Source organism: Nesoenas mayeri, assembly GCF_963082525.1.
Source record: "Nesoenas mayeri genome assembly, chromosome: 2".
Taxonomy (NCBI): Eukaryota; Metazoa; Chordata; class Aves; order Columbiformes; family Columbidae; genus Nesoenas; species Nesoenas mayeri.
The window spans coordinates 125,063,707-125,207,885 of NC_137543.1; the positions used below are offsets into that span (position 1 = coordinate 125,063,707).

The 144,179-nt window shown below is 38.6% G+C and overlaps 5 protein-coding genes across 8 annotated transcripts; 3 read left to right on the forward strand and 2 right to left on the reverse strand.

Moving 5' to 3' along the window:
• Positions 1–29,874: 29,874 nt before the first annotated feature.
• On the forward strand, positions 29,875–34,399 carry SGO1 (shugoshin 1; the record flags this gene model as incomplete). The annotated part of the gene is made up of 8 exons (XM_080340690.1): positions 29,875–30,010; positions 30,093–30,289; positions 30,639–30,743; positions 31,349–31,413; positions 31,573–31,724; positions 32,308–33,162; positions 33,736–33,907; positions 34,147–34,399. The coding sequence occupies 8 exons, from the start codon at positions 29,875–29,877 to the stop codon at positions 34,286–34,288; spliced, it is 1,824 nt and encodes a 607-aa protein (XP_080196816.1). The 3' UTR covers positions 34,289–34,399.
• Positions 34,400–36,986: 2,587 nt separating this feature from the next.
• On the reverse strand, positions 36,987–80,458 carry KAT2B (lysine acetyltransferase 2B). 2 transcript variants are annotated; one of them, XM_080338599.1, is made up of 18 exons: positions 80,131–80,421; positions 71,749–71,875; positions 67,776–67,921; positions 67,167–67,256; positions 65,279–65,460; positions 62,733–62,924; positions 59,287–59,393; positions 57,408–57,533; positions 54,974–55,110; positions 53,378–53,586; positions 50,891–51,017; positions 47,598–47,708; positions 45,377–45,520; positions 42,968–43,082; positions 42,124–42,160; positions 41,755–41,818; positions 41,573–41,657; positions 36,987–38,975 (listed from the first exon to the last, which is right to left on the reverse strand). In XM_080338599.1, the coding sequence occupies exons 1-18, from the start codon at positions 80,326–80,328 to the stop codon at positions 38,782–38,784; spliced, it is 2,391 nt and encodes a 796-aa protein (XP_080194725.1). In that variant the 5' UTR covers positions 80,329–80,421; the 3' UTR covers positions 36,987–38,781. The 2 variants fall into 2 exon arrangements, with proteins under 2 accessions (XP_080194725.1, XP_080194726.1); XM_080338600.1 differs by lacking the exon at positions 41,573–41,657 and having other exon boundaries at positions 38,822–38,975; positions 80,131–80,458.
• Positions 80,459–91,323: 10,865 nt separating this feature from the next.
• Positions 91,324–98,073, forward strand: PP2D1 (protein phosphatase 2C like domain containing 1). The gene is made up of 3 exons (XM_080338527.1): positions 91,324–91,342; positions 91,621–92,645; positions 96,179–98,073. Exons 2-3 carry the CDS (start codon positions 91,622–91,624, stop codon positions 97,420–97,422), a joined length of 2,268 nt encoding a protein of 755 aa, XP_080194653.1. The 5' UTR covers positions 91,324–91,342; position 91,621; the 3' UTR covers positions 97,423–98,073.
• Positions 98,074–98,220: 147 nt separating this feature from the next.
• Positions 98,221–115,970, reverse strand: RAB5A (RAB5A, member RAS oncogene family). 3 transcript variants are annotated; one of them, XM_080338530.1, is made up of 6 exons: positions 115,712–115,970; positions 109,003–109,253; positions 105,107–105,258; positions 103,965–104,087; positions 102,068–102,161; positions 98,221–99,087 (listed from the first exon to the last, which is right to left on the reverse strand). In XM_080338530.1, the coding sequence occupies exons 2-6, from the start codon at positions 109,163–109,165 to the stop codon at positions 98,972–98,974; spliced, it is 648 nt and encodes a 215-aa protein (XP_080194656.1). In that variant the 5' UTR covers positions 109,166–109,253; positions 115,712–115,970; the 3' UTR covers positions 98,221–98,971. The 3 variants fall into 3 exon arrangements, with proteins under 3 accessions (XP_080194656.1, XP_080194654.1, XP_080194655.1); XM_080338528.1 differs by having other exon boundaries at positions 115,730–115,969; XM_080338529.1 differs by lacking the exon at positions 115,712–115,970 and adding an exon at positions 115,150–115,405.
• Positions 115,971–124,671: 8,701 nt separating this feature from the next.
• EFHB (EF-hand domain family member B) lies at positions 124,672–137,332 on the forward strand (the record flags this gene model as incomplete). Its single annotated transcript, XM_080364193.1, has 13 exons — positions 124,672–124,905; positions 125,020–125,082; positions 126,109–126,252; positions 127,898–128,078; positions 128,690–128,800; positions 129,860–129,989; positions 130,368–130,451; positions 132,160–132,227; positions 133,599–133,753; positions 134,571–134,778; positions 135,150–135,356; positions 135,891–136,072; positions 137,168–137,332. The coding sequence occupies 13 exons, from the start codon at positions 124,672–124,674 to the stop codon at positions 137,330–137,332; spliced, it is 1,932 nt and encodes a 643-aa protein (XP_080220319.1).
• Between the last annotated feature and the right edge of the window lie 6,847 nt (positions 137,333–144,179).

The following is a 144,179-nucleotide window of genomic DNA, read 5'->3' on the forward strand; positions in this document are numbered from 1 at the left end:
ATCAAGGCTGAAGATCTGCTACAGTTGCAGCATACTGACAGGTTGTCAAAGATCCTCTGTCATAGAGGGTAAGACTGGAATGGTTGGTATGAAAGGTGCAAGAATGAAATTGTAAATTGCAGGTATGCAAACTGAAATGTTGAAGTTCAGGCATCTTTCTTTAAAGTTCCCCAAACTGGTAGAGAGTTTGAGCTGGAATAAAAGGGTGATGCACCAGAACGTACCAGGCTGTGACACAAAGAGCACACCACTTGGGCCCAACTGTCTGTGTTAAAGTCTGCTAAGCCATTAATACCCATGAAACAGAAATGTAAAATAATACTGATATGATATCATGTCTTTGCACATACTATGCTTTGAGAGAGGTAGGAAAGCAAGATACAGATTAGTTGAGAACCAGAACTTCTGCATGATTACATATGATTCACTTACCAGAGCTCAGCTAACTGAAGGTAATGGAATTCAATCAGGTCATCTCTGACCTTGCGTTCTCCTAACCTGTCAGTCATATAGACAGACAGAAACACAAACCTGTTAAAGTGACTTAAACTGAAATTTAAGAAGTCAATGATACCAGAATATTTTTAACACCTCAGACTTACATTTGTTCTGTTTTCTCATTTTCTTGCATTTAAAATTTATGTTTTGCTTCACATACAGGAGAAGTAATAAAAGCTATTAACAACATGATGTTAAGCTTCATTTGTGAACTGTTTGAGAAAAATCAGAATCTGTCCAGCCCATTAATGAAACGAAAATTGTACAGGCAGAATTCTAGCACTTGAATAATTGAATCTAGATTTGTTCATTACAGTAACCTTCAGGGAACTATAATGCAGATCCATGACACCAGCAGCTTTAATAGGGATAAAAATGTGAATTTGAGAGATATTCTCAGAATTTTTCAACGCTAAATTGCATTTTACTCACAGACATTAAGTATATGCTATTTGCATTTCCTTACACAAAAAGTCATTAGCTTTATCTCATGTAAACTGGAGAAAGTGACATATAAACACATAAGTGGTTTTGCATGAGGGCAGGAGCTGTGTTGGAAGCCTCTTCTGTGCCATCCTCCAGCTACAGGGTTCTGAAGAGGCAATGACTGTGACAACAAAATGACTCAGTCACTCAACTATACCTACCAAGTATCAGCCTGACTTTGCTCCTATAGGAAAGATTTCTTCTTTGCATCATGTGCCTGCATTCATTTCCTGCCTAATTCTATAGCCTGATTCTTGTAGTAATTATATTTATGTCAGAAAAAAAAAGTATCTCTTTCCTAGGCCTGTATGCTTGCAACAGAGTGTTAAAATCTTCTGGTCAAATTCTAACTCTCTCCTTACTTAAGCTGTTTCTAAAAATTTGGCAATACATTGGATGGAAAAAAGGTTTGCACGTAGAAATATTAGGATGTCCTTCTGTATTACATCTCAGCTGAATGACTGCTTATCTTAATCCCTCTGTATCTTGACTCCTTCCAGGATCAAATCAGACCTATTTGAAAGGGATAGTAACATTCCCTTTGATGTGGGAGGGGGTGGCAGGTGATGAACACAGCTGATACCACATCTTCTGTATCCTCTCTTGCTTTTCTAGTCCACCATTAAGACGGAAAGAGAGATTTGAGAAATGGATGTGGCTTTGCTTTCTGTGGACAGCTGAAGCACACCCACAAAAACAACAAAATACCATCCTATATTTGTAAGCAACCGATGCTACATTTGGGGTTAAATTTGGTCTTTTGGTAAGTTTGGCAGATCATGCAATATTCCCCAACCAGAGAACTGCCTGAGTTTCTGCACTTTGAAACTATTACATAATAGATATGACCGAGCAATCAAAACAGAAACAGTTTTTACTGGTTACAACTTTCCGCTATTTATAGCTTCATGTCCCTTTTGGGAAATGCCATCCCAAAATTAAAACTAAATTTTAGTCTCCAAAATTAAGCAAGTCCTATGACTCAGTGGAGGAGAGAATGTTACACATGCACACTTCTAAATGGGGCAGGCAGTTTAGTCTATTAGAATTTATTAGAGAGTGAGTCATGACTGTGAAACTGAATTTACCTAGGACAATAACCTTCAAGTGAAAATAAGTATGACAGGAAGTCAGTTCTCGTTTCAACAAGAAGTCAGGCAGCCTCCAAGCTTTCTTAACTGTAATAATCCCTTTAAGTTCCTGCCTGGCATGATTCAGGCTGCCTCCTCTACTTTCATATATAAAAACTTCGCCACATATGATACTTACCAAAAAAAGGTCACATGAAATTGGTACTTGGCTTCCTGAAATGTTTAGTCTGTATAACATTATCATCAAGACACTAAGAATTAATTCCCAGTCTAGCTAAGGAGTAAAATTAGAAAGGGACCACATACAAAACCAACATGAATAAGTAGAAACAGCTGAAGTAATTCCCTCTGCACACAGCAAATAAGGTCTAATAATAATTTATTAAAACAGAATGTTACATGTCAGTTGAAGATCTGAGGCTAAAGTTAAGTATTGGGAGTAGTATTTCAACAATGAGAAGCCTTGACTACATCACTCTTGATCATAGATTATTGGCTGTTGCTGAAATAAAAAACAGCTTCTAAAGAATCAAATCATCGTCTGTCAACAGCTTCTCAGCTTGGCAGGAGATAGCTGTACCTCACTAACCACAGGCATGGTTTGAGTACTTCTCATAGGCCAAGGGCAAAAAAGTTGGACTCTTTCTCAGTTCTGACTTTGGAAAATGCTGGGGATAGAAAGGATAACTTTAACAGTAGAGGATTTCCATCAATTTGCGTTCTATTACTGGGTCATAGAAGTAATGATGCTGAAGACAGGTTAGCTCAGTTTCAAACTGTGATGGCCACTGCCGAACAGCAAGCACTTTCCTTTCATTCTTTCCTGTTTGAGTGGTGTGCAGTATTCATGTACACTCAGGTGGTTCTGAATTTAATTTTATCCCTAATGTACATAATTAACAATTAATACCGATGCTTCACAATTCATTTAAGCATACAGCAGCCCTCTGTTTTTCACAGTGGCAGTTGTGTTCCAACTCAATTGGGACCCTCCCTAAATCCATCCTCTAATAGCTTGCTTAATTTTATTTTTGTATTCCACAGTCCTTGATAACAGCAAACTAATTTCTGTAACTCTGTTTGATGAAAATGTGCTGATGGAACTCATATTTCACTTCATTGACTGTAATGAGCTATTTCATCAAACTGTCCATGTGACACTATTATAGAGAAAATGATAAATTTACTAATTTATTCACTAGAAATTCCATTGGAAATTTTAAAAGGAAAAGAAAAGAGCCATGAAGTGAGTTACATTAGACTTCCACCAAATGATATGTCAGGGTCTACATGAAACAAAAGCACTGACTACTGCTACACTTAATGGAGTGTAAACATTAAGCGTGTGTTGATTAATCACTAGGTTGGCTGAAAATCAGCACAGCAAAAACATGCACCACAATGCAGGTTTTCCCTTGTAACTATTTTCAGGCTTTACCTACTCATCATATGTGGTGCTGCTACCATTAGAAATCAGAGCTTTCCTCACACACCACCTCCCTGTTCATGAGACCTCTTACCCATGTTATGCACACAGATTTGGATAAATTCAGTAGATGACAACTAAGTTCTTGGGCAAAGAAATGATTTCTCATTTTTCCAAGGATTATTTGCCTTTACCTCTTTTAAAAATGAGGTATCTGCAACTACAGCATTGTGTAGGATGAAACAGTATTTTGGGAGAGCAGTAGGGAGTATGTAATTAGACTATTCATCTCATGTTAATATTAGGCCTGAAAATAGAGACAGTATCACACAGCCTGCCTGGCTTATTTTAATTAGATGTCCTCTACCTGCTATTACAGTTATAATCCATGTATCTGATTGCTCTGCCACACACCATCCTGAAACCCAGGCACCAGCCTGGAGAGCATACCAAAGGGAAAAATCACAGAAAGAGCTAGGGGTGATAACTGACATTCTTCCTTGTTTCTCACTTTGCACCTATGCAGGGGCTTTCCTCATCTGCACTCAAACCCATAGCACACTCCATCTGCAATTGTTTATTGTGGAAAGGGATTTTATAGGAGGTCAAAAATAATTTTTAAAAAACCCCACACTCTTTGAATTACCTTCAGAGAAATCCAAAAGCAATAACAAAGATGGAAATAAAATATATCATACAGTGGAATATTAATTTATTGGACCTTTCTGGTCCACATCGCATAGAGGAAGACATTTTACATAGGCAGTATGGCAGGGCTTTGTTTAGTTTTAAATCTACTTAACTAAGATTGTCACCTTCAAAAAACTGTTTTCTTTGCCAGTCTAGTCTGCTTGAATTAGAAGATATCTGGAAGACTAAAATCCAAAACAGATGACTGCATAAAGAGCGCAACAGTTATCTGCATGACATATCTTGTATTCACTTAAGGACACGCCATTCACACAGAGAACTACCACAGGGAAACAGCAAAAGGGCTTGATGTTTTTTCTCAGAACCTGAAAATTTTAAGACATCCCACTCCCTTCTCAAATCTGGTGACAGCTGCTGAAGGCAGTGACTGAGGAGTAACCATCTTACTGCTGCACAAGGGATATGTTCTTACAAGGAAAAACTGCTCAATTCACATGGTTTAAAGCAAACCACAAACAAAGCAATCCAGTGATTTAATAATAATGTAATTAACTGGCAATCAGTAAACTATATATTCAGGATGAGTATCAGGGATACAACACAAACCACAATGTTAGACATTTCCAAAATGTTAATGAATACCTATAAATTTCTAAGCACACTAGAACAAATCCCAGAAGTTACAGCCCCTCTGAGTTCACAGTTGCACACAAACCCCACCCTCTTACACTCTTCTAGGAATGCAGATTCCCCTACTCACACCCACATCTTGCTGGAAACGTGAGTACTCTTGCTTTGTGTGTACCCATACTGACCCCTACAAGCCCCATGTGGCCAAGAAAGCACAGTATCACAGTATGTTTGGGATTGGAAGGGACCTCAAAAGATCCTCTAGTCCAATCCCCCTGCTGGAGCAGGAACACCTAGGTGAGGTTGCACAGGAACATGTCCAGGTGGGTCTTGAATGTCTCCAGAGAAGGAGACTCCACAATCCCCCTGGGCAGCCTGTTCCAGTGCTCTGTCACTCTTACTGAGAAGAAGTTTTTTCTCAAATTTAAGTGGAACCTCTTGTGTTCCAGCTTGATCCCATTACCCCTTGTCCTATCATTGTTTGCCAACAAGAAGAGCCTGGCTCCATCCTCATGGCACTCACCCTTTATATATTTATAAACATTAATAAGGTCACCCCTCAGTCTCCTCTTCTCCAAACTAAAGAGCCCCAGCTCCCTCAGCCTTTCCTCATAAGGGAGGTGCTCCACTCCCTTAATCATCTTTGTTGCCCTACGCTGGACCCTCTCCAGCAGTTCCCTGTCCTTCTTGAACTGAGGGGCCCAGAACTGGACACAATATTCCAGATGTGGTCTCACCAGGGCAGAGTAGAGGGGAAGGAGAACCTCTCTTGATCTACTAACCACCTCCCTTGTAATACACACCAGGATGCCATTGGCCTTCCTGGCCACAAAGGCACAGTGCTGGCTCATGGTCATCCTGTTGTCCACCAGGACATCCAGGTCCCTTTCCCCTACACTGCTCTCTAATATGTAATTTCCCAACCTATACTGGAACCTGGGGTTGTTGCTGCCCAGATGCAGGACTCTACACTTTCCCTTGTTAAATTTCATTAGGTTATTCCCCACCCAACTTTCCAGCCTGTCCAGGTCTCGCTGGATGGCAGCACAGCCTTCTGGCGTGTCAGCCACTCCTCCCAGCTTGGTGTCATCAGCAAACTTGCTGATAGTACACTCTATTCCCTCGTCTAAACCGTTAATGAATATATTGAATAATACTGGCCCCAGTACTGACCCCTGAGGCACTCCACTAGATACTGGCCTCCAACTAAACTCCGCACCATTGACTACCACTCTCTGGCTTCTCTCCTTAAGTCAGTTTGTAACCCACCTCACTACTCTATTGTCTAGACCACACCTCCTCAACTTAGCAACTAGGATGCTGTGGGAGACTGTGTCAAAGGCTTTACTGAAGTCAAGGTAGACCACATTCACAGCTCTGCCATCATCCATCCACCTTGTTACATTCTCATAAAAGGCTATGAGGTTGGTCAAGCATGACCTACCCTTGGTAAAGCCATGCTGACTGCCTCTAATAACCCTCTTATCCTTGATATGCCTTGAGATGGCACCAAGGATAAGCTGTTCCATTACTTTCCCAGGAACAGAGGTGAGGCTGACTGGTCTATAGTTACCCGGGTCCTCCTTCTTGCCCTTTTTGAAGACTGAAGTGACATTTGCTTTCCTCCAATCCTCGGGCACCTCTCCCGTTTCCCAAGACTTGGCAAAGATGATGGAGAGCGGTCCAGCAATGACTTCAGCCAGCTCCCTCAGCACCCATGGATGCATCCCATCTGGACCCATGGATTTATGAATGTCCAGTCTATTTAATTGCTCCTTAACCCAGTCCTCATCAACTAAAGCAAACTCCTCCATTGACCTGGCTTCATCTGGGGTCTCAGGGGTACAGGGCTCCCCAGGACAGCCTCCGGCAGAGTAGACAGAGACAAAGAAGGCATTCAGTAATTCTGCCTTCTCTGTATCTTCCGCCACCAGGGCACCCACCCCATTCCTCAGTGGGCCTACATTGCCTCTGGTAAAATCTCTCGCTGTGAGCAGGATCCTCACAAGTTCACATATGCAGGACCCTACTTTTTGCATCCTGTCCTCTGAGTGCATTCGCTGGGTTGCTCCAATGGAGCGAATGCTCTGTTAGATCTAGACAGAAGCTGTCATTCCAGTGGGTGACTTGTGACAGTATCAGAATAAGTTGACTGCTGCTCCGTTCCCACTTCTCTCTCCCCTCCTGTCACAAATTTACATGCTTTTCCTAAGCTTCTTTTCAAGTTGACTCATCCATTTATTTAAAAAGTTTCTTGGTTAGAGTGAGGGCCTTGTATGTACCCCAATGAGGTTATACCAACAGGCTGAAGTGTCAAAGGAGGCAGTGAAGAAGCTCTTGGCCATGTTTTGACACTCATGTATCTAAACAGTATCTAGTCAGAAAGAGCTCATGCTACATCAGTGCAAAGTATGCAGCAAGCTCAACACTGATGGTACCTGACCAAGAAGATGGTGGCTTAGATTGCTACCAAGTGCCTGCTGGATTGCACTCTCTCTGCTTGGACCAGGCCTCTGGGCAAGTGCCTTTTAACCTCTCACTCTGGCTCCAGCTTTAATTAGTCCTTGAACTGCCATAACATTGAGACATATGAATGACCAGCACCTTGCTGTGCTAAGGTAGATAGTTCTTAGGAATATAACCTTCATAGAGCCTCTAGAAGTACTAACTGTGCTTTAAAAGTAGGTAAACATTGAAGAATGGAAACTGCTCTCTTTTTATGAGACCAACTATGCCACTCTCTAATTAAGATGTATAATTATACAAGTCCTGAGCACATCAAGTGCCATCAGAATCTTCCTAAGAGATTTCTGTGTAATAGGCCAAATAGTAGTCCCTAGATTCCTACCCTGGAACTTGAAAACATTGAGAGGATCCAAGAAGATCGATTTTGATGCTATTACTAAAACAGATCACATAGTCACCTTCATGCATGATTATCAGTAATCACTAAGCTGATGATGCTTGTACACTATTTGCCTGAGGAGAAAAATTCAGTTTCAGCAGGCTTTTCATAAAACATAATGAGACAAATTAAACTGGCCCTGGTAAGTCTGCAGTCTCTACAATGCCACTGTATTTACACACCTCTGTTCCAATGCAATTTTAGTTTTTTTCCTATTGCATGGATCAATGTAGCAATCATCTATAACATAAACATGAATATAGTCCTGGCATAACTTGGGGGAAATAAAAAAATAATTAGCTTCCTCTGTCCTCCTTCAGCTTAGGCCAGATGGCCTGATAGCAGTTTGTCCGCAGAGCATGTAGGCAACAAGGAGAAGTAAGCAGCCTCCAAAAGTCACTTCTGTTCTCCATACTGTGGTATGGGAGCAGAAAACAGCCTAATGGAGACACTAAAGACACTTTGTTCCTCTTCACCAAAGATCCAAGTCTGGAGACTGTTACTATAAAATGCTACTGTAGGGTTGTGGGGCTTTTTTCCTAGTGGAGTCACAGTCCTAAAACAGTAAACAGAGTGGGAACACAGCAGAAGGATCATAAGCCTCCCAGCTCAATACAATCAATATTAAATATTTGATCAAGTCTATTAAAATGGATATCAGTGCAAGTCTCCAAGGAAAACAAGAGCAAAAATCATTTAACAGAAAAAACTTGTAAAATAGTTTTCAGAACCTGACTTCATATGCAGAATAACCAAGCATGGAAGACAGCAGACTAACAAAATCTTTACTCTTTCCCAGTCTCCTTATACATGTTCCAACTCATATACAACCTTACAGCAAGATGGGTTTCACCCTTCTATACAAACATGAAGTCACCTGTTTATCACACTCTCAGGCTATGTTCTGCCCACTGTACCTTAGCTATGGGCATTGTCATGATGCCTCTAATTTACATCCTGTTTCTTACAGCAGCAAGGAGAGTGATCTCAGAATCACTCTGTGAAGCAATGGACTACTAATCCAAGTAAAAGTTGATCAAAGAAAGGCTCACGTTAAAAAAGAAACTACTCAGCTGGTCAGTCAGCCATCTAAAACACACATTTACCATAATTAAAAGAGCATAAGACACTTGAAACTGAAGGACAATATAAAGTTGAGGCATACAGACAGGCAGAATTATTAACACATCTCATTATGAAAACTACATGCAGATTTTGTATTGCCAAGCTGTTGCCAGTGGAATTGAAACAGCCATTCCTTGACTGAAGTGCCCTAATATCATACCAAATAAATACAGAGAATACTTAGGAAAGAAGAGACTAAGCAGAGCAGAAGAGTGTTTAGGAATCACCAGAGTAGAGTTCAACTTCAAGGAAATTATCAGCATTCAATATTATATTGAAATATCTTGTTTCATATCAATTAGAACATAATTTACACTGTACAGAAATTATTTCAAGTTAGAAGTCATCATAAAACACATTCTTTCTATAAGGTGGTGAATTTTACAAACACCAAGATCTACCTATTTCTTGAAGCATGTGATTCAGCTGAAATTTAAGCTCCAGTTTCTAACACAATGCCAAAAAACTCCTGGCCAGCAACCCTGAAAGTAAAACACGCTTATGATTGAATTGCACGCTTGCTTTGAGCTGGCACAAATCATTCATTGGGCAATTCAGACAAAGTCTGCAAGCTTAACCAAACAGGTTATTTTGCAGCTTAAAAGAAACTCTTGTTGACATAGTAGTTCATGTGGCAGTATAACTTATTTCAGCTCTGTTTGCATAGACAAGATCAAAATACCTGTTACAGTGCTTAAAGGCCAACAACCACTTGCATGCTTGATATCTGTATGGAAAATATGAAGAAGTCAAGTTTTAAGAACATTCCTAAAAAAATGCCCAGTTTTCTTTCAGAACAAAGAGGGAAATACTTAGTAATTGTTTTAGACATCTAATCTGAGTCACATTAACCACTTTAAGAAGTTCCACGGCTCAGAAAGAATAAGAATTCACAGTATTCAACAAAAGCGCAATTTCTATCTTGCCAATATAGCCTTAGCAACACATGAGTTTCTAACCAGATTCAGGTGACACTTTACTGGTATAGAATGCAATTTCTTACACTCTATCATTATTTAGTAATGGACACTTAACAACCTGGCTAATCTGAAGTGTATTAATGAGGAACAAAAATGTTTTAAAGAATAAAGTAGGTGTTAAAATTCCTTTGATACATCATATTAATTTAAGAGCAATTCACTTTAAAGTTACTGGTCTCCTTGATGGTCATATAAAAAGGTCTGTTATATACAGATTTTTCTCATTAATCACTTTCAGAACTCATGTACCTTTGATTCATTTATTAATTCAAGCAGGCTTCATTGTTCTCAGAAAAGGAAAAACCAAATCATTTCATATACTTGGGCAGATTTATGGTAGATTTGGAAAGAAAAAGACAGCATGTAGAAAAACAATGAATAATGCAAAAAGAACAATATGCTTCACCTATATTGCTAATTTCTCAGTCTCCTCTAATTTTTCTGTATATAACATCTATAACAATGATATATCTAAGAGCTAAACCCATAAGACTTCAGAAGAGAGAGCTTCCACTTCATTCAGGAGCAAGGTGAACTCTCATAACTGGCCCTAACTATTCAGGTGACAATTATGGTTCATTAGACAGTGAACAGTTTTCAGTAAATCTGTTAATTAGCTGAAATTCAGGGAGATCTTTTGCAGTGCAAGCCAGCAAGAGTTTTGCTTTATTTCCTGTACAAACAAGCAGGAGGTATGAAGCTGAATTAACTGTTCTTAATGAAGAAAGGAAAGAACTAAGCAAGGCTCTGAATACTTATCAGCTATAGAAAGGAAGAACCAGTAGGCAATAGCAAGCAACAAGCATCACCCAAGTTACAACTGGTTGCCTTACCTACACCTAGAAAAATACTACAAAAAGTTAGGAAGGTTTCCTGAACTGGATCCTTAAAGTCTAGATACTCAGACTCACAGATAAGCACCATACAATTTCTTTTTTTGAGACCTAAGGAACTCTACTTGAAGACACTTACGTAGTTTTGTTTGCCCCAGTGCTGTAAGCACAGTGCTGTGTTCTAAAACCTACTTCTAATGCTAGTTAGAAGCATTCTTAAAGTCAAAGCCTACTTTTCCTTCCAGTCAGATTTTACTCACTTGCCTTTATGTACAGGATCACACCTTTTTTTTTTTTTTTCTTTTTGTTCCCCCTGCTTTTCTTCTCTGTGTTGTAACTGGACTCAGAAGCTTTTTCTCCACCTCTTGCTTGTGTTACTAAACTGAACCACCAGGTTCTCAGAAACACAAAAACCATTATCTTGGCAACAGCTGACCACAATATAACTGCATCAAGGTGGTATTACAGCTGAAGCAATTAGCCCTGCTGAGTAACACCACTCATTAGCCAAGGAATTCAGCTAACACACCCATGCTGCCTGAGACAGGCTCTAATCATTAGCAAAGTAGGCAGTTACCGAGAGCTGCAAAACAGGCATGGTCTTCTACCTACTTTGCTTATGCCAGGCATCTGGAAAACCAAGCTGACTACTTTTTCTGAGGGAAAGGGTGAGATATGTAGATTACTGGTTGGGCCAGCAAGTTAAATTGGCATGGCTGTTCCTCTGCCTTTTCCTTCTCTAGTTAGCATTTCTGTAGAAAAAGCAACTTAGCCTTATACTCAGCCTTCAAGTGACAAAATAAATTCAATCCATGATGATGAGAATCCTTGAGCTAGCAATGACACTGCCTTTGGGATCAGGACCACTCTGCACACTTCTATGATGGACCATTTTGTTCTGGGTGTTTCTGGGATCTGTCAACATGTCCCTAATTTCCTTTTGTATGACATACTTTCCATAGAGCATGCCAAAAAACTGATTTGTCTAACTGATCCAGCAGAAAAACCATCCCATTTCTATTAAACTGTATAAAGGACCGAACAGGAACGGACATTAGACCTAGATAAGCCAAAATACTTTCTAAAATTTGAGGTACTGATGAACTGGACTGTGTACAGTTTCAAGGCAGAGTTGCATGATTGAATTCCATCCAGAAATGAAATTCCTAAGATCTTACTTGCTTTACTTTTACGGGCTGTAATTTCTGTTTGTAGCTTACTACATGTCAAGACAAAAGGCAACAGAGGACACAAGCAGTGGTTAGTTTTCCATCATTGTTACTTTTTTTGGTAGGGATTGTCAGAGGTTTTTTTTTTTCCCTAATTATAACTGTTCCTTTGAGAAGATAGTCAAATAACGATCCCCATAACCATGGCATAGATCTTTTTTGTTAGGCTATGTTTTATCATTAGCATTTGGCCTTCCTATACAATTACAGTTCATCAAGCATAAAGAGTATTTGTCAGTCTTTTAATTTTCCACTGGAATCCTCCATGATTGCTCACTTGAGTGTGCAGCCCACGCTTCTTTGAGATCCAGCTGGTAGTGACCGCTGTCATTAAAGAGGAATTCCAAGTGCTGCTCAGCCCTCCCGCTTGTCAGCAGCTCCCAACTTTCTCATGCAAAATCTATCAAGCCAAAAATGTTTGTGACTGTTCTTAGCCCAGTGCTGAATTATTTTGGAAAGCATGAGTAAAATCAATTCAGTCACTTGAGTTAAGCCAGCATGAAAAATAAACTGCACTTTCGCCATATGTCCTGATTGAAATTTTCAAGCATGGAAATCTTAAAAATGGCTAATTCTCCACACGTCAGTCCAGGTTGTTTTATAAATCCTCTCAGAGGAAGGAAAAATTATTCATGGCTAATGAAAAATGGTTCAGTAATTGTAAACTTATGAGCATTTAAAGTCACACATTTGTTTAAATTTCCCTGAAATAAGGGGTGAGATAATGCTGCTCAAGTTCAGAGCTAACCAATTACCAGTAATGCTCCTTGGTGAAGTCTGGTTCAGCATACAATTAAAGTGTGGTTCTATCACATTTTAAAGTACTTTTCTCTTTAAAAAACATACCATAAATAACACCAACACAACATTAATGAATCAAGATCTATGATTCCAAGATACCCCCAGAAATATGTTCTTCCTCCAGTATCAACAGTCAAAGGAGTATAAAAAAGAAAGTAAAGTAAAAATATTTAGATGAAACAAATTAAAAGAGCCATGGTGCAGTGTACATGAAACCATTACAAGACCTACAATCCTTCAAGGAAATACCACTATCTAAAATGCAAATCAGTGGAGAGTATTGAGCTAAAGACCATTTTCTCTCCCAGTTTTCTTACTGATCACTCCGCTGAAAGCTCAATCTGCCTAGAATTAAAAGGACCAAAAATTGCATGAAAATTAAATAAAGATCTCAGATTTTGGCCTCTAGTATTTTCACCTAACCTATTTTTCATGTCACTAGTAAGCTACAGCTTTATGTTAGAAAGGTAAAGCATCTGTGTAGTAGTAGTCAATAGTGTTCTCATTAAGAGTAACCCATGTTCTTACAATTGTTTGAAACACTTTATTTGCCATAGTAGTGAGGTCAAAGACTTGCAGAAGTAAATTAATTGTAGAAGTATTTGTCCTAGTTGAAAACACCTGCAGCTACTCCTGAGACGTGATGGTCAATGTCACTAACCTAATCTAGAAAGTAATGATATGAAAGGTGACCTTGCTAGTGAAATAATCTTGTTGCTTTTAAAGAGGAAAACTTAAAAAAAAAAAAAAAAGAAAAAGAAAAAAACCTCCACTATCACCCTACCACCCTACAATACTGTTCTAGTATAAGTAACTATATTTAAATAACTATTAAGTCACTGTAAAAGGAGCATCATGGGATCAGTACCTCCAATGGTGCATTATCACCTACATTTATTCCTTTACATTTTTTTGTTTATTGGAGTTACATGTGTTCAACTCTGCTAAATATTGAAGTGTTTCGCAGCTCCATATTCACATCGTGTGCAACGCTCAGTGACCTTTCCATACAGGTCTGTTCACTGATCTACCGAACCTGACCACAGCGTAGACGCTCTCCTGCGAACAGTGTACAAATGCTTTCACAACAATTCATGTAATAGTTGATCTTGGTCATGATTTGGGGCTGTATGCTAGAGAGCTAATACCTTCTTGTTAGTCAATCGTGAAATGTTTCTCAATGAAAAAATGCTTGCTGCCTCAGGCTGTGTTTCAGACAATTTAAAGTCAGATCCACTATTAGGTTTTTATGATATTATATTTTTACTCTCCTCCTAGAAGTTCCCAACACCAATATAAATAAATCAGAGATTAATATTTTTAACCATTTTGATGCTTTTGCATAATTCTGAAATCGTCATGTCAAGTAACTACTTCCTGTGAAAATCAATACCAAAAAAAATGTTCACCTTGTTAATACTGTGAATAGATGCTAATAATAGCGAGTCCTTCCTAGCAGAGCAGACATCACTTGACAGAAGATCCATCTGCTATGTGAGAAACTAGGAGCAGGACACCTGACATGTATATATCTTCCCCATGTGACTTGGTTTGGCAGGGATTTTCTGATTTGCACAGGACTTTGCACCAATGTGCAGCAGCTGCTTCTTTTCAATTTAAGTGTTTTTGTTATGGCTCTGTTCTCCCAGTAATTGCTTAGTGGCCTGTATGCTCAGAGTAGAAGAGAGCAGGACCTAATTTTCCTTTACATCAGGGGACTAAGACTTACTTCGCCAGGAAGCTTAATCACTTGGATATATAAGCTAAGGGGAAAGGAGATGCTCTGTGCTCTTCTTGATGTCGTTGTGCCAGTACACAGCTAAGAGAACCTTGAGAGACAACGTTTCAGCAAGACTCTGTTGATAAGACTTAAAGCTTCTCACTTAGTTTGCCCAGTCAATTAGCCAGATTGCCAGTTCTTATACTGAGAATAAAGTCAATTTTTAAAAATCACCTTTACTTTCCCACTGTGACTTTTACAGGCTGGCAACCAGTGGGTTTCCAGAATGGACAAAATCTGGCCACGCTCTTCTTCACCAGCAGCATATAGATCCCAATGCTGTAAGAACGAAACAAGAATGTAACGACATACTTATAATGTGGCCATGTAGCACCCATGATGATAACCTGGTGTATCAAACCTTCTGAAATGTGACAGGACTGTTTCAGCTGAAATGCAATTTGTGAATCTAAATCAGGATTTTAATTTGTGGAGCTGTAAATATTGGGTGAGTATCTGGATCCTCACTCAGTTCAAGAATAGGGTATTCTAAATATTCCCACTGAGATGTCTTTTAACAAGTGTAAAGATGAAAATAGAATACAAACATAGCGCCCTGAAGATCCTCAGTTAAACATCCACTTCCATCTGTTATCTTTTCAGTTAATTCAATCCTTAACTCAAACAACTACAACTCAGTGCAAAATCTATGAAGCAGTGCTGCCATCTTACAAATACATGTGTACATCCTAAGAGCACAGTATATACTGTGCACCCATATACCTTTTATTTAGTAAATAACTCATGTTTAACATTAAACCTTCTTGTGCTTCTAACACAGTTGCCTAGTTGCAAATGCAATGTCAGGTATTTTTGTCTTGTGCAAGACTATGCTTCCATAAGCAATTATAATCTAATTAAAGTCATTAATGTTTATGCCCTAGGGAAACATTCAGTTATTTGTAGGCATCTATATTTTTCCTGTCTTCCAATCCTTGTTGTAATTTATGCTTTATTGAGCACCTCTAAATATCCACAAGTTATTTTACCGCCACCCCACAGCTGTGTCACCCTGTAGCCTATAACACTGTTTTCAGTGCTTCTATTTAGAATTCAATTGAATAAAACCAAGTAATATATATATTAAAGTTTCAGAACTGGAGCTACAGCTTTTGGAGACAGATTTTATAAACTTTTCCCTTATACCAAAGGATGTTCAAGGTTTTCATACCATAAATCGTACCTTAATAGAGTCCAGAAGTCTCTATGCCTTTCTAAGGCAAGCAGATATCTTGGAGTGTCTAAAAGAATACACCAATGATTTCAAAACATAAAACACTACTAGAATGCTCTATAAAAATTATTTTGGAGCTAGGAAGAACACATTTCAAAATATCAGTGACATAAAGATTTTAAGATAGTGTTGGAAAAGTTCCTGTTATTTGCCAATTATATAGCAAACATTTTCATCACTTCTTCTCAAAGTTCTGCTAGGACTTGATGCCTAGATATGAAAGCCAGTATAAAGGATTCCACTGATTTAAGTAAGCTCTGGAGCAAACTTCTGTGTCTCTCTTAGAGCCAGGACACTCACACCATGAGACAAAAGAAGGAAGGGTGCCATCATTACTAAAGGGTGCCTCTAATAAATACCAAGGTTCCCAGGTCAGGACCTTTCCTACTTGGAACTGAGAATGTTTGGGTGCAAGGTAAAACAGCTGATAAAAAAAAAAAGCACATGATTTCATTTCAAGCAATCTAACTGAATTACTGCAGAGGGTGTGGGAAGTGATATGTGCGTATCATTGCTGTCAGCCCGAGGGAGGATTGTTGCTGATGGCCTGTGACAAGCGAAACATTTTCCCAGCTGTGTCTATACTAGTCTATTACCAAAAATGTCCCACATCACTGCAGAGAACAAGGTATTTTGACTACAGCAATGAAAGAAGTATTTTCTCACCCACTGTAATTCCAGATTTCAAATATTTTTCACTCCATGTTGATGTGAACACAAAACTTCCTGAAGGTATCCACAGAGAAAGTATGCTTTCCCTGGCACTCTCAGTTCAGGTTCAACATGTTGTACAACCTGGTCTAAACAAGGGACATAAGGCTAAGCCTTTTTCTAAATGCATCATAAGCACGAGGATGTCTTGGCGTGGATTTTATTCTCTACTGTTGGAGCTGTTACATATATATGCTATCTATTATATAAACACTCAAACTTTTTATAGCAGTCAAGAACTTGATCCCGGTAGAGTTTATGAACTTGATTGTTGTGATTTGGGACTACGTCTACTTGTCCATCTTCACCTTTTTTTGCATCAGGTCAAGAGAGCGGTCCCAAACAGAGCTAAATATACTTCAGTTTGACAACTAGTCATTTTATGACAAAAGGAATTTTGGTAAAATATTCCCAACCAGTGGCAGTAATGCTTCTTTTGGAACAGGTTCTAAATAGCAATCAGCATGGCCAGCCTGACCTTCTCTGAAATCTCCTTGGAACAGATTTCATTAACGCAACTAGAAAGCCACAATACAGCCTGATATGGCCTGTAAACTCCACAGACCATTTTTTTAAGCTAAAGTACTGTTTAGTAGGGGTCTGATGCCCATATAATGCAGTCCCATGATCAGGGCAGCACATGATTGTGTCATTAACATGAAATGAGTGGGACTTAAGCCCATATTGTTACATACAAGTCATCCTAACTATGGATTAGGAAATCATTGTTCCTTGGGAATTATTCTTAGAATGTGTAGAATTAAGAAATGCAAGCAGACATCCTGTGGGGCATTAGTCTCAACAGTGTAAATATTTGCAATATTTTTGAAGCTGACTTAAGAATATATACAGAAATAGTCTTTGTTCCATATACTGTTCCATTCACCATCCTGAGAGAAAAAAGGCAAAATCTAAAATATTTTTCCATATTTTCAAACTAGGAATATGTCAAGCAACTCTGAACAGCTGTGTTGCCTGTATTACTCAGCAGAAGTGCTCATCAACATTTAAGCATGCAAAACCCATATATGTCAGGTTCCTTCAGCATACCCTGTTTAGTGTCCATGTCAGGACACCATAACTTTAAATATAATGCTGAGAAGCTTTAATTATCTACTACTTCCATCACATATCTCCAGCCCACACTTCACTGTCCAAGCTATTAACTGAAAATTTGGAATACAACTACAGATGAAAATGGATTTATTTGATTAATGTGTTTGTACAAGTGTGGGTTCTCTCGTGAACTATTCAAGTGTTGAGTTTAATTGAGCCACAGCTGGTGCTGACTGTGTTTTCAGAGAGTAGGGATTTCCTGACTGATGGACTGTCTCTCCCTTTTAACCTGGATGAAGATGCTTTCAGTAAGAAGTGAAATTTCTTGATGATCCAAAACCATGGGGAGAATAATAAAAAAGAGAACAATAAACTGAAGAGTACATAAAATCAAGTAGCTTATACAAAAGAGAGGCAACTAGGCATACCAGTCAGAAAATACATTAAATCAGGGATTTTATTTGTAAATCTCCAATTCAAGCTGGGGAGGAGGGTGGAGAGAAAGATAACAAATCAGAGTTACTATTCCAATGACAATGCAAATTTCCTTTGGAGAGGCAGAATAAATTAAATTAATGAACTTTTAAAATGCTTCAGCTGAGAACTTCTCTCCCTTGTTGCGAGAGTTAGATACAGCTGTTCAAATGCTATCACAGAGGGAAAGCAGAAAATTGTAAAAAGAAACAAACTGAAAAATTGCCTCTCCTGCTCAGGCAGGTCAAATACTCTGCGTGACTTGATACCGCTTATCCTAACAAAAAGGGGTGAAGCCAAATGCAAACTGCCAGGGTGCCAAAAAAAGTAAAAAAAAAAACCATTAAAGCTATACAGTTGAAAAAAAAATGATAATCCCCAAAGCCTCTGCAGTCTTCATTATCTGGAAAAACACTGCAAAACTCAACTCTTCATCGTTTTGGCTAAACAGATGTTCTGGACAACCATCCAGAAAGAGACCACCACAAGGTCTCTTACCAGCTCTTCTGGGTATGCAAAACCAGAAAAACCATGTATTCACCCTGCCCCTATTCCATCTTCCAGCATTAACAGAGCCCATCCTGCCCTTCTGTAAGTGGGAAGGTCACTTCTGTATTTCATTTATTTTTTTCTGTTTGACCGTTGGTTTTTTTCAGCAGTAATTTCATTGCTCTTTTTCCATAAACTGTGATCTGTTCTTCACATGTAGATTTAATATACTGGGGTTTTTTTCTTTTTACATTTTTCTCCTTTTTAATTATTTATTTTTTTTAATCTTGCAGGCAAATAATACTATAGTTTTAATTCTGCATAAGATACAAGTCTTGTTGCTGCCCACAGTTATAAATTAAGATGTTCTAGAAATATGGTTTGTTTTCACGTTATATGTTTTCCTTCACTGCAAAAGAATGGGTTATACATAGAAATAACTGAGGAAATGTAATTATGTAAAAAATACTAGTAGTTCTGAGTAGTGTCCCTAATATGATTTTGTATATAAAATCTAGGAAGCTGTAACACTAGAATTTCCTGTTCTTTCTCACTGTTTTGTACTAGTAGACTCTGTGCTGGGTTTGCCAGCATCTCAAAGGCTTCAAAATCTCAACTGTCATCTGACTCAGTGGGTCATAGAGGGAGATACACTTCTAAACAGACATGAGAGAGCTGTGAGTCAAGACATATAACGTGTGGGACTGTGATGCCATTATGTCGCTGGGAATTTTGTCTTCTAACTTGTTTTCTAAAGCACAGACCCCTTCTATCTGTCTAATCTTAAGCTCCACACCCCTAGTGCTGTGGCTTCTCTCTTATTCAATAACCCTGGTTGCCAAACATATCTGTCAACAGCTGGATCACTGGGACAACCAGCTTCTTCTGGCACATAGGGTCACCACCCAGAAAAGAGCTATTTGGCTGGAGCTCACACAAGAGAGTCTTTTCCCAGTAAATGAGATCTGACAAGTCTGAAGAATATATTGAAAGTGTAAGACTTTATTCATATACTACTCAGAACAACGCCTCAAAATTATCTATCCAACTCCATATGTAATGAAGGAATTCAGTGCAAACAAACACAAAATAATGAGAGGAAAAAACACCACACATACAAAAACTCAAAAAAATACACACACTCCCCATAGTAACTTCTGATCACTGAGTATCATGATGGCAGAGACAGCTCTAAATTCCCTGAGTTTTTTGTTACAGTGTGCATAGTAAATACATTGTGGAACAAGAATGAATAGGTACTTCTACTGTGGACACCTCTTTAAATAGTGTGCCATGCATATGGATAGAAAAGAAAAAAATTGTGAGGCAAAGTTGCTGAGAGTTCTCTGTCCTCAGCAGAGTATAGAGAAGGTGTTTACAGTTTGGTATACTCTCCTTTTTTTCCTCCAAGAATGCTGTGTTCTCTACACCACAAACAGATTAGATGCCCTTCTGGATTTTAAGAAGAATATTTAAAAGAGAGATACAAAAATGGCATAGATTTAAAATATTAGCAGTACAATAAAAAAATACACTGTGTAAGCTGTTAATAAGCTTAGTATTAACAGCATGCATTATTTGTACCAAGAGTGACAGCTATTGCTTCATCCTTTCAGGTTTGCACATATATTACCAAATATTCACGCACTGTATTCCCAAATATAACACACTGTATTCCCATTTTATTCCAGCAAAAGGAGACAGCCTTTGCTTCAGGCAGTAAGTCCTTAACTTCTCCTGTGCTAGAGTAATTAAAAGCAAAGCTATAAAACTTCTAATTCCTTCAAAGATTTATTGAAATCCCACAATTTTTTTATTATCTTTCTCCAATGCACTATTTATAAATCCTGCCTTTGAGACCTTTTATGCAAGCTATTTGTAAAGCACATTCAATTTGCAGAGTAATCTGGCTCCACCAAGTGACGATTGCTGTGATTGCTGGTCTACATCTGGACCTAACACAAATGGGTACTAAATATTAAACTGATTTGGTAGTATTGGGATTTTGTTGGAGAGCTTTAAACTTCAGTAATTCATATTTTGAATACATTATTTTGTTGTAATGCAGATGATAACTGTAAACACCAAAGCATTTTAAGGAGCTTGTTTGCCCTACTTCTCATGGATCATGCTGAAATTTTGTCTTACTATTAGTAATTCCAGCATTAACACGTCTGAGAATAATTGTAGTAAGGTGTAACGGAGGCACGAGAGCAAGTTATTTCCCTTATATCCATTCCACAGCTTCCAGATGCTGTGCAGTAGATAACTAAAGAAAATCTGTTGGAATGTTGATATGTTTAAAATATCATTGTTAGTCAGCTGTACATTTTACCATAAACAGTAGGATTTCCTTCACCATCATTGATACTTTTCAGTTTTGTTAAGAAGACTATGAAAAGACTAAGCAAACTGTCTTTTGTTAGAGTTCTACTTCAATGAGATATTAGCAGAGAAAGCAATAAAATGGGTCAGCAGCTATTAGAAACTATCATAAACCCATGCACATAGAGAGGGATGTGCACACACACACACACAGGGCATACAGCCTATCAGATATTAAGTTAAAGTCTTTGACATTATAGTGTTCTCTGCCACTGTCCCTAGCCATAGAGGAGCAGATGGGCTATACAATAACACAGACACAGTTCGTTTTACTTGTGTGTTCTCAGTTACATGTTCTGTTCCTTTAAAAAGGCTGGAAGAGAAGGAAGCCCGCTCCAGACAATGGGAAATAACTAAGCACGTTCAAGGGAGACAAAGGTCAGAGGAACCACAAGAAGGAACAGACAGGTTCGCAACAAAGAACAGCCTGGCTCCAGAAAGGCTGAAAATAACTTCCCAAACAGGACTAGCCAGAGATTGTGGGCACCCAGCAACTGGGATCCAGGATCTGCAAAATGATGGCAAGCAAGAAGAGAACAGTGCATAAATTTCATTTCTCTTCTGTCACCTCAAGATGCCTTAGGTTTTCCTTATATACAAAAAAGTAGAAATGCAACTTTTTATTTAAATTAAGTGTCTTCTTTTTAGTTTAGCTTTTTTTTTTTTTGGTCTTTTGGGGAGCTCATTATAAGATGAAAGTCTGAGGCATTTCCACATCAAAGCCATACTCCACTCTGCATCTTGTCACAGGAGGGAATGGACAACCTTGCAGACCAATAGAAGCTGCTAGTGTCCTAGATCATGGTGTTATTCTGAGGAAGGGCAGGGGGTTGTGAATAAAATAACAGGGAAAAATCACCTTTGGATCTAAATGGATTCCTTTTGAAGAACATAGAATCATTCCTGAGTTGGAAGGGACAGACAAGGATCGAGTCCAATGGTGCTTCTTAAAGACAGATTTTTGCACAGATTCTTTGCCATCTTGTGTTAATCTGTCACTGTATATAAAGTAAAAAAAATCTTTTTTCCCCAGATTTTAGACCAGGATTCTGTCCTTAGCATTGTGCGACTTTATTCCTTCAGAGTTATAGACTCCATATGATTTATTGACTTAAGTATCAATTAGTGCAAAAAGCAGTCCTTGGAATCCTGAACTATTAGTGTTAGTGTTGTTGTCTCTAACAAACACTGGCAACACCAAATTCCACTCTAGGGTTAAAATCATATTTACCACAAACTGTAAACTGACTGTCCAGCAAACAGCAACTTAATCAGAGTAAATTGTGGGAGTGAAAGGCTGCAACACTGGACACTATAGTACAGTTGAAAAGCAAGATAATAATAAAAGTCAGAGAGCCACAGAGAACCAGTAGAGAAAAGTGTAAAGATAGCAGAGCTTGAATTCTGCCACTGTTTCGCTTTTCTGTCAGTCAAAAATCTTGTCATGTTTGAAGTTCATATCATCAGCAATTCAGTTGCCTTTCCATATCTCTTTAGCACTGCCATGCCACTTACAGCTTTCGCTGGTGACAGATTTGCTTCAACTGTTCAAATAAACACCATAATTTTAGTGGCAGGCTAAGCTATGGAAACAAAACAACCCCAACTCTTATAAGTCATTTTAATGTCAAACATTACAATGTCTATCTGGCCATACCATTACTACTTTTGTTGATCCTCAGGAATGCTGGTCTTTCAAGTCCCTCACTTCTTAGAAAGAAGGGCAGCCTTAGCGTGGGCTGAGATACATTATCAACAGGGGCACCAAATAATGGTTGGGGTGTATTGCTTTGTTATAGCACTGGCCGCTCTTTGCTTCTGTTTTCTGTCTGGTACTACCTACAGCATTTCGCACAAAGTGTTTAAGTAATACAATGACCCTGCTTATTTTAACATGGGCAGGGTACCGAGAGCAGAACCAAATAACTACTCCTGGGTAATGATGTCTACTTCTTTGTATATCCTTGGTTGTAAATTACACCCTATCTTCTCTCCATTGTTCTCTGTGGTAGACTGAAGTCATTAAAAAGTGTTTGCACTGGACCTGTTGTGAGAGAACAAAGTGTCAATCTATATCTATGTCTTCTACCCATGAACAATGATTAGCTCTTTGAAAGTCATTCACCCATGACCCAAACCTCTGAGAGCTGACTGCAGCAATCCAACCCCAGCAGGATGGAAAATTGCTTTTCCACACTTCATAAAAATCCTCCTTAACTGAATACTCTGATATAGAAGCAAAGCTAGTTGCCCAGATGTTTTATCCCTGCCCAATGCCGATGTGCATGCAGAATGCTGCTATTAATCTCTTCTGTCCTTCACTGTGTTTTACCAGTGGCTTTAGGAGCTAGTACGGATTGTACAGTACCTACTGCTATAAGGCCTCAAATAAATAATTGTATTTAACTTGTACATATAGTCACATTTAAAGAGAAAGGTAAATGAAACGAGATCAGTTCTAATCCCAGGTTTGCCCATATAAACCAAGACCCTCCCCACTAACATCACAGTACCTATAGAAAAGGTATATAGAAGCAGGAAGCTGGTGGCACTCTGCTCCACCAAGATCCAGGGTTTCTGTATGTATCAATATTTGCTTAACATTTACCTCTCAGATTATGACACGTGTATTAGTATTAAAAAGAAAGCACTACACTAGTATGAATTAGTTTCTTTCCATTATGTCAGATAGTATCATCATCACAATCAAGATCCACTATGCAGATAAGAGAGCACATTTTTGCCACTGTTACACCAGTGTGTCTCTGAGCTATTTATTCATCAGGAAAATATGGGTGCTACTTAGTGGAATACCACATATTTATACAAACACCATAAGGAAAAAAAAAAAATAAATATATATATATATATATATAAAAAAGTAAATATTCCATTCAGCAGTTACACAAACCTTAAAAACAGCAACCAAAAAAAAAGTTTCCTTACTTAAAACTACCTGGAAACCCAGAACCAGTGAAAAGTCTCATTTCAATAATCTGAGACAAGGGTTGATATGAGATTTGGGGATAGAAAATTTGAGGAGGAGCAAGCTGCTTCTGACTGCATGCTCTGTAACTGATGCATATTGGAGAAAGTCAGGGTTCCAGTCAACTGACAGATGGTATACTGAAATCAAGATACATACCCAATGGAAACACTGAGAAAATGTTAAACATTGATATACACTTCATTGACCCATGGTTCCTCCTTTGCTCATTACATCCACGTAGGTTCAAGATATCAGATTGGTATCGTTGTAATAGTGCCATGGGATCAAGACACCCTTGTGGGATTTGGGATTTGCCCTGGCACTGAAAGGGAAGATTTTGTGGCAACTCATACAAGTATATACCACAGTACTTATAATAAATCATGTCTATAGTGGAAGGGACAGCTGTATCTGACCCATGTAATAATAATTGCATATATTAATATTTTCCTCTCTGGAATTTCTCTCATTAACAGATACAGATACTTATTATTCCTTCACCTCCTTATTTATATTAAACTGATTAATAATTGGAAACATTTTAGAATATATATGTACATTAAAAAGACGCTGATACAATTAATGTAGGTATGTTGATTTATAGCTTATTAAGTTTAGCTTAATGAAACATATGTTGTCTCACACTTCAATTATCTCACGCTTGTTTTCCTCTTACATATATAGTTTTAGTTGTAAGTAGAACGAAGTATTTTTGAGAAAGGAAAATATAAAAATTGTAGTTAGAAAGTGGTTATGGATAACTTAGAATAGAGAATACACTACTAATAACATGTTCCAAAACACAAGTGGTCTGCATTTTAGCAGCTCATGGGTATAATCTGATAATTTTTTCTGAAATGTGAAAGAAATAGCACATATGGGCATACATAAAAAATAATGACACCTAAATAATGCTCACAGTTCTTTTTAGCTTTGCTCAAGGACAAACATTAATTGTATGGTTGTCAAAATCTTTTCAGGCCATTATTTCTAAAGGATTTTCAGCCAAACTTGGTCAAATTAGTACAAGACTTTTTTGCTGTGCCAGCTTCTTCAAAAAACATTTGCTGCTCTTTTTTTCTCAGGGAAGCAGTGGTTGCATCAGCATCTTACAGTCCCCACAGCTGTCACGTACCAAATATTCTTAAACTCCTGATATGACACTTCCAAGCTGATGATAGCTACACAAAACTGAGGAGAACTGAGCATTTTCAAGGCAGTTCACAAATGAGCAATATGATGGTCAAGGAGAATGATTCTATGATTCTATGGGTGTGCAAGTCATAAGAAACAAGAACAAAGCTGACTCAGCAAGCCATAGAAGCATAAATAATGTTCCCCAACCCCAAAGGTAAGGGAAAGCGTGACAGTCCTGTGTGCCACAAACACTTAACAATATTAATTAATTAGGTATTACACATAACAGTATATTTCTTCTTTGTCCTCACAGTATGCACTGCATCGCATACATTGTAGTTTATACCTCTGTATCTTCTTTTGATAGAAGTAGTGAAATATGAGTTCTATCTACAACCAGAACCTAACTGAGCTACTCTAACAGTTAAAACCAGATGGTATGAATATCATCACTGCAGTTGCCTGAAGTAGGGCTGGATATGCGGCAGCTGAAAAGATGGGCAGGGTATTTAAGCTGGGTATCTGGAGGCTACCTGCATGAACAAAAGCTTGCCACTGGTCACCATGGCATGGCTGCTCTTCAGTCCCCTACCGGTGATCACCAAAAATGAGTGAAAAAGTTGATACAGTGAGTCTAATAATCTGTCCCTACAGATCCATACAAATTTATCCCATTATTCAAATCAAAAGGAGTTTTTAAAATATTTTCCAGCAAGGACTGGATTATCGATACCTCTCATAAACGTCCACTAAAAAGTTAAAATTCTATTTATTTGAAGGCTTCAATATTGGTAGCAATAAAAGTAATTAATTAACATTCCATAGGATACTTCATATTCAATTGCCTGCTTAGTTGAGAAACACTACAACTTTCTAACTTTGAGCCCTTTACATAGACCAATAACAGAACACATTGGAGATCAGCATGTAACATCCCACTCAGACTTGAACTCTGACAAGAAGTATCTAGAATGTTCCCAGAATCACAGCTCTGATTCCTGTAATTTTCTGTAATCATATGAAGCAACTCTTTCCTTGTAATATAAGTCCATAAATCCAAGAAAAAATCTTTTAATACTCCAATGCTAGTCACCGCAGCAGCTGTTTTGCCACATAAGTACACCCGCTAGAAATAAACTAATTATCTACGGCACCTCTGGTGTCAATCACAGCATCAATCTTCATAGAGGAAAATGTGAAACTGCTTACAGCAAAGAGTCAGATGAGCTAGAAAATTTACTACTAGGAACCCCACATTATAAATAAAATAATACAGAGAGTGTAACCTGCAAATAACCTAACAGAAATACAACAGTCTTGAGATAAGAATTACGCAGAAATGAGCACACCTTGGTAAAAATGAAAATGCCATTATCAGGATATAGAAATTCAACTGTAATAACCAAAAGATAATCTTCAGAAAGATTCCAAAGTGTTTCTGAAAGAGGTGTAGCAGAATTGATAGGTAACATTAAATACAATAGAAAAAAAAAAAAAAAGAAGAGAGTTTTTTTAATCTTGATATAGGTATACTAAGGGGGAAAAAAAAAGTAAATAAGAGTAGCACTTAGATAACAATGTGGAAAGCATTCTTTTTCAATGAAAGCATGGTTCATTTATTCACAATAAGTTTATTCGTGTCAAGCAAATTAATGACTAATGGCTAAAAGAGTTTACTGGCATTGCTGGAAACTACCAATTGCTACTCAGCCAATGAAAAACACTTGCTAGCTTTAAGTGAGACAAAGTTTGTATGGAAATGTATCACTTTTGGTCAAAATATCCAGTGCTTAGTTGGAAAGAAAAAAAAAAAAAAAAAGAAGACAAAAAACCCACCAAAACAAAAAAACAGAAGTTGAGTTCAATTACGTAATTTCATCTACTGTTCAGAGTGAGCTGTTTGCAGGGGTTCAGATGAGGCTGTTAGCTGTTGTTGGGTGAAGTGTGCTCAATTATTGCATGTAAAACGGCAAGAGGCCTGTAAGAAGTGGATGTGAGGTTAATTGTGCAACATCAGAAAAACAGTGTTTCTACTGTGTGTGTAATTTTTAATACCCAGTACTTCCTTTTTTTTTTTTTTCCCTTCCCCTCCTCTGCCCCCCCACCAGACTCGTGGGATTTTTTGTTCAGTTTGGAAAGATTGTTTAGGGCCTGGAAGGACAGGTCGCTAGGTGTTTGGTAGGCTCAGCAAGCAGATAGGAAGAAGCAAATAGATGTAAAGATAAACTGAAATTGTGACGTTCTGGTTTTGTGTGACACTACTAACTAAGATGATCTAATGTGTTTAATTTGGTTATAACTTTTCATGCTGAACCCTAAAGAAATAGTAATTATTTTTTATGTAATCTCATGTCTCAAAAGGGAATCATTATACTGCATAACGAACTGTGTTTGCAGGGCAACTTATTTGCTGACAGGAAATACAACCCCAGCTTTAACAGTATCTGTTGATGAAGTAAGTTAAATTATATCTATTTACTGTAAAAACTACAAAAATGAGGCCAGCTATTCTGAGCTGGAAAAACAAGGACTACATAATCTTCCAAGCAGTGAGAAAGGATAAATGCATACACATCATGGACTATGGTTTCTGTCATGATCTAATTTTTCAAGTTTGTAATCAGCTTGCCATACCACGTCCAAACTGTAATGAATAAAATCAAGTGGGCAGGAGTAGCTGTTAGAAAAGAAAAAATGAAATAGCTACAAAATGCAAATTTCTCAGATACAAGAATACTATTTATTCTACTGCTCATAAGATATTGCTTAACTTATTTTTTTTAGTTCTCCCCTCACAAAGCAGCATTTAATCAGAGTTCAGCACTCTACGCTAAATATGCAGAGAGATTAGCATATACTAATCTGTTACAGTTGTTACAAAAGTGACACAATCAAAGAAAACACTCTTGGGGGTGTAGGGAGGTGAAGAGTGGCCTCAAGGCTGGCTCTCACAGGGGAGGCTTCCCTCAGGGCCAGGCCACGACCCAAACCTCAGCTCTGAGTCTCCAGCAGCCTGGTCACACTCAAACCTCACTAAGGGGCAGTTGCCATGAGATTCTGGAATGGTTTCTTTCACAAAATAAGTGTTTGAAGATACAAAATTTACAAACTCTGCAGATTTTGTAGTATTTTCATTTCAGGCTACCAACAACAGGAGTTGGGAGCACTCCACAAGAAGCATGCTCCAAGAAGAGCAGGAAAGGCTCATCTTGCTACTGCTGCAACAAGCAACTTTTGTAAGTAGAACATACAAGATTAATGATTTCTCTCCTCGCTTTGCTGTTTGAAAGAACAACCAGCTGTTGTTCTGCCTCGGGGTTTTTCCAGTATGGCAGCTGAGGTGCTGCAGGTGAAAAAAAAGGACACAAGGCGAGTGCCTGGGTGCAGAGGGCGAGTGGACGGCAGCCCCACTGCGGTCTGAGGGAGCCCTGGTGAGACCACATCTGGAATATTGTGTCCAGTTCTGGGCCCCTCAGTTCAAGAAGGACAGGGAACTGCTGGAGAGAGTCCAGCGCAGGGCAACAAAGATGATTAAGGGAGTGGAGCATCTCCCTTACGAGGAAAGGCTGAGGGAGCTGGGGCTCTTTAGTTTGGAGAAGAGGAGACTGAGGGGTGACCTTATTAATGTTTATAAATATATAAAGGGCGAGTGCCACGAGGATGAAGCCAGGCTCTTCTCAGTGGCAAACAATGATAGGACAAGAGGTAATGGGATCAAGCTGGAACACAAGAGGTTCCACTTAAATTTGAGAAAAAACTTCTCAGTAAGGGTGACAGAGCACTGGAACAGGCTGCCCAGGGGGGTTGTGGAGTCTCCTTCTGTGGAGACATTCAAGACCCACCTGGACATGTTCCTATGCGACCTCACCTAGGCGTTCCTGCTCCAGCAGGGGGATTGGACTAGATGATCTTTTGAGGTCCCTTCCAATCCCAAACATACTGTGATACTGTGACCGCTAATGGCCACTACCGCCCCCACCCGCTGCTCCTGGCTCAGGTGAAGCACCGCGTCTGACGGGGAGGGCGGAGCCTCCGGTGACGCACAGATGAGCGCGACGGCCGCAAAGTGACGTCACGCGGCGGTCCCACCAATGCGAGGGCGCGGCGTCGGTTTTTGAACGCCGGCGAGCGGTGTCAACCGTCCGGCCGCGCGCGGGGCCGCCCTGCTGTCCGCGGAGGCCGGTCGCGCGGGCAGCCATTGCTGCCGTTGTCAGGCAAGCCGGGACTCCATGGGAGGCGGGAGCCGCCTGCTGCCGGGGGCTGGCGGCTGCTGGGACGCGGGGGTGGCCGGGGGGGATCGCTATCCCCTGAGGAGCGGGCGGCTCTGTCCGTGCGTGGGAGGTGCCCGGCAGTGTGTACGCCTTTCTGAGGAGGTACGGCTGGTCGGTAGGGTGCTGCCGCGAGGGTCTTCCTTTAGTGTTCCACGCTTCTGGGACACCCCCCACGCCTTCCCAGTACCTCTGGTACCGTCCCAGTGCGGGTGCTGAAAGGCCTCGGCCTGGTCTTCGTCGCGGGCGCCGTTGTGTTTTGCAGTTGAAATAATGGGCAATAGTGACAGTGGCCATGTTGCAAAAGTTGTTTTGAAAATGGCCACCTCTGTGTGACTTTTGGTGTTTGTGTGAATGTTTGTTCTGTATGCATATGTTTTATATTTCCGTACGTGTATGTTTTATATATTGAGGGTGACAGAACGCTAGAACAGGCTGCCCAGGGGGGTTGTGGAGTCTCCTTCTCTGGAGACATTCAAAACCCACCTGGACATATTCCTGTGTAACCTCATCTGGGTGTTCCTGTCAGGGGGACTGGACTAGATGATCTTTTGAGGTCCCTTCCAATCCCTGACATCCTGTGATTCTGTGATTTAACTCAAAAGGCTATAAACTTTACTTGTTTTTTGGTTCCTGTTCTACTGTGCAACACCAGCTAAATCAGTTCTTCACCCTTTATATTTCTGAAGGTAGAAGATGGCAAAGTGCTTGAAAAAGCCCTTCAAAGACAGTCTGAATGACATAAAGGAACGAATGAAAGAGAAAAGAAGTCAGAAATGGACAAGATTGGGTAAAATTAGCCAGATCTCCACTGCAAAGTGCAAAATAGCAAGTAAGATGCTAAAATATCTTAATAGTTTTAATAATTATTTCTGGTTTTGACGCGAGTTGAAATACTCACTATTCTGTTGCAGGCAACAGCTCCATGCAAATGAAGAGCCTCCAAGCAAACAACAGAGCTCTAGCTCAGGCTTTGCAAGAAGAAAAGCTCAAGCTGAAGGATGCTCAGGATACCATTCTTCATCTAAGGAAAGAGTATCAAGATCTGATGGTTCGGATGTTTGACTTGCAAAAAAATCAAAGGTTCCAGCAAACACAGGAATTTGTTGAGGTATTTTTAATAATAAATTTATGATTTAGTGAAGCTGGATATCAGAATCTGCGTGAATCCATGGATGTTTATGATCTTAAATGTTTCATTAAATATTAGCTCAGTATATAGGACAAGTTGTTTATATTTTCACCTAATCTGGTCATCCGCTATTTTTTTTTCTGGCTACTCTTTCTTCTTTAATTAAAAACTGTCCTCTTTGGAGTTTTTTTTATCACAGGTGAAGATACATGACACAATTATCTTCAGGATTTAATCATCTTGTTCTACTGTTAAGAAGTTATTATATTGGTAGTTGATACTAGAGTATAACAATAACAATGTTATTTTCCTTCTTTTTTTCCCTTAGAATCAACTTTCAGCCTTGAATGTGATAATTTCAAAAGTTTCTCAGAATTTACTGGACTCAATTGATCTGCTTGGCCCAGTAAAGGATTTGTGTTCAATACATGTAGTAAGTACATTTTTCCTCTTGAGGGGCAGGAAAAATTGTCTTTACCTGCAATATGCTGTATGCTTACCAGGGGAAGTGACCATCCCTGGGGGTGTTTAAAAGATATGTAGATGTGGCACTTAGAGACATGGTTTAGTGGTGGGCTTGGCAGTGTTATGTTAGCAGTTGGACTCAATCTTAAAGGTCTTTTCCAACCTACATGATTCTATAATTTCTGCTAATTCTTATTCCTTCCAGCATAGATGCACTTAGTTCTTGAGATCTGAGCCTTATGACATGGGGTCCAGGCTGTGGGAGTGTGTAATAGGTTGTTAGTGGGATTGAAGCTCTACTATGAGGTGGTAGGGGCAGTCTGATTTTTCTATGGCTTTGTGTCTTGCACCCTGTGCTGTCCTCACAGTTCCTTCTGTCCACTATCTGATTGGGCTGGTGATTAATGTGCTGGCTTGCAGGGGTGGAGTATGTGAAATGCCTCAGCCAGCCAGAAAGAATAAGAGTCAAGGGCTTCTTTGGCCTTTCTGTGGGTAACTTGGCTGTTTAGAATTTGTATATGGTGCAAGTTTGTTTCAGCTATTTAGTCACAGTAAGATTTATTTTGTTGACAGAATGAGAGAGTGCTTTCTTCAGTTCTTGAAAATAGTTCCAGTGTCGTAGCACAAATACATTCAGTGTAAGTATCTTTTATTAATACCTATTTATATTTGAAAACTCTGTTACAGTAGGCTTGATTTTCTGACTAGAAAAAAGGAAGAAATCCACTGTAATGAAGCAGTGTGTTGTCAGAAAATATATTGCTATTCAGTAAGTACTGCCTTTGTATTTTCTCTAGAGGACCTCTGCAGTGTGCTGATGAAAATGATAAAATAGTTCCAAGTTGGATGGAGGCTGATAATGATAGAAATGAGCTGGCTCATACTGCGTCAGAGGCCTGTGAGGAATCTGACATCGTCACTTCCCTAGTCAAAATAGTTTCAGACAAAGGTAACTAAATCAAAGCCATCAGACATTGCTCTATTCTGAAACAGGAAAAAAATGTGAGTCCAAGTTTAAAATGTAATTGCTGCATTTGAAGTAACTGTCAAGTAATTTTCCACTTACTATCATAAAGGTTAGATAGCGTTGGCAACTGGTAAACTTACTGAATGAAGTTGCCTAGCAAAATGGGGGAGGAATTTGAAAATGCTTGTCTTCTGTACAGCTGCAATCTAGTTTTATTATCTGCCAAACAGGTCAACAGAGTAAAGTCATCTTTAGTCATGCTTTATAATTTATGAAATCAACAATTGCTAACAAAGCAAAATACTCAGAAAAATAAATGACCTGTATATAACCTTTCCAAACAGAACAGTTTAGAGCAAAATTATAAAGTAATGTACCTAACTGCTTTCTGTCTGGAAGCTGTATTAAATGGAACTTATCTTCATTGCCATGTACTGGTTTATACAAATCTGTGGAGAAAATTCTAAGAATAGTCTTAATTTTTGATAGGTTCAGAAGTTGTACATGACCTTTCCAGGCTGTTACTATTTAGCTTTAACATGACTTCTTCCCCTTCAATTACAAGGGCAAACATCTGATTTTCATCTGGACAACACAGGGGCAGAGCTGGAAAACGTTTCTTCAAGTGGAGAGGATGAATTTGGTAACGCACTACCAAAAGGTGTATCCACCAGGCGTCACTGTTCAAAGATGGGAAGTCACTATGATCTTTGCACTAGTGTCTTGGGCCATTCAGAAGCACCTGATTCAACAAGAAAGCTTTCTAAACAGGATGAAATTAGACTTAACGAAAGTCTAGAGAAGTGTACAGTGGAAAACATAAATTCAGATATTTCTCAGTTGAATGAAAACAAAGTAAGTTCAGAGCTGATATTGAGAAGGATAAATTCTGAAACTGTACAGTCTAACTTGGACAATAATTCTGATCTTAAACAACGTGAGTGTAAAAGCAGAGAAGACTCTCAAGTAAGGAAAGAGAAGCATAAGAAAGGAAAACTGGAATGGCGTAAAAATACTTCCAGACAAAGGCCCAAAAAAAGACAGAGTAAAGAGGCAACTAAAAAAAAGTTGGATTTCTTGGGTGGCTCCAGTGATGCTTATGACTTTCATTTTGAAGAGAGTGTCCATGTTACACCTTTTCGACAAAATAAGGTGAATGACACAGATACTAGCATGGATGACAGAGAAGACTTATCTGAATCTGATACCACTGAGTCGAGTGATACTGGAGAAGATTTAGACGACAGCCTCTATGAACCTTACAAGAGTAAATCGAAAAAAAGGAAAAGTTCAGAGGACAAGGAAGATACTTCACCAGTCCATGCAAGGCCAAGGTCTAAAAGATGTTTGGCACAGCGTGAGCAGAAACTCCATAATGAAAAAGAGACTGAAAGCAATAAGTCAAGTGACAAGTCTATTAGTAAGTGTAGAAAGTGTTTTGTATTTGGTTTAGTTTTATTGAGAGAGAACATTGTTTAAAGGATTTAACCTTTTTTTATTTTAGCTTTTTTAATAAAGAGAACACTTATAAAAATCATTAGATTAATTCTTCTGTCCACTTTATTTCCTCAGCAGAAATTGGATTTAAATATATGTTTTGTTTAAGAAATTGATCAACAATTAATTAATACTGTATTTTAGATGTGTTTAATGATGTATTAAAGCTGAGGAAAAAGAGGAGAACAAGATTATAAGCTGAGAGATACATGGAATAACAAATCATGCTTTACTTGGCACTGCTTAGTGTTAATTTATTTTTTCCAAATTGAAATCCTGCATATCACAGAATGTTAGGGATTTGAAGGGACCTTGAAAGATCATCTAGCCCAATCCCCCTGCCAGAGCAGGAACACCTTGATTCTTTTACCTACTCTTACTTAAGTGAAAAAATGAAGGTAATAGTTATAGCTGAGAGTTACTTAATATGTTTGATGACATAGTCTTTTAAGCTAGCTTGCCTGAATTGTCTTAAGTGTGCCTAATTTTCTAACAGGGCAGCCTTCTGAAACATCTCGTGTTCATCTTTGTGATGTTACCAATACTGCTTCATTGCTTCCCAGCACTGGGAATGCAACTGTTGTCCCAGAAGGTGAGGGACCACGATCTCCAAAACGCAAGCGAAGCTGTACTCTGGCTGTGAGCTATAAAGAACCAAGTATTGCAGGGTAGGTGTCTTCCTTTCCAGTTTGTTATAAAGTTCATGACATTACAACAAATACGGAGGAGTTAAGGTGATTGTTTAAATATTGGAAATAAGTTCTTAACAAAACATTGGGAGAGGTCTGATGTTAGTAATACAAAATAGTTAAGGTGAAATTGTACTTAATAGCTGAAAGTTGGTGTTTGAAGTGAGGCGGGGAACAAAACTCAATTTTGCCTTTTTTTTTTTTGTTGTTGTTTACAGGAAGCTCAGGAGAGGAGATCCATTTACAGATACAAATTTTCTGAATTCTCCAATTTTCAAGCAGAAAAAAGACGCCAAACGCCGTTCTGTTAAGAATCAATCTCTGTCAAAATACAATGAGAAATTTGTTGGTTGTCGTTGAGATTTCCAGTCATGATGGCAAAACCATGCTCACTCCATGAAAAAAGGAAATCTTTTATCCAGGAAGTTATTGTTGCACAATATCTTGCACAAGTATGTAGTTATTTCTGTGTGTCTAACATTAAGGATATAAATCAAGGGGTTTTAGTTTTAATCCAGTGACTTGTTTTTAATGATATAGAAGACACAAGACTACTTTATAACTAAGGTGATTCCATTCAGACTCTTGGGAAGAGTATATCAGAAATATCTGAAGGAAAAGATCGTGAATGTAATTTTGACTTGTACTCTGCTTCATCTTAGAGTGGCTGGCAAAGGCAAACTTGAGATACTTAAAGTCAATTTTTTTAATAAGCATGTTTGTAAATATCTTGTTTTTGTAATGGTTGTAGTTTCATATTGAAGCTCATAATAAACATCTTAGCATTCAGGCTGGTGCTCTTTCTGCAGTTTCTGTATTTGCTTCAAGGGCAGCAATCTCAGCAGTAGGTATACTGGCGAGCCAGTCTACTCCTTCCCCATCTTACCTGGCATAAGCATGGTTTAGAAGCAAGATTGCCAGTTATATTTTGAATATGTAGCTGGAGCTCTCAAAAGCAGCAGTTTTAGGGTTGGTTGGTACTGCTGTGAATCAGCTTACATTTGCTTTGTTTGTGTCTGGTTATCTGTGAAGGCTGGTGACAAGTGCTCTTGCTTTGGTGGAGTGTAAACTGCTATTATGGGACTTCACAACAACTTTGGCCTTGTTTTGCCAGATACTTTTACTAGAGGAAGATCTGCCAGATCTGAACTGGTACCACAACAGGCATGATGCTGAGAGCCAGTTATGAACTGTCTAGCAAGAATTCAAAGCACTTAATCTAGCTTTTCTTTATTTGAGAAACATGTAAAAAGTATTAAAGAGGAAAGCTACATTCAGAATCAATAATGTGAAATTACTTTTGTCTTGCAAGATGGCCTGCCTCACCTGACCCACTTCAATATGTGTAAGATCTTTCCCTTTCTGTAATAAAAATGTATAGCATTAATTACTGTTTTAATGGTAACTTCTTAGGCTACTCTCTCAACAGTAATAATAAAGGCTGCAGCTACTGAGGGAAAATGCTTGCTTACAATACAGCCTTTGGATGTTTGAACTGAAACTTAATCTTCTATTATATCCTAAAATTCTTACCATCTTCATTCTGAAACTTTTCAGTACCATAGGAATTTAACCAGAATGATTTAACTTCAGGTGGTCTTTCATTTCAGCAAACAAATCTGTAACACCTGTTTATCAGGGATATCACTGAACAATGTGATAGCACAGCAGCCCAAGGCAGGTGTGGTGGGTCTGAAGTTTGTTTAGATGGAGCACCCTGGAAGAATTGCTGCTGTTCCATCTCAACTGCAGGAAGGAATCTTGAATCTAGCTGACCTACTCTCAATTGATATTCTAGAAGTGTGTCTAGGAAAACAGCTCAACCTCTTGACTGCTGTTTGCTACCCTCTGAACAGTACACTTTCACAAGGTGTGGTGCAGGACTAAGTCCTAGTGGATGGGGAAAAAAAAATAAAAGCAAATATCTTTGTACTCTTCAATTGTCTGTCAGGTAGTAGACAGGTACAGGGTTTGTTTACGGTATGCAAAATGACTGTACCATTTGAGTGACCTCATGGTAAGAGTAGGTAAGCACAAGCTCGAAGTGGACAGTAGCTTGCTCCTGTGTATATTGTGTCTTGTGAATAAAGGGCTCTAGTAGACAAAAATGAGAAAACAGCATGAGCATGCTTTGAGGGGAAGAACCAAAACTTGTGAACAGGTCACAGAATTGTTTTGAGATGTAGAGAGGATGGCAGTACTAGCACTGTAGCTCCAGTAGTATGGAGCTGGGAATGCTACTTGGAATGGTCACAGCTTTCCATAGTGTCCTGGTTTTGTTAAAAACAAGTTTCTCTTTTAGTGAATTTGCCTGTCAGCTAAAGCTTTCATATTAGCTGCACTTTCCTGGAAAACCAGATACATGTTTTGGTAAACATAGCAATGGAATGTGAGGTTATCAATAAGCATGGCTATACATCTCAGGAGAGGGACAAGGAGAAATAGGTGACTAGAAACTGACCAACAGAGTATAACATCCCATTCACGTGAATACTTCATATAAAAGTGGGAGATCACGAGGATCTTGTCCCTTTTACCTTATGGCTGACATTAGGAGAGGACCTTGCTAGTCCTCCCTGCGAATGGAGGCCTAGTGACAGACTGAATGCAGCTCTGGTTAGCTGCAGAGTCTTTGGGTGCTGGCTCTGCAGTTGCTGGGACTTTCAAGATTGGTTTTGTATATTTTGTATTATTTTCTCTATTCTTATTAATAGCATTAGTAAAACATTCTTAATTTTCCCAACTCTCTTCTCTCTGTCCTTTCCCTCCCAGTTGCCTGTCCTCAGTGGGAAGGGGGAAGCAGGGGGAAAGGGGGTTAATAACACATCTGCTACAGTTTTATTATCACCCCACAATCAAAACCTCGACACATAGTGAATGCTCAGTTCAGCACACCATCCTCCCAGTCAACTCAGAGGCTTTTCTGCAAATTTTCTAGTGTACTAGGAAGCTGCACTGACTGTACTTTTGTAGATTCACTGTGTTCAGTTGTGAAATTGCTTCAGCAGGCATACTTGTAGTGCAAGAACTAATTAATGAAAACAGAGACCAAAATAAGTAGAGTTTTGTACATATATAATTTAAAACTATTCTGTACCAGTACAATATATTAATTTTACAAATGTAAAGTTCATCAGCTGTTAAAGCATTTGCAAAACGACATATCCTACTGTAACTTTATTGCACAGTATCTATGAAAATATTAATTCTTAAATTAGAAAACAAATGTTTCAATATAGAAGAGACAATCTGATTGAAAGACAATAAGAAAATCTACTTTGAAAATAATAAAATTTCACAGGATACCAATCTCAACAGGTGCATCTGTAGGCCCAATCTACAAAACAGGATTATAGCATCCAGTACTGGCTATTTAAAAAAAAAATACTCACTGTACCTTTGTTATAGATCTAAATGTAGGTCAGACTAATCTAATACAAAACACTATGGCAAGTCTAGTGTTAACATTCTGAATACCTTGTGTACCACATTTACTATTAATACTTCCAAGTAGCTCCTGATATCTACTTGCTGAATCAACTTGTGACTTAACATTCACAGACATTTTGCAGGAATATATTCTTTGACACACGACAGGATTGGGGGTTTTTCAGTCTTAGAACTACTGAATTTTACCAGTGTAACATCTGTAAATATAAAACACCAAGAACAAAAGTTAAATCTGTTTTTCACAAAAGCAATTATAATTTAAAGTTACAAACTCTAATTAGAAAATGCCAAGTGACAACTTTTTGGCTTGTACTGATCTCCATTAGGAAGTTAAGTGTACCTCTTAAATGTAGTGTAAGCAGCAAAATATATATATGACATATATATAAGTGGTCAATTTGAAGATATACTAACAAGTTGTAAAATGTTAATATGTTCCTGGGTCTAAATAATCACAGTTAATATGCATTTACAATAAAGCTTAGTAGAAAATCCAGTTTACCACAGCGCCAAGTATATAAGCTATAGAAGCTGTCATATGTTGTCTTTTCTGTGTCTAATAGTTTTATCTCTGATGAATAATCTAAAGAATTTATCAGTGAAGAATAGTAAATAGGATAGACAATGAAGTGCATCAAAACCTTAACTCTACTAAGCCAACTGAAATTGTCTAGTAGATATGAATCAGATTCTCTGAAGTTATTTCGGGTACTTATGTCCTGCATAAGCCAAGTCACTATGACATTACACAGCTAGCCAGATTTTATTTTTTTTTTAAATAGTGGTTATGAGATTACAATTTGCAGGTAAAATGTTTATCAAAACCTAAAATGACTAGAAAAACTTGCATCTATCAAAGATTACAGGCAATCCCTTTTCAGAACTGGCTGCTCTTCTTTCACAGCTTCTCAACCAGCTGAGTGTTTCTTTTAAAAAATAATATCTTATAAAAAGACTCTACAAAGAAACAAATATTTCAGACCCTCCCAACTGTTGTTTTCCCTTACTGTTTTTTCACTGGAAAAAAAATAATAAAACTTTATCAAACAGGTACTGCATTAGGTAAGCTATAACATTTGTTGTCTGAGAATTTTCTTCATATTCTCAAACATGTGCAATTTCCCACATCCTTTGTGGGGTTTCTGAGGCTGATAAACCTATTAAGAACATACGGTAATGGGCACACAAAAGAAATTTTCTGTAATTAAATACATTATAAAGCATTTTAATAAAATAATTTTTGTAATTTCAGTATAATACATGTTTGCAAAACTAAAAGGGTTTTTAAAAGTGCTAAGTATTAAACAGAAGTTTCTTGAAATCTTAAAGTCCCAAAACTCAGATATATAATGGCTTCCCCTGCCCATAAAGTAGGCACACTGATTGGTTGTAAAAAAACAGTGTCACTTATCAATTAATCCAGCTTCTTTAATTTTTGTGTAGAAGAATTTCTCCAGTATATTGGCACATTTGTAGTATTCACTCTCGGGGGGGTTGTACTCTCTGCAATTTGTAAACACTCGCTGCAAGTCTGCCATGAATAATTTCTTAGACACGTAGTACCTATTCTTGAGTCGCTCACTCATTGTTTTGAGATCTGTACAGGAGAAAAATAGATTAACAGCGTTTGATTCAAATACATTTTGTATGCAATATTCCTTTAGACTGATTTGCCATTTAACATGAACTGGCAAAGCTAGGATTGGGAATTCCTAATCGCCTTCATCTAAGGCTTGGTCCCTTTTTTATCTTCAACACCAACTGAGCCCTGGAACTAAGCAATATTTCACCGTAAGAATCATTTTGTGTAGAGTTTATTTCTTCTTCTTTAAAAGATTAAGGCACCATTCTTTCGTGTTGTCATACTCCTCTGAGTTTTCACCGGGTATTAGGTGTCCCTAACCCTCCCTAACTCCTCAGTGAGGCAAAGCTGTTGGCAGCTCTGCTGGAGGCGTCCTTAGGAGTATATAAGCAAACAATTCAAACATCACAAAACATGTGTGTTAAGCTAAAATCCTCACTTTGCTACAAGCACAGCAGAGAAGAGACATCTGTCTATACTACACGCAGTACTTGCAGCTTTGAAAAAAGATTAAATTTTTTCCTCACTTATGTATCCCTTTTTAACCGTCCTGTGAGAACAGATCTCTCCTGCTTTCAACACATCATACAAAACCTTTACTTACAGAACATTCTTTAAGAAATGTTTTCCTTTATACTAAAACAAATCATCCATAAAATACATACATAAATAACCCATAAAATACATAAATAATCTCAGTGTTGTTCACATGGTTGCTTTCCCAGTAATTTTTATCAGGCATTTAAAAATTATATCTACATTACAAGTGTTCTAGGAGTGAGTACAGGAATAGAAGTAGTGGGAGGTGTGCTAGATGCCTTGGCTTTTCTCACCTCAGATGCTCTAACAACTACTTTTTTTTAGCATTGCTTGAGCCAGGCTTCAGCATTACCTTTGTGAAACCATAACAGAAACAGCTGAAATAGAGCAGACTTACTGCCAACAAGTATTGCAAGGAAAGCAGAGACCAAAGACCTCCAATGCAAAGGAATCAAACCTTAAAACTTAAGATTTAAAAATACGGTTGTGGGCATTTTTGGTTTGGTTTGTTTTTTGGGGTTTGTTTTGTTTTTAAGGGAGATTTGACATTGGTAAAATGGAGAAAAACCCTATCAAACTGACAAGAGGGGATTATTTAAGAAACGTTAGATGGGTGTTCTCAAATACCTCTTCCCATGATATATAAATTGCCATTCACTAGTGTTGCACAATATTTTGCAAAAGCAAAGGCTCACTGAGCTCCCTATAAGTCTGAAATTTAGGTGGCTACATTTAAACTACATGTCTATAGACTATATTATCCATCTGAGAAGGCTGTTCAGCTCACCCTAAAGCAAACATTGCCTGGGTGGTCAGTTAAACTGCACTCCTCTAACTACAGTGAAAGTTTGGCTCCATCTGAACACCTGAACAAGGAAAGGGCAGACAACATTCCTACTTTGGGCTTGCCAACCCAGGCAGAAGTTCTTTGTAACCACTGTTCAGATTAAAGGGCCATCTAAATCTAGTCTCTGCTCAGAGAAGCAGATGGAGAAAACTGCCATAGCAGGGATGCAACATTCTTTGTCTTCATTGCTAGAAAACACATTTGTGTCAGAGATACAGGAAGTGTACATATATGTGCTATTTGGAATTGAAAAATTGAATATAAAAAAACTTTAAGCCAAATTGGTATACACAGGCTAGGAGCCTATGCAAAGCAATATGAACAAACACTTTAATTCACTAAGAAACTGACTGACAGTAGCTTGCAAAGAACATTAAAAGGTTCAGAAACTATAATCAGAAAGACAGAGGTGAGTATTGCATAAGCAACTAAAAAGTAGAAGGACTCAGTTTTAAATCCGCTGCAATACAACTCAAAACAAGCTTCTGTTTAGAATAGCACTGAATCGTCATTGAAATTATATGACCCAGCAGTCAAAAGCAAAGAAGAACATTATTAGCAGTGTGTACTTCCCTTTGCAAGTAATCCTGAATAAACAATAGCTACATTATTTAAAAATAAAAATAAATAAGTAAATGAACATACCACCTTGGACAACTTTGGCAGATCTAACATACAAAGATAAAAGTTATCTTACAATCAGTTGGATGAAGCATTTTCCTAAACTTAAACTGGAACAAACTGTTAAGACTTAATTAGAAAACCCTGGTACTTTTGAAAAGGTTTTCTCTATGTGATTTAGAAAGCTTAAATATGTTTTTCAAAGCAATTTGAAAGCTCAGGTGTTTTTGAAAGTTTGTCTTGAGATTTTTTTAACATACTAGTAGGATCTGCAATGACCAGTTACCACACACAAGAACATACTTGTACAACTTACATAAACCAGCTCAGTTCTGAAAGTTTCTAGCTGACTGCACTGTTTAAGAGCTCTCTAGGGCATCCTAAGATTTCGCATGTATATGCTATACATGCTTCACAAAGGTCACAAAGCAGTCATAAATTTCAAATGACAGCATCATACTCTTGGCACTTCAGAGCTGCAAGCTATTCAGCTGCAAGAAATGTGTATCTTTGAACATAAAACAATCAGATCACAATTTATCTGCTATGTGTCCAGCTATAAAGATTTTTAAACTCTATACTTAAAAAATGTTAATGGCATTACCCATGGGAAACCTTATAACTTCATAATATCCAGGAGCTTCTGTTCTCTTCACAGGTTCCATGAAGGGCCAAGCGCTTTGATGGCTCTTTGGTAAAGAAAAAAGTAAGGTATCTAACATGGAAACTCCATATTGGAAAATATTTTGAAATCTTTACAGAAGGTAAACTAGAACTAGCACTCACCTTCACCTGCTGCAGGATGGTTTTTAATGTGCTGTAAAGTTGATCTGAATCCTTGGGCTCCTTACTTGAAAGAAAATATGAACACAAAAATATTAGCTTGAATCCCTTATCTTCATTCTTATGATGTGCATCTTGCCTAAAAGCAACTCCAGAGTTTTGTGCATTTTGTGGAAGAAATAAATGTTTTAAACGAAAACCCACTTCCTGCCCCCAAAACAAAACAAAGCCAAACTCACTTAAGAACTCAGCCCTGCAGATTATTTATCTATTTTCCGATGGAAGGAAGGAAATATCAAATGACATTGTTTAAAGACTTTACTCAAAGGAAGCTCCAAACTGTTTAATCATTTTACTTTGTGCAGCACTTACCCTCTTTCTTTTCCGCTTGGTTTCCAGCCAGTCTCTCCTGTACACCAACAACATGAGAGATTACATGGGAAGTACAGTAGGTCAAAGCATTATCTGAGTTATTGCAATTCTAAAAAGATGAGCCATTTCAGCACTGCTGCAGTAAAATGGGTTCGTTTTAATAAAAGCTACTCCTAACAAATAACACAACCATCTAGCCTACAGCCCCATCCAATTTCCTACATGCCTCTAGCTCCAGACTGCTGAAAAGTTTCTAAAATATTCCTACACGAAACACACATTTTCTCAAAAATTCAATACATATTTTACGACAACCTCTGTAAAGAATAATGATGTCAAAGTTATCCAGTTTGATTCCTCTGAGACAGAGAATAAATTGCAGAAAAGCACAGTAGAAAAAAATCCCCCAAAGATGGTAATTAAATGTTCTAACTCTGTTTTGCCCTGTACGTCCCTGTTTAGCACAGAACTCATCTTTGTACAGGACTGCAGCGCATAACAGTGGTGCCAGAGGGAAACTGCTGACTACACTGTGATACAAATCAGAGGAATCATATATAAATAAAATTACACACACGTACAGGAACAGCCTGGGATGCCTTGGGGAAGTCTCAAAGACAGCAGTTGTAATGGAAACACAACAATCTTCACAGAAATCAAATCAGCATACCAAAACAATTGCATTTTTATCAAGAAGAAATAAATGACTACATCAGTATTTCTAGACTTGGACCTTTCCTGGGCTGTTCTGCTTCTGTTCTACATTAAAAGATAAACTTATTTATTTATTTATTTATTATTTTATTATATTTATTCATTTTATTTATTTATTTATTTTACATACTAATTCCAGGAATGCTTTCTATAGGAATCTGCCGTACTCCATCTTTGAAGCAAGAAAGGCCAGGATAAACTTTCCTTATCTGAGCTTGTTTCCTTTCTATGAGCTTTTTGATGATCTGTAATAAAGCAGCAGAGAAAATAAAAAATAATTAGTTTGCTCAAAAGTAACCCAAAGGATTATTGCAGAACTGTGATGAACAGGAACGCTCTCACTTCCTAATCTTACGGTCCTTATAGATGCACTGAAGCTGATAATAGGGGTGAGGTCCCTGGCCAAACACTGATGCTGCAGGTGAGGCTACTGAGCCTCTCAGCCACCTGTCTAGGCACAAATCTGGAAGAAAAGGAGTCATTGTTTGCTGTATTGATCACGAGCTGCACAGCTCCTGGGCAGGTAGTGGCAGAGGTAGGAAAGGAAATTTCCTGGAAGCAGATTCAGCAACTGGCTCTAATTCTAACCACTGGTGTTTGCAAACTGCTTCAGCAAAGCTCGTCGGAAATTTCAAGGTACGTATTTCAATGCACATATATGTTCACATTTCAAAATTTTAGAAATACCTGTTCACCTCGAAGTCTCCATGTAACTGTAGGAGTTGGTTAGATATCAGTCAGACATACTCTTACTCAAGATTTTCTCTTGAGGACGTCATCATGATGCCAGTCTTTGGAACAGAAATTCTACTCTGTTTGTAAATGCCAGTAAATGCTTTTCCAGGTCTGGGGTACACTCTGTTCTGCTTTGCAATCTCATTACCTCAATTCTAAGTGATGTGCTTTGGTGCTCTTGATACACACTTAGAAGCCTACCTAAGCTTTGTGTGTCCTCAATATGTCACTTCCAAAATTGCTTACTTCATAACTGGGAGTAAACAAAAGCACAGACATTCAGACCAGCACAGTTTGAGAGACTGTTTTCTTTGGAAATAATAAGGAAGGACATATTTTTATTTTTAAGGAGCTTCACTCCCTCACACATGGTATTTTCTCTCAAATAAGAGGAAAATAAAAAAATCAGATTTTCAACAGAGGTTACAAATGTTAAGAGAAATACCATATACAACAGCACCATGGCCAGATTCCAGCATAACGTCAAAATACTTCCAAACTAATTGTTAAATCCACCTTAAACCCTTCTTATAATTTAGTAATTAGTGCCTCTTCCTGATTAAAACAAGCTGTTCAATCAGTAACGCTGATTACTCACAAGTCAGCAGGTCACAAGTCTTTGCATAAAGGGATTTTTCACATTTTTCAGAATGACTGTAAATGAGCTACAAATCAGGCAATGCAAACTCACAAATGGTGGTCTGTGAATAGTACCCAGCATTGGATGACACGGTCTTAGCAGCCATAGGCATATATCAAATAAAAGTTTAGATTACATGAAAAGCTTCACTTCTAAGAGGACAGGACTAGAAAAGTCTTACTGGCCAATACCAGCAACAAAACAAATCAGTATGTAATCCATACTGTCAACATTAAAAATTCTACTTATAGTTAGGTATCATCTTCATTGCTTTTGATTTGATCAGAGAAGTGAACATGCTTCATAAAGCTGCAGACTGAGAGGGCTATTTCTAAATTTCTTTGCAACAGGGAGAATGAAAAGCCTGATCTGTGTGTTACATGGACACATGAAAACTTTCCCAGTGAGTGAAATTAAGAAACCTTGTAAACTAAATATATAGCACTCAGATATTTTCTTTCTTTCTGCAGACATGAGCCAAATAATACTATTGGAGGGCAAATTATTGTCTTGTGAAGATGCATTTTAGCAAAATAAAAATTAATTAATTTGACCAGCCTTGAAAGAATAAATTATCCTTGCCATTTGTATTTCTTTGAAAACCAAGGAAGGTATATAAAATCAACTGGAAACTTCTTAGTTATTTTGCTAATAAACTGCCTTATTATATGGACTATTATTATGGAACGAATAAGTAAGAAACATCCTATGTAAACTCCAAAGAGGGACAGTCTGGAATTTAAGACAGCCCATCCTTGACTTGTATATTAAAACAGTGGCAGAAAAAATAATCCTCTTTCTTTCCAGTAAAATACAGGACATGCAGTACAAACACTGCATTCAAAAGTCACTCTAATGAACACTATTCTCATGGGGGGAAGAAAAAAAAATTGACAAAGCTGCAGAACAAATCAATCTCACAAGATTTTGCTTTGTTATCATCTATGACAAAAATCAGCTATGAAATACTCCTCCATATATCAGTACTTTTCAACACTTCTGTTATCATAAAGTTAGTAAAATAGAATGTAATGTTTCAACTGCAAAGTTCTGGCTTTCTAATAAAAGTATACATTCCAATGTTTTAAGCAGCCTGGCACTTACTGAATTGTTTCTAAATGTTCAAATAGATTATAATGTTTAGTGTTTCATTTCAGCCTTTACCTCTTTTTGCTTTTTAATGATAACAGAAAACTCCGTGTAGGGGATCCTTGGATTTAATTCACAACCCATTAATGTGGCACCCTCATAATCCTTGATGTAGCCAACATATTTTGCTTTTGGTACTTTAATATCTTTGGAGAAACCCTGAAGAATAAAAGAAAACAAGTTGTCATTATGCCATTTTCCTTTTACATTTCTTTTAACCGAAATACTATGATAACTTAGAACCAAATTCATCATAATGTTAAAATACAGACAATACAATGGACAAAGAGTTACAGACCATGTTTCATAGTGTTGCCAACATCTCATGGGACACACCTGATACAAGAATAGTTAATTGCTTATATGTATAGGAAAAGAAGGGAGATAGTGGAGACAAAGAGATGGAGGAAAATATTTTTACTTTGGACAAATTTCTGGGATTTTTCAAAAAATTTGCTATTTTAATATTAAAGAATGCCAGTCCTATAGTCCTCAGTCAAGGAATGTTGCTGTTGAAGTAGATGAGATGACAGTAGTTTTATAGCCAAAAAAAAAAGTTTTTTTTTTTACTTTTGTATCTCAAGTGAAAAAATAAGATAACAAATCCTATTAAAAGTTCCAAAGTTATACTACAGTCTTTATACAGTTCAAAAGCTAATTGAAAAAGAAACCCACAAAAGAATTAACAAAGACAATAAAAACCAGTGTAGGACTCTCACTTTGGCTGCTTTTTATTCTTCTGTTACAGTGGTATCTATGAAATCTCAGTAAAAATCAGGAACCATACAGGGACTTCTGCTTGACAATTTAACATCAAAGGCTTCAGACTTACATGGAGACTGAGCACTTCCAAATTGGGGTAGGGACACTTCAGACATTAAAAGGATCTGTACAGATCTGATAGCAGTACTGCAAGCCCAGCTTTTATTCTTTCTGAATGTGAGAAGAGTGAATTGTATCAGTTTTATATACAGAATTATAGAACAGCTGAGGTTGGAAGGGACTTAAGGTGGTCATCTAGCCCCATCCCTGCTCAGAGCAGGTTCTCATCAGATCTGGTTGCCCAAGGCCATGTCCAGTCTTGAAGACTGCCAAAGACAGTGTGTGTCCATTTCTGGGCCCCTCAGTTCAAGAAGGACAGGGAACTGCTGGAAAGAGTCCAGTGCAGGGCAACAAAGATGATTAAGGGAGTGGAGCATCTCCCATATGAGGAAAGGCTGAGGGAGCTGGGTCTCTTTAGCTTGGAGAAGAGGAGACTGAGGGGTGACCTCACTGTTCATAGATATTTAAAGGTGAGTGTCACGAGGATGAAGCCAGGCTCTTCTCGGTGACAACCAATGACAGGACAAGGGGTAATGGGTACAAACTGGAACACAAAAGGTTACACTTAAATTTGAGAAGAAACTTCTTCTCAGTGATGGTGCCAGAGCACTGGAACAGGCTGCCCAGGGAGGTTGTGGAGTCTCCTACTCTGGAGGCATTCAAGACCTGCCTGGATGCCTTCCTGTGTAACCTCATCTAGGTGTTTCTGCTCCGGCAGGGGGACTGGACTAGATGATCTTTCGAGGTCCCTTCCAATCCCTAACATTCTGTGATTCTGTGACAGAAGTTCCACAATCTCTTTGGGCAACATTCTCCAGTATCTCACCACCCTTAGGAGATGAAGGAAAGAAAAAGTCCTTCTATCTAGTTGAAATTTTCCACAATCCAACTTGTGTCCATTACCTCGAGTTCTATTGCTGTACATCTGAGAACAGTCTGATTTCATCTTCACCCTATCACCCGATCAGATAGTTGACACTTGTTTAATCTATCAAATTTATTTGACAGATTAGACACTGCAGTCTTTCCTGAACTTGAACCTCATGCTTCAAATCAGGAGGAGCTGTGAGCACAGGTGAAATAAGTTCTAGTCTGACACAGGTATGTCTGGTACTTCTTTAGACGTTTTACAGAATCATTGAGGGAATTAAATTAATGAAAAAGCAACCAAGTCATACTCAACTGGAGTTTAGATTTTACAATTTACAGGCTATACCATACACATATATTCAGCTGATTCCACCATAGTCAAATGCACTATACAAGATAAACACGAAGGACATTTTGTAGATAAAAAATATACAGATGAAATTGCATTATGCATTTTATCCAACACTTTGTCATGACTAGTTGTTTAGTTCATCATTCCTAGATGTTAGCTATGTATATCAAATGATTTCTTACATTGACTTACTTGTTTTTTGAAGTAGCCAATAGCATATTCATCTGCATATGTCAGAAAATTGAGAATGTTGTGTTTGATGTGGTATTCCTTCAGATGGTTCATTAGGTGAGTCCCATAACCCTGTGTAAAACATACAAGGAAAAAGCCATTACAAAGCCTTGGGGGACTGTGCATATTAAAAACCATGAACCAAGGGTTATTACAGGCTGTTTTTCAAAATACAGCCTTTCCTCTACATCTCGTTTTAAAGATTTTCTCATAACTAACTTAGTGAGGTGTACTCAAGCCTCATAAGGGTATCTTTGTGACCCAAAAGGGAACACAAAATATCACAGCTTCTAGTGTCTTGTTCACTTTTAACCTAAAAGAGACCAAAACCCAGACTGCCTCTACAGGTAAAGTGTGGCTCTAAAGAGGTACATTGTCCTGAAAGTTGTAAACCAAGGTTCACACATATTTTTTTTTCCTTTTAAGTTAGATATCAACCATTAATGGTGACATATTTATAAAACTACATATATTGTAATAATAATGAGCCTTATCATGTAAAAATTGCAAAGCAATAGGGATACCAAAATAACTCCTTCTAGGGGAACCCATTCTGAGACAAGATCTCTGTTTTACTGGGTTCTGTGTATCTGTCGGAGCAACAACCTCTGTCTCAAAGGATTTATAATCTGAACTTATCACAGGGCATAAAAGGGAATAGTGAAACAGTTACTGCCATAATAGGCAGCAGAAAATTATTGAGTCCACAATCAAATGAATGGCTATGCATTCTGACTGCACAAAAGAATAATTTCCATTTTTATTCAATCCCAACGTAAACAAAAGGTACCATTTATTCACATTTCTGAGTAAGCTATAGTCTTCTCTTTCTGCTGTGAGGTTAAGAAATGTAAAACAGACAGGAAAGCCCATAATAATGTGTTGTTCATGCATACGTTCCAGTTTTGACATCACAGCTAACAACTGGACATGGAATGTTTTCAGGTACTCTGTTCTTGAAAACTGAGGAAATTTTTACTTATGCACATAAATCGGAAAAATAAATTAGAAAATATATAGTTTTGGTTGAATTCACAATTTAATAGCCTCAAACCTCGAAATAGCCAGATGAAAGCAAGTTAGTTTATTGTTGAAGCTCCATACAAAAAATTTCATAGTGACACATTTTCTTTAAAATCCTACCAATCTAGGTACAAAATTTCTGCATTAGCCTTTCCTTTCCAGCTCATGTTTGGAGTATCTGGTAATCAGACCTCATATTCAAAATCAAGACCTCGTATGTGTAAAAATCAGTACTCCTGAATTTGACAAAGCTCTTAAAGTCATATGTTGACCTGTTAAAGTGGGACACATCATGCATGGCATCAAATACAAAGCAGCAGTTTCACAAATGATAACACATTAAGTGGTACAGCATTTCTTAGAACTGAGAAGTGCTCAAGATAATTAAGAGACTTTCTAATTGCAAAATTGAGTTCTCAGTCTTTGAAGAGGTCAAAACATCTGAAGCAAAATTTTTAATGAAAAACGTTTTCCTTAAATGCAAGGTAGCAGTACATGAGCAAGCCTTACTTCCCTTCTCATCAGCAGGGTGAAAGCAACAGCCTATGAGAGACTGACATTTTATTTACACCTGAAACATCGCAATTCATACCAATAATTCCAAAGCATCTAATCTCTGAGAAAAAAAAAAAAAAAAGTCAACTTTGCATCTCAAAGAAATTCCAGCAATTACGATGACAATTACTTCAAATATTTTCCGCTTGCCTATTATTTTTATAACCTTCAAAGGATTTACTCATTCACACAAACATTTGCCAAAGTATGACAATCCTGAAGGGAAACTAAGCCACATACAGTAAAATTTAAAATAATTTTGTAACACAGGATCAAACTATCTCAAAAACAATACAACTTTTAAATATCACATACGAAGGAAAACAGTACCCATACTTCCTACTCTAACCTCAAATTGAATTAAAATAGGAACTTATTTTTCCCAAGAACAGGGAGTTTAACCATGTGTGAACATTTAGTTTTTCTCAGTTACCTTCTGGGAAGGGTCACCTTACTCAGACAGGAATGTGGGAAGGCAAATTTTCAGAAATAGCCAACTGATACAGCAAGATGCCCAGAGGTTAACAAGAAATTGTGAACTATGTTTGCCTATGCAACCTAGGAGGTTTATTTGCTCTATTTTTTATGCTTTATTTATCTACTTGCTCAGATTTATTTTCTCTATTATATTCTGAAAGGTTATTCCTAGAGAATCACAACACACCTTTGGCAGCCTAACTTGTGCACTGCAGTTGGTTGTTTTATTAGAATAAAAACACCTTTTATGAATTAGTCAAGCTTAGAATAGACATAACTTAAGCATATTCCATTGTTGTTTGCATTTGCTAAAACACTTCGGATGCTTTTATGACAGGCCACTGCTAAGTGCAGGGGAACGCTCCTCTCTAACACCAGAGTTCAATAAAATCAAATATAACCCAAGTATTAACAGCTGTCACAGGTTTTCAATCCCACTGTGTTACCTTTCCACACCCAGAGCTCTTCCCATCAAAACAGGGCACACAATTTCTGCATGTTCAACTGCTACAAATGCTGAATTAACCCACATCTCATATAAAAGTTTCAACTGAAAAACAAAGCTATAGCACCATCTAAAGGCAAAATCCTGAATCAGATTGTCAGAAATACTTTTAGTCCCAAGGAAAGCAAGGAGGAATCTCCTGTATTCATAGTGCTCTATATCCTTTCAACACAGTTGCTAATTCTCAACACTAAGAGAACATTTTGTGAAATTAACTCAAAGAACAGTGTATGGAACAGACTAGGTGCTTACTTTAAGACGTAAGACTAAACTTAATTTTTTGATGCATTGCATTTCGTTTGAAGTCATGTAACACCACAAAGTGATCGAATACAAATTACTGTCACACGTTAGCAATACTTATTTCAGTCAACCATAAGGTCTTACACTACAAGGAGTGGCAATTGCTGATGACAGAGGAATAAATAATCCAAGAATGCGAGACCACTGGCCAGTATTGTTGAGGAAAATGTATTTATTTAATTAAGTACAAATAATCCTATTATTATGCTGATGATTCTAAATCTGCACATTTGTTTAGTGTATTATATTCAGAATGATTGTATCTTTCAAATTCTATTTCTGTTTCACAACTCAGCAACATATTCAATGTGACTAACAAAATTAGAAGCATATGCAGTAGTGAATGGGAATCAAATACATTTAATAAACTCTAGTAGAGAATTATTTTTACCTTGACTTGCTCATTGGAAGTCACAGCACAGAAAACAATCTCCGTAAATCCTTGGGAGGGGAACATCCGGAAACAGATACCACCGATAACACGACCATCTTTTATTAATGCAAGGGTCTTGTGTTTCCTGAGTAGACAAAAATGTCACTTTAATTCATGTGCATAGTACATAAAGTGCCATTACGTTCCTTTTTTCAGAAACTTGATTCACTTCTTTCCATGATGCTAATGCAATTGTATATGCCTCTGTTAAGTTAGCTGCTGGTATCTACAGAAGAGTTGCTATTTTAACATCATGCTTTGAATTTGCCATAAAATTCATCATGCACGCAGCATGGTCCTGGTCTTGCCAAGTACTCCTAGTACTAAGGTAATGCCCAATAAATAAGAGTTGTATTGCTTTCATTGACTCTCTTGCTAACAGTTATGCCATTGCGCAGTTCTCGTGATGATTTTACCATGACTAAATTAGAAATTAATGGAGTTACAGGACAGTAAGGCTTCCTAAGGGATTTTTGTTTCATTGCATGCACGCTCTATAGCTCAGCTATCAATTTCAAATGCAGCTGATGAAGCATGAAATGATATTTCATATTTAGTGGAAACAAGACCAGAATGAATATCTATTTCTGTTGTATTTACATTGACTGCCAGGAAAGATATAACGAGGTGCAATCTGAACTCCCATGTCAAGGATTAAGAATGTTAGTGTCATCCTCAAGGTCTGAAAAGATTTATACTGCACCTGTTCTCTAGATTATTCAATATATGGTATCATATGGATTCCAGTTATCTTCCACTTGACGTAGGTTTATGTGTAGCCACTAGTCAGCAGAGGTCCCCAGTGTGTGTCCCTATAGATTCATGGCAGATGCTGGGGTTCTCTGAGCTGTCCAGGTAATGTGCTTCACTTTCTTTGGGTCAACTGTTTGGCACGAGCACATAAAGGAGGGCATTTTCTTGCTGTGGCAATATCCATACCTCATTCTCAAGCACAGACTGCTCTCCAGACAGTTATTTATGCTGAAGAGCACTTTACCACAATCCTCTCAGCCTACTAGAAGAGACTTTCCTAATAAGGGAGAACACAGAGAAATATGAGAGGAGGCCATGGCTCAACATCCATACTTCAAAATTTTGCTTTGGTGCTCAGTTATGAGAGAACCTGTCTTCGTCAGCCAGTAGCCTCTGCTTGATATCACAGTGCTGCTAAGGCTTCTAAACTCAGACAAGATACTGGTGCTGCCTCTCTTTTCCACCAGAGTGGTGCTTACCCCCACACAGGAGAGGTAAAAGAGTCTAGACTGGTACTGACCTTCACAAGAAAAGTTCTGTTCCACTCTGAAAAAAATAAAAGGCCCCAAGATCAGTCTCCTGTGCCTGGAGACCAAAGTCCTGTCCAACAGTCCCCAGCATTGGGCTGTTTGTGCTTCAGACCCAGCAGCAGCAGTGTTTCCTGGCACCAGGAGAATGTTGCTGAGGGAATGCTAGTGAGCCTAAAAGCAGAGGAAGTGGTTCCTGACATGTTTTCATAACCACTGCAGCTACAATACCAGGCACAGAGACTGATATCACCAGTGGTGAAGAAAGGCTCTTCCAGAAACTGCGCTGGGTAGTTGGCTGAAGCAGCTAAAGCACAATTCAATCAGGACACGAGGGTGGGTGGAGGATCATGTGCAATCTGTGGCTGCTGCTACAGCCACCGTGTCTCTTTTCAAGTGTCTGTGGTGTAGAGTCACACATAAAGCAAAACAGAAAACATACACTGATAAAGAGAAAAGCAATGTGCTTGAGTGGGGAGTTAACCAAAGCTTTCTCCCATGCTGACTTAAATGCTGCTGTTCTTCATAAATCCCGCAAGTTCTTCTCACTGAAAATCTTCAGTCTCTGCTGTCGTTTAGTTCATGATCTTCACAGAAGATGGAGTAGCCTGCAAGTTAGTGTGGGCCTGAAAACCACTAATAAGCAACATAATGTTGGCCTCAAATTGCACGAGGGGTGGTTTAGATTGGATATTAGAAAAAACATCTTCACCAAAACGGTTGTCAGGCATTGGAATAGGTTGCCTCGAGAAGTGGTGGAGTCACCATCCCTGAAGCTGTTTAAAAGACACATAGATGAGATCCTTAGGGACATGTTTAGAGGTGGACTTTGTAGTGTTAGGTTAACAGTTGGACTCAATGACCTTAAAGGTCTTTTCCAACTAAGACAATTGTATGATTCTAGAACCACTTTCTGACTTTCAGTTTTAGCATTCAAATGTATAAAATAGAACAGAGCCTTCCCTCCAGACTCACTTCCAACAACAAGAAGCCACTTGTCATTAATACAGCCGCTGTGATGGTATTTGGGTACAATCCAATTAGACTGACCAGGAGCTGCAGGGGCTTTAAAAGATGGGAAAAGGGTAGCACAGGCAGAGCTGCCCTCCATGCAACCCTGTCTGGACCCTTCCTGCACCACTGCCTGCTAATCAGTGGTACTCACGGATCAAAGACCAAGCGTGTGATGTACTCCTTTGGCATTCGAGGCAGTTGATGGGAGAAGACGTTCTGCAAACCAACCAGCCACATCATGATCTTCTTGTTGGGCTTCTGGTTCAGGGAGTTGCCAACCACGTGGAATTCAATCACTCCCCTGCGCTCCTCCAGCCTCGCCGCCTCGTCCCGGGCCGAGTGCGCTGAGAGGAAGTTGGTCTGAACCGTACAAAAGGGGAACAAAATCACATTTTTGAGATTTCACATCCTCTGACAGAACAGCCTTAAGGAACAAACAAAAAAACCCCCCACTTTTCTCCAAGCTTTTTACAAAAATAGAGCTGCCAATTATTACCATTTTTTAGCAGAAGTGACACAAATAAGCTGGATATAAGTCTACGCTATGGTGTACAAAGGTTTATCCAAACTTATTTCAGTAAAGATTAGGTAACAACAGTGACGGTTATGACTCAACAAGTTCCAAAATCTCTTGGGGGACAGCACTCATCCAGTTGAAACCTATGCCACGAAGTCTTCACATTTTCTTTAGCCTAGTCAGCTTGGACAAAAGTAGTGCATTTGCCTACACATATTGCAAATCACGTATTTTAATGGCAGTGCAGGCAAAGTCATATTTTTTCATCTTAGTAATGCTTTCCACTATCTATGCCACTATTGTAAGAGGCTAAAAAGAACATTTTAATTCCTACTGATTCTAGCAATTGCACCCCTACATTTGAATGGAGATGAAATTAACGCAGACAATTTATTTAACTTTTCTTTTAACAATCATTTCACAATGCCAAAACATCTCTGCATGCACATACTGTTTACTTTTTAGAGCAAAGTTTGGCTGCTGGGTTTCTAGCCACTGCCAGCCCCAACAGTCAGACTGGCACAGCATTTGTAATATGCAGAGCCATCAGTAACAGTATATAGTTTGAGTAAGAAACGTAGGTGGTTCCAGTTCTTCAGCAGTCTCTAGCTAAACCTTGGCAAACAAGAGCTGCTGGCAAAACATACCCTGGCAAAGGGAACAGAAGGAGGAAAAGCCAGCCAAAAAAAAAAAAAAAAATAGTGCAATTCTGTACATGGCACAATTCTGCAATTCTGTTTGTTTTTCTCTTCCAGCAGAAAAAAAGAGCAACTGTGGAAGACAGAGCAAATAGCTCTTTATATCAGCCATTCTGCATTAGACAGAAGTTTTAACTTTGGATCTTTCGTTCTGCTGCAATATCTGAACACCATTTACCATGTCTTATGAGCTACATCTGTGATTAACAATAAAAGATCATACTCTGGAACAGTTCTGTAACAAAAGTACCTTGCAAAATAACCTGGGATCTACATTTTTACTGTCACTATTTCCAAGTATCTTTGCAAACAGTACACAATGCATTAAAAAAATGTACAACCAATTCTTCATGTTAATGATGTATTTCATCAATAATTTTTGCTCACCTAATCATACTCTTTGAAAGTCTCTATTTTGCTTACTGACAGCATGGTAAGTTTTATGGACTCTTAGCTTATCATACTCTATCCACGTGAAACATTTTTTGAAAACAAGGCATTTGCAAACAGACCAGGTCTATAAATTTCTCACCTCCGGCCCGAGCATTGCTGCAGGATCTGTAATTGTTGACATTACTTCATTGATTAACTCAATAGGAATGTCTCCTACAACCCTTGGTTTTTTTGAATCCTCCAGAGAATAGGGTTCATTATTTTTTCTCTTTTCCCCTATAAAACAAAGCCAGCACAAATCAGACTAGCTGTGAAGTCTAGCAGTTCTGTTACATTCTTTAATTTGTATGTCAAGTTTGGGGCTTTTTTTTACTCCTTGAAGAAAGAGAGAAAGAAATGCAATCTGAACAATACTTATCACTGCTGCAATTGTCTTTGCACTGGGATATTAGCATGAAGCAGGATGAGTATACATTTCCTTCTCCTATACCTCTGTAAATTCATAATGAAATTATTTCCTCTTCCTTTTGCCTCAGCATCCTCTGCAGTGAACCTCTGTGGTGCTGTCTGGGAAGGTCAGTGGTAAATAAACAAATCATAGTGCATACTTTTGGATAACATGAAACTCCATTTTGGGATTCACTGGAATTAAGTATCCATTATAGATCACTTCCACCTTTTTTCTAAACCAAGCAGCACATACAGTCTGACAAAACACACATATTTGACTTAGAAAATCCATGTGAAGTTTGCAAATCAAAATATACCATGTTAATTATTAACTGCCCTACTAAGGGCAGACCAACATGTAATGTAGCAAAAGAAACAAATTCATGAAAGAAAAGTCCACCAAAGACTAGTGGGTACAATAATCCCGATAGAGCCAGCTGGTAGCTCAGAATTTATCCAAGCAGCAAACTGCCAAATACTAGGAAAGCATACAAACAGGAATATCACTCCATGGTTACCTTCTGCCTCTGTTCTTTCCTTAAAGATCTGACTGGTCATTGTCAGAGGCAGGATGCTGAATTTTGCCTTTGTGATCAGGACTTCGCAGTGATATAAGTTTAAGAACTAACTTTAAGAACTTCTTTCACATAACTTCAAGAACTTCTTTCTGAAGTTTAGAGCCCATTATGCCCACTATTTTAACAAATATTGTACAGATCGTTTTTCCACAGCTATAGCGCTCTAAATATATGAAGATCAAACTGTTCACTGCCCTTTTCTGACTTTCAAGCAGGACAATTTTTTTCTTAGCAATAGAATTTTATTGTTAACATCCCTTCACTGTGAAAACTGTTTATTTCTTTTGTTTATTTCTTACTTTTTAAACAGTTATTCATATATGAATGGGCCCTCCTCCTTATTTCCCAAAGGATTAATTTCTTGGTTTAAAACAGAATTTTTGAAGCAATTCGTCAAAAGCTTTCTGGAAATCCAGGTATACAAAACTCTTTCCAAATGCTCATCACTTCCTTCACAGATACATACAATTCATGAGTTGTAGAAAAGGAACACTGAATTTCCACACATCACATTGCCCACACATATATTCATTGCATTCTTAATCAGTTTATTATTGTTTCTTCTAACTGTCTGAAATAGGAGACTTAAAATTGACAATTTCCCAAATTCTCTTAGGACCTCTTTGAAAACTAGTTTTGCACCTGTGTGTTTCAGCTCTGTAGTGCTGAGGGCAACTCCAATGACAGCTCACCTGCACAACTTAATAATCAGTTTTGTCAATTCCATATTTCTTTCCACACTCTCAAAAAAAAAGAACAAAACCACTCTTCTAGTGACTACTTACTACTCATTCTGCTGATATGTAACAAAAAAATCTACTCATTTCCACTTTTAAGATCATTTCCCAACTTGTCCCTCAAAGAAAGCTGCAGTTTAGGAGCCACCTTAAGTCCCTCTGTAGCAAACACCGAGGCTAAGAATTCTTTTAGATTTTTCTGCTTCCTTGACGAATTACTTCACATGAGCTTGTGATCATCTCTCTGACCTACAAACTCTCTTGACAGGCTCATTAATCCTGAGGTATTTGAAAAAGGATTTATTAGGAGAATTTATGCATTCAACAACTTTTTTTCCCCCATAACTTTGCTTTTTAACCTGACCTCACTCGGGTTTTAAATTTAACCTGCCTGGTGTGTTTCTGCTTTTCTTTATTCCTCAACAGTATGAAATTTCAGTACCTTGAAAGATTTTAAAATGAAAAAAAAAAAAGTGATGTCCTCTTCTACTCTGTCTTTATTTAAACTAAACCTTTCTTCATGGCTCATGATACAGGTACTTCAAGTAAAGTGTTTTTCAACAACCACTGACACCTGCAGACCATTGCCCATTTTAAATGAATTTAAACAAACTATTTTTTTTCCAAATACAGTTGCCATTTCTGCTAGTTAAACATTACCACAGTGGAGAAAAAAATATGTGTGCCTATGTCTTTTAGCAAAAACACCTCAAGATTGCTATTGCAGAGTTGAAGGCAATGGTCACCATATACTGCAACTGCTGATAACATTGACAGAAACCCAAACGCAAGTCTCCCTCTTGGTTACCTAGGTTTGGGTCAAGGGCAGAAGAAACTTTGCAAGCAGGACTCATATTCCCACTGTTGGGCTGCTCCAGAGACGAAGGACTTGCACTGTATGAAACAGATCTTGCAACAGGAGGAGGACTGATAACTGCAATGGCATAAAAGACAAACACCAAAAAAATCAGGACATGGAACCCATTATTACAGTGCTGACTGAAGGACTGTCCCAACAAGGGACACAACTTCACACCTACCACATGCCAAGTAACAGCTGATGTTGTGCAACAGAGCAATGTCATCAGTTCACCTCAAGAGACATTAGAGCTTTATTGCAACATATTTTTCTAAATTTCTGCCTAACGAAGGACTGTATTACTGCTGCATGACAGAGTCAGCTTTACTTCACTGAACATATCAGGCTTCATTATTCTGCAGTGCGGAATATAAGCTAAGAAAACAAACTTCCTTCACACACCTGCCAAGCCCATTGGCATTCAGCCTCATGAAAACGCTATTTGTAGGAGTCTATTGAAAAGCAAAATCTCACCATTCAGCTTCAGCTGTCCACTTTCACTGTGTTCAAAGACTGGCTGTACAAATCAACTTCAATAAAGGGAGAAGATGTTGCACCAGTTAAGAGGATGAAACTATTATTTTAAAAGGCCATAGACTAACATCTCTCTCTCTAATATATTAAAATATATATATCCCAAATCATTCAGTTTTTATTTGTGTCAGGACTTTTGGTAGGCAAGTGGGAAGTTGAGGTGACAGCTCATAGTCTGGACACCTGCAGTCTTTCTCTTTACATGCCTCTATCCTGGTGTCAATACCAGCAAGAGCTCTTTTGTTCCATATTCACACCAAGAATCAAGTGTGTAAAAGGTATGCATAAAAATGAAACACTGCAGAAATGTACATGATAGAATGAACTCTAAGAGCAACATGATTTCAGAGTTGCAAGGAATTTGTACCTAGCGTATAATTCACCAGTTCACAGTGCAGACCAGGAATTTCTCACAAACAAAGCCTGTATCTGTCACAGTGGAATTTCCCAGCTACACTTCGAAATCCACCATCAGATAAAGTGCTAACATGATGGTTTTGTCAATTGATAACCAAAAATGATTCAAAATACTGAATTGTCACAAAATATTGAATTAAATGCCTCCAGTCTTTGCTTCCTAAAATACTGAAAACTGAAGACAACTCCTGAGCTGCATAAGTGGATTTTAAATACCTTGGAGCAGAATGGAAGAGGAGAAGGGGAAAATAAAAAAAAAAAAAACCTCATGTCATCAGTGCCTCCCTGCAATTTTAGAGATGATTTATACCTCAGTATCCTAATTGAGGAAAAGTTAATAAAGCTACAGAATAGCCAATGGGGCACATGAATAAGAAACAAAGCAAGGAAAAGCTATAGAAAAACGAGAATAAATCAAAAGCATGTGTGCAAAAGCAATGGGACATCTGATGTGGAAAGTCACTGCCTTCCTACTGCCAAGTTCCTGCTGCCATGGAGCTGGACAACTGGCGAGTGTCCTCATGGGAGAGAACCATGGTCTGGCAGGTGACCCACCACAGCCATTTACCCACTGATCATTCTCACTTGTGCACACCGAGTGCACTTGTGCTGCTTGAATACTCAGGTGATTTGTTTCAGCAACCAGCCTGCTCCACTGGCACCTTCAATTTGCTGTATTTCATCATCAAAATGGGATCTTTATGTGAGGAAACAACCAGAAAGTCAGACACCTGTGCTTACTCAATGCAGACTGATTTCAGTATACCCTGCTATTTATAAAGCTGCATACTTAAAGCTCGTTCCTTAGAATTCATCACTTGTACAGGTTTATCTTTATATTCAGCTGTTCCCCAGCCCATCACTAAATGCAAATTACCTGTCTGGATTCCCAGCTGTCCAGTTTGGGAACTAGACACCATGAAATCCTGATCCCAAATAGGAGAATTCTGGCTGTACACTTCTTCTTCCAGCATTGACAGAAACCTAGGCACAAAACCAGGTGAAATATTAACTTAATAGGATCATTCAAAGCAGGTTCTTTTTTGGAATTAGCATTTGCAGCCTCTTTTTTTTTTTTTTTTTTTTTTTAGATTTAAAAATATTTAATGAATCAGTAAGAAAATTGTTGACCAATCCTTAAAAAAAAACCAACACACACATGAAGTCATAAGCCAGAGCAGACATTAAGTATTTGAATTCAGCAGAGTGCTTACAACTGTGAAAATTTATCTTTGATTATAAGCAATATTTATCTAATTTGTACTAATAAATGCAGGAAGAAAGAGTTACAAACTACTTTTACAGAACGAAACTGTGCACTAATAGGAAAGCTATGAGTTGACAGATGCCAAGGTACTTCTGTTATACAACAATGACAAAATATGTCTATTTTGATAAACCGGTGTTTTGCAGATGCGGTTGCTTTCTGCCTCTTACAGATTTATAAAATCCCAGTGTTAGTTATTAACAATGCTCTTAGGAAGATACTTTCATTTCTTTAAGTGTGCTACTGTAAAATTTAATTGCATGTTTGTGCTTGCATACCAGTATTTTTAATCTTACTTTGGTACACTTATACAAAGTGTGATTTTAAACCTCTCTTCATATTATTATATGTGAAAGAAATTCCACAGATCAGACTAACCAGCACACCTGCCTTCACAGGGCTAATACATTGGTTCTCTCAGAAGCAAGATAGCTGCTTATCTTACATTGCACAAAAGGAGTTTTCAGAACAGAAGTTGACACCGCACATTTTTACTCTCTAGTCATCTATATGTATAGAAACTGACCAGCTGGAACCGCAGGACTGTCGAGTCAGACTTTCTTGAACAGGATAAGGATTTTCAGGATCAAGTCCTACTCTGGTATTTTATATATAGGACATTTATACCTAAGCACAGCAATGTGCACTGTTTCCTGCTATCTATACAGCTGATAACAGCTAAAAAGTTTGCAACAGCTATTTGACTATCTGTGGGGGAGCAGAAGCACGAATTGAACCTTAGCAAACATTACCTTCACAGGCAGCACAGGGACTCTGCCTTCAGACCTCTCAGTGACTTCTTCCTAGGTGCACACAGGTGTAACCTGTTGTGATGGACATGGTATGCACCTCATTATGCCTTAAGCAGCTGGTTTTTGTAACTTCTGGCAGTGAGAAATAGATAAGTGCTGTGGAGACAGCACTTAAGTCTTCCTTGAGGCCTCTTTACAAAATGAAGGCATCATTAACCGTATCTCTTCCTTGAACCCTCATTAATTTGGCTTGAACAAAGGCAGCATCATTCAGTGATCACTGACCAGCTAGGAGGAATAACAAATCACCAGCTATCCCTCAAGGACTAACCGACTCAATTCTGAGCACTTCTGGACCCATTTCTGGAACAATCTCCTCAACTAGCATAAGGAGCAAGCGAAGGGAGGAGATGAGCCACCCTCTCCTATCCTGCATGCAAATGAACTGAAGTATAAACATTTCTCACTTGGGACACTAGTAATGAAGTTTCATTGCACCCACCACCAAGAAAGCTACAGAGATCATCGCTGGATCGACGGACCCTCGGAGTGCTGAAACCTTACCTTTCTTCTGATATCTTAATCTATCTCTCTTTTCTCTCATTCTAACTTTATTCTGGGCCCATAATGGTAATATAGTTGTGAGTTTTGTTGTTGAAGTCTTGTCAAGTTTTATGATATAGTTACAAACTTTTGCCAAGCCACTATTCACTGTAATTCCACTGAGTTTTTAGTAAATTCATGCTTTAATTTAACCTCTTGAGTAATTGTCATTACTACCAGTTACTGCACAGAGCATTTAAAAGTTAACTCTGTCCTCACCCGACTGAGTGGTACAGGACATGTGTGGGTGCTCCCTTTGCCCAGGAAGGTGCAGCTGGGAGCTCTGAACCAAACCCAGGCACCAGCTCTGAGCCGCAGCTCCTCCACAGGGTTTGCTCTGCATCACGTCAGCAGAGAGACAAATGCTTCAGACAAGTACAGCCCATAAAAGATTTAAGGCGTTATTCATACTTCCCACAGATCATCAGCAAACACTGCTTGTCTTTTTTTTTTTTTTCCCCCAGCAGAATATTAAAAGGAACAGCAGTGAATAATAATGATTCTCAAATTACTTATCTAGGCTGTAAAAGGCAGTGGAAACATAGGGGCGGGTGCACAACTCCTTCTGCAAATCTGTTCCTTGTATCAATCCAGCATTAAATCCTTTTTTATACCTATATCAGGGCCAGATCATGATCCTATTCCCAGATGTACACAAACACTCCTGTATCCATAACAGTCTACCCCGGAGACAGTTTACATTTTTCAAAGTGGTAAAAGGCACTATTAATAACAGTAGAAACAACAAATCCTGGCTTTACTCAGCTTTGGAAAGCTCCTGTTGTTCTTCATTCCCCTGAGCACTAACCCAGCTCCAGCCTCAGACAGTAGCTTGCATAGCATCAGTGCCACCAGCTCCCCTGTAGGTTCAGTACCTTTGTTGTTAGGAGGGACAGACTTTTAAAATATGGGCTAGAGGGTCAAGCCACCCTCACAGAACAATTATATTTTTGAAATGGTACACTATTTTAACAGGGAAGCATACAATAAATGATCCTGTCACTGCCATCACCCTTAACCACCAGCAAAATGTTTGAAATTAAGGACTGTCAAAGTTGAGCATGTTTCAAGACAAGTCATTCTCCCTCATACAGCAATATGTAATTACTGTTGTTTAATTGTGAGAGATCGTCGTTAATATTCCAATACTGGAAGAGGTAGTCAATATGAAATTCATGGGTTTAGGATTCACTGATGCAGCTTTATATTCCTCTTTATCAAATTAACACATCTCTTTTGGGGTAAGGTGACTACTTTGTTCCCTACTTTGTTCCCTATTACAATGTTGAATTAAATAGAAATTCTGAAGTGTATACAAATGCCAATACAACACTCCCTTTTTCCGAGCTACATCACAAAAGCAGAAGCAAGCATATGGCTTTGGAGATCTGGACCTATGTTGCTATCAAGGACTATAGGAAAAAAAAGTGACCAACAATACCTACTAAAGGGCAATAAGCACAATCCCCCAGCAAGATGAACAATCATTTTGATAAAGTAAAGCCCTAGCACAAAGGAAAAAAAGCAGTTGTGTATGTAAAACATGCTAGTTCAAGCTATGGCAGAAAAGAAAGCGGCAGTATGTACTTGTTACTGAATAAATGGAGAAATTATTTTAAGCTGCAGGTAATTTTTCCATTTCCATGCCCCAATTGCATACTACTGGTTACCCTTCAACGCAGGCACATCACGATCCCTTACTTTGGAAAATGGGTGAGGATTAGTGTTCGTTTCTCTTGAGGAAGCTTGTCTTTTTCTTGTCTGGCCTGCTCCAGCAGTTGCCGCCTCATTACAGTAAAAACAGAGCGAAGCAATGTTCTACCAAAAACCTGGGTGGTTTCATACCGAGGTAGACTGTCACAGAACTGAGGGACATTGCAATAACAAAGCCACCTGTAAAGGGGAAAAAAGCCAGATAATTTTTACCATCTAACATATGAATTAATGCACTAAAACCACTACCCACATCACTTATAACACAGCTGAGAGCTCTATGACCGTATAAATCAGTTCCATAGTATGTCTGGACAGAGTTAAGTAGCATTTATATTGCCCAGTTTTTTAAAGAAATGACAGCCAAGTACTTTTAAGTCTCCATATATTCTTTCTCTCTGCAGTCCAGTTTCCACAAAGTGCTCGTTCCAGACAATAATTATACATCACATAAAATTCATGTTGATGTCAGGGATTCACTCCACAGCGCATTCATTCAGCCTCCTATGGCTCTTGCCTGCAACTCCAAAGACCATTAGCCTAGCCTGTATCTCTTTAAACTTTTACATTTCCCCACACAGATACAAAAGGGGTGACGCTTTCAACTAGTTCCATCCTAATCCAACTGGACTCCCACCCTGGTCTCCCATCAGCTGCTTTCTTCCCATTACACCCTGACTTGACACATATCCATTTGCCAGTAACTCCCTCCATAATGAGTTTTGCATTGAGAAGTACATGTGAAAACAGAGCATGTTGTGTTACTCTTCTTGGAAAAGGGATTATGCTACTGAAGAAGTAAATCAGGAGTACACTATGTAGGTCATAATATCTGTTAATTTTATTAAAAAGTCTAAAAAAGTCAGTATCTGCATGTAAGTGAACAGTCATTGGTATCTGTAACTCTAGCCAAATCAGACCAGAACCATTATGAAAGCTTCAATAATTAAAAGAAAATGTTAAGAACTGGATGCAAACAGACTGTGCTGGGTCCTGCACAGGTTTTTTCATCCAGACCCAAAGTACAGTCTGTCTCAAAACACTCTCCTAAACTCTTGTGTCTTAATCTTTGCAAACACAAGAGTTGCAAAAGAGTTGTGAGATGCAGTTGTTCACAGACCTCTACTCGCTGTTCTTGGCTGATTAAGCACACCTCTCAAAACACAAAGATGAGTGTGCAACTCTGATATAGTTCCACTGAAATCATCAGGTTTTCTAATGAAGCTGGTGACTGCAAGAACTCATGAGGTGCGCCCATGACGCACAGGGGCTTCCTCAGCACCCTGAGCAGCACCTGGCACACCACAGAGGAGAGAAGCTCACAATGGCAGGTCAGATCAGGTGGAAAGAGGTGACACTTTGGGTTGGAGGGAAGCTTAGCAACTGTGGGCAGGAAGGTTTGAGAAACCACAAGTGACAAAATTATTAACAACAAAAGTCACCAAGCAGAGCCAACACTAGCTATTGTTTCCTAATAGAAGTTGACTCCAACCAACCCTGCCTATCTGACCTCAGTATCACAAATAAATGGAGGTCAAAGATCCACCAAATATGGTCTTAGGAGCCCCACGGATTATGAGCAACCGCCCTTTATGCCAGGTAGTTATATTTGAGGTGACAGGTCATCTGAGGGCATCCCGGTCGGACACAGACACAGCGCAATCCGCTGTATCACCACCCACAGTCTCAACTCACGCCAGGGTCTGCTGTCTCCTTCACAGAGCTGAGGTTTGTCAGAGGAAAGGCCACCAGAAAAGCAGGCAGAAGGCAGTGCTCATCCTCAGCCAGTGTCCCCGGCCGTTCCTGGGAACGGGTGCACTGACAGGGACGTTGGGTAACTGCTGCCTGTGCTCGGGCGGCACCTTAACTGTTGCCGGCACCATCAGGAACCTCAACTGCTGTCACTGCGCTAACTGAAAGAAGCGTTGCGCTATTGTTATGAGACAAGCAAAATTAAGAGAGACCCAGCTTTTTTATCCTAGCTCTTCTTCCCTCAGTGACTAAGTCATTCCTTTGAATTCTGACAATGTATTAGAAGTTCATAACAAGAACTAGCGTTTTAAAGAACCTAATAAAATCTATTAACCATTTAGCATTCAAGCACTTACAAAATTATTTTATTTTTCACATCTTCCATGATTTTGTTTCAAACTGTGATGCTTTACAATGCTTAATGTTATCTTCATTCTTCTTTTTTTTTCTTTTAAGCTGAATAACAAATTGCCTGATTTTTTAGTACATGAAATAAGGATCTTACATGAGGCTTGTATCTTAAGAAGACTGAGAGCAACTTTGCAAACAAAGGACGTGTAAAAGTGTTAGAAACAGATGTTGGTGACCTCTGCTCCCTGTTCTTGGCTGATAAAACACACCTCTCAAAACATAAGGATGCATGTGAAACTCTGATATAGTCTCACTAAAATCCTCAGGTTTTCATATAAGCTCCATGACTGCAAAAAATCACAAGGTGCAACTATAAGTATGTACATGCCATATTTGTAAACAAGACACATAACAGGCAAAATCAGCGTTACCTGGTATAATTCACTTTATACCCTGCGATATCATCATTGGGTGATCTTAGTCTTCGCTGAGAAGGTGTCTCCAGGTGCCAGTAGTTAATGCGGTTCAGAAACATTTTAGCCAGTTCCACTATCGTTTGCCTTTCCTTTGAGGGTAAGTGGCTAAATTTGTACTGCACAAAATTATTCACACCCTTAAAACAGAAGAAAATTATGTTTGATTATTTAGCCATACTTTTTGTAGGCGTGTCCTCGAACATTCCTCACTTTATGTTTATTAATCCTGGACTTGCATTACATGAGAAAGAAAACAAATACTGGAGACCATGAACTCCTTGCTCAGATCCTTGTGTGCTGCCACAAGCTGGTTCCCCTGTACACATCTGCAGTTTCATTCAGATGTTCTTACTCTATCCACCTTCAGCAGCTGACTTAAAGGGAGAGAAGGAAATATCTTTATTTTTCCTTGCTTTTCAAAGTAAAAAATTTTGTCAGCAAATAGAGAAAGATACAGGGGGTTTTCCTCTATATGCTCACATATGCACAATTTTGCTGATAACCATGCTGCATGATTTATTTCCTCTGTAATTGAGTATGACCAGAAAAACCCTCCAGCCATTTTTCAATTCTAGACTAGGCCTTGTGGACTTCTAGTTAAGTTTGTGCCTACAGATCACATTATTTCTTCAGTAAGTGCCAGTATTTCACAAGTAGGTCACTTCATTGCAGTTTGTATACTGTCTACTTTTAAAAAAACTGCTGAATATTTAAAAGGTGTGCCTGAAAGTTCTTCAATACATATACATTATAAACCAGTAATAGTGCTGTTTAGCAAGTAATCTTGTGTGACTGAGTTGCTGAAATAATAAAAACATTTGAAAATATTTGCCTATTTTAAGGGAAAATTATTTCAAAATAAACTGAAAAAAGAATTAGCCTTACATCTCTATGCCTCAATTTGTCAAGCAAATTAAACAGTATGAAGAATGTTACCAAAAATTATACTGCACATAACCTTTTTAGTGGTATATTTTAAGGCCTACCAGTGCATGGGGATTATATACACTTAATCTTTGTTTATACTCAAACTAAAGAAGAATTTAAGGTGCAGACTTCCCAGAAATTCAGCAGTGTTTTGATTTTCCTAAATCATAAGAAATGAGAGTTGCAAGAAAATAATTATTACATATAAGAGTCTTCACATTTAAATTATCCTGTTTAACAATAGAGCATCCATTCATACACTGATGAGAAAACACTAAGCTTTTGTTTCAGCAAGGTATGTGAACCTCTGCATAGCCTTGCTGGAGCTAATGGGCCCACTTGTGTGCCAAAAGTGCATTCTCAGTAACTTGCTTAACCAAAACCTGAATTTGTCATGTGTTCTTTATCCACTGAGAGTTACAAAAGCCTCAGTTATTCTTTGGTTTTGGCTTTGTTTTTTGTTGTGCGCCCTTTGAAAGAGAAGGCTATAATGTCACTGAATTGGATTGTAACATTTTCATTCATTTACAGAAGGCAAGCGTAATTTTAATATTGGATTTCAAAGCTTCAACAGCATTTTTCATCACTTGAAACAAAGAAAGATTAGAACTGCCACAGATAAAAGTAATATTTTAAGTTCATTTTCTAAACCCACAAAAAAACTCCATTTCATTAAAGCATAAGACAAATGATGAGAGAAATCGAATAATGTAACTATTGTACCAAGGCTAAAGCAGAAGACTTGTACAGTCTCCTATTTTGTCCTAAGGAAAAAAAAACAACAAAACAAACCACAACGAACCAATAAAAAAACCCACCAAACCACACAACACCAAATAAAATAAAATAATAAAAACAAACAAACAAAAAACACACAAAAAACCACACCATCCAAACCCAGATGTTGCTTGTTTACCTGTTCAATGCTAGGTTTCTCAAATGGGGGACTTTCCAAAGATCCTTCTACTACAGGTTTTCCCATCTGTAAAATGCACTTCCTCAAAAGCTGTTAAAAATATACAAATTTTTTTAAATTAGCATATTTGCATAAACAGGGTCAATGGAAGTCACAGGTGCACAACACACTGCAAGCAGTGTTGAAAATGTCCTGGCTATATATCTGCTTGCTTAGTCATCTACATTTATAGCTACTTTACTGTGAACTGCTGCATATCTTCTTTGAAACGTCTACAAGAGGCCTCTCTGAGCAAATGTAGGCAGGTCAGTCAGCATCTACATCAATTGACTTTTCCCCATGTGTCAGTGAAGAGGGTGAGGCTTGCAGGTGGTCGCATGCACAGTTTATGAATGGGACTCAGAGTCAGCTCCTGAACCATCTGGATGTCTTTTGGAATAAGGTACGGTACACTGTAGGTACCACAATGTTTAACCCACACTAGAGCATCACACTAGAGGGAAAAAAACCTCTCAGCAGATGAGGTCACACATGCATGAGAGGCAGTGAAACTGCCTTCTGTGTGAGAAAGTGAAAAACCCGAGAAGTTACTACACAAGTTCAGCTTACTTTGAATAGGTAGAAATAAACTTGCTTGGTGTCTGCATCTTCTTCTTTGTGGACACAGGTGAATAGATACTCCACATCCAGTACAATCCCCAGTAGCCTGTTCATTTCTTCTTCAGACACATTCTCCAGGTGAGAAACATGAGCAGCTAAACAAAATAAAAATCCAAACCTGTAAAAAGCCTACTGAGAGAACCAATAGCACAAGTATTCCCCAAGATATCTCAAACTAAGCCTTAATAGTAAAGGCACTGATCCTGTAATAACCTATTTAAACAGAGCATGAGGTAACTGCAATATGTGTCACATTGGAGCAATTAGTAAAGATAGTCCAGTGGTGGTAATTCTCACAGCAGAAGAACGACTGCTGGTTGGAATCATGGTGTCTGTTACTTAGAACAGACCACACAAATCCTGTCTGTATTAATATGCTACAATACATAATAAATACATACATTTTTGTCCAGAAGTTAAGCTTTTGAGACAAGGTTTCTTGACTAAAAATAAATCCATAATTCCCATAAATTAGGTAATTCAAGTGTTGATGCAAGTAGCACCTTATTCTGTGAAGACTAACAGAAAAATCAGCTCCATAAATAGGCTTTTCGTTTTAAACTGGACATTATTGGCTAAGTTTCTTACTTTCGTATCATGTAAGGTCAGACTATGCTTTGTGTACAGTACATTAACAAAGCTTTTAGAGATTGCATATGGTCATTTGTTCAGAAGTTTACAAAACAGCAACTTTTCAACATATCCAACATATCAACAATTTCCAAGTGACAAACTCCCTTTTATCATCTCCAAAGGTAAATAGAGTTCCACATTTGTAATTTTCAAACGCTTGAGGTTTGTACGCATGAAGAGGGACATTCATTTCAAGCTAGTTTGAACAACTGGCTCCAGGAAAAGAGAAGGCAATTTAAAACAAAAAGCCAATTCCCAGAAGAAGATGCTTTCATTACAAAAAGCAACAATCTTTGCTTACTCCAGACAAATGGTATGTATATCCTTTGCTCTGAAAGGACAAAAAAAAAAATCCTCTACAAGAAAAATATTTAAAAGGTTTGGTATATTAGTTTTTACACATTTTAATAATTGTTATTGATATTTACTTTTAGATAACCACTATATTACCTTAGATGTGCCAGTGTGATTAGGACTGGTAAGAAATTTTCAGCATAAATCTGATTCTTTCAGGGGAGAGAAACTGGGGAGAAATAACACTTGACTGGAAAACTATCATATCTATTGGCCACCCAGCAAAAATAGTTTTGGAAAGTTTGGTATGACAGCTGACAAAACATTTAAATTCAATAAATTTGTGCAGCTTCAAGCAAAAGTGACACCATGGCTCAGAACGTTCAAAAGATGCCAACAATTATTTCCAGTTAAATTAACATTTAAAATATAATGTTTTAAGTTCTGAGCATATTATCAGAACTGAAAGGAGGATGGCCATTATGGGATTTCTTTAAGGAGAAATATTCAGCATTCTGGGCAGAATAAAATTATTCCATTTCTGTCCTTGAGTCAGATGTGAAGTTTTAATATTCCCAGCTGTCTGTTCTGATCTCGTAACAGTAATAAATTCCCTCCTAGCCAAGCACTGCATTAGGAATTGATAATATACAGAAGAAAACCTTGCATTCAACTAACAAATGAATAAAACATCAGCATAAGAAGCCATTTCTATGCACTTTTCATAACACTGAAAGTTACCTTGACTACTTAGTGGCCATTTTAAACTAGAGAATTATTACCCATACTGTGAATCTAAAAGTAAAACAAATGTATCATCAGTATGTATTTGCTGCCAGTTACTATTTACTGCAGTCACCTACGTTTGTATATCAGCTAAACAAATGATCTTTCTTCAGGTGTTCACAGCCCATTCCTAAACTGTTGTGGGAATTCATTAGTAAAATGGCTTGAAGATCAAAACATACCCCCAAAAACAGATGGCTCAAGCAAAACTAATGTCTAGGATTACCTTTAGAAGAAAATCATAGATTTTTAAAAAAAAAAAAGGGGGCAAAAAAAATGAACATCCTACATTTTACATCAGGTATGGATTAAACCAGTAATGGAATTTCCACACTGCTATTTCAACAGCTCTCTGAGGAAGAGAAAATACAGTACAGATGATAATCTGAAGTCTGCACACATTGTGGTCAGTCTGGTTTTAAAGGCATTCGGCAGGAACACAACAATTTAGAGGAGATGAGTAAGAAAATTATCTTGGAAAACACCACTGAAAGACATATTTATGCCAGTAGTATGAGGAAGCAGACAGCAGCTTATTTCAGTTATTTCAAATGAAACATCATCCTCATTAGCTGCAGATGGCAGAATAAGAAACTTTACCTTCCCTAAAAACAGCAATTAATAAACATATTGTCCCATAAGCTACACTTTCATTGGTACTGGTTTTACAGTACTGATTTTCCCTAGTTTCCTAGCTAATGAGCAATGTGAGATTTTTTAACAGACCAAAAATAGTCTCAGCCTTTAGAAGAGCTGAGTTTTTCTACAAAATACATAGCCATTCACAAATTCTGCTGAAGAACAGGGAAATGACAGACATGACATCTCCAAAGATTAAAAAAAAAAAACAACAAAACAACCAAAAACTTCTTTCTTCAAAGGCCAGGAATGAAAGGGACGGGTAACACAAGCTGCCCTAATTGCAAAACCAAAAGCAGCACAGGGAAGCTGCATGATGAAAGGTTGAAACTAAAGCAACCAAACTTTCTGTGACACTGTGCATTTATTAATCTTCTCTTGCAAGCAAACCCAGAGATTTGCAATATCAGGAAAGAAATGCGCTGAAAAGCCCAGAAATAGATCAAATGTGATGAGAGCATAAAAAGAAAACAGAGGAGAAATAGAAATAAATCCCAATTTAAATAAAAGTTTTCCACACAAAGTACAATATTGTTTTCAAAAGTAAAACATAAATGATGCATGATTTTCTATTTCCTTTTTCTTATTTCACTGTCCTAAGTTTTGGACATCAACAAAAATTAAATAGCAACTTCTTCTTTTCAGTTAGTTCTGAATTTTATTTTAGCTAAATTTTTATTCAATAGTTGCTAATGCATATAGAAAAATCATCAGCGTTTATTTTGGAAAAGCACAAATTCCTAAAAAAATAACACAGTGATTCATCACTCGTTTTTCAGGCTATGTTGGTAATGAATCATTATTTATTATCAATTTGTAAACAAAGACCCAAACCTCACAACAGTATTTAACAGTGGATTTTGAGCAGTTGCTTTCAAGATACACAAGCGGTCTGCACAATAACTTAGACAAAGCTAAGAAGTACAAGCCCAGTATTATTTTCTGTGACACAGAAAAGGCACAGCTCTTTTTATAGGTAAGAGTACCTGTTTTACCATTGTTCAAGAATATTTTATTGTTTATCCTATGGTAAGAAAACATAACACAGCCTAGAGGAGAGAGTCATTTTTACAAGGAGGGTGGTGAAACACTGGCACAGGTTGCCCAGAGAGGTGGTAGATGCCCCATCCCTGGAGACATTCAAGGTCAGGCTGGACAGTGCTCTGAGCAACCTGATGTAGTTGAAGATGTCCCTGCTCATTGCAGAGGGGTTGGACTAAATGAGCTTTGAAGGTCCCATCCAACCCAAACTATTCTATGATTGTAACTAAAGCATCTGACAGATAAAACAATGTGAGGTTAATGCTTATGTGACACAAAGTATTAAAATTGTTTGGGGTAGCTTAAAAGTGCTTTTGCATTTTAACAGTTTAAAATGCCAGAGTTGTCACAAGTTGTACCTTAGTTCAATTCCTTCAAAACCCACTTTAGGGTATGCTAAGTCAATTGACATTTATGTCCAATCATAACCCCCATTTCTAGGTCTCTCGATGGCATCTTGGCTTCTGTCCCGCAGGAGCGGAGAGGTCTGGGGGGAGCACGCGGGTCGCGGGGGCCGGGGGAGCCTTACCCAGCGCGTGGCTGCAGCTGCGGCACGGCTCGGCCAGGCTGACGCCTGCCTGCCCCAGCTCTGCCCGTGGCGGCGTGGGAGGTGGGTTGGGGTTCTTCCAGCCATTGCATTTACAGGATTCCTCGGCCTGAAATCAAAGCAAAAGGGGCTATCGATCAACAGCATTTAAAAAAACAAAACCAAACACAAACCAGGAGCTTGCTGACACTGTGCTATTTCAAAAGCAACAAAAAAGTTACATTATTAATTTCTTTTGTTTGTTTTTTTTGATATTTGTTTGGGGGTGTTTTGTCATTGTTATTTTGTTTGGTTTTGGCTTTTAATCTACCACACGACTCGGCTTTATTTTTTAGAAAGAAACAGAATAGCACCATATATAGAGAGATTAACATGGTTCTGGTAAGTAAATCATGCTCAAAAAAATACAAAAACTCTGGCTAATTCCTTAACAGAAAGCCCTAGCTCCTATATGAAAGAAGTATTCAAACATTTACTAGTATATCGACATGTACAGATCCTGCCACCAAGACAGTTTTAATGATTTAAACACAAACAGGTTATCTAACAGGCAATGTGTTTATCATTGCCTTATCAGCTACACCAGTAACAAGGAATCATGCAACTAAAAACAAGCCCATGACAACCCAAGCAGAGTTAATGACATACTGAAACACACAAACAATAACTGCAGTATTGGGGAAAGCTGGCTACAGCAAGGCTTGGCCACAAAAGCAAGGGATGCCAAAGACACTGACCCTACCAATGAAACCTACTGCTCACCCTGGAAGGTTTATTTACACTCAGTGAATGTGAAACACCACCCACAGACTGCAGCTAAAAGGGGTGACCATGAAGGGAGAGGCTGTGACTTGTGTAATCATGTTTCAAACCATGCAGAAGTTCTAAGTCCCAATTCTAGTTATCCAAAGAGCAGCCTTATAGGAGGGGATTTTCTTCTGCATGTCCAAAAGATCTTAGTTATTTTGATGGCCAAGTACTACTAACATCATTTGTGCTCCCATTTGAAGATCTGATTAGAAGAAAAGTGTGTTTTTTCTGCTTCTCACAGATATCTGTGCACTAGGGTGTAATAAGATACTCATGAATTTGTAGTGCCAGGGCCTCAGTGAGGAAAGTATGCCAACTTCTGCATAATACTTATGACTGAAACAACCTTAGTAGGAAAAATTGTGATGTTAATATATCCAGCACTAAGGTGTCATTTTTCAAAACCAATTCTGAATATATTTAATGCAATTTATTTCAGGAATCTATTTCATTTTCCTTTTATGTTTCCAAATCCCATCCTACCCAGGAGAAGCAGAAAGTTTGACAGTCTGACAGCTCCTAAGACTGACAGCTTTGGAGATTGATGGTAAACTGTTCTTCCAAAGTAGTTTAAATATTCAGCAACCTGACCACCAAGAAAACCGCTGCCTGCAGTTTGCTGCGCACCACATGATGTTTTGACCATATCTAATACTATAGTCTTTCTCCGTCTGGGTTCCTCCAGCAGGCACCAAGGGGTACCAGTGATGCTGTCAGCACCCAGAGCCACCAGCATGACTCAGAAATCCACCTGCAAGTGCCCAACAAAACCACTTCCAATGGAAGGGGTACAACCTGCATCGCCTGAAGCCCCTGGCTCTCCAAACTCACTGCATGGGTGCAGACCCCCTGCCACCCACCTATTTGTAATGTGGCATCAGGAAGGTTTCAGTACTAAATAGGGGGAAGATTAAAACTATTTGGTTTAAGTCTCATAAAATGAAATCTGGATGGATTTATACTGAATGTTATTTTTCTATCATGTTTTCTATGAGTAATCTGATTGGCAGAGAAGTGAAGATGGCTTAATGTTATTTTACAGCAGAAACTGTCTCTTACAGTTTCACAGGCACTGAGCCAGTTTTACTTTTGTTTGTTATCCAGACCTATAGGACCTTTTAAAGTTTAATGACTAGAAAGAGAGATCAGTGATTGAGTGACACCTGTGAACCAAGGACTGCCCTGGTGTGGGGCTTTGAACATCTATGAGATTATGTGAAACCACACTTTCAACTAGCATCTTGAGCTAGACAGAATAAATATCAAATAAGCTATTCACATTTGCTTTGTGGGAGAGGCAATGCTGCCATAAGAGTTTTTGCAGTTAAGACAAGGATAAAGAAACTTTCACAGAAAAAAACATACAAACAAAGAAACTGTCAGAAAATGAGATTATTGCCAAAGAAAATTCAAGAGATGATCACAAAGTTCTCAAACAAAAACTGATTGAATACTATTTTAGGGAAGTAAGATGAGATCCTTCCCATGCAGCTGTCCGCACAAATGTTCAACACTGTAAATGACTGACATAATATCATGCTTATTATTAATTGTCTTAAATCATACCACAATAAAACATGTCCAAAAAAAACCCCTCAAACTAGGCACAAGCTTTTTGAGAATATTTTTCTCCAAGTGGAAGCAGTATTTCACAGAAGCTCACCACGCAATATTTACTATCAAGCCTAAAAACTATAAACAGTGAGTAACTACACAAACTTTAGTGTCACACAATAATTAACAGCAAAGATGCAAACAAACAGATGCATGAATCGTGATAACAGCTCAGTTAAACTGCCAAAAATAAGTATCAAGCCACCCACGGAAGAATAAAAACAGCGTGTTCAACGGCAGATTTTTTTCTGCCCTCAGTAGTATTTCCTCGCCAGATCTTTCTGAAGCAGATGTTAATTTGTATTGTTCAAATTATTCCAGAGACCTTTCTCAAACAACTACTAGGGTGTTTTTTTTCATTAATCTCTCTATAAAACACCAGAATCAGCATAAATGTTCTGTTAACCACGAGAAAACACAAGCCTAAAAGGTCCTCTTTAAAACTAAGCTTTCATTGTAGATGTTGACAGTGCAAGTATTTTGCAATGAATACGCAATGTGCATTCCTCAGTGGCTTAAATTGCTGAGTTGTTTTAAGTCTTCCAAAGCATTTCATTCATTCAGTCCTTTCTTTGACTATCTTCAGCTTTTTCCTTCTTCCCTCCTTTTTTTTTTTTTTTTAAATGTCACTCATCTGCTTTTCATTAGAAAATAAAGTCTGACTTCACCTCCGCAAAAACTTAGTTTAAGATCAAAACAGTTTTGAGGGGAGGAAGGAAAAGAAGCATTTGAACTAGTACATCCAGTCCTTGAAGCCTTCTTTTCTGGGACATCTGCCGAGCTTTGATAAAGCCACTGGAGAAAGTTGGGGACTTCTGCCTTACTGAAGCCTGCAAAGTAATGACTGTCATCTTTACAGGCCTGGGGACAACAAACACCACACCTTAATAAAATTGCATGAGTGCAGTATAATAAAACACAATCATTAGACACTGTTGCCTACCTCCACCAAGAAAGACTAACAAACAAATAAACAAACAAAAACAGTGCAGAAATTATGTACATTTTGCACCATACAATATAATTGAAATAATTTTTGACCCTTTCCACGTTAGGCGGAGCATTACAATGCAGGAAATCAAGCTCTCTGGGAGCTCTGGGCAGTGAAAACTGCAGCTGTGGGCAAACTGAAGTTCTGAAGTTACTGTTTCCTTTAAAATACTGAATATACTGATAGTAGGTCAAAAATGGACAGTGAAAAAATACAGTACATTTTAACGCATATTGTTAGTATTTTTTATTTAAAAAGGAAGCACCTGAAAGTTACAACATTACACAACTTGGCCCCTTTTCAGTGAGTTTCATGTGTCTAAATAATCACAAATAAATGAAAACATTACAGTGACTTATAGACTAAAACATTCCTCCACTTTTAAGACAGTGAAATCAGCATAGGAGCATGCAAACTCCAAACTAACTTAATTACAATTTAAAAGACCCCAACAATCTTAAAGCTGAGTTTCAAGACAGCTGTTGTACTGGGCTCTTTCCAACTCCAAATCATGCAGGTTGCCCTGTCTGGTTACTGAGGTGCAAAGCAGACTCAACAGATTATACATACACATTACAGATCTTTCTATTTCCAGGAAATATAATTACTCTAGAAAAAAACATTGATCTTCCCAACACAAAAGCTGTGTAAAATATCCTGTAAGTTTCTTTCCTGCAAGCAATAATCTCAAATCGATGCTTTTAACAAAGAATATCACACAAACCATAACAAATACATTGATGAATCTAAAATACATATTTTTCCTACTCAGATGTCCAGTATCCAGCAATCAGACAGTCAGACACTGCTTGGGGAGCTACTCATATGTATCAGGAAATTAGCTGACCCATTTATCTTTAACAATACAAAATAATTAGTTCAATGTTCTTCACTTATTAATCAATCCAAGTATGTTATTCTCTGTATTTTCCAGTTTCACTTACCAAATATGAAAATGATCATAAGAAAGCTTTAGATTTCTTGTATGTCTCCTATACACTCCTACAGAAAACAACTTTGATACATTTCCAGTTGAGCTTCAAGGAGCTGTACTTGCACTATACAGAGCCAAGTAGTAATACAGCCAAGTCTGCCTCATTTTAATCTATGAAAGCCAGGAAAAAAAATATTTCATTATGGAAACAGTGATACGTATTTACCCTATGAACTCTGTTTTATGCAGAAGAGCAGGAAAATGCCATAGAGGTCACCTTAGGATGAGATGCGGGAAGCAGCGCCTCTACCAAGGGCCAGCAGCTGCTCTAGAGCCTGGGACCCAGATTTTACTTCGACCTCTGCCACTTGCTCACTTGCTGCAGGGCCTCAGCCAAGTCATTTCATCATAACTCTTCTCACTCTCTGTTTTGTTTATCTAAAGCACAAAGTCTTTCCTCAAGAAGGATTATTCCCTGCTACTTGTGCAAATGTCATGGGCTACTGGGCTCTAATTACATTTATAAGCATCCAGGCACTACTGTAAGATGTATGTAATGAGAAATAACCAACTTTACAGAAAACTTAGTGTACTAAAATAGCACATATTTTGACTTATTTATAAAAAAACTCCCAGTGAGACTGAAGAAAGAGTTGTGTTTTCACATACTGTAAACCAATAGGGGAAAAAAAAAGCTGAGGAGACTTCCTCCTACATCTTCATTAAATATATTTATGTATGTAAGTCACACAGTGCTGCTTTTATATAAAAGTGCTGCAAGCTTGCATGCCTAATGCTCAGTTTCACGCTGGACAAAACCAAAATGATGTATGCAGCCATTCATATGTGCACAGATATAGCAAATGCCAAATACAAAACCTTGCACAGCAAACAGCACTACCATGGACTTCCAAAAGTCACGAAAACTGTGCCAACTCCTAATATATACCTTATTGTTTAGAACATGCTTTTTCCCCACCACCACCCCACAAACTTGGGCATTTAAGAAGGTTTGTTTGGTTTGGTTTGTTTTTTACACAGCAGAGCCTGTTCTCCCCCTTCCACCGCGACCTTTTCTCACAGGGGAAAAAGTCAAGTAAAGCAGCTCAACATCTACAACTTTCCTGTCCTAATTCTTTACCAGGAAAAAGAAACAAACCTCACATTTCTCTAACCTGGGCAGCAGCTCCCTAAACTTCATTCTTGTTCTGCTTAGAATATGTGCACACTGAAGACGTCTTTGCCAGCAGTCTTTGTCCGTGTTTCCTGTGAAGAGAAGGGATCACTGAAGAAGGACCAGGAGGTCCCTCGCGGGGACTGAGCATCCCACCTCAGAGCAACGCCTTCCACCCTCTTCTGCTTAGCATTTCTGCTGTTACCAGTGATATTCATCCTTTACATGGCGACCAATCACTCCATCTACATGAGGGAAGGTGATAGATGCTACGGATGCCATTACGTGTTTTCTGCACTCCAACTTGTACAGGGCTGTGTAGATTTACACAAGATTCGCATACAACCCCTACTTAATGCATACAGATGTCCCCTTCAGAGGTGGTATGTTTGTCTTCTCTCACTCTTCTACACTCACATACAGAAATGCAAAATTAATGGAAGAGAAATTGCAACCCAAAGTATGAAAAAGTTCGAAGTTACACTCTGCATTGCTACAGTTTCTTGCAAACCACTAATGTTACAAGTCAAGTAGTGTCATTTTGGAGCACCTGCCAGGTGTTCAGGAAGAAAAATAACACATTCTTCCACCCTGCTGGATCCTTCCCCCTATATCCCACAGGAGAAGCCACTTGATTAGTTTTCAAGGAGCTTCCCGTCTGCCTACTTGCTTGTTTTGAGACCTGAAAGAAAGCTGCCTGCCACTTAATTACTTAAGTGAAATAGCAAAAGTAGGTTTTGCATTTTAATCTGTACACAGAACAGCATTTAGTGCTGTGGCTTTGCCTTGATCCTGGTGGGAGGAAGAGGCCCTGCGGTGCCCTCGGCCATGGGTCCTGCTCCATCCATCACTGGAGTGCCAATGGGGCACACACACAGGGCTTCTCACAGAAGAGGGACAGTAAGGCCACCCAGCGGAGCACCAGCAGCACGAGCTGTCACCACAGTGCACCCCACCACCAGAGCTCTGTGAGAGGGAAAGAAGGGCTGGCAGCAGGCTACAGCACGTCCTCCACGCCCCTGAAATGGCACTTGTCCCCCTTCCAACAAAGCACCTGTGGCAGTGCACACACATGGCGCTGGTGGGTCCCCAAAAAAGCCAAGGGTTTGAAAGGAGACAAGGCTGCCTGCACTTCTTCATAGCACAGCTACCTCTGTGGGGCAAAGCACCTCAGAAGAGGTTTTTACTTTTGCCCTCACAAAGATCATTTGGAGATATATCAGAGGAAGAAAAAAGAACCGACCACAGAATAAAAAAGCAATTCACACACACTCCAAACAGCCTGTGACACATCCAGGATCATTTAACAGCAAGTCTTGGTAACTTTACAATATGGGGGTGCAAAAGGGACTCAGCACTGGGAAAGCTTCAAACCATGCCAACCAGCCTGCAATGAGGTTTCAGGTACACTAGCTGCTCTTTTAACTTACTGACATGGCTGCAATCTTGCAATGTCCTATGTACGCACCAAAGCTGAAGTGGAGGTGCCTGCACACATGGAAACAGCTGAAAAATTGAAACGTGTGGCTTCCTTAATTTGCCCTCACATGACAGCATTGCGCCACACCTTCAGCATACAGTTAAAGCTCCTCACACCACCAGACAGGGCTATGAAGTCACTATGATGCTTCCCCATGTACGTTAGCATTTATTTTGGCCTTTCACTTAATGTTTGCCCTTTCGAGGCTTCCAAAGTAATGGAACAGAGAAAATAAGATGCACATTTCTCCCAAACAGCTATTTTCAATAACAAAAGCATTACTAGCGGACTTGACATCAGCACTGCCAATCTGAATATGTCAGACCTGCTGTTCATCCAGGAAATGCCCTGACAGCAGCACTGCAGCCAGCGGCCCGTGCTCCGACCGCACTGGTCCTCCTGTGTGTGCCGCATGTGCACGCGCACAGATGACAATGCCAGTTGTCACAGGCCTCCAAAGGCAGGAGCGACAGCTCTGACCTGGCTTCCTCCATCTCCGACAAACAGGCAAGTCCTGCTTCTCCCAGCAATTAGAAAATTGCGGGTGGAGGGAAAGTACTTGTGGAGGAAAACCCTGGGCAGCTCTGCCGAATATGAGAAGCAAGCACCAGGCAGGCGCTGGAGAAGAGATCCCCGCCGGGGCAGGGTTCAGGCGGGCGGCAGTAGCCGCTGCCGACCCGGGCACCGGACAGCGGGACGGCGCGACGTGACCGGCGGGGACAAAACTTTCCCAAACCCGGAGGCCGCGCCCCTTCGCATCTCTGCCAAAGAGGCTGCTGACGGTGCCAGCTCGGGGCAGCGGCTTTTGCGATGTCAACAGCCCTGCGCTGCCAGGCCGCCGCCGCACCCTGGCCGACAGGCAGCCCCCGCCCGGGGCCGGGGGTGCGCTCCCGCGGAGCGGGGACAGGGCAGGGGCCGGGGGGGCTGCCTCCCATGGGCAGGCGGGTGTCCCCGCTCCCCGCCGGGGTGTTTACGCGGCTGGCAGCTGCGGCAGCGCTGTCAACCTAGCGCTCACCGCCGGCACCAGAAGCCACCCCGCCCGCCGCCGCCTCCCGCAGAAGGACGGACAGACAGGCGCTGGGGTTGGGCACCTCCACTGCCGCCCGGCTAGGGCAGGACGGAGGGCGGCGCTGCCCCCACAGTCCCGTCTTTGGTGCGTTTGGGCTTTATTTTTTCGACCACCGGCCGGAAAGCTCCGGGGGAGCAGGATTCACCGGCACGGCCACTTCCGCGGGGAGCGTCGGGCTGCAGCCGGGCCGCCTCCCCCGCCCGGCACAGCCCTTCCCCACCGCCTCCTTCCCTCCCCTCCCTTCCGTCAATCCCCACCCTCCGTGGGCGGGTGGGCGCCCGCGGCCGGGTACCTTGCAAGCGGAGTAGACGCCCAGCTTCTCCAGCTTCTTGGCCCGCGGCGCGGCGCGCAGCTGCGCTTTCTTCCCCGCGGTGCGCGCCGAGCCTGGCCCCCCAGGGCTCTCGGCGGCGCTGCGGGCCGGGCCCCCGGCGGCCGGGGAGCCCTGCTGCGGCCCGCCGCCCGCCGCCCCGGCACCGCCAGGCTCCGCCATGCCCGCGGCGCGGCGGCAGCCGCCCGTCCGGCCGGCCGGCACGGTGCGCCCGGCCCTAGACCCTCCCCTTCGCCGCGCCGCCGGCTGCTCCCCGGGGGGGCGGGAGGAGGGATCCGCCGCTCCGCGGGCGGCTCCTGCCCCGCCGGGCGGGGGCTGGGGGGGGCCGACACCCGCCTCCCGCTGCTGCGCACCGCGGGGGGAGCGCCGCGTCCCTGCGCAGGGGCGGGCGGCGCCCTGCGCCCCCGCGGAGAGGGTGGCGGCGGCACCCGCTGCGTGCGGGAGGCTGCAACCGAGCCATCCCGGCCCTCCGGGAGGTTGCGGGGAAAGTTGCCCTAGAAAGAGGCGACATGGCTGGCTGCGCGCACTGCGCTGAGCCCGGGCCGGCGGCGGTGGCAGCGCGGAGCGGCCGCGCTCCCGAACCACAGTGAGCCCGCGGGGCCGCCACAGGCTCAGTTCCCCCTCGTAGTGTCATTACTTTGTTTGGCTTAACCATTGTATTTCTCCACTGTGCACTTTGCGGCAGCTCTTAAAGGATTCATTTTTCCCCCAGATGATTTCTGATTCAGTATAGAAATAGCCTTCAGTTTTAAATACAGGAGAATTCAACAACTCCGCTCAGTTCTTCGCATCATGTTTTTGCGGCTGGCTTTTTTTCCTTTATCCAGGAACAGGTGTTGACAGCACATAAACTTAAGTCTTAAAGGGATTGCCTTTTAACTGAAAGCTAAAATAAAGTAAATGATCCAGCCACAGAAACTGCACTCGATGGACAGAAGCAAGTGCTTCGGTTTTGAGGCGGTTGCACTCCGTTGCACATATGTAAAAACGTGGTTGAGCTGTGAGAAACCACAAATGGCAGTTCTATAGCACGGCAGCACGGTTTCAAAGGTTGGGATTGAGACTGGGTGTTTGCATGTGATCTACAGCTCTTTGATGTGCAAACCTGAAGCTGCAATATTAGTTTGAAAGGGAACCCCAGCCTATTAAGAGCTCTCACAGGTGCAGGGCCTTAGCACCTTGCACGGGGCAAGGAAAGATGACTCCAGACTTCTGCAAAGTTAGGAGTGGGGAGGCGGGTAGAGGGAAAACACTCTTCCTGTGGTCTCCCTCTTCCCTCATCTTCTCAGCTCCTGGGAATATATTCAAGCAGAAGGTTATATGGTCAGTTGGCTTTTACATTAGGTGATATGGGTGAAAATGGAATAAAAAGCTGTAGTATTTTCATGAAAAAGCAGGTCTGGGTTTTGTTTTCTTTTTTTGGGGGCGAGTATTAAAATCGACGGAGGGTTGATGGCGGGGGCGGTCGGGACCTGCACCCCGGCTTCCCGGTGCCGGGGGACCTCGGTCCCGGGGAGATCGCGGCGGAGGCTGGGGCTGGCTCGGAGCTGGCTCAGGGCTTCCCAGCAGCTGTGACAGCGACCCAGTAAGATGGCTGCTGCCATCCCCCGTGCTTTAAGACGGACTGTTAAGGTGGAGGAGCCGCTGCCCAGGGAGGCGGCTGTCCCAAGCTTTACAGCAAGTTAAACGGGGAGGGAGGGAGGGGTGGGGAAACGAGATTTATTTAAAATTTAACAAGTAATATTTTTAAAATTTTTAAAGTGTCTAAATCATGTTTTAAAATAATAAATAGCCGCTGTATGGTAACCATCACCTAAGAACATCTTTGCTTGCATCTTTTTAATGCCGGTTAGGTTTCTACTCTCTGACTTGAAAATGAAACTGTTACTGCTTAGTTTCACTTTCAGCTTTTCAACTACTCTTCTTCGGTAGCAAACGTTACAAGCAAAGAGCGCATCTGGAACAACAAATTGGCTCCTATGGACGACTTAATGTCCGTGCCTGAACATAGACGCTTAGTTCTCCTGAGAGCTGCTGTGGCTTTTAAATCACCCAATATGGTTTTCTTTTCTTCTTTTTCTTTTTCTTTTCTTTCTTTTTCTTTTTCTTTTCTTTCTTTTTCCTTTCCTTTCCTTTCCTTTTCATCACCAGCTTCTCCTTTAAACAGTAAGCTAATGATATTTAACCCAGCGTTAAGTTTGCACAGCTGCATATAAATGCATTAGAAATTTTCATTTCTGAAAGTACGTTTACCATTTTCACACAGATAAGTAACTCCACTGGTGTTTATTAACGCCACTCAGCATGTGCTTATGTCTGAAGCTGCACAGGGGAGTGTTCAGAGGATCACAGCGTAGGCGAATGACCTTATTCTTCAAAGTCCTTAAAAACCTGAGAAGTTTTTATTCCCATTAAAGAAAAATCAAAGGTGGATGTTGTTACGAAGCAGATGCTGACTTTGGTTAAATTCCCGAGTATTTGTTTACATTTCATGGTGTGTTTATGAGGGTCTAATTGGAAAAACATCGTTGTATTGCATCCAATAAGGCACTGGTTAGTATAAAGGCAAATAATATTTTTATTGAGGTTCCTTCTTGAATCCTCAAGAGCACAGCTGTTCTACTATACCTTTTTTTTTTTCTTTCTTTTTTACCTTTTTACCTTGCTGCTCACTAGATAATGAGAACAGTAAATCTACCAGCCTGTGGCTAGGGATACAGTTACTATAGTAACATTTATAAACACTAATTTCACAACACATGCCGAACTACCGCCTGCTACTGCAGAGGAACAGCTTAGAAAGAAATCACTCTCTAACTGCAAATAGGTAGGTCTTTCTCTTTTTTTAAACCTAAAGCTTGATTTAAATACTTGCTCTCATTCTAACTCTGTGCAAATATATTAAAAAAAAAAAAAAAAAAGGTAGCGTGGTCATGTGTTAAACTGTGTTAAACTGCTTCCAATGACAGGTAAAATATTACATTCACAATTCTGGCAAGAATAAGGAATGAAAATATCATTAGCTGGCTGGAAACATGGGCCTATAACTTGGGCTGTATTGAGTTGTAGTGGCTTCAGTGAGTGTAATTTGGCCATGGCAGGTTACACTACATTAGGGAAAAAAAAAAGTGCTTTGACATATGAATGTATACATATAATTTTTGTATAATTTTTGATTTCATATATCCAAGCTAGCTTTTTCTGTTGACTGAGTTTACCAGCAAGTACATATTAATTTTATAATCGTAATGCATGAGTAACTCTGAGCAACAGAACACAACAGAATCACTCTGGTGCTTATTTTTCACCATTAAACACACACTATGAAGATATTAAATTAGTTTCAAACTCCAAGCATTGTCTGAAAAACAGTTTTTTCAGTTTCTGTCCTTCGGGGCACATCAGCGGGTTTGCACAAGCCAAGCTGACTCTGAAGCCGGCATTTAGCAAGTGCTGGTGGGAGCAGAGTGAGCCTACCTGCCTGAGCTTCTCAGCTGGCAAACGCAGATGAGGAGCCCCATGACTTCAGGAAGACTACTCATCTGCATCAAATGAAGCAAGCCAGGAATTGGATGAGACCCAAGTGCCAGCTCCCGTGATTTCTCTGGTCTCTCAGGCCACTGACAGCCCTAAGGAGGTGCCTGCTCAGAGCTGGTTCTCCCAGCCAACACGTGCATCTTGCATTTGCTGCTCTGGCTCGAAATTCACTGTGAACACCTGACAGGCTTAAGTGCAAGAGCATGTGTGTTATTCCAGTAAGGGAGGCAGGTGCATTCTTGATGCCAAGTCACAAAAGAGGAAATTAAAATTAGGGTGTGCCTGATGCCTGGTTATTACCTAGTTATCACTTAGGGCTTTTGGGGCCTATCTTGGTCACATAAATTAAAGAATGGCTCAACTAATAGCAGCCAAGTGCCTAATGCTGCCTCTCTGAGAGGGACCTCCCAGCCCACTGCTGAGCTTCGGGGCCCACACCTACCCCTCATCCCCATCTCTCAGCTTAACAGGAGTGAGCCTGCCCGTCTCAGCCCTCTCTACCTCTCCTTTTTTTCAAGATGGGACTTTATTCCTGCTTTCCCACCTGTTTTTCTTCTTGCCATTCAACGCAAATGTGAAAAGAGGAGCTCTTGCCCCTCCTGGGAATTTCTCAGAGTATAAAATCCTATTGTGTCCTTTCATTAGTGCATTTCTTGTGAGTGAAGTGGCCTCCTTCTTGGCTACCACATATTCAGGAATGCTATCAATATTTTGAGAATCACAGGAAGTATTAACAGTATGAGAGTTTTATTTGTTATGCTCTTTAGCATCCTGTCAGCTTCCCATGGTGCTTACATGTGACTTAAATAATACAGATGGCAGACCTTCTCATTAGGCCTTTGTCTGTTATAAGGAATCTCACAGCCCAATTACTCAGGTTTTAAAGATGTGGAAAAAAAATGCAAAAGAAAATGGAGAAAATGTCACTGCAACACTCATGGCTGTTTTAATATCATAAACTTTTTGTTAGTGATGGAGCACTTAGCCAGTTTTATTCACTTCTCACCCTAATGATGCTCTTCTTGACTGCAGTCAGAGTTTTGATTTAACACAAACCAAGCAGGAAAAGCAAAGGCAGGGCTCAAGCAGGACAGGACATTTACTGCTTTTGCTAGTACAATGTGAATTGTGTGTGCCAAGTTCAGAAGTTCTTTACTAAAGGTATTTAGCTATCTGTGGTCACTACATAGGCTTACACTATGTTATTTTGTGTCAGTGAGCGATCTAGATTACTTCATGCAGCATAGGATGTACTATCTGTTTTTCCCTTACCTTTTTTTTCTTCAGCCTCTCCACATTTTTTTTGTCTATTCCTTCCTCTAACATACTTTTCTCTTTTTCCTGCTACTTAATATGTGGTAGAAATCACCACAATTCTCTGGGACCTCGCTCAGTGTACTTTGCCTGTGCTTTGACCGTTTTGCTAAACCACCCCATTGACAGGGACAGACTTTTTAGCAGGGCCTGTTGTGATGGAACAAGGGGTAATGGTTTTAAACCAAGCTAGACATGAAGAAGGCTTTTTTTTTTTTTTCAATGAGGTTGGTGAAACACTGGCCCAGGTTGCCCAGAGAGGTGGTAGATGCCAGCCACATCCTCAGAGACATTCAAGGCCAGGCTGGATGGGGCTCTGAGCAACCTGATCTAGTTGAAGGTGTCACTGCTCATTGCAGGGGGTTGGACTGTATGAGCTTTGAAGGTCCCTTCCAACCCAAACTATTTTATGATTCTACCATTCCTGTGTGGGGCAGGTTAGTTAGTGGTGGCAGCCTTACAGACCCTTATGCAACTGGCACAGGCTCACCTGACGGCAGGTGGGAGGGAAAGGGCACTTGAGTAGCCACTGACAAGAACCCTTGATATGACGCTGATTTAAATAATAGAACTCCACATTGAAAATTCATTTCTGTAACATGAAGTTACACTGGCCTAAGCACATTTGACTGGGCCAAGCCCACTCCTGGGCCTTCCCCATATCTGTGTGGGAGAGCACCTGGAAATGCTAAGAACTATGGACACAACCACAAGCACCATGACTAGTCACTTGGCTAAACCTCAGAAATGAAACAGGTTAAAACCCTTCATTTAGACCGACTGTAATTGCAGTGTGTATGGTTAGAAAAAGTAGAGGATCCCCAGGAGTACAGCAGTAACCCCAGGTGTGGATTTGTGGTGTGGGGGAGGCAGGGTGTCGCTGGGAGGAGAGTGCAGGAGGCAGTTATATTATCTTCACCCATCTTCCACCTTCTGCCACAGCTTTCTCCTTGTGGATCCCCAAAACCTCACCTGTCCTCTGTGCTCCCCCTCCTGTGCTGAGCACAGTGGGCTTGCCACCCCCACTCAATGCTTCATACCCTCTCTGCACCCCCTTGCTCTGCCCCACACAAGTACTCGATGGGCTACAAACTGCCATCTCTGCCCCACCAAGACAGACTCAGCTACCAAGAGCAGGTGCAAAAATACCTGGGGTGGGGAAAGTACTGGTTTTGCTTCTCTCGTTTCCTAGTTTGATGCTTCTTCCCAGCTGCAAAGCTACACCTCTGCCCAAGCAGACAGTGTTACAAATTATAACTTGCATCTAAGAAGACCTAATGATAGAGGCTGTTTCCACTTTACAGGATGACAGAAAACCAGTGGGCCTGGATTCCTAAGATTCTAGTTTTGGACAACACTTAACAAGATAAATAAGGAGACTAATCTTAATTTATTCTATAATTATTTTAATTATTAATCACTTCCTTCTTTCTTGCCCATTATCAGGTCTAGAGGTGGGAGTGTTCCCAAGTCCTGAAGGCAGGCTCTGCCCCCAGCATGCTCCTATGACTCACCAGGTTCATCTTTATCTCTTCCCACACCTTTCATAACAAGACTTCCTTGAAGCTGCATCAGTTTCTTCTGAGGATACAGTAAGTAGGCTACTACACACACCTAAGTTGACTCACTTGGGAGAAGATGTCTTGTTCCTTTTGCATCATTCCTTCTGCAGATGATTTTGGAGAATGAGAAGACCAGCTCTGCAAAAACTGCTGGAAGGCATAGGGCATGCATGCCAGATGAGCAAATTAGTTTGTCTTTTCAGGTGAAGAGTTTTTCAGAGGCCTTATGTGAGTTTAAGAAAGGCTACATAAGGGTTTTCACATGAGATATTAGCTCTTTGCTGCTTGGGCCAAAGGTGACCATGTAAAACTGGGACTTGGTAAGGCGGTCCCTGCACAGGTGACAGTTCTTGCCTGTACCCCGGCTGGAGCTGTGCCATCGGTCAGCAGAGGAACAGTGCTGAATGCATGGAGACAACAGAAGCCATATTGTGGCATCACAGGCATGTGGGAATGGGGGCGTGAAGAGGAAAGCACTGGCTGAGGCATGAGAGGAGGAAAGGCATGGCAAGAAGTGAGGAAGAAGGAAAAGACAGGCAAGCCAATGCTCATTCATCAAGAATTTGCAGCAGTAAGGCCTGCTTATATATATTAGCTGATAATAGTGTGATGAGAAGCTCAGGGAGACTGTGACCTCAATTTTACATCACACAGCCCTCCTCTGCTTCCCTGTCACCTGCAGGCAGACATCTTTCCAGTGCTGCTTTCAGCATTAATAATAGCCACCATTTTCTAAGAGCAAATGTAGCAAATAATAATAATAAAACAAACCTCATGGAGGAAGGAGGTCAGGACTAGAGATTGTGCAAGTTAACTGCTGACTGACAAAGGTGAGGAAGAAGCACACTCTGGGTGGAGACAGGAATGACATGTGTCAGAGGGAGATGACTGCATATGGGACTCCTCTCGATACAAATCCTGAGTCCTCAAAGCTGAATTAGCGACATCTTCACTAAATAAAAAATGAGACTGTAGTGCCAAACTGCAGAAACAGAAAATAACCTCACCTTGCTCTGTGAACAGCAAGCAACCCCAAGTGCCTGCAGCTAGAGAGGGTTGCCAGAAATAGGAGGTTTACCTGGATAATGTCCTCCTCTGCCATACAAGTCCCTGGTCTGCAGTCTTGTGCTCTCCCTCAGTTCTGTTCCTCTTACCAACAGGGCAGAGAGGTGAAACAGACTCCCTTTCCTAGTAGCAGGAATAGGCACTGTCCAAGGAGGTCTCTGTTGTGACACAAACAGTACATTTGATCTTTGCACCTGAAAACACATACAATCCCAAACTGCGGTTCACTCCCCATTCTTCTACTTTTTTTTTTTTTTCTAAATCTGATTCTGTTTTCAGGTCAGAACATTAAACAGTGCTGGGTTTTGGCTCCCTAAATAGGCACAGGGAAAGTGCAGTGAACTAAAAAGCTGAATTTTATCTTTCGCTTTCTGAGGCTGAGAGCACTTCAGCTTCATGTATTGTGTTGTCAGTTGAGCTGACAGCAAAAAAACTTGAGAGTCTGTCTGTGTTCCTGATGAGGGAAATGCAAGGAGAGAAGGAAATACAGACTAATCTTGTTACTTCATAAGAAATCAACAAAGGAAATATTTCCTTTTTTGTTTCATTTTTACAAGGTTTTCAGCTATTGACATACATATGCAGTGTATGCATACTAAAAAACCCAAACCAAACAAACAAAAAAAATCAGGGCTACCCTTTTAATAATCATGAGCAAAATGACTGCAACTGAAGAGCTGCAGCATATCTTTTTATTCTACATGAGTTATTATGAATTTTATCCTGGTTACTTACACATTGTAATGAAGTGGGACTGTTTTGGTGCTCTGAAATTGTGATTGTTAGCACTTACACCCACTTACAGAGATATAAACATCTAGAAATTATGTTTGTTATGAATTAAGTTTACCGAGGTCAAACTAACATTTTGTGAAGTTTTCAATTTCTTGTCTCTAATCCAAGGGGCTTTTATATACACTAAATGTAAAATGAGTTCATACTTAAAAGGCTGACAAAAAGCAGCTTACCAGATCTTCTGTATATATTAGTCCTAATTTTTCTCATGCCTGAATGCATCATCACGATGACAGCAGTGAAAAGGCTTGTGTGATCTCCCAGTCTCAAATTCAAACTAAGCAGAATAAAGGAAAAAGGGATCTGCACAGCATCTTGTTCCCTGCTATTTTGATCACATGCCTTGTTATCTTGCCTCACTAAAGTGGTTGCAGCATTTCTAGAGGGGTCTGCTGCTCACCTCCTGTGGAGAGAAGGACTTTCCCATAAACTGGTCCTACAGTAGATTGAGAGCCATAGCCAGTTGCAAGCTCCTCTCTGCAAGGACAAGGTATCCTACAGTGCCATTAGGGTTTTTTAAGCGGTATCACCTCCACTAAAGAGATCAAATATAAAATTCTTAAAAGAAAATCTAACTCAGCTGATCAGAGGCATTTGATTCTTCAAGACATACTGATTTGAGCTGGCAGAGGCTGAGGCTTTTTCTTTTTAATGCTCCTGTAATTATCAAAGAGTTAAAGGAATTTTGTTAACAATCACCATAGGAAAAAAAGTACATGTCTTGAAAAACAAATAATTAGAAATGCTTATAACCCAGAGGTGATGGACAGAAATAATGACAGAGAAGAAAAATGTTCTTCCCAGCTGAAATTCTGGAAGAGACAACAGTTGCAAAATAGTTAAAGTGTGGTTGTATCAAGTTTGAAGAGAGAGTCCCCCAAAATGGATGAGGCTGAAGCAGGATGAAATTACCAAAGGCTACTCTTGTGATGATGCTGTGGGATATTACTGCTGCAAAACCACTGCTGTTTGCCCTGGTGGTAGATTAACAGCAGTTGACAAACTGAAAGTCAGAAATCTTCGTCTGGTATTTCTCATCCTTACACACAAATACTAAACACTAAATAGAATAAGCATAGTGAATTGAAATGTAAACACTATGTTTTCGTACTTAGTAGACAGATGATGTATAGGTTGGCAAGCTGAGTTTCTCGCATGGTGTCAGGATTTTGTGCTATAATGGTGTCTGTACCTGCATGTTATGTGCTAATCTAGGGGGAGAGGATGTTATGCAAGCAGCTGTAAGGCTGAACTGCACATCACTTTATAGGTCACAGCAGCCACTCAAACAATTTTAATTTCATCTGTTGCTTAAGCAATATAATATCTCCTCTGTATGTTATATACATGTTTTCTTATCCATTTCAAATGATAGGCAGGATTATTAGTGCTGCTACCAATAGGATCACCTCATGTTTTCCGTAACTTAAAACTCTGCTTGGTTCTAACTGTTCATACTGAAATTTCCCAAGCCTGATGCAGGATCATTTGAAAAAGTTCCAGGTAATATGGTTTAGCTGTTTCTGAGAATATAATTTGAAAATTGTTTGTTTTCTTGCATAAAAATAGAATTCCAATAACTACTTTATAGAGAAGCTCTAAGAGTGCCAAGTTTTAAACTAGGGCTAGAAATTTGGCTGAGATGGAATCAGAGGTGCACCTTTCATCATTCTTGTAAATTCACCCGAATCGGAGCAAGTTAAAACATTAAAGAAGAGTCAACTTGCTGAGGCAGAGTGGAGACACACTAGTGTGTAGGTGCTGAATTCGGGCAATCCCTTAAGCATCGGCTGGCCTCTATAAGGCAGCACCTCACTAGGACTTATTCTACACCTCCAGCTCCTGGGTCTGTAGCACCAGGTGTCAGACCTAAGAATAATCTCATTTTTTATCCTGGTTCTCAGTACTCCCTTTAGTAATAATGGGAGAAGACTGAAGGTGTTTTTAAACACACATATCCCCGCCACCAGCAGTAGGAGTGGTATTTGGAAGTAGATACGCAAAAAACATTAAGTGTGGAGTACGGAGAGTCCCAGGACTTGAGAGATAAGACAGCATTGAGGAACAAGAGTGAGAAGAGACTGAGCTGAAGTTGAGGCTGGACCAAGGAGCTAAAGCGGGAGAAAGGAGGCACATGGGGACAGAAGGAAGAGGTCTGCTTTGGCTGGGGAACTGGCAGAGAGGCTTATGCAGATGACACCCTTTGTCCTCGCAGTACATGGCCTCGACTTAACATTTTCAGCCTCACTGCTCTTCCACGAGCTCTGTTGCAAAGTGCATCTCTCCTTCCGTCCTGATGGCTGGAGAACACAGACGGCACATGCTGTTGCTCGCAGATCTCAAAGCTCAAGCTGCAAGGCTGCTTCCCACAGAGCACTACAAGCTCAAATGCTGCTTGGCCCATTTGATGCTACTTTTCTTCTTCATTATGCTTTCTTGATTTAGAAACCGACACATTCAAAATCCACCCTACATGAAAGGAACATGAACATTGCAAAATCTAGCTCTTGTAAGCAAGAAATACAATAGAATATTGTCCACATAAATCTAATTTATCTTCTGCGTGGCTAAATACAATGGTATAAAACAATTCAGTGTTTTCCAGTTGGCTCTTAAAAGTCCTCACAACCCAAACTGATGACAATGGGAGTGAGATATGATTATATACACCAATGCTTCTGGCCATGTTTCATGCAAGACTGGCAGGTCTTTTTATCTTATCTCAAATATGCCTTATTTTTTGTGAAAGTAGGAATTACACTCCACTGCCATGTCTGGAAAGTGATTAATAGATACAGAAAAGCTGATGAGAAACTACTTCATATTTGCAGTTCTGACAGTGTGGAGGCACAGGGCTATGTACAGAATCACAAAGAGGAAACAACTGACTGAGACCTCACGAGGTACAAGAATAACCTCAACTGTGTCATGAATTCTGTAATCCCAAACTTTTCACTTCTTGAATTTGCTCTGTTACTAAGTTCTAACAGTTATTAGTTACTTTTTTCTATATAATCTCATGTGGGTTTTCCAGTTTCTTGATCACATACAAAATAGTAGACAATGCAATTCAGAGTTTATAAGAGTCAGAATAAGGCTTAGGTAAATGTAGTGTTACCCAACATTAAAATATTTAAATATAAAAATATGAAAACTCCTAATATATTCAACTCCCTTATAGAATGACATGGGAGGAAAAGTCACAAGACAAAACAAACCCACCTGATTTTGAACGTTCCAGAGATGAAGATCATCAGCTGGAGAAGGTCACAGTTGAACCAGCGAACAGTGATTCAAAGCACATTTCAGTTCTTTGCTCTACGTGTCAACAGCCAATATATCCACACCACCTTTTTAATCACAAAAAAACCCACAAAGCCCTAACTTTGCTGGGTTTTGATAGCCCACAAACAAAGACTGACAACAAACGACTTTTAGCTCATAGACAGAAACTTATATCAGAATTGACCCAGACTCCTAAATATTCTGAGAAACAAAGGCAGAAGATTGATTATTCATTTGAATTCCTTATGGATAATCGCACTCCTACATCACATTGGGATCTTCCTGATATTACCAATCCCAGTACTTTCAAGAAAGTAAATAATTCTTTAATAAATGCATTAGCAATTTGTCAAGATAAAAACTCCACATGGCAGAGAGACATGGAAGACAGATTTATCGTGCTCGACAACTATGGAAATAGGTCAGATACATGTTTTCTGGGGCTAGTTGATGGCTCTCACGGTGTGGCAGCTGCAGAAATAGTTGCAGCAGAGCTCCCACTTTTATTTCTTGACCAGCTTGCTCAAATGGATTCCTCCTACAAAAAGACTAAGGATGAAGAGCAAATTCTAGATTCTTTTGCCACAGTAATCAATGCAGATTACAAGAAAAAAGAGAAGATTTTCTCTGATAAACCAGGCAGTGGCAAGACCAACAAGACCAATACTTACAAATGGATTCACAAAGCATACGCCAAGTCCTTTTGGAGAATGGATAGACTTTTACGACTGGGAAGGAACGAGGTTTCCAAAGTTCGCTGGAGTGGCTGTTCAGCTGTTACCTGTTTGGTGGAAAGAATCCCCAGCGAGGAGACGGATGTCACTGAGGAAGAAGGAAGAAAACATTCTGAAAACAACACAGACAGTCCATTAACCAGGACAGCCAAAGGTGCTGCTGGGTTACTGCACGTTGCTAATGTAGGTACGTGCGTTCCACACCGGGACACTTTTTTTTTTCCTCCACCCTATAAAAAGAGGAAACATAAGCTAATCTAGAGATTTATTTGCAGTAGATATTTGGAGACAAAGAGCTGCAATTGCTTTAACTTGATAATGTGAAGGAGACAAGATAATTCCCTTGCAACTGATATTGGTATCAGGCAATAAATATTATGCTTATCTAATAAAGTACCTTCAATATATTTGAGTTAAAGCAGTAAAGTCAATTCACTAATGCAAAAGACACAATTAAGAAACATTCTGTAATACACAAGCGACCTCTGCAAGAGTAGTAAGGACAGTGGTTTTTTTTTTTTTAATTCAAGAGGAAATTTATGGTGTCATTTTAGGGCAGACAATCATAAATCTGATTTTAGATCTGGTAAATCCCTTGTGTCAATGAAACGTGCTTGAGATAGTCTCCATTAAAAAAATTAATAAAAAGAATAAGTGACACTACATTTTTCTACCAGCAAACTGAAAGCATGATCTGTGGGGATCATCTGAATTATTAATTTCTGAAATCGGAATTGGTTGTTATTTACTATTATTATGGAAGATCTATTCAACTTGTTTCCTTATGAAGGAGAATCCTGCTTTGCCTTTCTGTAGTGTAGAAAAATCAGGCATTAATTACAATCAGAAACACTGATATATTCCTTATTCTTCTCTACCCAGCCCTGCTGCTGGTAGGCAACACTAGACAAAGCTCTTGCAGATATTAGCAGCTCTACTCATTTTATGTTCCCACTTGGTGATTTGTGTTACCAGTTAATTTCCCAAGTACATAAGGCAGCTGTAAGATTACAAGCAAGGCACTTTCTTTCCCATAAAGGAGTACACATGCAGAATTATACAAAGAAAGCTGTTGGGTGAATAGTTTCAAACAGATTTGTATCTACAGTTACATTCTCCAGTGTCTTTCAGTCTCTGCTTGAAGCACATGCCCAGCACTATAATACTTTCCTATTACTCTCCCTAGTATTAGTAAGGACTGCACTAACACTGCACCTTTCCATAAACATGGGCACTCTTTCCTCCTGAGGTGAATGTATTCACAAAACTTGTAAGACTCGTTCATCTTTCTTCATCTGGATTTTGACAAAAATTAGTCAAAAAGGCCAAAGATCAGTAGGAAAAGGTGGTAACATTCAACAGTTTCCATTTCTTCAGGAGGAAAAATACAAACAACCCAAAAATCAACAAACAAAACCAACCAAAAATATATTCCACATCTGGAAAAACCTGATTCCAGATTAAAAAAAAATGCTTGACAATTATAAGCAATCCTCTGCCAGCCTGAGAACAAACATGCACTGACACCATAATAAGTAACTGTGGTCTACTCCCTCCTTCTTCTCTCCTCCATTTTCCCAATACTTGTTGCTTTATCCATATTTCTCTACCCCCAACAAGCATTTTTGCAGCTACTGCAACTTTATTGTTACTGATACCAAAATTGGTAGTTTAGCATTAGCTCAGATATTTTTGCAGGAGATACAGTTTACTGCAATACAGGAAAAACTCACATAAAGCTTGTAAGCTTTTCAGAGCTAACAAATGCATTTGTTTTCACCTAACTGGGGAAGAAACATTTTTACTACAATGAGCTTGAGAGGTAGGATGAAGGTAAGAAAATCTGGTGGAGAATTAACCCAATCTAAGTTCTCTGGTTCTTGTTACCTGCCTCCATCCTTCCCTCCCAGATTAAGGTTTTATGCTGGCTACAATTAGAGATACTGTAAACTCAAGCTCTGCTCGAGTTAAAGCTCGAAGTTGATCAGAGATGCTTTAAGCCCTTTATGATTGAAGTCCACATTTTTGAACCACTTCTAAACACATATTTATTTAATCTAATACACTTAATTTTCCACCAAATGTATCACATCATAGAAGAAGATTTGCACAACATCAACCTTCATTCCCACTCCCCTGGGAATGTGTTCTTACATTAGAACAGACATGTTCCATCAGCACCGGGTAAACGACTGAAGAGGACGAGCAGGAGATGGTGGCACTGGCCAACTTTGCCTTCTTCATTTAGTCCCGCATTGACAGATCAGCTAGTTTTTGTCAATCCTTTTGCCCTGTCTCTGGTTCGCAGACGAGAGACTTGTATCCAAAAGTGACTAGACTTCGCTCGCTCTTGCAGTCAAACTGTTCCACATGGGTCATATTATGCTCTTTGTTAGGCTTACAGCTGGTGGTCTTACTCCGAGGGTTCAAAGGAAATTTTAGACAATCTTCTAGCTCTCCATGGAAATCAGAGGAAGCAGGAGGGAGCAAGCACAAGGAAACATTCACACAGCATAACTTAAGGCATCTACATTCTATAATCGATAAAACAGGTGTGTCCTTCAGTTTGATGTTCTGAATCATGTTCTAGAGAAATGTGCCTTTGCACAGCCTGCACTTAGCTGTCTCCTACAACAGACAATGCCAACACTTCCCAAAAAATAGAACTACTGTATAAGCAGTACCTACTTATAAACACCTTTCATAGATCTGTGCCCTAGTCTAGCCAGATGATATTAAAAATACAATTTAAATGATCACACTGCAGCCAGCTTAGTGTCTGGAAAGATACCACTCTTCTCAAGTTCCTTCTGTAAGGCATCACTTTTGCCTTTATGCCAACACATGGAAGTAGACCAATAACCTCCCCTAACACAAAAAATGGTCTTTTCCCAGTGTAGCCATAGAGGATCACAAATAATACATCACTTTGTTTCAGAGCTGCTTTCGTTTATGCTCTGCATTCAGTTTTGACAAGACTAGTCGCTTGCAGTGTTGCAATTTCCTAACATGTTTCATTCTCACCCTGCAGATTTCAAAAGTATTAAGAGAAAACTAAAGTACCTATTCCTACTAAAGGAAATTAGTTAGTCCTTGACTTCTCATGATGGATGTGAGAACTCTTATTCCCTTGGGCCCCTTAACCAAGGAAGAGATTTAAGGCATCACATTAATAAACTGTAAATTCTACACACATCCAAATTATTTTCAGGTACTAGAAATTTTATATGGCTAAAAATAGCCTGAACCTGAAACTTCCTGATGAGTTCATTCAGCCATAGTATCTTAAAAGCACACACTCTCCTAGAAAACAAACAAAAAAACCACCACAAAACCAACACTCCCCTCCCCCCCTCAAAAAACAGTGTATTTGAGAAAAATATGCACTTCTGCTTAAAATACAGTCAAGAGGCAATATTTCTGTCAGACTGAAATGTCACTTGGGACTCCTCATAAGAGTTTAGTTGCAGTCAGAAGAATAAGGTTCTGGAACGGTCCTCTGAATAATGAGAGAGAAAAAAAACAACCACAGAAAACTTTGCTGTAAAATATTAATTGATGGATATATTGTTGCCTGTGGCAGTAGATAATTAAACTATGACTTCATTTTTTTCCCCAGTCCTTAGCAAAAGGCTGTTAATGTAACAATAGTACCCTTAAAAAAAAAAAAACAAACCAAAACACAATATGCTAATTCAAAATACCTTATTTCAATTTTAGGTAATGCACATGCAGTCTTATGTAAAAACGGAAAGAGTCACTGCCTCTCAAAAGAGCACAGCACTTCTAATGCAAGTGAGAGAAAACGCATATTTCAGAATGGTGGAAATATCAGCACTAATGAACCGGACGGATTAGTGGAGGGGTACCTGAGAACTACAAGAGGTCTTGGACATCATGGAGATCCGGTACTGAAGAGATCCATTATACCTGTACCTCATACTATATCTGTCCCTATTGATGATACTTGTCAGTTTCTTATTTTAGCTTCTAATGGGCTTTGGGAGGTTTTGGATTACAATGAAGTACTTGCTTTAACTCTAACAACATTCACTCAGTATTTGAGAACGCATGAATGTGTTCAACAAAATGGTACTTCTCCATGTAACTGCCAGTATTTGATGCCGCTCAGTGAAGACAATTTAAAAGACTCAAAGGCTATTAAAGATCTGCAAGCTGGAACAGAGATACTGTGCTCCACAGACATTTTTCTCACTGAATCAAAAGGCAACGTGGAACAAAATAAGCCCAAATATTCTAGGATGAGCTATTTGCAAAGTGAAGATGAAGTTCCTAAGGAAAGCGATGACCACAAAAATCAAGCTGATCCAGAACTGTCTCTTTTCAGTCACAACAAAATAAATTCACAGAACGGAGAGAGAAAACAGTCTGATTCTAGCACACAAGGTAGCTCTGAAGCACTGGAAGAGTTTGAGTACAGAGAACTTAATCTAAGTAACAGTTTTCAGCCACAGTCACAGATTGCGGTGCAAAAAGAAACAGATACGGACACCTTCTGTGCAGCAGGTCCAAGTTGCAACCATAAAGAGCTGCAAGAGAATGTACTGGCAATAGGGTCTGAAGACACAAAACAGCCCCCAAAAGACATAAAAGCATGCCTAACTGACTCAGGTCCACAACTGGCTGAAAAAATGGACTCCAAGATTTTTTGTGACAAACTTACAAGTTGTGCTGGTCAAGAACTGCAAAAGACTGTATCACCAATGGGTTCTAAACCATCACCACAGTTTGAAGAGGACACAGAAATATACCCATCCAATTGTGAATCACAAACTGCAGGAGGAGGCAGAGTCACCTCTGAGACACTGTACAACAATGCAGCAAGCTACATCAGTGAACGACTTGTACAGACTGCATTAGCTGCAGGTTCAAGAGATAACATTACTATTTTGATTGTACTTCTAAACGGATGCGATAAGATACCTAATTACCTCAACATTTAAAAAATTATCATAGGATAACTGGGGTGGCACAGTAGATATAGGACAAGCTTACGTTTAGCTGTGTCATGAATTTACTTGTAATCATCTTAAATGCAGACCACATCTTGTCTGAAGCTGTTCAAAAACAATAAAACTTTCTGAAACTCGCAATAAAAAACAGTAATCAAAAAGCTATTTTTTTCTTTTTTAAACCATTTTATTCAAACCTGAGCACCTCAATATAAAACTAAACACTGGTGAACTGTCATTTTCCTTGCTAAACCCAGATTACCGCAAATTTAAAATCTGCACAAGTAAGTTTCTGCTACCAGTTCAACATTTAAATAGACTAATTCATCTCTTCTGACACACTTGGTAGATTTCATATAATGAAAATAACTAAAAGAATTAGTGCAATATACTGGACAGATCAAAATAAAATGTACTTTGGAAAACAAAGTTGCAAAGTTCATTACTGACAGACAGCAGTACTTATGTTACAGATACAGGAGCATCATTTATTACTGTTCTAGCCATAGAGGAAGAACTCAGAACCCCCTTTGATTAGAGAGGAAAAAAGTTAGCTTTAAGTAACTGTACATTCTGTATACCTTTAAGCAACTCTTAAATATTACAGAAAGTATTAAACAAATGTAGACTACAATGCAGAGTACCTATTTACAGTACATTAATACCCAAATTTAAAATCAAGTTGGATGTACATAATCGTTAGTGCACTATTTTTTTTCCTTAGAGGAAAAAAACCCATAAAACTGTAATGGCCAGCAATGATCAAAATCAAGAAAGAAGTCACAGACACCGAGTTTGTTGTGGTTTTACTTGAAGAGCTCTTACAGTTTGTAGAGGGGAAAAAAAATTAAGTCATAAAGTTGAATTTACTGGGCTGTACCCTCTGAACAGATTAGAAATTAAGTTAAACTTGATTTATCACTAATTCCTTTAGATAACTGGGTTGATACAATTTACATACAGCGTACCAACTAAAACTCCACTTTCCTGCAAGCATAGGGTTCTCAGAATTGTTAATGCAAGTATTATTTGTAATTAAATTATTAAACTATGGAATGTATAACTAAACAGTATATACCTGCAGAAACAACTGGTTGCATCAATACTGTGAATAAGTTTAAGTAATTTTTAGACCCTGTTTCTAAAAAAGTTTTAAAGCACAACTGAGAATTAAGAAAAGTCCCAATCCTATTTATTATAACAGTAATCAGTATTGAGGCTACAGGAACTGGCCAATTAGGTCCATGGAAAGTAGTTCTCCTACACCCCTAATGGCAAGTGATTTTTAAAACCTTTGAACTGAAGGAAGTTTATTCTGCTTCCATCTCCCCTCTACTACTGAAACATTACAGCCAGTGGTGGATACATGCATGTTAAAATTTTAGGTCAAAAGAAAACTCTGTATCATGAACTTGACTATTATTGTAAGTCTCTTCGCTGTTTGGAAGCTGTACAGGGCCAGGTTAAGCACTCCAATTCCATGGTTATTAACAGTTAGGAAGCAGAAGAATATTCAGAACAGTTTAAAGCAACTGATGTTTTAGTTACTACAACATTGACTCTTGGGTGGTTGCGTGGGTTCAGTAAGGTCTACTCCTCTTCCTCTGGCAGAGTTGGCTCCTGCACTCTGTGGTTCACTCTTGGGCAATTTTTTTGCTATAAAATCAATAAGAAAAAGAGTTAAAACTGAGTTCATGTACTGAAATTATTTGATCTTAGTGCAAACAGTCAACATTTTATTACTCCATAAGCATATCAATATAATCACTATAAAATCTTATTTGATTCAGTGTGTTGGTAATAAAAGAAGTTAAGACACTTAACTACTTAATGATTAACTACCTTATCTATGATTGTCAAGAGTGAAATACATTAGTAACCTGAGCAGTACAATTTATCTGCACAGTTATGCTATGTCAGCAGATGACAGCTCTTGTGGGAATTCACCTACACAGAACAGGCTTTAAGATCACGATGTTAGTGCCAAAAAATACAGAAATAATGAAAAGGCACAAAATGGAGACAAAAATGGGCCTAACTACTGCCCATCTACCTAGGCAAAGTATTTGCATACAACACATAAAATGGCCCTCAGCACTAGATCAAGTCTCTCCTCTTTTTTTTCAAGCTGCCTCTTCTCTCCAGCTCTTAATGAGTCAATTGACTGTGATAATTTCTTTGTTGTCCTTGTAGCTCCAGGGTAGCTCCTCGGTGACAAATGCTACTCTTCTGAGCAGCAGCTCCTCCTAACTTTCTGTCCATCAGAAGATTGCTAAGTCCCACATAAAAAAAAACTTCAGTGAGGCTGTCTTGCCCATATTACCAGGATCCAACAACCATCCCTGTTCTACAGTTCAGCCGCATGCTTTGACTCCAAAGTAACTACTTTGGCCAGCTTTTTAAAGAACAACTTTTCCTAAAAGGAGCAAAATGCAAGTATTACTACCAGAGCACCAGCACAGTAAACACCAAGATGTGTTGCGGTGTTAAATAACCCCAGGGTGCTAGGTAATCTCACCTAGGCACCCTTTCCCACAGAAGGCTGGACCGGATGATCTTTTGAGGTACGTTCTAACTTGAGCTGTTCTACAATTCTGTGACAGAATCCAAGAGTTCACGTAGTACTAAGCTTTTGAGACAGTACAAAGGGACAAAGCACCAGTAGAAAAATGCCCTCAGAGCACTGGCATTTTGGATTCTAGATAAACTCAGGTTAATTTACAGTTCCAGAATGTAATTGGAAGTTCTGAATGAGCTCTAAAGCAGCCAGTTAACAAGCAGTTGTAGCATGCATCCCTCAGTTCTGTCCATGTGCTCATTTTTCATTTTCTCCCTTTTTTTAAGGTTTACACATGGTCCTGAGAACTGAATCCATGTTGCGCAAAAGGCTGTTTCAAATTCCATGCAATACTTGTATTCTTCTCAAGATTTCTTTTCAGGGTCCGTTGCTGCAGAGATCTTTTTCTCATGCACCGACAAAAGATGAATTTCACCCACTGATGTAAAAGAATTGACAACCAACCTTGAAGACAAAATACCCAGGTACTAATTGTGCATTATTTTCTCAAATTTACTTTGTATACTTCATTGAAATATGGACAGACAATAATTATTGTTGAAATAAAAAAAAGAAAAAAAATCAGATTTGGGGATTTTTCTTTTTTTAAAAAAAGATGCACACTGCACCTTTAAACAAAATTATTTTAAAATTTCACTAGAGCAGTGTAATTGAGCTGTATGATTAAATACAGGCCTATCTTGATCATTTATGAGAAAAATATACTTTCCATTCATAGAGTTATGTTTTTTTCCCCAAGTATTTATAGTTAATATGAAGCAAGTACTTCTTATAAAGTGTTGCTATAGTGATGATTTAATTTGCATCTGCTGGAAGTTTGAACCACACCACAAATTACCTTCTGCTTTACTGACTTGAAAAGCAGATTAAGAGCTCTTTAGAAATATTTAATTTTGATAGCAATGCCATTTTTCCACAAAAAGTGGGATACAGAGGTAACTGTAGTGTAAAATATGAAACAGAATTAATAAGGTTATTTGACACTATACATTATTATTCCCCAGTAGCAGAGCCACTAGTGTCATTAAGGTTATTACTAAATAGGCTGGTAACCAATCTAAAAATGCATGCTTTCTTTTTCCTCCACTTTCAATGTTTTATTGACAATGAAATACAATTTTTTGTCTAACAATGTAATTCAGAAAATTTCTTAGTAATTTATGTTGATTATTACATGTTAACATCTTTAGAGAAATGCCTAAGATTATGTTAGGGCTAAAAATATGTTAGTAAATGCACTTTTCACATGAAGTATCCTTTACTTACACTTGGATACTGAATTTAAGCACACATATTGTTATCTTTGGCACAACTTTTGGATAGCTGCATTTGGAATTTGAACAAGTTTATCACAAATGTGTTATTAGGAAATATTTTGATTAGAGTAAAATGAACACTTGACTTTTTTTTTTTTTAAGTAAATCCATTATTATTCTCCCATTTTGAAATGTTTTCAGCTTCAATTACCACCATCTCAATAAAGGTAGATTATTCCAGGCTCTGCACCTAAGGTAGTGCAGAATCCATTGAAAAAAAAAAACATATCATCAAAAGGCACAGTTTTATACACTTCCGTTCTTACACTGACTTGCTTAACAAATGCCAAGTATATCTTACAATCAAGAAAAGCTGTGTAAAGCTTTTAATTGTTACCTATAATGTTACCTACCACGTTACCTATAATTGTTACCTACCACGGAAAAGGCTTTTTAATATAACAACTAAAGCTTAATTTTGCTTGAATTTGAAGCAGTAACAATTTTCATCATGGAGTCAAAACATGTACACAGAACTTGCTGATAGAATTCAAAGGTAACTTAGCTTAGCTATTCCAAGTTAATCCAAGTGTTTTGGTACTTGACATAAAACCTGTGCAACTGTGCTTCAAGTAAGTTTATCTCACTTCTGAACATCAAAAAGGATATGAAAGTGCCTACGGAAGTTTCAGCACCAGAAATGATTTCAGTGAAAAACAAAGGTCCTGAGTTAGGAAGACTATGGTGGTACATATCTCATTAAAACAATTCCCTTAAATTCTCCATTTGTTCATAAACTCACCAATTGCCATGAATATTTCATTTACATTCATAGATGTCTTGGCAGAAGTCTCCATGAACAACAAGCTGTTGTCATCTGCATAAGCCTGTGCTTCCTGAAAGTTAAAATAAGAATGCATTACTTCATTTAAAAAAAGCAAACAAACAACTAAATCAAAATCCAAAACACAATCTTTACACATTGTACTTTTATGGCTACTAAGGAACAATTTCTATACCATTTTGAAAGTTTGCTGGAACACTCATCTGACAATGTGTTATTCATCAGCTATGAAGAAGTTACAATTCCATCAGCAGTTAAACATCCAGGAATGCAATCTTAAAAATCACTACTCATCTTAAAAACATCCGGATGGAAAAATCTCAGGCAAAACTAAATAATAAATAAAAATATTTCTTAAAAAGACATCCCTGATCTGTGACAGCAAGAACAAATAATCTCCAGAAAGTCTATTATTACCCTGGAAAGAGGCAGTTTGTGATCTTGAATCTTTCAACCATTGAGGAAGATGGATCAGAACAGTTTCATTATCCTGAGAGAAATTCACCAACAAATAAGCAGTATTTACTATCCTATCACATTATCTCCATTTTCAGTCTGAATTTTGATCTGAAATACACTATCTATAAAAAGTTTTCTAGTTTCGGCACTTCCTGTTAGCCAGTTCATCTGAGAATCCCCACGTTCTTATGATTATGTAACTGCCTTTGCATTCAATAGGAAATCTGTAAAAAGCCAAACTACAGAACACCTGTGATGAAAAAAAATCTACAGCATACTATATTCATTTGACTGACATCAGCTAAGATCTAGGTGACTATATCTGAAATAGAACACTAACAAATAACCAGAAATCTAAAATGTGCTTTGCAAGGAAAAAGGATGTCAAACCTGCCAGGAGCCCACAAATCCACACAAACAAAAACCGAAAACATTTGAAAAATATTAAGATTGTAATTGTACGGATAAAAGGTAGTTCTACTGTGGTAATTAAATTTGATTAAGTTTTTGACTACACACGCTTATTTATTTTTTGTTAAATACCACCATTTTTCACAAGACACAAAGGTTTTCTGTCAAACAGCTTTATGTTATAGTTGACATGGAAGTACAAAATTAGAAAAGGAAGCTGTAGAATTCTGGCAGAAAAATACCTAAAACACTGTTAACCTTCATAATCTAACTCCTATAGTTACAAAAGGATTTACTATACTCAGCAGTATCTCACTCAGTGACACCACATACAGGTTAAGTCTGTAAGAAAATTAATTACTAATACGATCTTAATTCAAATTCAATCAATCAAGAGTTTGCTGTAGGTTTTATTTGCTTCAAAAGCTATTTTCTGATGATCTGGTCAAACTTTCTAGAAGATAAAACACAGCAGCGCGAACACAGATCTATCCACTAAACCAAAAAAGAATGCCATGAAAAACACAATTAAAACTTAAACACTGCTTTAACAGTATAGCCTATGCAAGTCCAGCACAAACAATCAGCTTTCAAAATTCTCCTGCTGACAAGTTAGAGAATGGTTTGCACCAAGAGTTACTGCTATCTCATCCGTTGAAGCCCTAGTTACTGGTAATTTTGGATAGAAGACAGGGAGAGGTCACAGCAAAGAACAGAATTCAATTAGCTTTAAAGTTATGCAAATACATTAGTTATTCCTCAAAGTCAAACAATTATTCAAAAAAAAGTCTATTGGTACATATCACTTGTACAGAAATAGATTTTTCAGCAGCATGTGTAATTTAATTAGTCTCAGTTGACGTTTATATTTAACAGCATGACCTCTATAACAACCAGCTAGGTTATGCATATAAGCTCCTCCTACATTTATTTACTTTCTATTCCAACAAAATGTTATTTTTATAAACAGAAGTTATGTACATACCTGGAAATCCACAGCTCTTTTGTTAGCTAGATCAGCTTTGTTTCCTGCTAAAGCTATTACAATGTTAGGACTTGCTTGTCGCTGAAGTTCTTTGACCCAATTTTTCGCTCTGGCAAACGACTCCTGTTAATGATTGCAAAATGATGCAACTGAGTTTTATCATGCTTTTGTACTCACCTATTATCCCAATCTCTGTTATCTATACTTCAGGCAAAAGGCCAATGCAAGGCTGCTACCTTTGTCCAAAGGCACACTCCAACTTGCCAACTGAGCTTTTAAAATGAAACATTCCTACCTTAGTTCTCAAATGTGCTTAGTTGGGATAATGCTGAAAAAGTAAGTAAAGATAGGAAGATCTTTATGTAGACAAAGTAAGGAAAGAGAAGTGGCTCAGAGAAAAAAAAGGGAATTTTAATTTCTCCTCTAGAAGAATAATATTTATGAGCAGCTATATTGAAATAGTCTCAAAACATTTTCTAATTACTGAGAACTGTTCATTATGGTACAGGGTTTCTGGGTTTTCGGGTCTTAAGTCTCATTTTATCAAAGAAAGTGGTGCTTATCTGTTTTAAGTTAAAGAAAAAGAAATCAAATAATCTCAGGTTTTGGTATCAATGGCTTGTGTCCTTTCCAGTCCTCACCTTGCAATAATACAGTATTAAAATAATGTCCTTCACTATCAGAAATAAACTGTCATAAACAATGTGGTGAGCTTAACAGCTCAGTTCTGGTGAACTGATTTAAAGGTGGGTTTGAAACACTTCTACAATGGGATTTGCCCTTTTCTTTAAAACAAAACCAAACCAAAAAAACCCCACACCACACAACAACAACCAACCAAAAAAAACCAAACACCAAACCCCTCAAAAAATGAGAAATGGTCTTTTGGCAAGAAAAGTTTACAGACACAATATAACATTACATAGCTAAATATGAAATAAGTAGCCCGATATAGTTGAAGATGTCCCTGCCCACAGCAGGAAGGGATTGGACTAAATGACTTTTAAAGGTCCATTCCAACCCAAACCGTTCTATGAAATGCTGAATTGATTCACACAAGTTAGTCAGAAAAATCAAGGAAAGATCAGTTCAAGACTGCTAGCTTCCAAATCCCCCTTGTGCCTCCTTAATACAGTACTTACCTCATTTGTAATGTCATATACCACTATAGCTGCTTGTGCTCCTCTGTAGTACATGGGTGCTAAACTGTGGTACCGCTCTTGCCCAGCTGTATCCCAAATCTCAAATTTTACCGTTGTATCGTCAAGACATACAGTCTGGGTCAGAAAAGCAGCTACAAAAGATATAGAGGTGCTGAAATCAGAAGTCTGCTTATACCTCTATATTAATATAAAATTATGTTCATAAAGATGCAAATATAATTTCTTTGAACAATTCCAGCCTATTATTAGAATATAGCAGGTTTGAAGCAAGCATTAGCTGACAAACCGTAACTCTGATCAACACAGAACAGTTAAACAGCCAGCCTTTCCTCAAGCTAAACAAATAAGAAAGCAATAACTTTTTGCAATAGTGAATCTGAGTTAGTACAAGCCTTCTAGATACATTTAATCCTGCTTCAACAAACTATACACAGTACCAGTTAACAGCATCCCATCATGCTATAATCCAACAGTTCAGATTTTTACAGTTCTACAAATTTACATCACTTGAATAGTAACTGAAAGCTTTGATTTTCAGCTCCTGACAGCTCCACCTTAGCTAATGGGTATGGAAGAAAGAATCACTTCTCAAAAGTTCTTGTTCTTATAGCAGCCATGTTTTTGACTTTGCAAGCAATAACCAGAATTTCAGCATAAATTTGACAGCCTGCAGTTTCAGGGGAAATGGCATCCATTCCCACTACAGCTCAATGCATGACCATAAATAATGGCCTTATAATTACAGAAAACAGCAAGTAACTTATTCCAAGTCTTCAAACAGTTAATGCTAATAAAGATTGTCCATTCAGGTAATGGTACATATTAGAAATAAAGAGGTGAGCACCCACACAATATAGAAACACATATTACAAAACTGAGCTAGAATGTCAAGAATTTATTGGGGTAAAAACCAGGAACAAGACGACAAAAACCAAACAAAACCAAACAACCAAGCCAAAAAACCCCAAACCAACAACAAAACACCAAACAAAAAAACCAAAACCAACAACCAACCACCAAAACCCAAAACCACACACACCCCACAAAAAAAACACCAAAGCACTAAAAAACAAGATTTCCTTCTACTGAGTTCTCCTAACCCTTTGAGTTTTAACTCCGTCATCTATTCTACCTTAGCTTTTGAAGTTTAAAAATAAGCACACAATGATTACAGTTGTCTGACAAGCTGTCTTGATTACCTGCTTTATAGTCATGTTGTTTGCCCACTTATAATATATACACAGCAGAAAACAACAATTCCAAGAATTCAGAAGAAAGCTTGAGCAATCCAGCATAAATGCTTGCAGTTGTTTTTCCAGTCATGACAGACGTTCAGTGAAATACTGTGGACTTGCTTGCCCTTGCTTCTTCCACAAACAACAACAAAAAAATTAAGACCTTCTGCTTGATGAAATGCTGAATGAAACCCCCTACTTGGCTGAACTGGAGACTCTCATCACTAAGCACACTGACAGATTGTGACTGATTTAAATCAAATGTCTGAAGAGGCAATGACCCATAACCCTTGCATACCTGAGATGTCACCCAGTTCCACATACTCCATGCACAGCTTATGAATCATTCCAAGAGTGCTGCAACTTCCAACTCATTACAGTAAACCAAAAGCAAGTCAATCTTGCTTTATAAAGGACACTGTAACTAACATATAGAAGCTGACTAGTTAAGTGGTCAGGTGTTCCTGCTTCAAGGGTATTAGCATCCATCACAGATGAGCAGGCAGGTTGGAGAAGGTAAAGGCTTTGATGTTCCAATGTTAAATCACCATTAATCTCTCTAAATGCTAAGTATCCAAGCACTGGCAAAACAGGCTTCTTTTGGTAGCTCCGTAAGCAGCCCAGAACCAAAATAAAAAAGAAAAAAAAACGCTATGTACAACCTGCATCAGACTAAGGGTTTCCTCCTCAGAACCAGCTCAGTATTATATTTCTCCAAGGCAGAAAAAAGATGTTAAGCAAGTGGAATTTGAAGTTCTCACAGACATTATTCTCCTAGATGGAAGAATGTACCTACACTCCATAAACAAAGGGATGCACTCAGGAAGATAACTAAAACATAGGTTTTATTCAATGATATTCTTATGGTTTTTTGAAAGGAGCATTTCAAACACCACAAAATGCCAGCTTATTTCTGCAAACAAGGTAACTTTCTTCTATCTTGCAAGGCTATAGTAAATTGACTATTAATCAGCTGTGCTAATTATCTGAAAGCCTATTAACAGTCATACTTTTGTCTTAAGCAACTAACAGGCACTGCTACACTAGTCTGGAGTGGCAAAAACACACCATCACCATCCAACTTGTCTGCCTTTAACTGCACACTCTTTCAAGTGTTTTTATTCAGATTCACAATGCACATAAGCCTCTCTGTTAAAATTCTGCATACAAAGAAAATTATGCCTTAGGTAACTACAAGCTACAGAGTTAGACAGCTTTCTAGATAGATATCTTTTTCTGAATCTCCACATTGCTGCATTTAGCATCTCTCAGCTGTATTATATGGCATTACCTTGTTTCTATTTTATATAGAAGAGATGCAAGTTAATAAAGAGATTACACTAAACTCTGTATATCTGAACTTGAACTTAAGCTTTGCTTAAACTTTGTATAGATTTTAAACAGTGTAACGAGATTTGGCTTTTCCTTAGTTCTACCTGGACACTAAAACAAGAAAAAAAAAAAAAAAAGGAGGTTGAATGAATTGGAGATCATCAAAACTGAACAACGCATTTCACTTAATTTTAATAGGCTTGGGTGTTGTGTGGTTGGTTTGTTTGGTTTTTTAATTGAAAACCACACTGATATTGGGAAGCTGATTCACTAGAGATGTTTTCAGAATGCTTTCCATATCACCACATAGCTGTAGGAGATAACAGGGAAACCTTTCACACTAACACCTAAACACTAAACACTAAAGCCACTATAAAATGCACAAAGCCAAAAGCGAGCATTAGTAAGACTGTTAAAGGAGGAAAAAAGTGGGTCTCCATTTATGCTGGCAGATAGACAAAATAAATCCATGTAACAGCTAGCAATAGGGTAAAAAAAAATGACTCAATGAAATTCCATCTGTATTTATTTTTCTAAGCTTTGTAGACTTTTTTTTTTGCATTTCAACAACTATCCAACTATAGAGAGACACACCACTGAAAGAGCGTCACATAAATATTACAATGAAACAGACTGATTCATGCAAGCAGCAACAGGGACTACTAGAGAATATTTATCAGTCCGTAAAATCCAGATTTTGTTTAAGTGTGTATGCTGTTAGGTAGTTCTAGAATAATTTTAAATTTATCTACGGAGGAATACAGCTCAAAGCACAAAAAACTTCAACATAAAATATGACAGAGGAAATCTGCTGGACAGGGAGCATAAAAATCTGTTCAAACTGTAAAACCAGCACATTAAATTACGTGATTACTAACTAAAAATGGAATATCCAGGAATGCAGCAAGTTCTCCCAAACCAAAACCAGGATGCAAAAATGACAACACAATTTTTTTGGAAGATGCAGCACTTTGTGTTCATAAAAAGCAAGTTCTTAATTCTTATTAAGCAGTTGTTTCATGCATTAAGCATACAGCACAATTAACAACCACAGATCAACCCACAAACAATATGTAAAATAAAGCCCAGTTTTCAAAACTATGCAGTTCAAGGATGCATTTGCTTTTTCTACTTGACATGGATGCTTGCTACTGCCTTGTGCCAACTACAACTTTTAGCTTAGAAAGTTATAGTTCTCAGATTTGATTCTTGCTGTCAATGACTCATTCTAGAAGTTCCGTTATATTCAAGGTTGTCATAGGCAAGGACAAGATAAAGTAAAACAAATCAACAGGAAAACTTTCTTACCTCCAATCGTACTTTCTTGAAACTCATGAAACTGTCCTTTTACAAAACGAAGCACCAAACTAGATTTTCCAACTGCAGACTCTCCTAAAAGTACTAGTTTGAACTGGCAAATTTTATTTCCAGCATTTGGCCCATTGGGTCTTGTTGCTCCTCGATTAGCCATGCCCAAATTAGAAAGAAGTCCTTTGTTTCACGCTCTCGAAAACAAGTTCCAGGATTCAGATCTCAGTCGTGCCTCTGCCAGTAACAACCTGTTTATGAAAAGACAATGGACAGTATTAGATTTACAAACCAAGTTACAAAAATCTAATTCACCCATGCAACATGGATTATATATAACTTGTCCTAATATTTATTGAAGTCAACAGTCCAGAGCACAGCCAAGATCACTGTTAAGATGTCAGCTACAGACAAAATCAATGACAAATGAACCAGTTATCTTCTTCAATACCTAGTCCTCCCATTAAAGCTTCAAATTAGGACGTTAATATCCAATAATGTTTCTTCTTCCAAGACTTCAGGCTTTTCTTTCTTAACATATCAAGGCTGAAGTATAACAGACAGTCTGTGATTCTGTCACATTATTAGTAAAAAATCACATGAGAAGAAATAGTATTTTTTCTCATAGTTTTGCTAATGTTAAGCAATATTCTGAAGTCAGCACCACTGAAGTGTGCTAAAAACTTGAGCAAATAGTGAAAACTCAATCACCACATCAAGTTCTTTGCAAGTATCAATTAAATTCTATCATGTATATCAAATGCAATTTCCTTAAATAAAAGTATAGAAGATCTTGACACACAAATCACTAATCCTTTTCTAGCTGACAACTGCCCTTTGAGAAGCAAAAATACAAAGCATTCTATACGTACAAAAATGGATTTTCTTGACCACTAACAATTCCGGATGACTTTGTGCAAGCCACCAGAGAATTATCTTTTCACTTGGTTTGTTCAGCCTGGAGAAGATGAGGCTAAGGGGAGACCTCATTGCAGTCTACAGCTTCCTCATAAGGAGAGGAGGAAGGGTAGGCACCGAACTCTTCTCTTCAGTGACCAATGACAGAACCCAAGGGAATGGCAGGAAGATGTGACAGGGGAGGTTTAGGATGGATGTTAGGAAAAGGTTCCTCACCCAGAGGGTGGTGGAGCACTGGCTCCCCAAGGAGGCAGTCACAGCCCCAAGCCTGACAGTGTTTAAGAAGAGACTGGACAATGCCCTCAGACACATGGTGTGAACTGTGAAGTTGTCCTACGCAGGGACAGAAGCTAGACTCAATGATCCTTGTGGATCCCTTCCAACTCAGGACATTTATGATTATGATAAATTGATATTTCCAATACCAACACGTCCTAGCGGATAAATGTTAACAATAGAGATCTCTATTAAGAACAAGTATGAACAGTGTATTCCTTAGTCTATCTACTTTTCTTTTTAACTCCTTAAAAACCAAAATGAAACAAAAATCACATTATTTATTCATATGGACAGGGAAGCCTTTACCTCCAGTGGTATCACTTCTGAGCCTAAAATTTATGTTCTTACACACTTAGCAGTAGAGATTAAATCTTTCTTGCAGGTAGGCATTGCTGTTATGAAAGACCAGCATCACAACTTTCTGTATTCTCCTTCCTCCGACTTCCCAAAATAAAATTCCCAGTGAGCCCGTAGGAAACACCTCTAAGCGACCGTCAGCTCTCAGCAAGAAAAAACATCTGCTTCTGTATTACTGATAAATAAAAACCAAACCAGCCTACAACTTTACCCTTGTTGATTATTTTCCACAAAAGCTGTATCCCCAGCAAGTGTGCACAATTCAAGTACCTAGGACGCAAGCAAGTTAGTTTAGAGCACATTCACCTGATGCAGAAAATGGCTTTAATGCACATATTGCAAAAAGGTAAGCTACTACTTGAAAATGACTTCTTGGTCTTTCTTCCACATGGTAAAGCAACTACATTTTAAAACTAAGCAGTAGCCTTTAGTAATTTTCCCACTTCAAACCACTTTGCACATGTATCAGGCACTTGAACATTCCAGTTCGCTACATACCTAACTCAGACACTAAGCTTTCATACTCCTTTCTACCTCTACCTTTTGTAAACCTAACACAAGTAATGAAGAATTTTCTTTTCTGGAAAGTGCTTCCAGCACTCCAGCAGAATCCCATCCTCCACTAAGATACGCCTCTACAAACTAATTTCCATGCATAAGAAAGAAATCTTTGCATTATTTCTTTACCAACATAACAGTTGGGAAAAAAAAAAAAAAGGTATTTTATCACTCACCGTAAAAAGAACTTGAACATAGGTTTTAGAAAAAAAATATTTTCAACATCTTAACACATGTATTTGCTTATGTTGCTCCATTTCCAATACCTCTCAAAATAATTTAGCTGTTTCCAGGTAGGATATTCCAACACTGTCTTCATCCCTGTCTGTCCTGAGTTTGTGTCCCATTTTACTATTATGATATTCTTAAAACAATATATTTTTTTATTTGCACATGATCTAATAAATATCTAATTTTAGATTTATGTTCTTACAAACATGTGAAAGTGTACCATGGTGAAAGAACACTTCTATGAAGCAAAAAAGCCCCTGCATATCCCACCACCCTTATTATGAATACTATGATAACTACATATTAGAGTTATTAATTTTGGTTGAATATTTTAGAATACAGGAATGGATCCAGTTATTTTAAAAATACCAGACCTTTCATCCTTACAGCAAAAACCAATTCATGTGCAGATGGTGTACTGGTTCTCAGGCAAGACTTCTCCCCTGCTACCTGTGCTGCTGAAATACACTACAGAAGTTATGGAGCAATTGGGATAAAAATGGATCAGTGACAACTGTTAATCTTTCCTAATTATACTACAAGCAAGAAAGCAGCAAGGCATAGCCAAAATACAGGCAGCTCAGAATACCGTTATGCATTAGTTTATCTTTTTCTTTAGAAATGCAATGAAGGCAATCAAGTTATTTCTTCTTTACAATAAAAGACATCTGTTTGCTGTAGCATTCTAGTGAAAATCCCTTTAATCTTAACTCATCCCATGTTTTTCTAGACCCTGCAGCATTACTAAAGACATAAGGGCTACATCCAATGACCGTGTACGTTAGTTCTCTTTGGAGCAAGTGATTCTAGATGACACACAGTGAGGAAATCAATCCACCACACTGGTAACTTGCTATAACTACATTTTTGCTTACTGTCTTCCATATTGAGAACAAAAGGAGGCACAACAGAAAAACCGGTAAGACTGATCTAACTCTAATCATATTTATTTGTTGCAACTAGCCATTTACAGCTTTTAGTTCTTCAGATTAATGTCACTTCCAAAACCCCTTGCAAAACTCCTTTAGGACTCAAAGCCGAAACAGATTGTCAAGAAAAATACCTAATTCAATTTTTAGAGATGTCCAAGCTACAGAAGCTGCAGTTATTAGAGAACTTCAAAGTTTACACCCTTACAACACCTCTCTGCCCTTACCAAAAAACATTCTAAAGACTCAGACACCATGTACAAAAATAACCAGCAGTCAAGCTGATAAGAAATCACACTACCTGTGAGGAAGGCCATCAAGTCCTGGAAACATCCTGCAGACATCATTCATTCAATAGTCACATTTATATATCTAATAACTTACTAATAAAACATACTACAGTCATACCACCCGTTTTTTAACAGCTCAGGATTAAAACCAAAACCACACACACCCACAAACCGCCCCTCCCCCCACAAGACTCAAAACCTGATAGAGCGCATCCAGATGACTTGGATATATTAAAACAAGTCACTAACACCTTCTATAGGTGTATATGGAAATCATAATCTCTTGAAGTTTCAGATTGTATTGAAAGTGTTCAGTAAGCTCACAACATGGCAGCATACAGACATGAAACACAAGTGAAAAAATTTATTAATCAGAAGAGAAGCAGTACTACAGTCTAATGTAGCCATTACAGAATGGGTTTGGCCTGTTTTTTTTAGATTTGTGTGCTGAACACAGAACCTCACAAGGATTTAAAAGTGTATTTCAACGCTACAGATCCCATGCACACTACAAACTAAGTCACATTCATCCTCCAGTTCCCTAAGTAATCTGTAAAACACTAGCTTTGAGGATCAAAAAAAAAAAAAAACCCAAACAAACACACCACCACACAAAAGAGGAATACTACACTCCGTACCCTAGACACTCTGCAAATTCAAATCTTTTTTTGACAAATCACTTGCAAGATAACTTTGAAGACTCACTTGAAGGGCTTAGCAGCCCTATCTATTTCTTACTCTTAGCTTTGGTGAAAATCTCCAGGAAAAGGTTCACTAATGTGCACCCCCCCAGCCCCCATTTTTGTATGCTAATTAAAATTTGGAATCTATTGATGTCTTTGGAACATGTGAAGAAAGAAAACCTTGAAAAGACATTTTCATTCATCTACACAAAAGCAAGTATGCAGTTGTTTGACTAGAACCCAGCTCTTAAACATATGTACAGAAATTATTTAAGGGAATTACAGATATAAAAAAACTGCTGAGGAAAATACTATGGAATTTTCTTAGATGGATGGCAAGATTTTCTTTAACAGAGTTTAATATGGGAACTCCAGCACATATTAAAAAGCAAGACCCATTTTGAAGTCTTGGGCTCTACAAATACATAGGTCCTTCTGGTAAGTAGGAACTTTCTCTCTTCTCATGAACATCCCGAAAGGGACAGCAGCTCCATGGTGAAATGTCAGAACAAAGTTTGGAGCATATTATTAAGGAAGTACTCCAGTTAATCCCACCAAGTACTTTAGCAGATGCTGGGTATTCTCAGCACTTAAGATGAGAAATTTATACGCTGCTATATAGTCTTTGTTAGTAGTGAGTTTTATTTATGAAAGAGTCACAAGTATTTTAATAGATGACCACACAAATTTTATTACATTTCAGTCTGCATACAAAATAGCAACAGTCCCATCCAATACCTACAAACTCCCAATTTAATGGCATAATTCATAGGTGTGTAAGTGTTCAGAGCAGTGCCTATTTTAAACTACAAGAAAGTTAACACAGACATATCAAAATAACAAACACTACTGACAAAACCCCACCTACTAAAGAGATTAAGACATCTAACACTGTTACTACAATGAATGTGATTAAGTGCATTATCAAATACAAAGACCACAACACAAATTCAAGATACATTTAACATTGGAACATTCTGCCACTTTTATATTTCAGAGCAAATGACAGTGCTTCTTACCATGAACACACTGTTGTAGTATTTTCTATTAAACTTTTTCACACTTCATGAACAGTGACAGATCATACAATGGTGAGGTTGCAACCATTATCTACTTTAATTTTTTTTACACTGCACTATCTTAAATGTTCTAAAAAGAAGTATCTAAAAAACCTTTCCTGTTATTCCCTTCCAGGTTTGGCAGGGTTAGTGTGACATTTTACTGCAGTATTCAAGACCGTGATACATACAACTATCAAAATCCTTGTCACATATAAGCCAGTTTATATTGAAACATAATGACACAGTAAGTTTAACGAGTCAACACAGTCACTGCAAAAAAATTATAGCCTTCCAATTAAAGATAATAACCATCTCATAAGCTCACATGAATGATGTATACTACCAATTGCTTTCAGATAAACTGGTTTATCATGCAGGAAATGTAAGTAATGATGAATGTACTACCACTGTGTCCAGCCATCCCACTTAGGCCAACATCTACCTTTTTCCTGACATTTCTTGTTACAGAATAACAATACCAACATGCAATTTAGCCTGCTTGAAACTCTGAAACGTCACTACCAAACTGAAAAAAACCCAAATATGACATGCTTTTTACTTAGTTTGAATGTTATGTGGAAGAAGCTGATTAACTTCAGCTGCTTAGTTAGCTGTTCAGCCTCTCTTTTCCATTCCCAGACTCTAAAAGAGGCATAAGGTAGGGGGAAAAAAAAATGTAAAAACCAACAAAAAAGCTGAGAGAATAACCTTTCATGGTCCTGTTGTTAGGAACATTTTGATAGTTCTTACACAACTCAGCCTTCTTCCAAAACATAAGAGGGCATAGGTTTGCTCCTCCACTGTACTCCAGCTTTATGTCTAGTTCTAACTAAGAGCATACCCAGTGCACTAGGCCTGTCGTGATACCGCAGATGGCGACGTGTTGTCCGAGCACTTCTCGCCGTATTCACCGTCCTCCCCCACCAGCCGCAAGTGAAAGGGAAAGCGAGAGACCTATCTCCCAATCTCTCCTACAATCTCTCACAAGCAACTTGAAGGGAACAACTCTGTCCTTGTAACTGGACACAGACAGTGATAACGCACTACAGGAGAGCCCGCAAGCAGGGGAGGATCCCCGCTCTCTCCTACTCGCTGGAGCCCCGGGCCCAGCCCTCCAACCCCCGCCGCCGCCACCAGCTCCCCTCCCCCGCGGCTCCCTTCCAGGCACAGGAATAAGGGGAAGTGAGAAAATCGGGGGCGCCATTTTGAGACGGAAAGGGAGAGCCCAGCCTCTCCTCCCCGCACGGCGGGCTGCCCACCTCAGCAGCTCGCACCGAGGCCCAGGCTTCCCGCAGGGCCCGGCGGCGGCTCCCGGGGAGGCGGCGGCCGGCAGAAGCCCGAACAACAGACGCCCCCCTCCCACACACCTGGAGACCCGCCGTCCCGCGAGCGCAGCCCCTCACCCGCCACCGCCCCCTCACCTGGCCGGGCCGCAGCGGCCGCGAGCGGGAGAGGGGGAGGACGCGGAGCCGGGGGAAGCGGGCGGCGGCGCAGCGGCGTCTGTCCGTCCGGCGGGGCTGGCGGGCGAGCCGGGGCAGGGCGGGCGGAGGAGGGGGAGGGGAGGCGGCTCAGCCCGGCGGGGCGCGGGAGGGGGGTGGGGGCGGGGGCGCAGCGCGTGCCTCACCCAGCCCCGCCGCCGAGACTTCCGCCGCCTCGGCCCTGACCAAAACACACACTCACACACAACGCACTTCCGCCGCCCGCCTCCGCGTCACGGCCCGCACGCGGCATGCGCTTCCGGTTCGCCCGCCCGTCACGTGGTCCCGTGTCTTTCCCACCTCTTTCTCCTTCCTCGTTTTGTTCCCTCTTCCCCCCGCCCTGCCGCGCCGCCGCTGCGGAGCTGGACCGTCAGCAGGGTGGCAACTCCGTCCTTTGATCGGCAGGGCGTCCCGTGCCCCCTCATTCTCCTCAGCGCCAAGGAGAAGAGTCTCTGGGAGCTGCCACGCATCTGGCCCAGTCCCCCAGGGACCGCGGGTGCAGTGCAGCCTGAGGAGGCCTCCAGGGTGCCAGGGGTGGGAGCTGGGTATCACACAGAACGGCTGGTTTAGAAGGGACCTCTGGAGATTATCTATTCCAACCCACCTGCTAAAGCAGGTTCACCCAGAGCAGATCGCACAGGAATGTGTCCAGGCGGGTTTTAAATGTCTCCAGAGAAGGAGACTCCACAGCCTCTCTGGGCAGCCTGTTCCAGTGCTCTGGCACCCTCAGAGTAAAGAAGTTTCTCCTCTTACTCAGATGGAACCTCCTACGCTTCAGTCTGTGCCCATTGCCCCACATCCTGTTGTTGGGCATCACTGAAAGGAGTCTGGTCCCATCCTCTTGACATCCACGCTTGAGATATCTATAAATATTGCTGAGATCCCCGCTAAGCCTTCTCTAGGCTGAACAGACCCAGCTCTCTCAGTCTCTCTTCACAAGAAAGGCACTCTAGGCCCCTAGTCATCTTCTTAGCCCGCCACTGGACTCCCTCCAGTAATTCTTTGTCCTTATTAAACTGGGGAGCCCAGAGCTAGCCTCTAGTTTCCTGGGTTGTCCTTCTTGCCCTTTTTGAAGACTGGAGTGACATCCAGAAAAGCCACGGTTTAATGGTTAATGGTTTTAACTAGTTCCCAAAGCTATGAGTCAATTGAGTTGAAAGAAGGAACTACACTGGAAAATCTGAGTTACAATTGGGAATTTACCTAACTTTTTTAAAAAATAAACAACCATTGATAAAGCCTTAGAGATAGACTCATTTTTGGAAGAATACTGAAACTTAAGAGAACAGATTGCTAACACAGAACAAGTCGTGATGGCTTAGTAGGTGGATACAATCTGACTTAGTACATGGAAATATTAACACACCTTACTCTAGAGATTGTTGGACAAGCATCATTGATTTTCTGTATTGCAGGTGAAGCCTCTGTAGTCCTGTGTGCCTTTTTATATCTATAGGTGAGGAAGAATGCTGAAAAAAATAGTAATAATTTGGGGATGGCCTTTAAGAATGGTTAAAAGACTGGAAAAAAACTTACCTCATAGTGGAAGATGTGAAGACCTGCTGACCTTGTAACGAACCCTTGATCACAGGCTAAGTGGACTGTATAGGAATCAAACCTGTAATGATAAGTATTTCTTCAGTCTATCAGATTTAACAAGATCTAATAGCTGGCATTTGAAGGAACTAAAAACCAGAACTGGCAAGACATTTAATAAGTTTATCAACAATGATATTTAATCATTGGTACAATAATGAAGATTGTTTAGATAACTCCATCACTGGAAATACTGAATCAAGATTCGATGTTGATGTCTTCTCAAAATGTGCTTTAGTTCAACCACATTTATTTAATTGAACTAAAATTAAGTTAGGTAAAGGCTATGGCCAACATTATACTAGGGCTGAGGCTCCACTATGTCATTCATTCATAAAATATATGACTTTACCATTAGTTGTTCAGTCGTCTTGCCAGGGCAGGCTTAGCTTCTCCTGTTTTTGCTGCTACTTTAGAAATATGCTGAGGAAAAGAAAAAAAAAAAAGGTATAATCAGTCATGTCACAGCATTTTTTTTTAATCATCTCCACTATGTAGTGCTGCTTTAGAAATATCTTGCTTCTTGTAAAATATTATAGCTGATGGCCATGTAGGATGAGAAGGAAATCAACAAATCTCATATTTGGCTGATTTGGTGGTTTGGGGGGCATTGTTTGCTCTTTTTTGTTTGTGGTTTTGTTTGTTTGTTTGTTTGGGGGGGTGGTTTTGTTTTTTGTGTCATTTTGTTTTGTTTGTTTTGGAGGCATTTTGGTGGTTTTGTTTGTTTGTGATTTTTTCTTTCATTCTCTCTTCTTTTTTTTTTTTTTTCCCCCTAGTATGGACATTTCAATACTTTAAAAATTATTGAAGTGAATGGAATAAAACCAGACTTTTCTTTTCATCTTCTTCAATTCTTCTTTTCCATGTACTTTTCCATTGTTAGCAGATTGGTCTCAGAGTAATAATTTCACCATTCTGCTTTACTAAGTAAAAGTTAATCACTTACATAAATGGTTTTTGTAAGGCCAATATGTAATTTTTAAAAAGTGAAAAAGACTTTGAGTTCACCAGTGATGTAGAATGCCAGACTAGCTCCAGAGAAATGTGTTTGAAAATATGTGAGATTTCTGAGCTGTGAGCTTGTTGAAGCTTACCGTAAAGACTGTTTTTTAGAATATTTGTAGAAGTTGCCCCTTAAATCAGGTAATACTGCCCTAATGTACTGTTTATTTGCCACAACCTTCTGACTGGTTTCAGTATGTTCAATTGGACTATAGGACTTGCTGACCAAAACATCAAAATTCTGATAAGCAGAAGTTTTTTAGTTTATAAATTATCAGCATATATCCAAGCACCATCCAGCATCCAACTAACCTGCAGCTGCTTCCTTGCTCACCTCCCTGCAATGAGACAGAGCACAGAATACGAAGAACAAAACCAATAAAACTTGTGGGTCAAGATAAAGACAGTTTAATAGATGAAGGAAAGAGGTGAGGGGGAAAGGCCATACGAAGGAAATCACTCACCAGCACCCCCTAGCCCCGCTCCGGCAACAGACCAATGTCCAACCAGTCTCCAAGCAGCAGCTGTCTTGGAAGCCAGCTTCTTCTTCCTCTACCTGCAATTTTTATTGCTGAGCATGATGCTATGGGATATAGAATATGCCTTTGATCATTTTGGGTCAGCTGTCCTAGCTATGTTCCCCTCACAAGTTTTTTTCCCACCCTGAGAGTCCCTCCTGCATGGGGATGATGACAAAGTGGGGAGAAAGATAAAGCCTTGACCCTGTACAAGGACTGTTCAGCGGCAGCTGAAGTATTGCCATGTTATCAACAAAGCACAAATAGTCACACATCCAAAACACAACACCATAGAGGCTGCTGTGAAGAAAATTAACTCCATGCCAGCCAGACCCAGTACATACACAAACAGTTCTGGGTGAAAAAAAGAAAATACTGTGCTGTGAATCTTTAGAATTACTTGAAGTTAAATTTAGAGATTAAATCCTCATGTCACATGTGGCATTTAATGTTTTACTTAATGTACTGAAATGAAGAGCCACTAATGGAAGCTATGATCCTTGTCCATTTATGTTTCCAGCTGCAACCTTATGCCTCTTGAGTGTGTTGTGAGTTGGGTACGTTGTACGTTGAGTACAGCTGCAGAGTTTGATCAGCCACTGTTGTAATGCAAAAATTATTCACCAAAAGACATAGTTTGGCTCAGCTGACTGAACCGACTCATCTGTGGCTAGATCTGGTGCAGATAAGAGTAAAGGAGCATGAGTTCAGAGCAGACAAAGAGCCAAGAATCACTTTTTTGGCAGTAAAATTTGGTTAGGTGTAATGTGAAACCGCATGCTCAATATACACAAGAAGAATGAGAGAAAATAAAAACCATAATGCAGCAATGTTCAGAAAAGAACTGTAGTATTCCATATTTAGGGATCAGATATTCCATACTTCTAATATAAATAAATAAATTCTTTCTAAAATCAGCATAATCTTTCAGATTAGCAAATGTATCTGAAATTCAAGGCTGAGTGGAATTTGCGATGCAAGAATTATATTCATGTGATACAGTTGTACTAACAAAAAAGGCCAATGGAATAACGTATTACTTTTGCTCAAGAGATAAGACAATTTTTCTCTTGAAAATCCTTTGAGCAGTCTTAAGATGTGTTGTAGTAGGCCATTTTGCTCAAACTGCTAGCATGAATGCAACTCTCACGTGCTTTTTATCTGTTAAGTATGTAGGCAGTCCGTGTTTTGGATTATGTGATGGATGCACTCTGAGACTCGGATTCTACAACAGCAGAGCTATGATACCAGCGTGCTGTGAGAAAGCATGTGTTACCTGCATGAGGTTCTTACTGACTTGGTAACTCCACGACTGCAACACTGAGCTATAGTATGTTTCTTTTGCTTTGTGAAACTCCCAGATTGTTCACAGCTGGTTGACACTGACATACAGGGTCTGCAGACAGCAAAGATTCACTGTGAATATATGAAACAGAGGCAGGAGAATGTGTGGCAGTAAGCAAGTGACCAAGTTCCAGTTACTGTATTTTGGATTTGACTGGTCTGTGAATGTTAATGGTGAAGATGAGTTTCTTCTGTTGTGGTCTGGACAAATAGCTACTTAAGAAAAGCTCTGAAATCACTCAGATAGCTCTACCAGTGTTCATGTTTTCATATTTTATCTCATCTCGGGTCATACACCAAATACCAAAGTGAAACTGTTGGATGATGTCAACAAAACAAAAATTATGTTAGTGTGTCATGATTGCACCAGATGGATTTCTTCTATTTCAGCATTTCTCTGCAAGAGTGTAATAATATGCTCTGTTCAGTCTTTTTGTGTTTAAATATGACTCTAGATGTGCGGTAATAAACGGAAGTTGGCTTTAGAGGACATGCCAAACTCTCTATTCTGTTTGAACTTCTCTATTTTTTTATGTGTTCATCTGCTATAATATTATTTTATTCTGTCTTCTATCTCTGCTTATGTATATTTTCTCTATACATCCATTGGTTTGGTCATATCATAGCATATAGAATGCGTGCAGCACATACAAAGCAGGAATTTTCTATCCATAAATGAGTTGAATAGAAAACATGAAACTAACCAGGCAATAACAACAGCAAAGTATATCAGCATGGTTACCATCCTTTAAGAGTTCCACAGAATTTACAGCATTTTACATTGAGTTCTCTGGCCTTCAGAGACCTTAAGGCATTTACAAACTAGGTGTCTTGTCTGCCATGATGCCAGCACCATAGTCAGAATGAGAACTGTGTTGCAGAACATGGGGACTTTGTGCTTCATAAAGAAAGTAAAATGCAGGGGTTTAAGCAGTTTCCATTCCTCAGGTTTAGTGTGAACAAAACAGAAAGAGGCACTCTGTTGTGGGAATTGGATGTCAGCAAATAGTGGTAACTTTTGAATGAGGAGTACTGCTAGGTAAAAAAGTACTGCTGTAAAAGGGAATATTTTTTTCAGCTTTTTCCAAAACAGATTTCTCTAGACATCTGATTTTTTTTTTACATAGGAGTTGACAAATTCATGCTTTAGTCAAGAAAGTTTTTGTCTTCTTTTCTATAATTGAGTTAATTTTTGTTGCCGTTAATCATCAGCTTATCTTTACAATTTATAGACCTTTCCTACCCTACAGATATTCTTCCTGCAGACCAACTAACTTCCAATCTAAGAAAGAATGAATATGTCACTGATTCCTAAAATGAGCAGGATTATAGGGAAAAGGGGCAGCTCTCTCATTAGAAACATCTGCACAAAACTTTGAATTCACATTTTTTATCTGCACTGTGGACTTAAGAAAACACCTAGAAAATAGAAGTAAAAACCCCTAGCTTTTACTACTGTTTCTCACACTGAGTATCCACAGATAATATGCTGAGAATGCACTTACTCTGGCTTTGACCAGGCTGAATCCTGTCTACTTTTAATGCAATTCATATCATATGAAGGCAAAATCTTTCCAAATACATTCACTGCTATTCTAGTTTCATTTCTGTGACTCAAAGATTCACATTTTTAAGAATGTTATTTTTTTTTCTGATGGGGGTGAATATATAGATGCATTTTTTACCACTTAATAATAGCTTTTGTATATAGGAGGTGAAAGAAGTGTGTTCTTCTGTACCTTTTCACTGGCCAGTTTTCTACAGTATCCACAGTAATTTATAACAGAAGCAGCTCCTGCAGATAAAAATGTTTTCCTGCTTTCTCTGGCACCTTGATGTGTCTCCCATAAAAGCATCTAGCAAGGCATCCCCCTCTTCCACAAAGAAGCTAGCAAAAGAGAGCATTTCTAAGAGCCGTTTTTTTAGGGCCTGCTTCCAAGAGATGTGGAAAGATAGCATATATGTTGTTACTAGCTTTCAAATTGATTTATAGGGCCCTGCATCTCTGCTGCAAAACATGGAGGGGAAAAACAGAGAAGGCTGAGGACTTCTGCTTTACTTGTTTCAGCAATAGTTATTGTTTTTAGACTGCAAGGTCCTGTTTTTCTGCTTTTGATGGAACCCACTCCATAGGGGCTGAGTGGATTCTTCCAATTAGCAAGTGTGGCCACCTACTGGGGAAAAAAAAACCATGTAAAATAAGTCCGAAATAGCAATGTACAAAATGGTAATAACTTGAGCACAGGCAGGTAGCCAGCTAGAACTGCAACAAACACAAGAATAAAAATCTAAGTCCCAGTTTCCTGTGTCATACTATTAGAATATAATTTTTGTGATGCTATACTTCGCTCTTCCTATGTATAAATAGTTCCCTCCTCTGACAGCTTTGTCCTTACCCAGTTACTCCTCTCAATCAGGTCAAATCCATCCCTGATTTCTAACACCTGCAGTTTTGTTTAAATCGCAGTTTACCCTTTGCTGGATAGAAATTGCATCTGAACAGGTCACAGGGCAAGAGGTAACTGATCACTTTATTTATTAAGCTACCAACAATTATTGCTTTATTTGACAGGAGCACACTAAGTAACAACAAATATGACTGAAGTGTAAATGAACTGAACATATTAAGAGTTTACAAGAGCTTCTTTAGTTCCCAAACGGTCATGGATGTTAGCAGTGTCACAGCTGGATAATAGCTGAAGATAACATATGTTACCTGGAGAAGATTAAGCTATGTTCCTGTGTGCAAGAAGCTAGCTGACCATAATACTGACATCTACTGTTGATGCCTCCAACGGCCAGAGCTGGTAGTCAGGCATCCCTACACGTGCTGGCCCGGTCATGAGAGAGCAATCGCTGCCCAAGCCTCCTGTCTTCTATTTGTAGGAAAGGGTCCTGAGAATTCAGTTTTAATTTAGTTTCCTTCATTTTAAATCCTTATGAAACATGTTAGAGCTGAGAATAAAATGGCAACAGCTGGTAATGTTTGTTAATTAATTAAAGTTAAGGTCTGTATGTTTATCTAAAATTGGTTTTGCCATCATAGGACTACAGAGAATGGAGCAGGATGTGATTAAATTTAGATGTTTTGCTGGGAAGAAAAGAAAAGTTTACTAAATGTCACCTGAGAGTAAAAGTCTTTGTAAGAGCTGAGGAGCTTTAAACACTGGTGAAACTTGTTTAGTCTTACCCATGCTGCATTTCTGAAATAATCCACATCTGTTTCTGAAAGGCAAATACAGTGGTTTAAGTAGGTGATGTGTTGACTCATTTAAGACAAACTGTGAGAGCCATTCACCTGTCCTGATACACAGGTGGTGCTGACAGGCTTCTCTCACCCACCTCTCTGCTGCTGTGTAGATGGGAGTTGCAGTTTTCTCTAGAGGAACAGTCTCAGTATAAAATGTTTTATGTGTTTATACATGTGACATTTGTGAAAGGGGCTGTATTTTTTATTAGAATAATTAATAAAGATTTAAAGTTGATCAAAGTTTTGATCACGTAAGACCTTCTTTCAACCCAAAGATGACTCAACCCACCTGTCTGAAAGCTGATGGATTTTCAAGGACTTTAAATAATTGGTCTAAGCTTTAACTTTTCAAGGACTTTAAATAATTACGACCATGAGCCAGCACTGTGCCCTTGTGGCCAAGAAGGCCAATGGCATCCTGGGGTGTATTAGAAAGGGCGTGATTAGTAGGTCGAGAGAGGTTCTCCTTCTCCTCTACTCTGCCCTGGTTAGACTACACCTGGAATATTGTGTTCAGTTCTGGGCCCCTCAGTTCAAGAAGGACAGGGAACTGCTGGAGAGAGTCCAGTGCAGGGCAACAAAGATGATTAAGGGAGTGGAGCATCTCCCTTATGAGGAAAGGCTGAGGAAGCAGAGTCTCTTTGCCTTGGAGAAGAGGAGACTGAGGGGTGACCTTATTAATGTTTACAGATATATAAAGGGTGAGTGTCATGAGGATGGAGTCAGGCTCTTCTCAGTGACAACCAATGGTAAGACAAGGGGCAGTGAAGGCAAAGTGGAACGCAAGAGGTTCCACTTAAAATTAAGAAACTTCTCAGTGAGGGTAACAGAACACTGGAACAGGCTGCTCAGGGCAGTTGTGGAGTCTCCTCTGGAGACATTCAAAACCTGCCTGGACACATTTCTGTGATTCCGTGTAATTGGTACAGCTGCAGTTGAACCTAATTATTCCTTAGATCATTATGGTTACAAAATAGCCTGCGTGCAATTTGTTTCCTGGATTTCTCAAGGAGGTCTAACAGGGTGAGGGATGGTGAGGGAGGCGCCGGGAGGGCTGTGAGAGGCGGCTCTGCCGCCCATCCCGCACGATCGCTCCCGTCGCTGCCTGCAGGTGACGCGGTGGCGCCGCCCGCCGCCGTTACCAGGCGAGCAGGGTAACCGGCCGCCGAGCGGCCATGGCGGAGCAGCTGCGGCCCGTCTACGAGGGGAAGTTCACCGACAGGTTTCCCGAGCTGTCGGCCGTGAGTGCCTTCGCCCAAGGGGTCCCGCCGCTGCCGCCTGCTCGCCCTCTGCGCCTTTTTGCGGCCGGGGTCTCGCCGTGGGCTGGGGGAAGAGGCTGCAGGAGGCGCAGCTTGTGGGGTTGGTGGGCGCACCTCGCTGCAGTCACCTGTCTCTACCCTCAAAAATGCGTGTGGGACAGTTACACAACATCTCATGCAAGGTGTCAGATCCCAATTTGACTAGCTGTGCTTGTTAATACAATGGGTTTGGTTATGCCTTGTTTTTTTTGATGGTGTTTTTAGGCTGGAAAGTTGTTTCCCACTGGCGAGACGGCTGCAAATTGTCTCACTGAGGCTTTACCCAGGGTGAGTTTTTTTTTTTCAGACACTCCTTGCGAAACTTCTGTCATAATTTCCCGTTAGTAATTGTGCTTTGAGACAGACCTTAAAAAAAAAAATCAGTGAAACCCTGTTTTGTTTTTTTTTTTCTACATCACTTCTCTGTAGGAACTACAGGTAGTTTCTACAAAACACGTATAATATATATGTAATAGCTGGTAGAATTGTAAAACATTTCTGGCAGTTCTTTTACACTCTACGTGTTTTACAAGATTGATCATGCCTGCGTAGTTGAGTTTTGGACAGTTTTTCTCTGGTAATACAATTATAGCAATTATTATTAGGAATTATTATTACTTCTGATGGAGGTCCTTCTTCTTCATGAAGGATGCCCCTCAGAATTGTGCTTGCCACAGGTTGTTCCCCATATCCCTGAAGAATTAGAGAGCACTGAGATACAAACATCCCTTAATTAGCTGCTCTCCCTTTAAATGGGTAATTAAAAAACAAAACCAAACCAAACCAGAAAAAATACCCCCTCAAAATAACCCCAAAAGAACACCACAACAAAACCAAAACAAAGAAACAAAAAACAAACCCACTAAAACAAAAAAAAAAAAAAAAACACCACAAACAACCGAACAGAAAAACCCATCAAAGTTGTGGTTAAAGTAACTTCTGAAATTTTTTCCTGGGTGGTGGAATTGTCAATCAAGCTGAAGGTTTCTGAAGGTAATAAATGTAACATCTACTTTTCATGAAATATACGTGAAGAAGCTGTTATCCCTTTTAAAGATGGAACCAGATAGTTGAAACTTACCAACTCTTTCATTACTTTTGTTGCTGGTTTGATACAATTTAGGCTGGGCCATGTTGACTTTATGCTCAGAACATTGGCATCTTCAGGAGTGCATGCATTACAGCCCAAAAAGGTCTTCATATTTTGTTCTTACCTCTGTGGAATCACACCAAAATGACTGCAGTATATTTTCTTTTCATTAATATTTTGTGAATATCTGGTGTAAAATTGTTTTTGCTTTGCCTTGTACATAGCCTGTTACTCCAACTACTGTGCGAAAGTTTCGAAATACAACAAATCCGGCTCCTGGTGTTGAAAGAATATTCTATGGCAGAGCAGATGATCCTGACATTGCAGCTCACTTGACACATGGCATAGAGTCACGTACTTCGCCCAGTGTAAGAATGTGACTCATTTACTTTTGTTTAAGAATGGATCACTTAAGAACGTCCTTAATAAGTGCAACTGATTTCTTCATAGTCAGGGATAAAGCTACATTTACACTGTAGCATTTCACAACTGTTGTGGATTATCTGAATTCTGAGGTCAATTCATAGGATTTAACTAGCATAATTGAAATAGGAGAACTCTTGTAGTTCAATGACTTTCTCTTATCAGTGACTTAACTTTTTCAATGACTACTGAATTACTCATTTCAACATTTAAGTAAACAGTCTTCTACCCACAAATTGTGCTGCTTTCTTCTTTACTGATTACAGATGTAAACCTGTTGAGCTCTTAATGAGAGCTTCTATCTGAGAAGGTGTTTAGAGTTCAGTGTAGTGATTATGTATCCTTTCTTACCATTGTGTTGAAACTGATTTTGTTAGCTAAAAAGTGATGTTTTGGATATGTCAGACTATTTTGTGTGTATATAAATGCTGATTTTTGTCACAGTTATTGTTCAAATCTCTAAAAATGACAGTTGTGCTAGTAAAAGACACTTTTATGATGCATTTAATCAGCTAGGCTTGTAAATGTAAAGTTTTCAATTTTACAAACGAACTTGGGGAAAAGAGGAGTTCAGTTCTCAAAAATGGGTATTGAAGTTGAAACACATAAGTCCTGATATCAGAGGATATTGGATAGGACATTTATTAGGCATATCCAAAATGAAAAAAAAAAAACAAAAACATCAGGTTCTTAGTGCCATTTCTTGGAAGTTTTACATTGAATGGCTTGATTTGTTTAGCCTGTACTGTCAGTGGAAGACTGTTTCACTTTTCATTATTAATTAAATAGTAACTGGAGGAAGAGTTGGAATCTCAGTGAGTTCTCTAAGTGTGGGTTTGGATCCATTTTATTTGCCACTACTTCTTTCTGTATTCCTTTATATAATGTTCAACAAGAGTCTTATACTATACCCTCTCTAGACTACCCATTACTTTGATGGTTAGCCTGAAAAATCAAATTATTTGGGAAGTTCAAAATACCCTGTTTTGACATTTTTGAACCTTTTTTTGAGATTTTCTTTTTCCCCCTTGAAGTTTGCCTAATTTTACAATTAACTTCTATTTACCCAAGCCCAATGTCTACACTGAGAAGAAAATTTTGTCTAACCTAGTGCTAAACTTTGAAAAGAGAACAGATAGTCTTGACCACTAGACAATAGATGATTTTAATCATAAGCACCAGGAGACTTTGATTCAAAGGTGTTACAACTATAATCATTTTCACACTTAAGCTTTTGGCCATATTATAATTTGACTATAGTTTCTAGTATTCTCTGAGAACAGAATGGCTGCAGGCTGAAATTTTATGAATTAACAAGTGGAAAAACTCACATAAAAGTTCTGTCTCACGATATATATTTTATTTAGCTGGAGATTTAGCATAGCATTGGTTATTAGTGGTCTTCTCTCAAAATACAGTTTGTTTTGCAACTTAGTAGATAAACATATGTAAGTGTAATCATGTAAGATCTCAGAACACTTAACAATCAGACTTTTGTTCTTCTGTGTATGAGGGGATAGCCATATTGAGGTGTGAATTAATAAATTTTGCTGCTTTTCATGCCTCTTGTGTTTTTCGTGATGTCTTTAGGTAGCTTCATTGGTAAATCCACCTCCTAAAACTAATTTCCAACAAAAAATGCAAGACAAAAAAGAAGCAATCTACCTTAGTAATCGTCAAGCACCCTTGGGCAGATCACATGATCAATCTTCTATGTTACCTAAGAGCTTGGATATCATTAATACTACATTTGGAACAAAAGTCATCAAAGGTAGGAAAATTTAGCTTTAAAACATATTTCTTCCAAACACAAGGTAATCTGGAATTTAGTATCTAGTACATATTTTGTGCTTGCAACAATTCCATCTTAATAGAATAGTTGTTATTATACCAGTTATTGAAAGGCATAAAAATGTACCAGTATTTTTCAGTTATGATGAAGAAACAAGCAAGCGAGAATACTTGGTAACTAGTAAGACTTTTGGCCCTGTTCCTTTTTATTTCCCTGGAGATGTGTTTAGGTAGGTGAGAACTTACCTTTTTTCAGCTATTCTAATAGGTCTAATAAAAGATATTATCTTTACCTGTGAATCTTTCCTCCATAGACTGGAGAAAATCATGTGTGTGCTGAGCATGTAACATTGCAACAGTTACGGTCATCTTAGTTTTTCTGATTTTTTTTTTTTATTCCTTCTCCCTAGTCCTATGTCATTATTATGTATGATTTCTATAGATTGAAAAGAAGTGTGGTAAGAAGTATCATTCTTCCACAGTATTATCCTCTTCTCTAATAAGATATTGTTTAAAATTAAGATCCCACCAAACAAAACACCGCCCCCCCACTTACCTCCCCTAACCATATCTTTATTCCTTACTTTCCAGATGCATCAGCTGGAGAGCTCGTAAATCCACCAAAAACTTTTGAGGAAGTGGATAAAGAAGCCAGAGAAGGACATGATCTGTACATTGTGTCACACGATGACTATTATGCAGGTAAGTTCAAAGGCTGATAAGAAACTGCATAACGTTCTGATATAAATAGAATTGTTTCTCCTTGAGTCTTTGACACATATTGTATGCTACTTTTTGAGATATAAACTATTACTTTTTGCTACTCTATTTATATAATCTTGTAATTTTATTTTCTTTCTTCCCCACATTCCTTTGGTGTTTTAGTGGAATAGTTCATTATGTTTCTGTCTCTTTCGCAACTTCTATCCACAAGATCATGGAGAGTCCAAGCCAAAATGAGACAGCAAAAAAAGGTGTCAAATATGTGCCCTGGTTTTGAATAATAACATAAAATTCCATGCTTCCATACAACCATAGGAAGCCCTTATCAGCAGGCATGCAGTGAATAATATTTTTTTAAAGTTCTAATTGCCATATCTTTCAAAAGGTGATTGAAAAGAACTTGAAGAAACAGAAGGACATTTTTTTTTTCTGTGACAAGAAATGTGCATGCAGCTTACTTACATAGACTACTTATGTGATATTCTTGTATGTGAAACTTCATTTTATGGGCAAGACTGGATTAATAGATTAGTGAACAATGAGGGTAATGTCTTGTTTATAGTGAAGTCAGTGGTGGAATTTCCATTGAAATCAACATAGCAAGTGTACAGCACCTCAAAAACTTTTTTTTTTCCTTTTAGTATTTTTGGTTTTTAAGAAATAGTAAATTAAATGCTGCATGTCTGTGCTCGGGTATGGACATTATAAAGTTATTTTTTTTTGCATAACCTTCACTACTTAGGCTGCCTGGTATTTTTTCACTAATTCTGTTGGGTTTGTCTTTAATCAGACATAAAAGGATATCCAACTGTTTTACCACCAAAGCAGTTTTTGCTTTATATTTTGCCTTTTATTGACAATGAGATTATTCCTAACTACTTAATAAGCATGAAGAATGCAATTTAGTTGTCTCTAATTGAACAGAATTGTTAATTAGTTATTTGAGGTTTTTTGTAATTGCTTTGTCCAAGATTGAAGATACTTGGAACTTCTTTATTCCTGAGGTGTTTAATGCAGGTTGAAACACTTTTTCCACAGGAGAAGCAATAAATAGGAAGTATGACTCTCCAAACTTCTGCAAGTCTTTTCTTTATGGAATAGAAACCCCTCACTTTGATGATGGGCGAAATGTCTCCAAATGCTTAAATTGGCTTTGTGACCTGCAATCGTAAGTTGCAAGGAGTTCACTAGTTAATTAGTGGTGTGAGTTCTTAAGAAGAGTGAATCTTTGTATTTGAAGATAATTTTACATCTCACAATCCCATCTTTAACTATATTGAATTGAATAGAAAATGCAGGGAGACATTTTCACGATAGTTTATCTAAATCGGTTCTACCATAGTATAACAGCACTTGGGATGTGTTTAGTATTATGTAAAAACACCTTTCATTTTATATAGCAAGATTTTTCAGTTACTAAATTTGTGTTTGTCTTGCAGAGGAGTTGCTCTTTCCTTCTAACATATATTAATATATATTTTTAAAATATTATTGAGAAAATGGTGAATATTGTTAAATATGTAAGAGTTATTTTCATCATTTGTAGGAAGAGAGCAGCACAAATCGTATCAAAACGAAGTGATGATTTCAAGGAAAAATTTCAGCCTCAGCTTGGAAAAGTCCTTGATCCGTAAGTGAGCGAAGATACATTCCAAGAACAAAATTCACTCCCATTTGTGAAGTCTCTAGTGTCTTTTTATGTCGTGGGTAAAATTGTAAATGTGCACTCATTGCTTCCACTATGTCAGTCAATTACAGAAAGCGATTTTCTACTTGCACTGATTAGTCTGATAAACACATAGGTTACTGATGAGGGCTGTATTGTGTCTGTATGGTGAGCTTAAGTCTTATTTGTTTAAAGAGTCTATATCTGAATTGATCAGATTGATGTGCACCAGGAAAAATTACAAGCATGCTGTAACACTTCCGTATTTTGCATTTAGGATGGTTTGCAGGAATGGAAATGTCTCACCTATTGTTTGGGGATTTTACTATTTTTCTTACTCTGACCCTATTTCTGGTTATTTTTGTTACATTAACTGTATTCTCACTTTATTAATTCCTTGGAAAAGGACACGTAATTAAATTGTATTATTATCTAGCTGCATATATCAACTCTCAGTCATATCGTTACAATGATTCATAAACATTGGGTGATCTGGAACAGCTTTTTAATTTTTACAAAGCGGTGCTTATGAAGGGCTATAGTAGTCCTAAGGTACAGTGTGGTCAGGATCCAGCTGTGCTGCAAATCTAAGGCTCCTGAATGTATATGAAGACTGCCTTTGCAGATGCTCCAGATTTATGCAAAACTGTAGCTGGAGTCTTGCAAACTACATTATTTGCTTTGGTAGCGAAATTTAATTTTAAGCTCAAGACTACAGGCTTAAGTAACACTGGAGAACTATGTTAGTAGTACCTGTAGGGAGTGAATGCAAACATGACTCGGTTTCTCTTCTCCCCTTCTCTGCATCCTGCCTTACTGTGGAGTAGATTTGGAGCATGAGCAACATGAGACAATGTGATCAGTCAGAGAATATTGGTTGCAGTGCAAACTCAAACCCAACACTAATATTACAAGACAGATACAAGCTAACCTAATTTTATTTAGTGAATTTTACACCATCCACATCCCATGTGTAATATGAAAATGATAAAATACACAGTAGTTTTTAGATTACAGTGCTTCCATCCCTCTGTGGGTTTGTTTGCTTGCTTTGTATTTTGGAACAAAGCACTGATTTTTCTATTCAATTTTGATGGAGACTTCTGATTCATGTAACAGTTTTAATTATTAAATGTAGAGATAAAATTAACATTGCATCTTTTTCAAATTAAGAAATAAACAGTTATTTAATGTCAACAACAGCATCTTAATGTTCTGGTAAATAAAACAAGGCCAAGTTTTGTAGGTGGATATAGGCTTGGTTGCTGGTTTTGGTGGACACAAGTTCAAGATCTGGTTTGTCTTAAATTTTCCTCTTTGACTAGTATGTTATAAGGACTTTTCTCACACATTTCTGTCTTTGTCGTAGGAAAAATAGTCTCTGCTAAAATACTTTTTTTTTATTTTAATGAGCATAAATGTTAAAAATGTTAATATTTACATTTGGGTGTGTTATATTATGAATAGTAAATGTTCTAAACAGGTTTATAAAGGGATACTTTTTTGGAATAGCAACTTTGAAGCAAAGTGTTAATAAACAAAGTTCAGGTGGACTGTGTATCATCCTTAATTATATAACAGATGATTACATATTTTTTAATAGTAGCATAGGCTTTATTTTGGCTGTTAACAAACTATTTGGCAATTAACAAAGAAATGTGCTTATTGACAGTATAGCAGAAACTATGAATGTTCCCCCAGACCATACATTTGGAGTGTTACTCCATCCAGATGAGTGTGGTAAGTTCAGGGGTAGAATAACATCTTATCTTGTTGATGAAACTATGCTGAAGTAATTAGTGTTGGTTGTGTAGTATATAATTTTCCTAAAATCCTAGAGGTGAGGTACAAAAATGTTCAAGTGACATTAAATTTTTGGAGGGAAAATTTGAGAAGAATTGAAATTGCTAGCAGAAAATAAATGAATGTCAGAAATGAAGAAACTTTAGGTTTTTTTGTGATTTTTTTAAGCCTCGATATCTGAATGTAAACAAAATGAGAAATGGCAGAAAACTCATATTGACATCTAAGTGACGAAGTTAAAATCACTATTTAAATCGCTTACGTGTATTTTCTCTCAATGATTTTTCCAGCACTTCTATTAAAAAAAAAGGAAAAAGTAACAAGCATTAAATAATAATAATAAGTTTTTGAAGGTAGTAGGGAGACAGAAAACAGAAGGAAATTAAAAAAATTTTTGCTTTTTATTACAACAAAATTTTGAAAAGTAGTAAACTCAAATAGTCAATGTTGGGATTGATGGTGTTTTAATGTTATGTTTAATGACTAGGGAATACAGTGAATATTTAGGCAGCAAAAAATGGAAGTGGCTCAAAGTTATTTAATTATTCAAGACCAGAGAAGGCTTCTTCAAATTCTGCATAAGTTTTTATAAATACTTTACTATGTGGGGTAATAGAGTTAAATATTTTAATTGTGTAGGTATGCTTGTCCTATAGAGAATAGCAGAAGGAACCGAACAAAAGAATTCATTATTAACAAGTAGAAATAATGCATGTATATTGCTGTTATCATAGAAGGGGATTAGGTGAGTTACTGCTATTTGTTATTGGACCTTGGGAACTGGGATGAAGATTGTAGCTCAGTGTGCCAAAGTGTTTAAAAATAGTAATAAAGTTAGAATATGTAGAAAATGGGAAGAGTAACACAAAAATAGTACATTGTCTTTCTAGAAATCAATGGTATATGTAGTTCCCTGAAATATTCAATTGACTTTTCCATTGGTTCATGTGAGTATCCTCAAATACAACAGACTGGCAGTGATAGGTTAATCTGTGTTCTTTTGTGTTCAACTATCTGAACATCAAGTAACTTAATGCTGTCAGAAGCTTTTGGAAGCAGTGGATGGATTTTTGAAGCCTTATTAAGATATTTCAAATATTTTATATTAACTGCACACGAGTAGAGAAATCATCATATGGAGCATTTGATGTTTAAACAAAATGCCCATTTCAGATGTTTAGCAGTGCTGAAAATCAGCATCTTGAACTTGAAATTCTCCTTTTCCCTAAGAGTGTGAGCCTTTTTTTTTTTTTAATGTCCATTTTCTGTATATGCATGACTAATTGAGAAACTGTTTATTTTTTATAGGAGTGGGTGATCTTATTCACTGCCGGCTTCCCTGTGAGTTCCTACGTGGTAAAGACAGAGAGCGAGCTGTCTTGACTGCAGTTCGGCAAAGTTTGAAGAAAGTTAACTATGAGAATTTTGACATGTTACTAGAAGCATTCAGGCATTATGATAAGGTTAGCGCTTTGAAAAAGTATAAATGTAAAGGAGTGTGTGAAATTAGTACTTCTGTGACAACCTGGGGATACAGACACAAAGAAACACAAGTATAGTAAGTCAAATACAGATGAAGACTATAAAGAAAAGGTAACTTTATAGTAATTGTATGTTTAATATACTGTTATATGCTGTGGAATTAAACACAAGAGTATTTGGAGTATCCAAGTTAACAGCAAGCAAGTGACTTGTGAGCAGGAGTATTCTTAGCATTTTTTTGCAATTCAAAATCAGGTATTTCTTCCTAAAATAAATATGGTTGAAGGGATTATGTTCCTATTTTCTTCCAAGCTGTACTTTTTGACTGAATCACCAAGCATCAGAATTTAATATATTTCCTTTTTTTTCCTTGCTGTAAAAAAAATATAATTGACATTTAATATATAATATTAATTGTAATATATACAGAATGACTGATGCCTCACTTTCAAAGGAAATCTTGGCTTTACCTCAGCATTTATTAGTAGATTGTTATCTTGTCACAATACTCTGTCACTCTGACTTTCTTTTGATCTCAAATCACTGTATTACTTGTTGAAAACTATTTATTAACACTTTTATATTTGGATTTTTGATTTCTATGTTACTCAGGGTTTCTTTTTCGACTCAGCAATGTTACTTTTCTGAAATGATGTGCCTACCCCTATCTATCTATCTATCTATCTATCTATCTATCTATCTATCTATCTATCTAATCTAATCTATCTACATTTGTATATTTAAACATGCATTCCTTTTGGTGAGGCATTTTTAAACAAACTCTTTTATTTATAATAGAATGGTGATGGAATGATAGACAAGGAAGACCTACGAAAGTCCTGTTTTCAGCTTAATCTGAATCTAGATGATGAGCTCCTGGATTCCTTGTTTGACTATTGTGATTTGGATAAAGATGGTCTGATTAATTATCTGGAGTTTGCAAACTTTCTGAACTGGAAAGACAAAATGGCTGTTAAAGAGTTTGAAGAAAAAATAATTACAAAAGGTAAATCACTTAATACTGGGAAATTATGGAGATGATCCTATTCTTACAACAGCTATTGAAAGAACATTGCTGACAGAGTAGGTGCTCTTTTAGAGGGGTAGGATTTATATTGTATTTAATCCTTGCCTGTCACCTGCAGAGCCTCAGATACAAATGTATTTCAGAACCCTGGAGTTCTGTATTGCATGCTGATAACGTCCCATAAATCAGAAGAAAGTAAAAAATCTCATAGAATCATTATCCGATATGTAGATTAATTATCTTATGTGGTCTACTTTATAGTTTTTCAAGGATTCAAGCAATGTTTTTTACCTCTTGGTCTGCAACGTGCTGATAATAAATCCTGGCCGTACCATAACTTCTGTTTATAGGGAAAAACTTAAATGCACCTGCTCTGCCTGAAGACACAAAGACAAATGAGGAGCCACTGCTGAAGCAGGAAGATCTTGTGTTAAAAGAACCAGGAAGCTCAGAAAAGACACCAAAAACGCTTACAAGATCAACAGATCGTGTATCTGCAAATTATAAAACAACTTCTTCTCAGTATAATGCCGTCGTAGGTGGTCTCCCAACAACCTGTAAGTAAAATGGACTGTACTTCTCACTTCTGAGCGTTGTTTAAGACAAAACTGGGAAAAAGTTCAGAAACTATTGCTACAGGTTCTACTAATGTACCATAGGGAATTAATTTATCTAATCTAAATTTGTTTAGGATTGTGACTTGGAAGTTGACATGTCTTGGATGTTTGGCATGGTTAATCCATTCAAAACACAAAAGTTAATGTAGATGTCTCTGAGAAATTACTAGTGATTTTAGGAGAGCAGTATCTCATTGGAATCACCTAAAATGTTCTTAGCTGGAAATACTGGATAAGTACTAGAACATTACTGAAAGATTTCCTGTTGTCATGCTTCATGATATAGCTGAAGTGAGGAATTCTAAAACATGAAAAAAGAGATGAGGAATAAAATAAAATAATATAAATTCTTAATTGACCCTATGTGAGATGAAGTATCAAATTTGTTCTTATTTCACACAAAATATTTTATCATCCCTGGCACTATCTTTCCACACAGACTTTCCCATGCTACCTGTTGGTTGATTCCCACAGGTTATCGAGTGTGTGGTGTTCCAACTATTCGCTCAGATATTCCTGCTCCTCGGATTCGCCGCGTCAATGACAGAACTAATTATGGTGATGAGGCAAATGCTTATGGATTATTGTTCCCTTCTGTCTTCAGTCAAAAGGGAGTGTATGAAAGCGACTTTTTTAAAACAAGACCAAAGGAAGAGGTATAGTGTGTTTCTTCAGAATATTCTTCCAAGATAAACATATCTCTAGCCGTGTAGGAGTGGCAAGTCATATTATCAAATAAGCAGGTTGTAAAATTCCGTGTTGGAACATTACCATCTTTCTTTACATTCATTCAACTATCTGAAAAATTTGTACTCTTCACATTCATAATTATTCATAAAGGTGGTAGATATTAATTTTATTGAGATCTAACTTCAATAAGTAATATAAGGAATTATGTCAAGTTATTGCTACTCACATGCTTAAATGCTGTATCACTGAGGGGTGCTAATTAATCTAAGGCTTAAGAGTCTATGACTCATCATTGCTGCAGTGAGAAGAGCAAAACAGTTGTGAAATTTCTGTCCTTGCCTACTTTCAAATTTCTGAGCAAGGTCCCAAGTAATGGTAGAGTTACCCCTGCTTTGATTAGGTAGTTAGGTGGATGATATCCGGAGATTTCTTCCAACCTGAGTTATTCTATGATTCTACAAGTAGATGTCTTTGAAAGTTCCACAAAAAGTTCTTTACATCTTTAAAACTAGTTTCTGTCACAGAGGCATGTTCAGTGGAAAATTTTACCCGAGGTGTCTTTCCTCAAACAAACTTGCAGGTTTTACTAGTGACAAATTCAGCAAACTGCTCAAATAGACCTTTTAAGTGCTCTGCTGAGTCAGGGTCGTAGATGCAGATCTGCAAAAGATCTGTGAATACAATCATTTAGCCTGATTTATGTTGATAACTGCAAACAGAAAAAATGCAATGGATAAACAGGACCTAACCTGGGGCTTTCAGAAAATTTTTCCTTTTCCCTGAATCTTCTGTTTTTGATTTTTCCAATGTTGAAGTTGCAGCGGCATTACTTTATTAACTAAAGACAATTTTGTACACCACAGCTTTCATCCCAAGAAGATTCAGATTTACGTAAATAGGAACTTCTTTGGTTAAGGATGCAGGATGTGGTCTGTAGTTTTTATTTAAGAGAGGGAAAATATTCTTTGGCAAATGGAGTCTGGATTTTACATAAACTAAATAGATATTGCTAATATAAATAAAATGCTGACCAGAATTACATGAACTCTATTACTTTGTAGATTAAACAAATTCTCTGCAACATGGGTGTGTACACTTCAGATGAAAGGTTTGAAGAGATGTGGAAGCAAGCTGGTATGACACATCAGAATGAAGAGGTTTGCGTAGAAAGCATCATGAATGTACTGGATGAGATACATGGATCACACACAAAACCCAGATGCTAATTTTAGTCTTCAGGCATTGCATTTATTTAAATTGACACCAGTCATGATTGCTGAATACAATAAACATTTTCAATATCGTGTGTTTACAGAAGTGGAGTTCACTGTTTCTTGTCTTTCTGAATAGTGGGTTCATCATATATATATGAATCTTGATGCAGTCATTGTAGTTAGTAGGAACTGGTATCCACAGGAATAAAACAGGATACCACATGTTTATAAATGGAATGCAAATATTTATTTTATCTTCTTTATCTTTTTTACAGTGTTTCGAAGTCTAAGTAACAATACTTTGAGCATGGATACATTTTTTAATTGATCTTTTCTTTAAATAATCTAGTAGGATTTGGAGGATGTTGCTAACCAAAAGTTTTACTGAGTCCTACAGTTTTTCTCTATGTCTTAAATAGTAGGAATGCATGTGTAATGCCAGCTTAGGATTTCATTGTAATGCTTTACTCACGCAATTGTTACAATTCCTGTTCTGCCAGTGCTCTAGGTGCCTGTAATTTACTAGCTTGTTATGTGAGATTCACAAGCCAGACCCTTTTGTACATTATTATTGTGGCATTAATAGTCGCTGTCCTTCATCAAGTAGAAAAAAAATTGCTTCCTGGTATCTGTAGGGAGCAGGTGGTGGAAATGCTGCTTTATGAAGGCAGCTTCTTTCCTGCTGTGAATGAAAGTTGTTCTGTGCTGTTGTTGCCTTCCCATCCTTCTGGGAACCCTGTGCATGCACTGAAAAGCATGCAGGAGGCAGACTGTGAACATCCCAAGTGAAATCATGACAAAGATTAATGTACTGGTAATTTCCATTTAATTTATCGTGTCACGATTTTACCACCTCCAGTGACATTCTCTAAAGATCCTCTTTTGCTCTTGTAAGGTAGGAGGAAAGAGTCCTGTACCTTTGTTGTGATATGCTTCCAAAAACATCAAACAGAATTACTTAAAAACCAAAACATTGTTTTTCTCCTTCAATAGGAAATTTTAGATGAAATGTTTAAGCTCACTTCAGGGGGGAAAAAAAAAGTTACCATATCTGCATGTGTGTATATGAGATCTGTTGTGTTTGTTCAGCAGCTGGAAATTCTGTGTTTCTTGAACCTACTGTAAAGATACCCACTTCCATTCCTCTACTTTCCATAGAATCTTTTCCTTTGTCAGTGAAATGGAATTAATGTTTTTATTGGGCAGTCTGCTAAATAAGTCTGAGAATAAAGAAAAGTGATAAATCATAATTTAGCTTTTTGTGTGTTTCTAACCACAGAGTAAAGATTTTCTTTTGATTATGGGTTTAAAATGAACTGCAGGTGATGGTCACCTAAGCTTACCTCTTCTGAAGCTTTAAAGGATTAATCACTCAGAGCTATAAATTCTACTTGTAGGTGCTTGTTTTTCATCACAATATACATAGGAGGCCCCTGAAAGATTTAATCACTGTGACACAGGCAGTTAACTTCTGTGGTGTTTCCCAATCCTTTCCTTTTGTGAAAAGCTTTATGCACATGGGTCTTTGTGAAGATTTTTGTATTTAATTTCTGTTTGACTTCCCAACATGTGTGAATTCAATGAGATATTTATAAGCTTTAGAGCTGAAAGTTGTGTTCTGTGATTTTTTTTTTTTTAATGCTTCCCTTAATATATTACAGTTGACAGAAAATAAAGAGTTTGCTTTTTTCTACATTGCAGTGTGATTGCCTTTATCTACGTACAAAGTTGATTTAAATGGAACAGCACACTACCTCTCACTAACATGTGGGCTGTATCCCAGGCAAAGTTTTCCAGAAAGGGTTGGCAAAACAACCTCACTATGACTCAAAAGCTGTGAGTTCTGTGAGCAAATGCACAAATTTAGCGCTTGAGTGAATTTGTTCTGTTAACAGTTATATTACAAAATCACAGAGACTGTAAACATGTCGACTAAGACTTTGTGCACAAAACTAGTAAACAGTTAATCCTGATAAAAGTAAATATTTTGTAAAAATCAGTGAGTTGTAGATATTTTAAGCTAAATTTCTTCATAGAATTTTGAAAGAAATAGACACTGTATAAAAGACACAGGATATTCAGATATTATGTCTCCACTAATCTTTTGGTTCCCTACAGTGATTATTCTAAAGAATAGCACATTTAGTAATTATGCATTTTTAATTGGTTCTGTCAAATGAATTGAACTTCCCTTAAGTTCATCTTAGAGCAGATGTATTGGTTTCCAGCAACAAAGTGGGGAGCTCTTCCTTTCTACAGAGTTAGCGGCCAATGTTTTCTTCTCCCCAAAAGCCATGCCAAGGCTACTGATTTTCAACATCTGAAAACACTTACCTGTGAAAGATAAGGCTGAAGATTTGAATGTGCAAAATTGTTTGTTACTTATTCTATATTTCTAGCTCTTAATATTTAGAATATGAATTAGCACAGATAAGCATGCGGCTAATGTGACTGATTTGGCAGTGACTTGTGCTCTGTAAAGCAGATGTTAGACTTGATTATTCTTTTTACGGTTCTCTAAAGGAAAAGTTTGTCTGCGCAATGACTTGTGTTTGAGATGCTGAAAGATCCAGCCCACTGTGTCCCATAGAAATGTGTGTACAAACTGTTGTAGACCTTACCTTGATATTGTTATGATACAACTTAAATGTATGTTTTTAAAAGAGTTAAGTAATTTTTTTTTTTCCAGTGATTTACCCAACACAAGTAAACTTCCTGGTCCTCTAACTATTTCTTAGAAGTGAATAGACAGTTTTGTTTAGTTGTTTTGTCTTTTAAACAACTGTATGTAATTATTCGGGTGCTAAATAAATGCTAATAATCCTTTATACTAAGAAGAATACTTCAAATGGATGTCTAAGCAGAAAAGGAGGTATTGGGGCAGAGTGCCCAGAAATATGATTTAAGTCTTCATCTTGCCAACAGATATGGGCAGGTAGGATGTTTTTGGAACGGCTTATGCAGCCTAATTAGTTGGTATTTGCCATTAGGAGGTGTTTCTTTGGAAACTGGTTATTTGCATTTGACAGTCTATCATTGGGTACCATCTGCCTGTGTGGTTCCACCTTGCAGAATGGCCAGAATGCTTTTCTAGCAGATGGGTATGAGTTTAGATATGCCAAAGAACCGCTAACTGCTACATGGTTGAGTAGCTGGTGTAGCATCTATATTTCTTTATTACTCTTTAAAACTATATTAATTTTGAAAATGCCAACCTAGATTAGGCAAACCTGTAGGTAAGATTTTGGCATCTTTGATCAGGATGAATCTGTGAAGGGAAAGGTAGTTAAAACCATCTCCACTGTGTTCTCATTTGCTAAGAATTTAGTGCTTCTTGTTTTCTGCCGAATGTGTGAACTTGTGCTTGCCAGATCCACATTCTTGATTTCAAAAAGTCATAACCATGGAAAATTTGTATTCCTTTGGACAAAAGCATGTGCAGCTATGTTCTGAAATTATACTCTAGGAGATTAGGTGGTAAGTTCCATAATACCTAAATAGTAAATCTTTGGTGTATTCTGCATGTTTTCCTAACTCCTCATTCCAGTGCCTAGATGCAAATGAAAATGTCAAAAACAAGACCTAATCTGAAAAAAGAGAAGGGCCTGAATATCACTGATAGATTTTTATTCATTTGTTTTTTGTGAAGTATCTCTTCCTCTAATAATAGAGATCATATGTTCTGCATCTTAAAAAAGGCAGTAATCTTGCATGTGTTGTATAGTTACTAGATAAGGTTCTACCACACAATCAGATCAAAAGCAGACAAAGTAGCTTAAGAACATGTACTTCTAGAAATAGCTTTTCTATCAGTCTTGAAATTTGCTGCAGATTCTAGAAAATGCCAAGTATTTATTTGAATCTGAGTTGGAACAAAGGACTGAAATAAGAGAAGAAGGTTTTAAATTGATACGAGTTAATCAGGCGATGATTTTGTTTTCCCAGCAGTTTTCAACAGAACATAGAGATATACATATGCAGACCCATGTGGATACTTTACTAAAAGTGTTCTCCCCACAGTGAGTGACAAAGCTGAATGCATAACAAAATTTAGGGCAATTTTCTGCAAGATAATTATTCTGTTTGAAGAAACAACAAACAAATTCATTTCTAGACACTGTCAGTGATACAGATGTTTATAGACCTTTGTCACTTCCCTAAATCCTTGCTGGGGACTGCTTGCCTACCTATTACCTGTATAGAAATAATTCAGTGTTCTTTCAGCATGCTACTTTTCTCTGAAGTTTTTCTGATTCTGCAGCACATTTTCTGAGATACAGTGAACATGGATTTAAAAGTGGCAGGTGGGAGCTTTCTCTGTGCTGTCAGTGTATTTCCCCTAATAACTGTATTAGAAATTATTATTGTATTTCAAACATTTTGTATTATTATAGGGCAGTGAGAACAGACTATGTCAGTAAAGCACTACTGAGGGCAGCAACCTAGTGATATGTAGTTGTATGCTTAATGCAAACCTCTTCCCCTATGACCTGCTTTGCTCTTCTAAATACACTGGATTGAGTGGATTTGATTCCAGTCTGCATGCTGTTGTGAGAATAGAATTTGGTTCAGTTTATACCCCTGGACAGTCTACATGTTTTCTTTCATAAAGTGCTTTTGAAGTGTTGGATGGAAGATGACGCCTAAGATTAAATTGCTTTTGCTTTAATAAATACTCTGTTTCAATGCCACCATGGTATATATAGGAAGGTAAATTGTTAAGCTGCTAGTGAGAGATGTTCATTGTACTGAGATGTAATTCTTCCTCTGCATAAATTCAGCAAAGGGATCTAGCTACCTCATACATCTATAATAGACCTAGATTAGTGCACAAGCTCCCGCTAACCTCCTGCAAATAAAGATCAGATTCAGCCTGCTAGCTTTCTTAAATGCCAGGTCTCTTGATCTAGGGCCAAAGCTAATGCTATCTGCCAGTGTTCTTTTTGTTGTTTGGTCTCAGTGGGAGTGTAGAATAATGCTGTCTCTGTACTTTCTGGTCTTCTTCTTCCACTGGATTTATATGGGTAACAAAACAGCACTCGTACAGTGATTCACTCAAAGTACAGTACCGCTGAAAGCCAAATGTGAATGGATTCCAGACTTCTGATCTCTCAATAAGTATTTCCTTTGAAGTCCTTATTTGCACCCTCTGTAGAATGGAAAGCAGTACAAAGAATTTCCGGGTAAAAAACAAGATAATGATTAATTACCTCATTTGAACTGGACTTAAATTACAGGTAAAATAAATAGTAACATGATGCATAGGGTGCTTTCCCCCCCCCGACCCCCTTCTTTTTAAGTTTGCTTTTGTCCTTATGCTACAGGCAGGGAAACAAAGGCTGATATTGCTAATTTTTTTAGGACAAGTGTTGTGTGCTTGTAGCTGTGCAGCCGTCTGCTGAAGACAGTAGGCAATTGTCCCTGCATACATGCAGGCATATAATAGTCTGTAACAGACCTGGTTTTCTTTTCTCATTTAATCACACAGGTGGTTAAGTAAACCAGTTAACCTTTTTTAAATCATCAGTTAACACTAGTTAAACCATCACTAATGTTTAATACATCCGTGCTTAAGTTAGTACACAGTTCACCTCTAAAGTTGCTTCGACATGAAACCTAATACCAGTAACACAGAGATAAGATTGGGACCAAAAGCTTATATATAATAAAACATATTTCTCACTTGAATAATAGTTGTTTCTTAAAAGGTGGGGGTTTTGTGTATTTTATTTTTTAATTTTTTTTAAATGCTGGAAGTGATAGCAGTAGCTTATGTTGTCACAGAAAGTGCCAGTACTTCATTACAGCCCTTTGCGCCCATTTATTTTGTTTGTCAGCTTTTCAGTTCAGACAATTTATTTAGGAATAATAGTGGGGATAGTAGGAACACGCTGCCTAATAATGTTTGCAGGTAGTCAGAGATATGCTAACAATGCTCCAGTGTCATGATTATTGGTCTTATTATTTGAGAACAAGAAGAACTGAGAGATTATTGAATAAAATGCTGCTTGACAAACATTTGTTCATAAACTAGGCATGGTTCAACTGAGTGATGATTATTTCCCATTCTACTGCTTCTTTCTTTGCTGGAGAATTAGGTAAGCAGAGTGCTATCCTGAAAAGAGCTTTTTGTGAATTGAAGAGCTTAGGCCCTGGGGCTGGAAAGATGTCAAATGTCATGTTAAATTCTCCCCCTGGTTAACCAGTTAACAGAATTGGTGGGGGGGGAAAAAAAAAATCTGTTTGGAACAAATGGAAAATAGACTAATGTTTTGTATGCTGTTACAGTTTCTGTGGATTATTCTCTTCTTGAGTGCCAAAAAAAACAAAGGAGGCAGGGAAACACAGTCTCTCCTCTTTTTCATTATTCCACCGGAGAAAGTAGAACAAACACAATAAGAAGAAAATTGGAGAAAGTGCGTAAATTAGAAATGAGTAGTGTATGAAAAGACATAATTTTTCATTTCAATGTGGAGAAAAACTTGCATCAAAATGACTTGGTTTGTTTGTTTTTCTTTGATAAGAAGAACAAAAGCTTGAAGGGGCTTTTCAGTCAGCTCCATCCGTTTCTGCCAAAGAGCCTACATGGAAGAAAGCTGTGATTCTCTGAGGGGAAATGCCTGAAAGTACATTGACCCTTGAAATACAGCAGAGGGTTTGTGAGGAAAGATCTGTTTTACTTGTCTATAGAGTAGTAGTCATTCCTCAATAGTAAAAGACGATTTGAAATGTTGAGAAATATATATTGGACTGTATGATAGTAGTGTGCCAGTAGAATGTGTGCCTGGCTCCCCAGCATGTGCAATAAACAGTAGCTTTTATGGAAAGAGTTTTTATACAGGATGGTTGTACTACAGAT

Excerpts from the sequence above, each read along its gene's own strand:
- KAT2B (XM_080338599.1), bottom strand. The coding sequence starts at position 80,328 with ATGGCGGAGCCTGGCGGTGCCGGGGCGGCGGGCGGCGGGCCGCAGCAG. Across the intron at positions 67,922-71,748 it reads CAGCTGCAGCCACGCGCTGG|CTGCTCATGTTTCTCACCTG; the intron begins GTAAGGCTCCCC and ends TATTTTGTTTAG. Across the intron at positions 45,521-47,597 it reads TTGGCTACTTCAAAAAACAA|GGTTTCTCCAAAGATATTAA; the intron begins GTAAGTCAATGT and ends TTTATTCTTCAG.
- PP2D1 (XM_080338527.1), top strand. The coding sequence starts at position 91,622 with ATGACATGGGAGGAAAAGTCACAAGACAAAACAAACCCACCTGATTTT. Across the intron at positions 92,646-96,178 it reads ACTGCACGTTGCTAATGTAG|GTAATGCACATGCAGTCTTA; the intron begins GTACGTGCGTTC and ends TTTCAATTTTAG.
- RAB5A (XM_080338530.1), bottom strand. The coding sequence starts at position 109,165 with ATGGCTAATCGAGGAGCAACAAGACCCAATGGGCCAAATGCTGGAAAT. Across the intron at positions 104,088-105,106 it reads TATATGACATTACAAATGAG|GAGTCGTTTGCCAGAGCGAA; the intron begins GTAAGTACTGTA and ends AATCATTAACAG. Across the intron at positions 102,162-103,964 it reads AAAGAGCTGTGGATTTCCAG|GAAGCACAGGCTTATGCAGA; the intron begins GTATGTACATAA and ends TTTAACTTTCAG.